Here is a 144,179-nt window from a genome sequence, read left to right as displayed (position 1 = left end):
TTTCATTTCGTGTATGTTTCGTATATTCTTATCGACCAACAACTGTTTAATTTCTATCTTTTTGTGCAGATAGGGATATCCATTTCACCTTGTTGCTATTGTGACCTTTTGGTGAACTGCACAAAACACTTCTTTTTGGAATGAGTTTCTTGTGCAGTTTAACTAAAATGTCACGTGGGCAACATCTCTCAATTTTGGTGGAACTGCACCAAATGGTGATTGGAGTTTCCAAAATCTCGATCAAATTCTGCTGGTAATCTCATGCAACATTTTATTAGCTTTTGCAAGGTGACCGTCACTTTCACCACAATGGCACTTTATTTTAGTGGAACTGCAAAAAAGGATAAGAAAATTATAGTTGCACCTTACATAGCAGGACAACCAACCTTAATGTTGCTGAATTTTAGTGCAACTACTAAAGACGAACCTGCCAACTCACGAGAGCAAGTAGTTCTTTCTAGCTGAATTATGCAATATTTGCTCCATTTCAGGTGAACTACAGAAAAAGGCGCATGAATTGAATCATGGAACTCCAGGCTGGCCTCATCTGAGTGGATTTGCAGGTTCATCACATCAAGTCAGGGCGGCATAGGGCCCCTCACATCAGTCAGTATTGTCCTTTATCTACATGATTGTGCTTTGTCATATTGTGCTAATGTTCTATTTTTTAAATAAAGCTATTCTATCGCAATCTTTTCTCGTTTTGGAAATAAAGTTTGCTTCAACTAGTGCCACTATTATAGTAATCACGCTCTTTCTTATCTGTGCAAACAGGTATACTCAATTACATATGTTGTGATGGTCTAGAGAATTCACCAAGTTCTTGGGTTGTATGACACGGCTAGCCAAGATGGATTTGATCCCGATATTCAGTTTATCAAAAGGCTCTAATGGATTGGTTCTGAATCTTGCAAGCTGGGAATCAATGAGATGTGTAGGCAACTTTGTTGTACTTATTGTTTGAATTTTATTTGTTGGTTCTGAATCTTGCAAGCTGGGAATCAATGAGATGTGTAGGCATCTCTGATGTACTTATTATTTGAATCTTATTTCTTGGTTCTGAATCTTGCAAGCTAGGAAACACGACATGATGATGCAGAGGACAGCAACCATAACAAACAGTTCAAACTTGGTAGTATTTGTCTGTGTGAAAGTGCGACAAATGTGCTGATCATGTGCGTCCTGAGAATAATAATTCTAATTGTTCTGCATGTTGATCCTGTGGCACTGATAGAACGAGCCAATTCATTGCTTGTTTTAAGAATAAATTCCTATTAAAGCTAATTAAGTTTAAGTAAAGTGACAACTAACAGTTGTTATTACAACATCAATATAGACCCGCTCGTGAACCCACGTGTGGCTGGAATAGATTTCTTAATGGAGGCATTTGAATGCGCCGAGGGTGCATGTTCTGCCGGGCGTGCAGCGGGCGAGGGAGGGGTAGTAACTGTTGTCGCCTGTACACAATCATTTTACTGTTGAATACAGTTCCCCAAGAGCTGGACAACGAACTGCTGCTGCCGCCTATCCACTCGTTCACTTGAAGAGACTCCAATGGCGATCCGATGGGTAAGCCTGCTACATATGGACTTCAGAAAGGAGTTCACCTTTGAGTTCGCCGTTAAGTCCCATGGCTGCACAACCTTGAATGTGATGTACACCAATGATCTGGACTCGGTGAAGCTCTACCTCGCCGAGTTCAAGCAGTACCTACAGGACGAGAAAGCACAAGGTCGCAGGACTAGACCTTGTGCCTATCCATTCATCTCCTGGCAGGGACCAACGGATCGCGGTCACCCAGGTATGGGCGCGGGACGAGGTTCTCGTCTACCACTGTTGTAGGGACATCAGAGGTTCTGGAGCATTAGCCCGTTTCATCGGCAGCGCCGACTGCACCTTCACTAAGGTGGAGAGAAGGAAGAACGCGACGATTCGGCCATCTGGTGCAACAAGCTTGTCGACATCCAGAAGCAATACAAGATCATCGGCAACGGGCAGGAGAAGGACTCCATGGTTGACCTCGTTGAGACCATCATCGACCCCTGCTATGCCAACATGAAAGAAGACAACGATACCAAGGACCTGAACATGTGGGAGGTACCTCTGAATCTAGCCTACATAACCTACACGGCCAAGGACGCATACGCATGCTACGACATGTACAGGCAGATCTTGGACATGAGGGCGTGTCTGCTTCCCGTAACCGACGAGTACACGGACAGCCGCAACATCATGATCAAGCGTGCTATGAAGGTCTAGATGTTGTACTTTATCTATTTATAAGCACCTTTATCATTTGAGTGTTTCATGCATTAGCCTATATGTCGTAATTATCTGTTTTGTCCGAAATATCTCTTCTAATAACCCATTAACCTGTTTGCTTTTTAGTGGCTATTTGCTTACGTATGTAACTAGTTCACTCATCCGTTTAAAAAAACTAGTTCGCTCGGCTCTCGTGCTTTGAATCTCCTTCCTCCCAACATATTGCCCTTCTCAGGTGGACCCAGCAGGTCTCGTACACAAACATATGGGACCAACCACCTATCCATTTGTATTTCTTTATTTTGTTCAATCTTTCGTCCTCTTTGTATATAGCGGCTGGCCATCATAGCCTATGGCGTTAGCTAGGCCATCCCTCTACTCCCACACATTGTCCGATGGCGGCAGCTCCACCGGCCCACCCTGCACCCGAACAAGTCAACCCTTGCACTCCCCTCCGCCTGCGTCTTCCCCCGCTCCGGTTCGTTCGGTCCGAGGTCTTAATATCGTCCTCCGCCTTAGTGCTCTTGCCGCAGCGCCGCTGTCTATCATTCCCAACATGGTCAGCAAAACAAGAGGATTCGGGAGACAACTGTTCATCGAGAGGCTGACGTCCCGTGTCCACCAGGTCCATGGCCTAGGTTTTGTTGTTTAACATGGGCAGCCCATGCCATGTTTCAACGTTTTTTGGATCCAGCAGGTATCAAGCGGCCTCTAGGCCTCCCAACCTAGCTTGTCTATAACATCAGCAGCCCAAGTTATGCTTGTTTTTTCAAGATGACGCATAGATCAGTTCTATTTTTCTATAAGAATGCAAAACTGAACCTATGTTTTCCCTTCTATATTTATATCTTATTTTATTATATATATATATATACACATATATATATATATATACATCTGGGCTATTCTGTTACGCATAACAGAATATTATTCTGTTACCCTTTTTGAAATGATGGTTTCAGGTGGTTGTACTGTTGTTTTCGAAGCGGTTGAACTGATGCTTTCAGTTGTGTTTAACATATCATCTTCTTTAGTTCAAAAACTTTTTGTAATTTTTTTGTCGGAACGGAGCGTGTAATATATCGTTGGAAAGTTCTCGACAACCATATTTCAAGCATATTAAACATTTTTGCAAAATCATTATGGTTTAAGAGCAGTTTTGGAGAAACCATTTTTTTCAAAACCGAAAACGTGAATCGTATTTTGGACTCAATTTTTAAATGGTTTGTCGCAATTGAGCAAATAAGATGGCGTTGGAAAGCTGGTGAAAATCCGCATCTTCCATATATGTATTGTTTTTTCTAATTCTATATAATTTAAAAGTAATTTGAAAAACGGTGAAATTCTAGGCGAAATGTAGTTTTGTGATTTTTTGCAAATGGTTTGTCGGATTGATGCAACTGATACTGCGTTGGATAGCTACGGAAAATGCGCAACTTTTTTGTATTGAAGTGTTTTTCTAATTCCTTACGGTTTAAAAACGAATTCGAATACGGTCAATTTTGATTTTGAACGCGATTTTTTTTAAGTTTACCGAAATGGGGCAAATAATACACCGTTGGATAGCTATCGAAAATGCGAAACTTAGTCATGTTAAACATTTTCTCATATTTGCAGCCGTTGAAGAGTAATTTGGATTACGGTGAGACCCATCACGGTGTTTTTCCTTCAAAAAAACAGAGCACTCGTACTGATATATTTGTGTGTTTGGACTAAGGTATTTTTCACAGTAGTTTTGAATGGTTCCAAAAAAGTACTTGAACGGATGTCTATATGATTTTGTACCTAATGTGTTTCCACATACTAGACTTTACTTTGTATTTATTTTAAAAGTTTTCAATACAGCAAGACACATCCTGTTGTTTTCCCGTCTGATAAACAAAGTACTCGTACTGATATATGTGTGTGTTTGTACTGAGCTATTTTTCACAATCCGGAATGTTCAGGGGGTTGATCACTTGAATTTGTAGAAATGTAACTTTTAGGTTTAGTTTAAAATGTGTTTCGACGTGTCATCATCATCGAACTTGCATGGTTTATATACTTGAATTGGCTGAATTTTCTTCTCCAAGAAATGTTTTTGTGTTTTGTGATAGTAACCATTGATACAACAATCCATACCGAATTTGATATGCCCTTTGAAATGATTGTAAAATACATACTGAACTGTTAGACATATGGTACACTTTTTTTGTTTGAACTCAACATTTTTTTGACAATGATGTTCTGAACTTCTCTCATTTTACGACTTGTACTAAGGTACTTACTAAGTAGGATTTTCATGGGGTTACTTTTTTTGCTTGAATTTTTACAATTTTAATTTCGGCCATTTCTTTTATTCCGAACAGACCACCGTTTTTAACTTGTACTGAGGTACTTACTACGCCCGAACTGGGCGGCTGTCGTGTGTCTCGGCAAGGAAGAATTCGAAGCTCGGGAGCGCGACTGGATTCGGCCGGCGGCTGGTCCGGTCGGTAGGATGCTGCGCAAGGCGGGGGGTGACAGGCGCAGGGCGGCGGGGCTCAGAGTGGCGGCGCACCGCGGAGGGGCTCGGGGTGGTGGCGCGGGGCGGGGATGGCAGTGCGCGGCGGCGGAGGGAGGCGGGGATTGCGCGCGACAGCCGCCGGAGGCGGGGACGGGCCGCGGCAGCCGCCGTAGGTCGGGACGGGCCGGCGAGCTCGTCGCATGGGAGGCGCGCGGGAAGGATCTGGCACCCGTCGATGGGGAGGTGCGCGGGGAGGGGCCGACGCCTATCGGAGGGAATGCGCGCGGGAAGGGGCCGGCGAGCCCGTCGGCGGGGAGGCGTGCGGATGGCCGGCCGGCGGCAGAGCGTGGGTCGGAGGAGCGACCCGTCACGGTGCCGCGGGCTCCCTCGCTCCGGCTGCCTCTGTCGGTCGCTCGCCCGTGAGGACTAGGCGGAGGGGCTAGGTTGGGGACTGGTCGGGGAGTTTCTCCTGTGGCATACGCGTCGCGCCCTTATAGGGACCGAGGGTAATAGAATAATATTCTGTTAAACCGGTCAGTCGTCCAATCATTTTATAGACCTTCCCACTTCCTTTATTTTTGCTTTTCATTAATCCTATATCTGAATTTTCTCCCACTTTCTTTTTCGATGTAACCTGAGTTTTCTCCCAGTACTTTGCCCTAGAACCCACCCAACTGTCCCACGTCTGGCCTAAAAATTAATAATACCCCACGTCCTATTAACTCATCAAATTAAAATGATATTTTATTTCGTAAATTGAAAGTTCTTACAAAATAATAATAATAATTGTTTATACATATCTTGGCAAGTTAACTCCTAGTGATTGCGTACATAAGCTTGCAAAGATTTTACTAAGCAATGTAGTAATAGACGTCCAATCATGTGTTTATGTTTTTATAACATTTCTCCGTCTAGCCCAACACGATATTTTCACCCAGCCCAGCAAGTCTGCGGATGTCGAGAAAAATGCAAATGGCCTTTAAATTCTACCATATATATAAACGGGCTGAATAGATGCTACATCATTGTTTCAACCAGCCCACCAAATGGACTAAAAAAAGAAATGGACTGGCTAACATGTGGGCTAGTAGGTCGAAGCCTAAGCAAGGCATTGGATTTACATACAACGGCCGACATTCTTCTTCAATCTCTCGTCTTCTTCCCCCAGCGCTACCAGGACCACCTGCTCCAGCCTCCGGCATCCAGCGGCATTGTTTTGCGTGCCTCGCAGCGAAACGCTACCCCGCCAACGGCCAGGCCATCACTCCACTCCGCACCTCCTGTTATTCTCTGCCGAGTGTAGGCCCACCCCGCACCCGAACCAGTCAATTTTCCCACTCCTCTCCGTCTGCGACTCCACTACCGCGTCTTCCCCATCTCCGGGTCATTCCAGTCTGTGGCCTCGCCGTCGTTCACCGCCTCGCTATGCTCGGCGCGGCGTGGTCAACAAACGAGAGTCATCGGAAGAGGACTGTATGTGGAGAGCCTGACGGCTGTGACCCACGAGGTCGATGCATGCAAGGAAAGTTTCTACTTATTAAGCTGTTTCCTCCCCCTGATAGCTAGGACCCACCGGCTGTATCTTCGCATGGAAGTAAGTGCCTCCTTGTTATGCGAAAAAAACTATTCCTCCCGATGACAGCTGGGGCCCGACAGATTTGGTGGATGACCTGTGGGCCCACTCAGCAGACGTGTATGCAAGGCTTTGTCAACTTAATCAACATATGATTCTAGTAGCTACACCGTTGGATGTTAATCCAACAGCCGTGCTCCTTCTTCAACCTCTGTTCTTGCTCCTGTCTCCCGTGAGCGGCAGTGCTGCCGCGCACCCGAACCGTCAAGTTTCCCACTCCTCTCCATCTGCGACTCCACTGCCGCATCTTCCCCATCTCTGGGTCGTTCCAGTCCGGGGCCTCACCGTCGTCCACCGGCCTTGGTGCACTTGGCACGACGTGGTCAACATGGTCAACAAACGAGAGTCATCGAAAGATGACTGTATGTGAGAGGCTGACAGTGGGGATGCACCACGCCCATGGACGCATGCATGTAACTACATCCTTTTTACCCTGAAAAATAATGATTCCTCCACCTGACATCTGGGACCCATAGGAAGGGCCTCTGTATTTCGCGAAAAAACGTTCCCCCCGTTGACAGGTCGGACCCACCAGCTATATCTTTGAACGCAAGGAAGTGCCTCCTTATTACAAAAAAAAAGGAATACTCCCCCTGCTAGCTGGGACCCAGCATAGTGGGAGGCTGACTTGTGGGCCTACTAAGTTGACTGGGACGGAGGGCTTTGTCAACTTAGTCAATATGAACGATTCTAGCTCCAGTGACCGTACAATGTCCATCCAACGGCCGTAGTGCTTCTTCAACCTCTGGTCTTCTTGCTCCAGCCACCCAAAGTAGTGTCGGTCGTGCTGCATGCTCGTGCCTCTCGTGGCCGGCTGTGCTGCCACAGAGGCCTCATTGCCCCCTACTATTCCCACCGCTGGCCAGGCCCTGCGACGACGGCAGCCTCACACCGCATGTGAACCAGTGAACCCTCGTACTCCTCTCCGCATGGGCATCCATTGCCAGGTCTTCCCCGGCTCTGTGTCATCCCGTTCCTAGGCCTCACCGTCATCCACCGCCCTGGTGCTCTCGGCGCGGCGTGGTCAATGTGGTCAACAAACAACTTCCATCAGAAGAGTACTATACGTGGACAGGCTGATAGCTGGGTCCATGGCCGCAGCAAGGAAGTGCCTCCTTATTACGCGAAAAATAATGATTGCTCCACCTGACAGCAGGGACCCACTGGATGAGCCACCGTATTTCATGATAATTGTGACAAAACACGGTATCATCATAGATGTGGTGGGCTCCTACTTTTATGACAAAAATCATGACAGAAAATGGGCTTTCTGTCCTGGGCGGGCCAGAGACACAGCTGCATGACATTCTTTGGGCCGTCCATGATGGAAAAAACTATGGTAGAAGCGAGGGCGAGGAAATTTTCGAGAAGTTCCCGGTTATGGTGGGTGGTCAGGTGCCAACCGATGCGCGTTTCTCTCGTACATGTACGCTTGTGTGTGCGAGGCATTGGACTCTAACTGAATCCGAGCGAGGCGTCGCCTAACTAAACCCGAGCGATTGCACTGCAAGGCTACGCGTTACTGAACCCGAGCGATTGATCGATGGCTGTTAACTGAACCCGATCGAGCGATTCCTTCGCTACTGCTCCTAACTGAAGCCGATCGATGCTGCCTCTGGATGAACAGTGAGCATTGCAGGGGAGTTTTGTTGAACAGTGAGCAGTGGGGCTGGCTGAACAGGACCCCGTGGTGTTGCCTCTGGTTGACCAGGACCCCGATCGATCGAGCCGGTTGGGGCTAGATGAACAGGACCCCATGATGGGCTGGATGAACAGTAGACGGTGGAGGGGTGGATGAACGGTAGCCCGTGGAGGGGTGGTTGAACAGGAGCCCGTGGAGAGGGGTGGTTGAACAGTAGCTGGTGGAGTAGCTCGTGCTGGAGGCTGGATGAACAGGAGCCCGTGGATGAACAGTCACAGGTGGAGGCTGGAGGAGGTCGACGGTGGATGAACAGTAGTCCGTGGAGGCTGGAGGAGGTCGACGATGGAGATGAACAGTATCCCGTGGAGTCCCATTTTGCGGTATGCCACACCCCTCCCAATGAATAGGACCCCGTTTCGACCGTAGTGCTCCAACACAAGTCCGTTTCCTCTGTTTTGCGGTACGCCACACCCCTCCCGATCAATAGGACCCCGTTTCGACCGTAGGAGGTCCAACACAAGTCCGTTTCCTCCGTTTTGCAGTATGTCAGACCCCTCCCGATGAACAGGATCCCGTTTCGAACGTGGCCGGTCGAAGACAAGGCCATTTAATCCGTTCTGCGGAATGTCGGGCCTCGTTTCCATCGCCTGTTCCGTCCAAGTCGATTGGCTCCCACGCGTTCCGTTGCCTCCTGATGAACACGACGCATTTCGTTGCCTCCTAATGAACACGAGCATTTCGTTGCCTTAACATGAACACGATGATGACGCAGTTTCTCCGTTCCAACCCAGCCATGTACACGAGCCCTGGCCGTACGTATGCGCGAGTAGGCGTTCAAGACCCCGCCCATATGTACGTACGTGGCCGTATTTACTTTCTTGCACCCTGACCGTTGTACGTACGTCTACATGCTACATGCGCGCCTCTACTACGACACGTGTGTGCCTCACGTGCGCTCCTCTACATCAACTAGTATGTACGTACATGTTCGCGGCCAGAATGACAATGCTACGTCCGCTTCGACCAGGTGGGTCCCGACTGTCAGGCATTTCCTTGCGTGCGAAGATGTAGCTGGTGGGACCCAGCAGTCAGGGGGCGAATGGTTTTTTTTTCCCGGATGCACTTCCTTGCATGCGAAGATGTAGCTGGTGAGTCCCAGAAGTCAGGGGGAAACGTTTTTTTCGTGAAATAGGGTGGCTCGTACGGTGGGTCCCTACTGTCAAGTGGAGGATTAATTATTTTGCGCTTAATAAGGAGGCACTGGCCAGCGGTGGGAGTAGAAGGGGGCGGTGAGGCCTCCGCGGCATCATAGCCGGCCACGGGAGGCAGGAGCACGCGGCACGACCTGCGCTGGTTTGAGCGGCTCGAGCAAGAAGACCAGAGGTTGAAGAAGCACTACGGCCGTTGGATGGACATCGTACGGTCACTGGAGCTAGAATCGTTCATATTGACTAAGTTGACAAAGGCCTCCTTCCCAGTCTACTTAGTAGGCCCACAAGTCAGCCTCCCACAAAGGTGGGTCCTAGCTAGCAGGGGGGGTATTCATTTTTTTTGTGTAATAAGGAGGCACTTCCGGTGGGTTTGAGATGACAGTGGGGGGGACGTTTTTTCCATGAAATACGGTGGCCTGTCCGATGGGCCCCAGCAGTCAGGGGGAAAACGTTTTTTTCACGAAATACAGTGGCCCGTCCGATGGGTCCCTTCTGTCAGGTGGAGGAATATTTATTTTCCCTGTAATAAGGAGGCACTTCCTTGCGGCTGCCATGGACCCAGCTGTCAGCCTCTCCACGTAAAGTACTCTTACGATGGAAGTCGGTCGTTGACCACATTGACCATGTCGCGCCGAGAGCACTAGGGCACTGGACGACGGGGAGGCCTAGGAAGGGCATGACGCAGAGCCGGGGAAGACGCGGCAGTGGAAGCCCGCGCGGAGAGGAGTACGAGGGTTCACTAGTTCCGTTGCGGTGTGAGGCTGTCGTCGCCGCAGAATAACAGGGGGTGTGGGTGAGTAGAGGGATGCCCTGGCTAGTGGTGGGAGTAGTAGGGGCGGTGAGGCCTGCGCGGCAGCACCGCCGGCCACGGGAGGCGGGAGCAGGCAGTCCCGCCGGCACTGCTTTGCCGGCTGGAGCAAGAAGATCAGAGATTGAAGAAACACGACGGCCGTTGGATTGACATCCAACGGTTACGTCTGCTGGAATCGTTTGTTGACGTATATAATAACTAAAAAAACTTGCATATGCGTCAACTTGACAAGCCCAATAGTCAGACCATTCCCTCTTTTTTAATAATTTATATATAGCTCATTGCAACTTCTTATGCAATTTAATGCAGTCCCATTTTTTGGTTGGCTAGGACCAATTTCGCATATTTCTATGGGTTCCAAACTATTTTTAATACCGAAATGTCGAGCCAGATTTAAAGTACTTTGAAGATATATTTAAATTAGGTTAATGCCCAGTGAAATAGGAATCTAAAAATGTGAAAAAATTCAGAAATTATAAAGTAATTGCCAATTTGTCATCTATTTTTATATTTACAGCCCATTTCATATTACTTTCTAGATTTGCAGGCGTCTTGAAAGAGTTGCAGCCCATCAGGGCATAGAAAAATAACTAGGCCTGGATTGGGTATTCTTCAGAAAAAATAAACTGGGCTCATTTTCACAAAGAAAAAATAGCTGGGTTGGTCACATGGTGAACAGAAAATATAAGCCTGGGCTAGACGGGCCATAGCCCAGTTCAAACCCTGCTCCGTCTGAACAATAACAAAAAAAATACTGCTCGAGCAGCTACGTCGTCCCAGGTGTCAGCCGATCTTGTGTTGTTCTCTTGTCTATTGACTATATACGCTCACAATGTCATGGGTCCCAGATGTCAAGCAAACACTAGGAGGAAGCATTTTATTTTTCCATACGCTGTCATGGTGGGCCCCTACTGTCATCCTCTCCACGTACTCCTGCCGATTCCTGCTGTTTGTTGACCATGTTGACAACACGAGAGGGCGGCACCGCGGGGAGCGCACCAAAGAGCGCGGAGGATGACGGTGAGGCCTCGGATGTCGGTGTTAACTATTTAGGAGATGATGGGGCGGTGATGCGTGCGTTGAGGCGCAGCCAGCCGTGGGCGGTGAAACCAGGCGGTCCTGCCGGTGCTGGTTTGGTTTTGGCGGCTGGAGGAAGACATGACTGAAGAAACACGACAGACTGTAAAAGCAGCAGGAGTACTTAACAACCTTAACTGAAACCAGCAGGGGAACTTAACAAACAAAGCTGAAAGAAGTATGAGTACTTATACAGGTTCAACCGTACAAAGCACGCCTCAAACAGTGCTACTTTGCCTATAGTTAACCAATGGTGAGGCCGCCAAGCCCTAGGACAAGGCCCAGGCGCCACGCTGCGCATCCACAACCTTCTAAAAGTGGCTTCATCTCGCAATGTGGTCAATAAATAGGATATTCTCTTTAAAGCCATGGAAAAGGATGAACATAATCTTCTGTCCTATTCTCCAAGATGGACGGGCCTTCATTATTTGAGACCACCCATGAATAAGTATCTTTTCACCTCCAAGGGGAATGGAGTAGGTCGACATAAACATCATGTTGTGACCAAGCGCAAGTCTGACCCGACCATGGTCAGGCATCTGTATAGGAACAATAGAACTAGGCAGTTTCTGTTTCAAGATCACAACTGTAAAACTGTGTATAAGCAATAGTTTATGAACAACATATATAACACAAAACAGCTCATACCATATGTTTCTCAACACAGTTGGACACGTTCAACGACTGCAGCAGTGGCACACATATCCCACGTGGACTTCCACTATTGAAACGCCCCACAAGGACCTCAAGATAGTCAATAAAGTGTAGGAACTTGTGGATGTCGTCCCAGCCAACTTCAGTACCATCAACAACCGAGTTATTACAGAATAAGAAATGAGTAGATTGCTTAACTCTGAAAAAACCTACATGTGCCACCAATTATAAGAAAATATTAGTTATAAGTAGCATCTTCGTGAGAGATTCGTTGCTACTTCTAAAGTTAAATTGTGATTACTTAGACAGAATAGGTGGATTAAGAAGTAATCGAGACAACAAGCAAGAACCAGATACAAAACTAACATGGATGAACAACTGGAACGACGTCGGGGTGGAAGATTGCAGTGAAGATGAGACCAGGTTCTGCTATTTCCATCAACATTCGTGCACCAACTTTCAGTAACACTTGAGAAACTTTATCCAATTTCGTCCATAAAAAAGCAGCAATCTTCTTGGTTCATGAACCCAACTTGGAACTTATATCCATGGCTTGTCTTCATGTGACCAATAAACTGGTGTATTCAGTTATGGCAAGGCCGAGCATCTTGACTACATGCGTTCTGGCAGAGCAAATAATGCACTGCAGGAAAAATAATATGAGAACACAATGTATTCCCTATCCAAATCTAGAAATAACTTCCTCCTTCACGTGAGTGTTGACCTTCGTACTGGTAGTACCTTTTATCCAAATATAGCAATCCAAATTTCCAAATTAGTCGACAGCATGTTCAAAAAAAACCCACCCTCCCGGTTAGAAATGAGGATTCCAGGAACATACTGTGCGTGTTTTAAAATCATGTGTTAGGATGAGAAGGAACAAGTGTCGCGTCTCACCGAGGGTGCAGAAACCTATAGTGTCCTCGCACTTTGGGCACTACAAATGAAACACACTAGATTCAGTAGGAAGAAAAATGCATCAACGGCGGCGGTGGCCATCCTAGCATTACCTGCGACCAAGGGACTTGGATTTATCGGGGATGGATGAAGAATTCGTACCTGGTTCTCCTTAAGAAAACCCTATGCAACGCCGAAGAGGGGGTTTTTCTCTAAACAAGCAGACGAGGGAGAAGGGGATTCAGGCCCAGTGAAATATTGTCACTTCGTCCGTCCAGCTTACTGCTAAAGCTGGAAGGGGGGGTTGTGATTTGACGGCTCATTGGGCATTACTGCGGCGCTACGACCGGTTGTGCACTCTAATTTGTGCATATGGCACGTGGACCCTGTTGCCGGATGCCCCACATATCAGCGAAAGGAAGTAGAAAGACAGGAGTAACTAGTTACACATAAATATATTTTTGACAGAGAGATACTCCCTCTGTAAAGAAATATACAAATCTTTTATATCACAACTTTATACATAAGAAAAATCAAGGGGAATATATATAACATATATAATTATAAAAAACAGAGTTGTTTTTAACACAGTATAGACGAGTTGGTGATGATGGTGTGCCTGCCATCCTGCAATATAGGCCGTCCGATTTATATCTGACGGATAGGAAGGAAACTATGGCAATTTTGCAAAAAGGTACCCACACACCTCTCCACATTTGCAAATAAGGCCTTCCCTCGTTCATCCTTATCTCTCACAAGATAAAATACTCATACAAATGCATCTTGATGTTATGTGAAACACACGGGCATTATGCGGGTTCAGCTGAGAATATAATACTGATACAGGCTCACAGTTCTGGACTTTGGGCTGCAGGCCCATCCTGCATGTTTGGGGGCCCATGTGTTCTACCTCAGCGCTTTTCATATTGCAAGCGATCGGTACGGCGCTGGTTTTAGATGCTGTCGCAAGGCGAATACACAAAATGAATAAAGCACGGCAGCTGTTGGAATGAAATCGAACGACGCTTGCTAACCAGCAATGAGAGTTGCAGTTCTATCAACGATATACCATGTGATAAATAATACTGTCGTACTACTTATACACACTGGACACTTGTTTCACCATGCCAGATTATTACATCAAATCTCTCGGAGGATAGATCAGTTCGGCAGTTGCGTGCTGCTACTGAAGAATTTCAAAGTTGATTTGGACCAGCTCTCCTTGCCGAGAAAGTTCGATTTTTACATCATCCCCTACCGCAAGATATGATTTAGATTAACCTTGACCATCCTTTAGCATCCATCATCATGCGACCATCCTTTGTACTTACGGTATATTGAGCAGGTTCATTCACACCAAGGCTGCGCATGGTAAGAGAAACTTGGCCGCGGTCGCCCGGATTGTTGAACGACTCCCTCGTTGCTCTAGGAATTCTCTGTTTGCAAACAAGAAGACATACCCAAACAGTTAGATCAACACAGTGAATCATGTGAAACAACATGGAAAGAAAAAAGAACGAAGCACTTGGGCGTCCAATGCTTACCAAGAAGGTGGACATGTCGGTTTTGTAAGGACTTTGGTATATGAATTGCAAACTGCAGCCCAGTCTGTTGCCGGTGCAACTTCTCATTTTGTTGCCGCTGCACGGGCCAGAGCAGATGCAAGTGCAAGTATTGGTGCAGGTGCCGAAGTCGCTGCTGCTGCCGGAGATGGCGCTCCTTGTAGAGCTGGTGCCGGTGTCGGAGCAAGTGCCGATGTCGATGCCCGATCCTCCGGTAGACCAGCCTGATCCGCTGAAGCGGTCGGTGCCCAATCTTCAGCTAGATTGGACTGAGCTGTTGCTGCTGTCAGTGCTAGAGCAACTGCCGGTGCTCAATCCGTTGCTGAAGGTGGTACCGATGTGCGAGACAACGGCGATCGTGTCTGGTATGCTATGATCAGCTTTCTATCTTGACTAGGATCCGTGACCGTGATCCAGTTTTTTTCTTCATTTCTTTTAATCGCGAGAAGGACTCATTGTGGCGTTTTTGTTAAACCAAACTGCAGTTCATCATAGGGATTCAGCTTGTACTCAGACAATAGACTGGTCCAATTTTTTCCAGTAATTTAAGTGATGGACAGTGCCTTTGTTACTGACACAACATAAGAAGTGAAACCTGCAAAAATAGCCATCGTAGAGCAAACCAAACGGTTTATTATGTGATGAATGTCACATGGCAAAACCTGCATCGTAAAATTGCAAGAAAAGAAAGAAAAGATGACATTAAATCAATAAGATTTAGACAGTAAATCAATAAGATTTACTTGATGTGACACGAGTGAATCCTTACCAGGAAATCACTATGTTGAAGTACTAAATAGAAGATTGATCATCCAACTACTGGTGGCATGCAGGGGCCCCGCCCACTCCCACAAGCAGGATAGTCCAAAGGTCGTGACAAATCGTATGGACCGAACATCCATGGGACAGGAAATCTTGGTGGGTGCGATAAACCCTGCATTGCATACAAATATTGGAGTGTAACCATAACTGATAAACCGTCCTCACGAAAAAGATGATATGGATACTTCAAAATATACAGACTGAATTGAGTGGACAGACATTAACATAGAACGTTCTGAGGACTGACCACACACCAAAAGCGGCAGTACTAATAAACAATACAGGTTTCACAAATACAAATCAAGTACTGAACAATAGTACTTACTACAGACAAGCAAAGTTGCACTAATTAAACTCTGCAGACTATTTCTTGCCACCGACCTACGGGATGAACCCCGCATAACTGACTAGGCCATGGACTTCGTGAGAGATGTCTACATGCACCATCACCATCTCGTCAACCTTGGAGAACCTAACAGAGTGGTCTTTCCACTCATAAACATGATGATGAAGACAGGCCGCATCAGATTTGTTGGGAAGCTTTACAAGAACCACACCCTTCGTAATCGAAGGCACAACCAGGAAATTGTTGTGGTCAAGTACAGCCTCGAGAACACGCCTGACAACAATGCTACAGGAAAACACTAGTTCAGGACACGTGGCGACAAGGACACAACAGCTGGATAGTTTAGCAGTAGAACTCATCCTCAGGTCTTCCAGTTCACACGGCATGACTTTGAGAACTTCATCTCCACCGCGGACCTGGTTCTAATTCAAACAGAAACCATATTTTATTACTACATCCGTTCAGAAATATAAGATGATTTTCGATATTATACTCCATATATGACTACATATACGCACAGAAATGAGTGAACAAAGACACTAGAACATGTCTTCAAAGGCATGAGAGCAGAGGGATTACTTGCAATATCCATAACACAAGTTACTGAGGCAAATATACCCTCTTCAAAGGTAGCATTGATGTTCATAAAGTACTCCCTCCGTCCCAAAATTCTTGTCTTAGATTTGTCTAGATACGGATGTATCAAGTCACATTTTAGTATTAGATACATCCGTATCTAGAGAAATCTAAGACAAGAAATTTGGGACAGAGGGAGTAGTTGAAAGTAATCTATAAGAAATCAGTGTCAACCTCTCGCATGTTTTGGTCAAAAGAGGAATTTAGAACCGTCATTTGGCACACAAAAATCACATGCAAGATCACCCAGAAAGTTGTACTACTAGTACTAGTACTGCGTGTTAGATGAAAAAACACGATCAAGATCGAGAAAAAGATCGTCAAGAAGAGATATTACCTGGACTTGCTTAATGAGGGATCCCGGAGAGGGGGGCTTGGACAGGGCGATGGCTTTGAGCTTGTCTGCGGTAGTCTCGGCGGGGTGCTTGCGCTTCTTCGTACCATGAGCCTCGACGGTTTTGGCCAGAGCCATAGACATCACGTCGGCCGGTGCTCCAGCGTCCATCCAAGAGAGGAAGCTGAGAGAGAAGAGTGAAATGAGGAACGAGATGAGGGAGAAGCGAAGCGAGTGGGGGTTTTCTTCAAGAGAGGAAGCTGAGAGAGAAGAGTGAAATGATGGTTGCTTCGTCCGTCCAACTTACTGCTGGAAAGGAGGGGGTTTTGTGATTTGACGGCTCATTGGGCATTACTGCGGCGCTTCGATCGGGGTAGTCTACCGTCACTCTACTACGAAGTAATTTAGTGCATGGCTGGTGGACCCCGATGCTGGCTGTCCCACACGTCGGCGAAAGTGAGTAATTTAGTGCATGGCTGGAGGAGGATCCGCACGGTAGAGCGTGTCCACTGTTTTTCTGAAGAAAAAAATGATTACAGCAAGCGTTTCCACTCTTACGATGGAGGAGTGCGAAACACGGCAGCCACTTGAACATACACAGTGCTCCTACTACTAGGCATGTGCAGTGGTTCATACGTCAGTACTACATAATCTTGTTGCTAGTGTAGTAAGATATGACGATAACAAATGATGTTGTGCGCATGTCAACTATATGAACAGTAATGTAGTAACATAGTACCACTTTTTCGACTGTCCGGTCGAGAATGAACGGTGAGATCAATGTTAACAGAACTAGGTCTACAGCGCACGGAGAGTACGGTGCTACAGTACTCCATGAAACATGAACCATATGAAGCACGAATAGTGTTAGGCAGGGTGTATGAAGGGAGCACGGGATGGGAGCAAAAGTTCCCTTCTTGACCCACTTTTGGGTGTTTGGCAGAGTGCATGAAGGGTGCATGAGTCCACACTAGTAGGTTAACACAAATACACGAAGAGGAAACAACTATATTGAGATGAGAATGCAACCAAACACACCCACACGCTTTGTGCTACAGTGACTGATCTGCACCGTCTGAGTTTGATCCAACGGTCATGTTGCGCCGAGACATGGACATGCCATGCAGAGGGCGCCTAAACACCACCGAAGTCCCTCTGCTTCTCGAGGCAACGATGTTGGTGATGCAGGGTGCAACCGCCCGTAGAGCTCGCTCCCGGTCGACGGGAGCCAGCTCGTCAAAGACGGCATCCAATGGCACGAATGGATTCCGGTGATGGAGCCCTGAAAGGATTCGCCTCGGCAACGGCGACGGCAGCCCGCAACCCCTCCTTGTCCAGCTCGCCCCCACCATCGCGCGGAGACGGCTCAGCTCCTCGGAGATATAGGTGAAGAAAGGAGACCAGGTCAGGAAGCCGCAGCTCATTGAAGTCGACCAGGTGGTCGAACGGTTTAGCCCGATGGCCGGCATGGTCGCGCTGGCAGAACGGTAGGCATCGCAGCAGCCGCACACGTGTGTGGAAACTTGGTTCACCAAGTGGTTGAGGCGATCCTGGACCTCGTCACGATCGGCCCGCTCGTGCTCCAGCGGCTCCCCTGACGGCCTATCGTATCTCCCGCTTTCTGCAGCAACGCCGCCGACGCCTCGAGCATCTTTGTGGTGGACGCCTGCCGCTTTTGAAGCTCTGTGAATTCCCGCACATAACGGAGGTGCATGGCACTCCTCTCCTCCTTGAGCTCACGGACCTCCACGTGCTTGGCCCTGAGCTCCGCATCCTTGCCTGGAGCTCCTATGTCAGGCGCCTCACCTCGGACTCCGTGATCTGCTGCTGCCGCCATGGCACCAGGTAGAAGCAATGGGGAGAGGAAGCAAAGGGGGCGAAACGGCTAAAAGGCAATGCAATCTACGGGAAGGCGAAGGGAGCCAGCCGAGGAGCAGGGAATATTTTGGTTTTCACCATGGTTAACACCAGTCAACGACTTCTCACATCAGGGAGCAGTGGGTTTTACAGGCGGAGTCATCGTGACTAATTGCTGCTGCGCCTGCTCCCGTCAATCAAAAAATTAAAATCCTGCCGCAGCCTGCTCCCGTCAATCAAAAAATTAAAAATCCTGCCGCACCCAACACTAGAGCAACACCGCGGTGGATATTTAAATTTACCTTCCGGCAAGTAGATAAAAAAAGGGTGAAAAAACAAATGTGGCGGCAGCCTAGCTAATCGGTCGAACTAGCCCAACTAGCTAGCCACCGTGCTTCACTGATGTACTTCGGCGGGAAAGGTGGTCTTTCGTGCTTTGGCGACTCATTTACTTGCTTCGGCGCTACGACCGAGGAGGACCCAGAAAACGCGCGGTAGGGCGTCCCACGTCAGGAAGAATATAGGCGTGCACCACCCGGGAGGACCCGAAACCGTGCGGTAGGGTGTGACACGTCTCGGCACGGAGGAAAAATGTGTGTGTAAAAATATACTGTATCAGACGTAGTACCTATGGTTCGACCTTGGGACCCAGCCAGTCGGTCGAAAACACCCCATTAGCCACACAGCTTCATCATGCTAACGTGGCACGGAGGATGGTAGCTCCGTCTCGACCAGCCACAACGTCTCTTGTTCTAGGCGATTCTTCTATTTTCCAAGCTTTTTTTAGTTGTAATAACACCACGGCAAGCTAGCGCCGCTCTTCGTGTGTGCCCGTGCAAAGGTTAGACGATGGAGAGAAGAGAGAGATCGCAGACCTGGGACCCACCAGTAAGTGAGTCAATGGTCATGCACGTGTTGACGAGGCACTCCCTCTACTCTACTCAACGTAATACTGTATAAAATCAAGTTATGGGACAAAGCCAACAACCGTTGTTGTTTCAGGCTATCGACTTACGCTTTGTAGTCCAGGTTACCAGTTCGAATCTCTCTTTCAGATTTGTTAGTTTTAGGTCCAAATTTGATTAATGACAAGTGGGACCCCCGTGTGTTGTTCCGATATTTCAGTGTAGGATGGTTTTTTTGAACAAACACTTTGCGCGGTTAGACAAGTAATGGCACGAGTTACACGTATTTTGCAAGTTTACGAACAAAAATGACAGCGGCATAGAATATCACATCCACCCCGCAGCTTAGATGCTATGGTGATACGAGTTTTTACACCGTTGGAAGTGAGATCCAATGGCTTGGGAGTAGTCTTTGTAATTATCTGCAATTTCCAAACTCTCCAAAGTTTATTTTGCAAATAAAACATTCAGGCCTCGTGTGTGCTGCTGCATCTTGGATCCAACGGCTCCCCGTTGCTCAAATTAGGTGCTCCCCGTAGCTTAATTACCCGCTACGGTGATATGAGCATCTAGGTCATATGAATAGTGATCAGATGGCACATGCGTAGTACTTGTACTTTCTGCGCATTTCCCAAACTCTCTCAGCTGTATATTGCAAAAACATTCAAACCTCCTAGTGTGGGCCGTTAGATCTCAATGAACTCGTATAACCATAAAATCTACGGTGCGGGAGCACCTCATATTCTCCCATGCGAGAAAACATAAGGTGCTATCGCAGCTTGGATGCTACGGTGATACGAGCTTCGAGGTCGTTTGATCTGAGATCCAATGGCATCTGAGCAGTCTTTGTGGTTGTAAGCAATGGCCGAACTATTTGGGGGCTTTTCTACAAAAAACCATTCGAACCACCGAGGAGGTGTTGGGTCACAAATCCAACGGCACCGAAGAGCTTGTATCACCAAAGCATCTATGGTGTGGTAGCACATGATATTCTTACATACAGGAGAATATGTTGTCCTCCTTCAACTTAGATGATACGGCGATACGAGCTTCGAGGTCATTGGATATGGGATCCAAGGGCATCTAAGTAGTTTTTGTACAAATTGTGTGCAATTCTTAAACTCATCAAGGTTTCCAGTAGAAATATTAAGACATCATGTGAGCTGCTATATCTCAGATCTACAAGCTCCAGGCAACTCGTATCGGCATATAGCATCTAAGCTATGGGGGCACATGAAATTCTCCCAGGGAGGAGGGGTGGGGGTGCACAACCAATGGGTGGTTGGCAGGGTGGGGACAAATATAATCTAAACAACCCTAAACAGAGCTTCACAATTTTATATAAGGTCGAGGTGTTGACTGATACATCTCCAACATATCTACTTTTCCAAACACTTTTGCCATTGTTTTGGACTCTAACTTGCATGATTTGAATGAAACTAACCCAGACTGATGCTGTTTTCAACAGAAATGCCATGATGTTGTTTCATGTGTAGAAAACAAAAGTTCACGGAATGTCCTGAAAATCCACGGAGGCACGTTTTGGAAAATATAAAAATACTCGCGAAAGAATCAAGACCAGGGGGCCCACACCCTGTCCACGAGGGTGGGGGGCGCACCCACCCCCCTGGGCGCGCCCCCTGTCCTTGGGCCCCCTGAGGCTCCACCGACCTCAACTCCAACTCCATATATTCTGTTTCACGGAGAAAAAAATCAGAGAAAGTTTCATCACGTTTTACAATATGGAGCCGCCGCCAAGCCCTAATCTCTCTCGGGAGGGCTGGTCTGGAGTCCATTCGGGGCTCCGGAGAGGGGGATTCGTCGCCGTCGTCATCATCAACCATCCTCCATCACCAATTTCATGATGCTCACCGCCGTGCGTGAGTAATTCCATCTTAGGCTTGCTGGACGGTGATGGGTTGGATGAGATTTACCATGTAATCAAGTTAGTTTTGTTAGGGTTTGATCCGTAGTATCCACTATGTTCTGAGATTGATGTTGCTATGACTTTGCTATGCTTAATGCTTGTCACTAGGGCCTGAGTGCCATGATTTCAGATCTGAACCTATTATGTTTTCCTGAATATATGTGTGTTCTTGATCCTATCTTGCAAGTCTATAGTCACCGATTATGTGTTATGATCCGACAACCCCAAAGTGACAATAATCGGGATACTTCTCGGTGATGACCATAGTTTGAGGAGTTCATGTATTCACCATGTGCTAATGCTTTGTTCCAGTTCTCTATTAAAAGTAGGCCTTAATATCCCTTAGTTTCCGCTAGGACCCCGCTGCCACGGGAAGGTAGGACAAAAGATGGCATGCAAGTTCTTTTCCATAAGCACGTATGACTATATTCGGAATACATGCCTACATTACATTGATGAAATGGAGCTAGTTCTGTGTCATCCTATGTTATAGCTATTACATGAGGAATCGCATCCGACATAATTATCCATCACTAATCCAATGCCTACGAGCTTTTCACATCTTGTGTTTCGCTTATTTACTTTTCCGTTGCTATTGTTACAATCACTACAAAACCCAAAAATATTACTTTTGTTACCGTTACCTTTATTATCATACAACTTTTCTACTAAATACTTTGCTGCAGATACTAAGTTATCTAGGTGTGGTTGAATTGACAACTCAACTGCTAATACTCAATAATAATCTTTGGCTCCCCTTGTGTTGAATCAATAAATTTGGGTTGAATACTTTACCCTCGAAAGCTGTTGCGACCCCCTACACTTGTGGGTCATCATTGACCCCCGACAATCATAGCTCCACCTAAACACAACATTTGCATGTACTGTAGTACTACACTTAATATTCATGTTTCAGTTTCATGTTCATTTTAAATATTGAACCGAGGACCATGCATGTCTTACATTTTACTCCCTTCGTTCCTAAATATTAGTCTTTTTAGAGATTTCAAATGGACTGGCACATATGGATGTATATAGACATATTTTATAGTGTAGATTCACTCATTTGGCTCCGTATGTAGTCACTTGTTGAAATATCTAAAAGACTAATATTTAGGAATAGAAGGAGGCTTTTTGAATTCGTGTCATACATGCATGGTTTGGAAAAATAGATGCACTATACTTATTGGATTGTTATTGTGTTCGTGCGTGCGTGTGTGTCTGTGTGTGTGTGGTCATATGCTTGATACATACAAAGTTTTCTCACCTCCATATTGTTCATCTTTTAAATTTGAATTTGCATTGAAAAACTTACTAGGGATACCATGAAATGTGAAATCCACATTGAGATCACTATATCACAAACTCACTCTAATTCAACAACTCGTCATTAATCAATTACCACGTTGAGATTAGTATTTGCAAGGAAAATACGGGAATTTTAATACACATAGATTCGTTCGGCAATTTAAAAGTTTCCTTTCATATTCTCGAATGGTAAGACCCAACTGCGTACCAGCCAGACCTTGGCTCATGTTGATCCTAAAAATATAAAAAAAATAAAAAATGGCTCATTTCCTTCTGGTGGCGTGCGTGGTACCCACATTAGGCAACCCCAACCAGCCGAGCCTCATCATTTCAAGTCGAAATATCTGGCGGCCAGAATTCCAGCCCTAGGAAATTCCCCTCATGTCCCCGGTCCATAATGACTACCGATGAACAACGGAGGGATGCTTTCGTAACTAGAAAACGTTACCTACCGTGCCGAGCACAGTTCAATTCCCTCGGTCGCCGGTCGCCAAGGTCACCCGTCAACTGCCTTGCCTAGTACTACCACTACTACACCACGATGTGCACAGAATTGAGCCAGTTTTTTCGTGCCTAGTACTTGATTTAATATATCAGGCAATGCACTGGTACAGACGGATTATCCTTTTACTCTGCATATATAACTTGTCTGAAGTCTAACTAAGCAAAATGTTTGACCAAATCCTTTCTTAAGAAATACAACAGGACAGATGTATGGCTTGAAATTTTATTGCATGATGTAGGTTATGATATTCTTTCGAATCCTGGATCTTAAATTTCGGAAAATCCAAAAGTGACCATAAATTCTTGAAAGTGAGCATGGTCACGTGATATGGCACAAATATTACTTCATAATTTTTTTCTGCAATTTGAGACAAGCTGCTTATGACAAGTTGCACAAATGAAGAGCCAAGGTATTTTGGAACAAAGACCTGTCACGTTAAGGCGAACGCTTTCACTATTGAAACTGTGGGCGTTTACGTGACGCCACGAGTCCCGCTTCTCATCGGCAAGTGCCGTCCGAGCAAGCGCGTGAGTCGGCGGGAGTCGTGCGAGTAGACCGCTGTGCTGGCTGACGGGGAGGTGTGCGAGGAGACCGCTGTGGAGGCTCACTAGGAGGCGAGCCCTTTGACCAGGCTCCGCCGCCCACCTTCGTCCCAACTTCTCCCACTTTTAATGTTGCCGGTGCCGCAGTTTAAAATCAACCCCACACTACCCGGTATCGCTACTAGCCCGGCCTAAACGTACGCCATGCCGCATCATGATTGTCGGTGTCAAAACCGGCGGATCTCGGGTAGGGGGTCCCGAATTGTGCGTCTAGGCGGATGGTAACAGGAGACAAGGGACACGATGTTTTACCCAGGTTCGGGCCCTCTTTATGGAGGTAAAACCCTATGTCCTGCTTGATTAATATTGATGATGTGTGTTACAAGAGTAGATCTACCACGAGATCAAGGAGGCTAAACCCTAGAAGCTAGCCTATGGTATGATTGTTGTTCGTCCTATGGACTAAAGCCATCCGGTTTATATAGACACCGGAGAGGGCTAGGGTTACACAGAGTCGGTTACAATGGTAGGAGATCTACCTTTCCGTATCGCCAAGCTTGCCTTCCACGCCAAGGAAAGTCCCATCCGGACACGGGACGAAGTCTTCAATCTTGTATCTCCATAGTCTTGGAGTCCGGTCGATGATGATAGTTCGGCTATCCGGACACCCCCTAGTCCAGGACTCCCTCAGTAGCCCCTGAACCTGGCTTCAATGACGACGAGTCCGGCGCGCATATTGTCTTCGGCATTGCAAGGCGGGTTCCTCCTCCGAATAATTTATAGAAGATTGTGAACACCAGGATAGTGTGCGGCTCTGCAAAATAAATTCCACATACCACCGTAGAGAGAATAACATTTACACAAGTTCAATCTGCTGACGTATTTCGTGGCGTGACTCACACCACTACCAAGCCTTTACTCGAATTGATTTTATTGTACCACCTCAGTGCGTTTAGCGAAGCGGTTTCCTTGGCACGTCTTGTCGAAGCAGAGATCGTGTTCCCCTTATTCCGGGATTCCCATCAATACGGACGTGGGTAACACAACCGCGCCATTGATTGCGGCACTTGGGGGATAAGCGAGTTTTATCAGGCCGGTGGGGACGCATGTTTTTGTCCGCCCATATAAGGGGATAAAGATCCAACCCTTTTACCTGCGCCTTCTTCCTCCTTGGCTTATCCATCTCCGTGAACTCGAGCTCCAGCACCCTAGTCCGCACATCTCACCTCAACCTTCTCCAACTATGTCCGGAGCGGGAGGCAAGTGGATGGCCTCCTCCTTCACGGAGGGGCACATCTAGAAGCTGCGCAGCGCCGGATATTTATCCAGCAACATCGCGCATCGGCTCCCTGACGAGGGAGAGCTCATCCCCACCCCCAGGCCCCATGAGAGGGTAGTACTTCTTACCCATTTCCTCCGTGGACTGGGCTTCCCACTCCATCCCTTTGTCCGGGGGCTCATGTTCTACTACAGCCTGGATTTCCATGATCTGGCCCCGAATTTCATTCTCAACATCTTGGCGTTTATCGTCGTGTGTGAGGCCTTCCTCTGCGTCCAGCCCCACTTCGGCTTGTGGCTCAAGACCTTCAGTGTCAAGCCGAAGGTTGTGAAGGGCAGCCAAGCAGAGTGCGGAGGCGCCATGGTGGGCAGGATGTCCAACGTTACTTGGCTTGAGGGTACTTTCGTGGAAACCATTAAGGGGTGGCAATCGGGGTGGTTCTACATCACCGAGCCGCGTGACCCCGAATGGGTAGCGGGCCCCGAATTCAGATCTGGCATCCCCAGACGGCTCACCTCCTGGAAAGAGAGCGGCCGGACATGGGGTGATTCGGAGGAGCTGACCGGACTCCAAGCCTGCGTCCAAAAGCTAGTGGACAAGAAGCTCGAGCTTGTCAACGTAGTCCAGGTCATGCTCATCCGCCGGATCCTCCCGTGCCAAAGACAGGGCTTCAACATGTGGGAGTTCGATCCGGCGCAGCACCAGACTTTGAGAGGGCTCTTCGACACTATGTATGAAGATGTTTGGAAGGTGCTGTTCAAGGGCGCCGAGGCTCCCGCATCCGCTACCGAAGATCGCGGATTCATCTCGCAGCGTCCGGCTGACGAGGTAAGCGATTTTGTCCTTTACGGGATGCTTGTTTTCCATAGTTTGACTCTATGCAGGATCTAAACTCCCTTTCGTTTGACAGGACTGGCTGACGAAGGCCGAACAGACTATCTGTCCGGCCCCATTGCTAGAGGACCCAACGGACGCCCGCCTAACGGGGCTGCTGGCTCCGGCATCCCACGTGGTGCCGAAGAAGAAGGCCAAGAAAAAGGCCACGGGCACTCGGAAGAGTTCCCGTTTTCAGGTGTTATCGGATGACGACTCCGAGGCCGACTCCTCTCACAAAGGTGAGGAGGAGAAGAAGAAAGCCTCTCCCCCAGCGGGGGGAGGGAGGAAAAGGAAGGCCTCCCCAACGAGGGAGGCCGAAGGGTCCAAGAAGGGAAAAAACTCTTTCCCCGGACTGCTCTGCCAACGCCAGTGACGACGACGAGGACTGGCCTCCAAGGGCCAAGCCCCTGGCGAGATCGTAAGCATCCGGACTCCCGAATAACTTCATGGTTTTTCTTTTTTGCCACGCAATGTCTTTCTAATGACGCATACAACCCTGCAGTCCGCCCAAGGATGATCTTCCCGCTTCGTCGAGCGGGTCCTTAGGTGCGTCGGATATGGATGCTCTTCCGACCGCCTCCACCCCCCGTGATGCGGATGATGCCGAGGTGGGATCCCGGGAAGGGACCCACCAGGAGGAGGAGGCCCTGGAGGTGTCGCAGGACAACCTACTGGACTTTGCATCGGACTCGGCCCCGAAACCCATAGTGGCTCCGGAGTCCGGTGGGCGGCCCCTTCGTAAGAAGGGCAAGACCGTGATGCCGGTAGCGTCCATCCAACCGGATGCGCCGGATAGCTTGCTGGAGGCGCATAATGGCGCCTCCATCGAAGAGGAACACCGCACTGTTATGAGTGTGGTGATTCAGAAGGTTCAGCTCGCCAAGAGCGGGCTGACCGAAGCCTGCAGCAGACTTCTAACAGGCTTTGAGGTAAGAATTTTGCTATATGTAAAATAGTACCGCATAGACAGTAGCCCATGATGCTCGGTTCGGTGTTCAAAAAGAAAATTCGGACTGAGGATTTTAAAAGATATACGCATGAGTCATAAAAAATATGTCAATATGGGATTGCAGGCTGCGCTGCTGACCTCTGCCGCACTGACTGCGGAGGTCAATACTTTGAAGCAAAACCTCGAGCGGTTCGAGAACGATCTCGGCCGTGCCAAGAAGCAGCTCGAGGACAAGGAAGGTGAGTAAGACCTTATTAAAATTGTACCTTACAGAAAAGGATTTTGGTTCCAAGAAGAATGACAAGGATAACGTGGGTATTGCAGGGGCCACTAACGAGGCGGCTACCCTGAAGGAGGCGGTGGCCGCGGCCAAACGTAATGCGGCCGCGGAGCACACCGAGCGAGAGAAGCAGGAGGCGCGGGTGCCGGAGGTACAGCAAGAGCTCCAGGATCTCGTTAAAAAACATGAGAGCCTGGAGCGTGACTTGAAGACTCGAGAGTCTGAGCTTGCAACGGCTCTTGAGAGTGCTAAAGCCGCTAAGGCCGAAGCCTACAAGGCCCTCCGAGAAATCGAGGCATTTTTCATGCAAAGTAAGCATGTGAGTGTGAATTACTTGTTGCTTACCCAAATTCGGAGCTCTCCAGGAACGTTCGTAGATCTTCCTCGCAGCGTGTCTGATACTGCCGTGTTCTACCGGCCTGAGGAGGGGAGCTCGACGGAGAAGGTCTTCTGGTCTCAGTATGCTGAGGCCGGACATCCGGTGCCCCTTAGCGACCAGCTGAAGCAGCTGGTCGAGCTCCACAAGGCGGCCGAACAGGCCATGAAGGGCCTCATTGTTTGGCTGTGGCCGAAGGAGGCCATGCCTGGGAGCTTCTTCGGCCTGGTGCGGTGGTTGGTGGATGCGTGTCCATGGGTTGAAGTCATCAAGCACTCCACCTGTATTGAAGGTGCCCGTCGGGCCCTTGCCCACGCAAAGGTGCACTGGGGCAAGATGGATGCTCAGAAGCTTGTGACGGACGCGCCACCGTAGGGCAAGGAGTATCGTACTCCCGAGATGTATTATAAGACTGTGTTGAAGGGTGCCCGCACTATTGCGGGTGAGTGCTCCAAAGATGTAATATTTGAGTAGACTCACATTTTGTTATCCTGTGCGCTGAAAACTTAGTTCATATGCGCTAAGCAACGCTTGTTAATTTAAAATATTACCTTCTGCGCGACTGTTTGTCAAATTTGAGAGATGGCAAGTCGTTGGCTTCAGCCCCCATGCCACGAGTGCTGGGGTGTTCGGGATAAACTGGAGCACTCTTGTTCCCATTTTTGGGTCCATCTAGGGAGGCGCTCAAAACAGCGAACAAGGCAACTGGACTTATAATGCTTGAACACTCTCACTTACCCATAGAATTCTATAATTTTAAATTTCGGCGAAGCCCCTAGTCTTCGGAAGGCCGAATTTGGGGCGCTATCCACGCCTGGGCCGGACAAAAGCCGACTCCTCACTCTAAGCGGCATAAGTCTTTAGGGACTTGCAAAAAACCTCTCGAACAGCGACCAGCTCTCGCCTCATCATGACGGTCAGTTTTAGCTTTCTCCACTGAGGCGCAATCGCAGTGGTTCTCCCAGTGCTACCTTAGCCGATACAACGGAATGTAAGGTACCAAAACATGGGAGCCGGGCAAACCCAACTATTGACCCAAGACATAATTCGGAGCCGATGCATATAATGTTATAAGTTCGGGGTACCGCACTTGTGAAAGTGTTCGGACTTATCACACCATGATGCGGGAAACATAAGCCCCTGGTGTATTTAACCATACCAAAATGTACGGATGCAACAGGTCATAAATGAACATATGTATAAGAAAGAAATGCAATTGGAAGCAAAAAGGTGCTGCATTACTTAAGAAAAACTGCTGTAAATGCAGAACGATACAAATGGTGCGATAAGCAAGGGGTGGGACTATTAAACATGTCCCCCTCCAGGGGTAGGCTGCGGAATGGTGCATAAAACAGATTTAATGCTCGCAATGGAGACCACCTGGATATTCGTTGTAGCCTTTCTCCATCCCTGGCTGTTGCATCGTGAGTTCGGCAGGTCTGCTGCCGGACAGGGCCTCTGACGAACGGAGTCCCGTGGGTAAAAATAAAAAAGGAAAAAGAAAAAAAGAACGACACACTTGAGAGCCCCTGGTGTGGTTGAGCCGCAGTCTGGGCCTATCATGGTCGTGCCCCTCTCCCCATGCCCACGGTATCTTCAGAGCGTAATGGTGTACGCGAAGGACCTGTCTTGACGTTTTACAGGGGCTGGGGTTGGGGCCGCACTGCTACGCGTGCTCGGAATGTGCCAGGTGGTCTTGTTGTAGGTTAATCCGGGCACGTTTAGCCGTGTCCGGTCGCTTAACGGCCGGACTCGAGAATTGCCTTAAGAGGATGCACTGTACTTCTGCCGCGAGAGCCGCTGTGTGTTCCTCCGTTCGGAGAGAGCGTTCAGTGTTTCCGTTGACTGTGATGACTCCTCGAGGGCCTGGCATCTTGAGCTTCAGGTATGCGTAGTGCGGCACCGCGTTGAACTTTGCGAACGCGGTACGTCCGAGCAGAGCATGATAGCCACTGCGGAACGGAACTATGTCGAAGATTAACTCCTCGCTTCGGAAGTTATCCGGGGATCCGAAGACCACTTCCAGTGTAACTGAGCCTGTACAATTGGCTTCTACACCTAGTATGATGCCTTTAAAGGTCGTCTTGGTAGGTTTAATCCTTGAGGGGTCTATGCCCATTTTGCGCACTGTATCCTGATAAAGCAGATTCAGGCTGCTGCCGCTGTCCATCAGGACTCTGGTGAGGTGAAATCCATCCACGATTGGGTCTAAAACCAATGCGGTGAATCCGCTGTGGCGGATGCTGGTGGGGTGGTCCCTTCGATCAAAAGTGATCGGGCAGGAGGACCATGGATTGAACTTCGGGGCAACTGGCTCCATCGCGCATACATCCCTGAGTGCACGCTTCCGCTCCCTTTTGGGTATGTGCGTTGCGTATATCATGTTCACTGTCCGCACCTGTGGGGGGAAACCCTTCTGTCCTCTATTGTTCGGCGGTCGGGTCTCTTCCTCGTCATCGCTATGCAGCCCCTTGTCATTGTTTTCGGCGATTAACTTGCCTGCCTGCTTGAATACCCAACAGTCCCTGTTGGTGTGGTTGGCTGGCTTTTCGGGGGTGCCGTGTATCTGGCACGAGCGGTCGAGTATTCGGTCCAAATTGGACGGACCCGGAGTAGTTCTTTTGAATGGCTTTTTCCGCTGACCGGGTTTAGAGCCTCTAAATCCGGCATTGATTGCCGTATCTTCACTATTATCGCCATTAATGCGGCGTTTGTTTTTGTTGTGACGCGACCTGCCATTACGGTCCTTGATATCCGGACTGCCAGAATTTTTGCTGAGGTTCTTGCTGCGTGCTAGCCAGCTGTCCTCACCCGCGCAGAAGTGGGTCATGAGTGATGTGAGGGCTGCCATGGATTTCGGCTTTTCCTGTCCCAGGTGCCGGGCAAGCCAGTCGTTGCAGATGTTATGCTTGAAGGCCGCGAGGGCCTTCGCATCCGGACAGTGGACGATTTGGTTTTTCTTCGTTAAGAACCGTGTCCAGAATTGTCTGGCCGATTCGTCCGGCTGCTGAATTATGTGGCTTAGGTCATCGGCATCTGGTGGTCGCACATACGTGCCTTGGAAGTTATCGAGGAATGCGGCTTCCAGGTCTTCCCAACTCCCGATTGACTCTTCTGGCAAGCTATTAAGCCAATGCTGGGCTGGTCCTTTAAGTTTGAGTGGGAGATATTTGATGGCGTGAAGATCGTCACCGCGGGCCATGTGGATGTGGAGGAGATAGTCTTCGATCCAAATCGCGGGGTCTGTTGTGCCATCGTAAGATTCAATATTCACGGGTTTAAACCCTTTGGGGATTTGATGATCCATTACTTCATCTGTGAAGCATAGTGGGTGTGCGGCGCCTCTGTACTGGGCGATACCACGACGGAGCTCAAAAGAGCTTTGTCTATTTTGTTCGGCCCGGCCAGACTTACTGTGTCCGGCGCAACGGTTGTCGTCACGTATCATGGGGCGCCCACGCGATCCATAGATAGATCTTGATTGTCTTGCCTTATCCTCCAATATATCTCGCAAGTTCGGAGCGTTCCCCTGTGGCCTTGTGCTTTTTGAGCGATGTCGGGGTACAGTTCTAGTGAAGGGCCTAGGGGCCTCTCTGTCGCGACCACGGGGTGGTCGGTCAGCCGTATTGTCTGCTGGTGATGCAGGTTCATACGCCTCCTCCTCTAATCGGGGGAGCAGCTTGCGTTTAGGGTAGCTTTTGGAGGGGCGTTCGAGCTCATGCTCTTCGGCAGCGAGGACTTCAGTCCATCTATCGGCTAGCAGATCTTGATCAGCTCTAAGTTGTTGCTGCTTTTTCTTGAGGCTGTTTGTCATGGCCATAAGCCTGCGTTTAAAACGCTCTTGTTCGACGGGATCCTCAGGCACGACGAATTCGTCATCATCGAGTCTTGCCTCGTCTCCGGAGGGAGGCATGTAATCCTCTACCTCTTCTTCTGCCGCTCTCTCCTGAGGGCTAGCATCTCCGTCCTCCTACGCTGAATTTTGCTGGAGTGGGTTGTCTCCGGCACTGTCTGGTGAGTTATTATCTCAGGTGCCGGAATCTTCATTCTTGCTGTGGCGGGATTTAGAGCGGCGCCGCTGACGCCGGCGCTTGGGCTGTTTCTTGGAGGGGTCATCCTCCGCTGTTCCTTCGCCATTCCCATCCTTTGGGATATCCACCATGTATATGTCATATGATGAGGTGGCTTTCCAGTGCCCGGTAGGCGCTGGTTCTTGGTCGTCTCCGGCATCGTTGTCCATACCGTCGATGTCTTCGGAGTCGTAGTCTAGCATGTTGGTTAGATCGTCGACAGTGGCTACAAAGTGGGTGGTGGGTGGGCTTTGAATTTCGTCGTCATTCGCATCCCAACCGTCCTGATCGCAGTCCGGCCAGGGCTCTCCTGATAATGAGAGACACTTTAGCGAACTCAAGATGTCGCCGAAAGGTTAGTGTTGAAAGATGTCCGCTGCGGTGAACTCCATGACCGGCGCCCAATCGGATTCGATTGGAGGGGGCGCGGGAGGTTCGGAGTCCGGCAAGGAGTACGGCACCTCGGAGTCACGAGTTTCATGAGGGACAAGGTCAGTGTTCGGCTCTATCGTTGTAGAGGTTGCAGCCCCCGAGGCGTTGTCTAGCCATCCGTCCTCGATCTATGCAGCTGGCTCCGAATTGAAGATCGGAGCGGGCTCGAGTGCGGCCTCCAGGGTACTGTCCGGCTGCAGAGATAAATCATGCCTGTCATGATAGTGCGGCGCGCTTGGCTGTGGCTCGAACCCATCGAAGATCAAGTCCTCGCGGATGTCAGCCGTGAAGTTCAAACTTCCAAATCTGACCTGACGGACAGGGGCGTAGCTTTGGATCTGCTCCAGATGGCCAAGCGAATTGGCCAGCAGTGCAAAGCCGCCGAATACAAAGATCTGTCCGGGGAGGAAGGTCTCACCCTGGACTGCGTCGTTGATGATGATCGAAGAAGCCATCGAGCCTATCGGTGACAACACAAAGGAACTCTCAATGAAAGCACCAATGTCGGTGTCAAAACCGGCGGACCTCGGGTAGGGGGTCCCGAACTATGCATCTAGGCGGATGGTAACAGGAGACAAGGGACACGATGTTTTACCCAGGTTCGGGCCCTCTTGATGGAGGTAAAACCCTACGTCCTGCTTGATTAATATTGATGATGTGTGTTACAAGAGTAGATCTACCACGAGATCAAGGAGGCTAAACCCTAGAAGCTAGCCTATGGTATGATTGTTGTTCGTCCTATGGACTAAAGCCATCCGGTTTATATAGACACCGGAGAGGGCTAGGGTTACACAGAGTCGGTTACAATGGTAGGAGATCTACATATCTGTATCGCCAAGCTTGCCTTCCACGCCAAGGAAAGTCCCATCCGGACACGGGACAAAGTCTTCAATCTTGTATCTCCATAGTCTTGGAGTCCGGCCGATGATGATAGTTCGGCTATCCGGACAACCCCTAGTCTAGGACTCCCTCAACGATGGTCTGCCCTTAGTCTTCCAGTTTCCTGAGCAAGACACCCAGCCGGAGTCTCAAGAACATAAGGCGCTTTGGGACGAGCCTGAACTGGCCTTGCGAGAAGACGTCGCGCCTGTCCCCGCTCCCGTTCCGGCTCCCGTCGCCTCGACTGCACTAGCGCCCATCCCGGTGGCATTGATGGGCTGGGAGCCGCACATTGTCGCCGAGATTGATGCCACGGGGTTCCACGAGGTCCCCGTTGACTTTCACGCGCCCGTGCACCTACCAGAGCATGCGCCTGCGCGTGCACTAAAACACACGCCCGTGCCAGTGCCCGTTCACCTTCCAGCGCATGCCCCTGGGCATACACTGACGTGTGTGCCCGTGCACACGAATGTCTCTGTCGTGCCGTTGACAGCGCCTGTCCCCATGCGGGTGCCAGTGCCCCCCTCAGTGGCATGGATGGCCGTCATCGGCCGCTTCCTTGGACCAATGGCAGTCACCTCCTCCCGCCAGTTGACTCGCTCCAAAGTCCAGAAAATTTTGGCCTTCCTTGAAGCTAGGCCAACGTCCAGGAGTACGCCAACAACGGTGCAAGACGCCTCCGTCACCATCGGTCAGTGGCCCGGCGACACATAGAGCACGGCAGAGGAGCCGCTACCCACTGCAAGACGCCCCCGCTGACGCCGCCACGTAATCTGAATTTGCCATGAAAAACGTTCAGATTGCCATGCTTAAAATCCGAACATTTATCATTTCCATTGATTTTATATTGATCGTCGTATAAATTAAAGTCGGAGTCAGACTGAATGAAATCTATGGTTTGATCGATTCAATGTTCTGCTAGAGCCGTATCAAATTAAATATAAAATGTCATCAAGCCACATGCAACGACCTAGACTGCTTCAATGTCGAGCGCTCAACATGTTCAGGGTGCAGTTAATTTCATGCCAAAAATAGTGTTAATCACATAATAACACGCAAATAATATCCTACTTAATATCCGCATGCACTTAATATACTTCCAAATTAACGTGCATTGCACATACACACTGACTAGTGCTGCTAGTACGTGAAACTGGTGCCGTAACTTGTGAACGTGTCCAGATATGGTCAACGGCAACATCGCCCGTGAGTTCTTCGTGTTTAACCGTGCGTCTAAATGCAGAAGGGGAGGAGAGAGAAAGATAGCACACATGGAACCCACTAGTAAGTGAAGGCGAATAGTACTAAAAATAATATTACATTGTATCCATTAAATAGGCTGTGGTAATATAAAAACATTATGTGAACAAAGGGGGGTACTACAAACATTGATGTTCTATGTATGCTGCCTATTGACGTGCGGCTTGAAGGCCCTGGTCGCATGTTCGATCTTCGTCCTTTATTTTTTAATTTGTATATGGGTCCAAATTTGTTTCATGACATGTGGGCCCCTCGGTGTGTAGTTTATAGCACTTTAATTTGTTGGTCGAAATTTGTTCCATTCCGAGTGGACTATCGGTGTGTAGTTTTGTAGATTATTTAGAATAATTAAAGAGAACAATAGAGTTTTTGCAATAATACCATGGTGCGACATTGAAGGCGAGAAAGTACGTGTGAGAGAGCGATGACCGAGCCAGAGGGAAATCAACTAGGGGAGTTGCGGGGGTTACAACGGTGTTTGGAGTAGTTGTGGGTCGAATGCTACGAAAATATAATCTAAACCGACCGGAATAAATGCCTACACAAATTAATCCAAGGTTGGAGTGCCCCTCGCAATGTAAATAGCTCCGACTTTGCGAGGGATGGATAGATAGCTTCAATGCGTGCAAGCAGAAAGCGAGGTCAATCGAGAGACATATAGATAGAGAGACAAAGTGAGTGTGGTGCAACATTTATTGAACAGATATATATGCTCTGGAGAGATATTGTCCGGTTGAGCTTTTGGCAAGGGTGAGGGCTATAAGATAGAGCTTGAGAGATGATCCAGTCACAGACGTGTAGATATATTTTGTGCGTGGGAGGAAGCAAGGTCAATCGATCACATAGGGTCGTCGTGCGATCGAAAGAGTGAGACGGGTTGGAGAGAGTGACCTAGATAGACAATGTGCATGAGAGACTATACAATGTGAGTAGGTCGAATTGGGCTCAAACATAGTGATATATCGTTTTTGTCCGAGAACGAGCGAGGTCAATCGAGACATACAAAGAGAGAGAGGGGGAGATATATATCTCTCCAGAGCATATATATATATATATATATATATATATATATATAGAGAGAGAGAGAGAGAGAGAGAGAGAGATTGAGCGAGCCTGGCCTGCCATGAGGTCGAAAGAGTGGGGGCGGCTTGGATGGACTGATCTAGATAGACAATCTGGGTGAGAGAGTATAGAGTGTGTCGATCGAGGCCCGAACATGGAGATATATCATTTGTGTGTGAATGAAAATGAGGTTAAATGAGACTCAGATAAAGAGAGCGAGATTGAGCGAGTGTGGCCCACCGTGCGGAAGAAAGAGTGAGATAGTCTCGAGGGAGTGACCTAGATACACAACGTGCGTGTGTGCGCACGAGAGGTTGGGGGGCGACATAGGCAATGCATGTATTTAGCGCGAGAGGGTCAGAGGGAGAGGGAGATAGAGAGAGCTCGGCATGGGGTCCAATGGCGGGTGTGTGAGGTAAATACATTTGGTAACAGAGTGGAAAAAGGGGTTGTGTAGTTTAGAGAGTTAGAGATCGAAACAAGGAGAGAGAGACTGAACATGTGTTGGAAACCGATAGCTTCCTAAGGTGGTTAGGAGAGGAAGATTGACCGATACAGGAAGTATGTAGCGTGTGTGCGGGGGGGGGGGGGGGGCTAAAAACAACATTTGAAAGTACATAGTATGAGACTTAATATCGATGTGTCAATTCGGTGTACATTGTAAGATTTGATCTCAGGACCTGCATATGGGTAATTATTTCGAATTCGTGCCATACTAGGTTTCGAAAAGTTGACATTGACTCGATTTGTTGTGCTATTTTGTAGGTCATATGTTTGAATCCATCCAAAAGTTTTCTCACTACCATGGTGTTCATCATATACATATGAATTTGTATTAAAAAGTAGCGTGGATACAGTGAAATGCGAAATCCACGTTAGAATTGGAGATCGCTACGTGACCCACACTCTAATTCAAATAACTAATTATGTGACACACACTTTAATCCATGTTAGCGTGGATATCGTGGATACCGTTTCGATTTTTTTTAAATAACTCCTCATTAATTAATTTGTAGTACTCTCTCTGTTCACTTTTATAAGACCTTGAAGACATTTCAGACAATGTGCAAAACAGTTCATTTTAAGTTGTCTGAAACGACTTACAAAAGTGAACGGAGGGAGTATCTCGTTTCGAATGACTAATTATTGCAAGGAAAACACGAGCATGGTAATACATACAGATTTGTTTGCAAATGAAAGAAGATTCATTTGCATTCTCAAATGTAGGTGCACCAGGCAGACCAGGGTCGTGTCATGGTGGTCGCGTGTGTCGGACGGACGCGTAGCACCCAGCCACCCACCCCCTCCCTCCCTCCCCCACTCCCCCCACCCCCCACCCCCCAAAAAAGGCGACGACAAAATAAGTTTGCGCTTCCACGTTTCAGATTAAAATATCTGGCAGCCCCAATTCCAGCCCTGCAAAATCACCCTTCTCCACCGTCCCCTTCCGTGCCTAGATTACTCAAATCCCTAATTTGCCGCCAACTCAAGCAAAGTTCTAATCGCCCCTCGTCTCGTATCTTTCCCCACCTCTATGCCGGACGATGACGACGACGACGACGGTCGTGCTTCACCACCGCACCGGAGCTACCTCATCTACGCCCTCGTCCACCGCACCAGGTGGTCCACCGACAACGTCGGCCGCCGCAACCGACGTGCCTCACAGACACCAACTTCCACCGCATGAGGTGCGCTTCACCGACGCTATCTCCCAGCTCACCAGGACTACTTCACCAAGCACATCGTCGCACCTCCTCCCCCCGAGGCCGTTGGGGCTTCACCAATTGTCTTGTCCACCGCATCGTAGAGCTCCGCTGCCAATCAAGATCTGCATCTGTGCACGGCCAGCCAATGCCAGCACATCACCCTCAAAGGCTCTGAAGTGACCCACAATCTAGCTAGGCGAGCATGCCCAAACATCGGCCCGAACTAGGTATCCACACATCACTCCCTTGTGCACTGTTCCGACGATGTTTGGATATCCTTTCACTTCTCTCTTAGATCAAACGCCTATACAACTCTGACTTTAACTCTTATTTCTTCTACATATATCATCTGAAACAAGCAAATCCATTTTTAGCGAAGCATGATGGCGCTACGGGATCTAGTACACATCCTACTGCTACGTCTTGAGCTTGCGTTCGTTTTCCCCGAAGAGGAGAGGGTGATGCAGCAAGTGTAGCGTAAGTATTTCCCCTCAGTTTTTGAGAACCAAGGTTTCAATCCAGTAGGAGGCTCCTCAAAAGTCCCACACACCTACACAAACAAACTGAGAACTCGCAACCAACGCAATAAAGGGGTTGTCAATCCCTTCACGGCCACTTTCGAAAGTGAGATCTGATAGAGATAGTATGATAAGATAAATATATTTTTGGTATTTTATAATATAGATGCAAAAAAGTAAAGATGCAAATAAAAGTAGATTGGAAACAAATATGACCCGGGGCCATAGGTTTCACTAGAGGCTTCTCTCGAGATAGCATAAGTATTACGGTGGGTGAACAAATTACTGTCGAGCAATTGATAGAAAAGCGAATAATTATGAGATTATCTAGGCATGATCATGTATATAGGCATCACGTCCATAAAAAATAGAGCGACTCCTGCCTGCATCTACTACTATTACTCCACACATCGACCGACTCATGCCTGCATCTAGAGTATTAAGTTCATAAGAATAGAGTAATGCATTAAGCAAGATGACATGATGTAGAGGGATAAACTCATGCAATATGATATAAACCCCTATCCTTGATGGCAACAATACAATACGTGTCTTGCAACCTTTTCTGTCACTGGGTAAGAACACCGCAAGATTGAACCCAAAGCTAAGCACTTCTCCCATGGCAAGAAAGATCAATCTAGTAGGCCAAACCAAACCGATAATTCGAAGAGACTTGCAAAGATATATCAATCATACATAAAACAATTCACAGAAGATTCAAATATTATTCATAGATAAACTTGATCATAAACCCACAATTCGTCGGATCTCGACAAACACACTGCAAAAAGAGATTACATCGAATAGATCTCCACAAGAGAGGGGGAGAACATTGTATTGAAATCCAAAAAGAGAGAAGAAGCCATCTAGCTAATAACTATAGACCCATAGGTCTGTGGTAAACTACTCACAACTCATCGGAGGGGCAAGGATGTTGATGTAGAGGCCCTCCGTGGTCGATTCCCCCTCTGGCAGATTGCCGGCGAAGGCTCCAAGATGGGATCTCGCGGATATAGAAGGTTACGGTGGTGGAAATTGTGTTTCGTGGTGCTCCTGGATGTTTTCGGGGTACGTAGGTATATATAGGAGGAAGAAGTACGTCGGTGGCCGCCCGAGGGGCCCACGAGACAGGGGGCGCGCCCTACAGGGGGTTGCGCCCTCCTATCTCATGGCCGCCTCAGCTGCTTCTTGGCTTTCACACCAAGTCCTCCGGATCACGTTCGTTCCAAACATTACGCTCCTGAAGGTTTCATTCCGTTTGGACTCCGTTTGATATTCCTCTTCTTCGAAATACTGAAATAGGCAAAAAAGCAATACGGGCTAGGCCTCCGGTTAGTAGGTTAGTCCCAAAAATGATATAAATGTGTAAAATAAAGCCCATAAACATCCAAAAGGGGTAATATAATAGCATGGAACAATCAAAAATTATAGATACGTTGGAGACATATAACCTGCACACCCGTATAACCTTGTAAGTATCTGTCTTTCGGTAGAACATCAAGGTCGATTCCTCTTATTTGATAAACCATTTGTCGTGTCAGAAATGCAGAGGGGGTGCATGGAACGTAAGGGCAAGCAAGTGGTAACATGGACTTGTACATGGAACATCCCAAGCGCAAGCAGAGCTGCAGTGAGCCTATACAATGAGCTAGCATAAGTCCCTGCATTTCATTTAATTTGTACTCGCATTCGTGTATGATTTGTGTGCAGTGGCGGATCCACGAATTCAAGTTACTAGGGGCGAACATTTAACTTAAAAAATACGAAGGCACTTGCACTCCAGAAATCAACATAACTTGAGAAATGTGAAGCTACATGCACTTTGAAAACCAACTAATGATCCAAGGTAGTTCAGATTATAAACACTAAATGATACAGGCACCAAAAAACACAAAATGTAACATGGTGTACAAGGACTACAAACATGGTATGTACCTGCTTGAATTATTTGTTCTCTAGCCGAAAATATCGAAGTGTAATTGCACCTATAACCAGTGTGCAAACTGCATATCAATATATCTATCCTGCACAACTATGCCAATAGTTTCAAACAATAGATTAGAAAAGTATTTATGCTATGTTGTCATGATACGGGGACTTTCTGGTAGATGGCCTCGATGTTTCCTCAAGCTATGAAAATGCACTATAATTTGCTTGTCATCAATGCCTGCAAATCTCTATGTCTCTCTCAACATAGCAGATCATCATTAGACACTAAATCCTTCAACGAGCTTGCAAAATGCCTGCTTGATTAGATACATCAGATTCAGTCAGTTTAGTATTGATTGGGGGAGTTATAATATAAGTAGGAATTGGTTTCATTTTCTCATAGATTCCCTACATACAAGCAGTTTTACAACACCGTCAGGTTTCACTATTGGCCAGAAATTGAAGAGTTGAATTAGATATAATCAGGCATGTCATGTACCTACTCGTTGTGCATGCTACTCTTGCAAGCTGCGACTGTATGTTTGCGCAAGCTCAATGCCATGCCCATGCTGTCGCCGCTGCCTCCCATGCAGGCTACACCCAGGGTTTGATCTTTATCTTCTTGTCCTTCCATTCGCTTGAAGCTCAGCGACCGCCCTCCAATGAGGGCGCGAGGAAGTGTTGTGTCGGTCAGTCCTGCGGAGGCTAGGTTAGGAGCGAACCATACTGGAGGCTGGAGCGAATGAATTGGGATGTTTCCTGCTGTCGATCGATATGGGAGGCGCTCGTTTGGGCCGCGAGCGTGCTATAGGGCCTGCCTTGCACTTATGTTATTGGCCCATCCAAATTGAAACATTTTTCTTCATTTTTTACATTGCCTGCTCGTGCGTTGGGACAAACAGAACTAGCCTGGGCCAACCTGGATGACTCAAACTAGGTGCACACTTTCCAGCCACCCGAGGCGGCCGCCCATACCAGCCCCTATGGTGGCGTCGCCCCTTTTTGCGTGTATGATTGGGGTAGTGAAAAATATTCCAGTGGCGCTTTTGATTTACCCACAGAATGGTTGAATTGCTTGTTTCTATGAACCGAGTTTGCCAATAATGTGAAGGATGCCAGTCTTTTCATCCTATTGTAGATTGCTTAGATCTCGATATGCCAAAAGTAATCGCATGAAATATTTAGTAAAAGCTAGTGTGATGTGTGTGGCTACAACTAGTCTCACTACATGTCCTCATATAACATATCCAGGACGCACTATCTTACCAGATTAACCATTCAACTTACCAATGCAGTGTGGGAAGAAAGAAGTATTGGGACTGCGTATCCAAGTGTCATGGACTCCTTCGTACAACCTTGTAAGCGAAAAAGAAGTTGCAGTGTGCCTGTACAAAGAACTAGCATAAGTTCAGTTACCTGCTTCTCGGAATTTTAGTTAGCCACTTATTGCAAAATTGTTCAATTATGTTGCTTGGCTTAATTTAGTTTGCTACTGATTACATAATGCCATAGCCTGTTAATTCTATTGTAGACTGCGCCTATCTATGTGTTTGATACTTACTGTTAAGAATGACCCTTTTTCCTGAACTTAAATAGCTACTTGTTTGTTTAACTGCTTTGCTGCTGCAACAACGGGTTACAATGATGTTAATAACTACTTTTTAGCATCCAATTGAAACTCTTTAATTCCTTGTTTGTTTAACTGGTTTGCTGTTATAACTCCCAGTTGAGATGTTTTGCTAACTTCAACTTTTCTGAATCCAATCGAAACTTTAATGGCAAAATAGGTTAGCACAAGATCATAGAGCGAGGTCCCCATGGATGTTGTATCATCCCACAGCAGTGGCACCATCCCAATCGTGCATTATGAATTGCCAACTGTTGATGCTCTAGAGGCTAAACTAGTGGTAGAAAGAGATTCTGCTTCTGCACTTAGAGATGAAGTTGACATGTTGAGGAAGCAAACAGCACAATCACGAGCAGTACTCAAGACAACCATTAAATATTTGGTGGATTTCAAAATGAAGCAAGCTGAGACTGACCACATTGTTATGGTCCTGAAGGAAAAAAGGAAATTAAATTCCCACTTGGTAAATCATAGGTGAAATGTTCTTTCCATCATTGAATAACCTTTGTGTTGTTTGTTCATGTAATCAATCAAACCATTTGTTTTAGAGATCATGTAATAATTGTTTTTGTTTTTTGTTTTTTATTTGTAATTTTATTTGAGCACAAGTCTGTATTAATTGATAAGACTCGGAGACATTTCATTTGGATTGATGTGCCAGACCTACAAATATTCCAATCGGGCTGAATTTGCATTCAGCAATAATAGTAGTATAGATGGACCATAAGTGGCACACATCGGAAAGGGCCAAGATGCTGTAGTAGGTTGGCTAAAAAAAGGATGTTGTTGTAGCAAAAAAAGTACATCGGCCCGGCTTATGTATGTTAGTTGATATTATTGATCCATATACTCTATAAGTGTTTATATGTCTGTTAGTTCTGTACATTCTTGGTTGATTGACTCGGTATTTGAATATTGATACAGCGCTTGTGTACATATCTAAATGGGAGTACACATTATGCTGCGTGTGACACTTGAGTTGGACATGAAGTGTTCCAAATATTCAAATTCACCTTAAACAGGATTCTAGCATCTAAATTTGAGTATCGGCATTTGTAAACCATATTCATATATGATAGTGGAATACATGTTTGTCGTCCTTTTGAAGATATATAAAACACATAAAATGATTTATAAAGATTCGTATAGGAATACAAAATGGATTCAAATTTAGTTGCCAGGGTAAACGTGGATGCTTATTGTCCAAAAATTCCAAAGAAGTGGCAAAATGTCCACTCACGTGTCAGCTGCCCGAAGCCAAGTGTTTGGGAGATAGAAATTACTATCTACCCATTACATGGACAATCCATCAGCCCGATTTCCACTGCTCTAAATAGGGGTAGGTTAGTAACTTCAATTAGACGTGACACGACCACCTCTGAGCCCATTCCGACACGGTGGGCGCCAAACATGGGCGGCAAAACACATTTGATTCAAGCTCATCCGAAAGACCTCTGTTTCTCCCTCTATTCCTCATTCATACATGGTGGGTGGCAAAACAAACTCAACTTAGCTGAAATCGATGTAGGCAAATATTTTCAATAGGGGCAGGTTTGTAACTTCACTCAGACGTGACACAACCACTCTACTTGTCAGCCCCGTTCTTACACCATGGGCGCAGACCATGGGCGCCAACAACCCTCTCCTCGCCCGAAATCGCTCTGGGCAAATATTGGCGAGATGCGAGATTACCATCCTATCCCCAACCGACGAGACGTCCAAATTTTAAGCGGGGGCTAAGTTCGTAACTTTCCCATATTTCAGACAGGCGCGTCCCAAAAACATGGTTCCCCGTACCTCTCCCTCCATTTTACCATTCATACACCGTATGTGCTATAACACCATCCCCACACCAGCCTCCGTCCGCCACCCCATCCATCACGGGCGTCCTCCACCCCATCCATCATCACCGTCCTCCATCACATCCATCGCCACCGTCCTCCACCATGCCGGAGCGCCTACCAAGACTGCATCGTCCACTGCTAGAGATGGTCGTTTCTCATCCACGACGACGGACCAATAGCCTTGCATCGCGTCCTCTCGCTTCATCGGCGCCGTCGTCCTCTTTGCCGGGGTTGCTCACACGACCTTCTCTTCCACGGCAATGGGACTTATCCCCCGATGCACCCGTCTACCATCACAGATCTGCTTCAACGCCACCGATAGCCATCGCACCCCCGAAGCCTACACGGCCCCACAAGAGAGGTTGTACTTCATATCTCCTCAACTTTTTGATCTCAACCAGAAAATAGATCTTAACTTCGTTACTCTACTTTCTTTTCAGCTCTTAGAATTTAGTTCTTAGTTCGAAGCAAACAATGGATGCTAAATATCATTTCTCCTGTTTGTAGCTTCAAATCTGCCATGACATAGTCATAATATTGTTTAATTGATCATGCTTAGCGTTTAATTGATCATGTTGGTTCCGTGGTGGTTTCTTTAATAGAAATCGGAGGGGAAACCCTCTTTTGCTAAAAAAATATGCTTGGAATTTCCCCCTTTTATGATCACTATATGATCAGAATACGTACTTAGTGTCATAATAGCACTGCTCCAACCATCAAGCTAATGCATTCCATAATTCCTTAGTTTATTTGTTCAAATACAAATTTCATATGATTCTAATGTCCCTACTTCAGTTTTGAAATGTGTGTCTACCTGTTCTAGAGACATAAGAGGTTTGTATTTCTGTGTGTGGTCTGATCAGCACGGTTGGGGGTGAACTTTGCATATGCAGGGGTTTACAGGGAGACACTCTTTGAGTTGAATCCGCAATGCATTCCATAGATAATCTGACTACTTTTTGTGGTTTCATGAATCTTAGATTCTGAACAGAATCATAATGATTATGAGCTTGCGTGCATGAAAAGAATAAAGCAGAACAATGCCATGGCTGTCAAACTTGGCATTAAGGGACTGAAATCAAGTCTGGATGCAATGCAATGCAAACCCTCTCCACCTACAGATTCAGGCTCAGAATATGATCCTAAAAGTGATTCTGAGCTAGAGGGAGACCTAAGTCATTGTAGCTCCCTAGTGGAGGAGTCAGAGGAAGATGCCCTATCTTATTCACCCATCAAGTTGCTTGCTCTAACTTTCCAAGGTTACATTGGTCGCACATATCTTGCAACTGATGCTTTGCATTGCTTCTACTTTGTTGAACTTCCATTAGCTTAGTTTACACATTGTGTATGTGAATACGCCTTGCCTATCCATTTTCAGTACATATTCCATATGTTGTCATACCATATTTATCCATTCGAATGCTATTCTTGTGTATCGGACGTTCAAAAGGAAGAGGGCGGTTGCTGATCGTGGAGGAGCACAAGCAAAGTATTTGGAAAAGGTAGTGGCACCTGATAAATCAAATAGCCGATTACGTGTAGTTGCAATATCACCTGACCAACAAAACACCCCAACTCTAGCAGACTCTAGCCCTACTACACTGGTCATTTCAGATGCCCCAACTCAGCAGACCCCAACTGCAGCAAACAGTATGATTATGCCAGTTGACATAGCACCAGCTCTACGATGCAAAACCCCCATTCCAGGAAAGAGTACACCAAATCCAGTTGCCAAATCCCTTTTCGAACCAGAGAGAGCCCCAATTGCAGCTAAGACCCCTGTTCCATTTCTTCCCAGTTTAGAAGATGAAGTTTATATTGTTGTCAGGAACTTTGTGCGCATCTTTCCTTCATGGAAAGATTATACCGCAGACACAGAACAATTTCCAGTCTTCCTCCGCAACTTACGCGTAAGTAATGTACTAATGTAATTCATGGTCATTAGTGCATATGTTTCTGCTGACAGAAGACACAAGATATCATTCTTTTAAATAGGCGAGGAGAAAACCGGATTGTGAAGACGAGCAAGGGTTGGTTGCGCTTTTAAAGCACTCGTTGATGAAGTATCGTTCCTACCTGAGGCAGGCGCACTTCGATTGCAAGCCTCTAAATGAAATTTCTGTAAGTCTCCGGTGCTACATTTATCCGACGGTGACTGGAATAATCTTTTAACACATTGGTCTCGCCTGCAGCGTAAGGTACTGTCTATGATATCACATCACAATTTGAACTACATTTCTGCATTTGCCTTAATGTCTCACTTGTACAAAAACTGTTAGCAGAAGAACATTCATTCTCAAGGGACCACAGAATCTCGCAACTATACTGCACACTGCATTGCTATTGTGAGTACCTCTTGCCATGTATGACCATACTTACTTTCATAGTTGTTTGATTATGTAGCATCACTACACATGTTAGCCTCGTAATCGTCCATTTGGTGGACATTATAAGATCCGTATGGACTCTTACATAAACTTAGAATCAACCCAATGCTTTTGAAGAGGTTTAGCTCTGCAGTCCTCTTGTAAGGACTAAACGTCGTCTATCACTGTACTTACATTAACGGCTACTCCCACCGTCCCATAATATAAGAACGTTGTGTACAGTACACAAGTGTTCAAAACACTCTTGTATTATGGGAAGAGGGATTGGTTCATTGTGTAGCATTCTGCATCTTATCTCCCTCGCCCACCATTTACTAAAAAAGATCAGATCTATATTTAATCTTACCAACAAGTAGAACACACAGACAATGCCAGTGCAGAAGTGTAGCCCATTGCTCTTGTCAGTACATTTTGTTCTATAACGCTTGTACTTCCAGGGATTGGTAGTTGATTATGTAGCATCAATCTGCATCTTATCTTCATTATCCTCTATCCCTTCCAGTATTATCATATCTATAATTACTCTCTACAAAATGTAGAGTACAGGCAATGCTTGTGAAGAAGATTTTGTGCTGAAATTCTTGAGTTATCCTTCCCTTGACATGGAGAAAGTCATTATAAAGCCGGTGTTAACTGTTAATGTAAGTCAGTCCTTCTAAAGCCTTTATCCTCAATTGCTATTTAATTTGCTCATACTCCCTATCGTTTACTGCTATTTAGTTTGTTGTTTCTACAAAAATGCATGTTCGCAAGAACCGTAAGTTCTAAGTTTTACATGTAAAACCAAATTCCTTATTCATACCATGCACATTACTCAATACTCCCTATATGTATGCTTGTTTTTGTGGATCTATAATCCAGTGTGTGGTGAAGCAGCCCACGTTCGCACCTTGTCATCTCCTGTTTTATCTTACTGATGTGGCTGGTGATATGAACAACATGCAAATTAACCAAAATAGATACAATGATTTTCTTTTCCCTTCATCTATGCTTGTTATGTTGACATGGTAATCCAATAGTGTGGTGAAGCTCCCCGCATTATGAACAATGCCAAATTATGTTATTGATATTTTGAACTTACTCTTTATTTTCTAATTTGAAATTGGATGGAATTGACAGCACAGTTATCATCTTTGTTTATACACGTGAAAAACCTATCATCTCTGTGCTTTGTTTCAGGGTGATATGCCTGATGGCATGCACAAGTCTGCTGAAGGCTGTGAGACAAACCCAACATATATTGCAGCAAAGAAGGCAAAACATCTTGAAGATAGCGAGACAACCCTAAAGTCTTGTCTCGATGCAGTGTTCAAGTTACTTGAGACTAGCAGCCACACAAGCTCACAAAATTCATTGTTTGAATCAGTTTAACTTCTTCAGTCCCAAGTTCTAGAAGAAACGCATTCTGCAACTCAACTTCAACTTGAAGTCCTATCTCTAAGAAAGATTGCAGAGAACACCAATGAGAACCTCATTGCTAAACAACTACACCTAGATGCTATGACTGATATGCTAGGCCGGTCTCACAGCCTTGCTCAGCAGCTTGCGCAACAGTTCCCCCGCAAGGCTAACCTTTCTTGAACTGTCTTGGAAGTGGTCTCGGTTCAGTATTATTTTGTTATGCTGCAATGGTGCCCAGTTTTTTTAATCTGCTTGTTTGTTGCTCTTTATGATCACTGGTGGCGAACTTCGATGCCTAGTGGATGTAATATACCTTAAATCCTTTATTATATAGTGTAGGTTTATTCTTTGTTACTATGCCGTAATTTCTTTATTGTATAGAGTAGGTTTGTTCTTAACTCCTACTAGTTACTGCCATCATTCGCTATCTGAAAAAAATCAGATGTAGTCGACCGGGCCGAAACATTCGACTCTAATGGGCCTAGTTTTTACCGGGCCACAATTGGGCCGGCCTGCGTCTTTCTTGGGCCCGAATGATTGGGGCCTTCACACGTTGCACCAGGCCCACAACTTACAATGGCCTATATTTTAGTTGGGCCTTTTGTGGACCCACCACTTAGTTTGGCCCAGGTAGCATTGGGCCATTAACGGGCTGAATATTGTACTGGCCTGTTACGGCCTAGATGAAACCATGGGTCTTTAGCAGGCCGAAATGCATGTTGGGCCTCAATTTTCACTAGTCGTTGATGGGCCTTCAGCAGACTGAAATGTAGATCGGGCCTTTTTGGGCCCAATTAGCTCACGGGCCGTTACCAGGCCGAAACATATCTCAGGCCTTAGTTGGCTCACTAATATCATGGGCCTTTAAGAGGCCGAAAGATTAGTACTGGCATCAACTGGCTGAATTATGCGACAGGCCTTTAACAAGTCCAAAGTCACGTTGGGCTTAACTGTTGCCACCTTTATCACGGGCCGTTAGTGGGCGCAATGTCCCGTCGGACCATATATGGCCCATGGGCAGCACGGGCCATTCCCAAGCCGAAAGTCACACCGGGCTAAAATGGGCCCATGTCTACATTGGGCCTCTAATAGGCCGAAAGTCGCTAGGCTATAGTTGGGCCCAAATATTCGGCGAACAATTAACAGGCCAGACCTAGCTTCGGGCCGTAAATGGGCCCAAATATTCGGCGAACAATTAACATGCCAGATCTGGCTTTGGGCCGTAAATGGGCCTTTATTAAGTAGGTCGTTATTGAGCTGGCCCACTAGTACCTGAGTAAGTACTACGGGCCTTTGACTGGGTCAGACTTTTTAACCTATATGGGCCTCTGTTGGGCCCAACCATGTGTCGACGTGTCATAGGCATGTCTCCTCCAATGGACGAGTGACATCTGGCCCACTGATGAGCTGGAAGGTGTTCCCTCCGGCCAATCAGAATTTTACACATGGAAATTTCCCATTGGTCCGGGCTGTTAACGGGTTATCGGATCCAAAACCCGACCTGATAGCTTAACGGCGTTCTGTTACGATGGATGCCACGTGTCGGTCACCCTTGACGAAAGCACTTCTGTCATGGGCAATTTATCGTCATGGAAGTCGACACTTCCATGATGATAATTTTGGTAGTGTCATGGAACACTTCTACGACAACACAGGTATGACTATCTTGATTCTATCATAAAATCGTCTTGGATGTACATGCATGACAAAAAACGTGACCTACTATGACAAACTCGTATCATCACGGAAGTGTATTTTTTTGTAGTGATACGATCGGTCTGTCTACAGGCTACAGCGATGAAACGTGGCCGTGTAAGGAAGGGCACGTGCCGTATTAGAGGTGCGCACATAGCATGTCATGCAGTCCTGTTAATATCGTGTACACGTACGTACTGCGGCCAGGGTGCAAGAAAGTAAATACGACCACGTACGTACATACGGGCGGGGTCTCGAACGCCTACTCGCGCATACGTACGTCCAGGGCTCGTGTACATGGCTGGGTCGGAACGGTGAAACTGCGTCGTCGTGCTCATGGGGAGGCAACGGAATACGTCGTGTTCATCAGGAGGCAACGAAATGTGTCGTGTTCATCAACTGTCGGAGGTGATAGTCTTGGGTACTCCGTGCAGACTGAAGATTCTTGATACATACAACTATGCAAGTTGATTTGCACGGTATGTGGTCCAGATAGGAAGGAAGTGTGCCACCTTTGTTAAGGTGTCCACTATGACCCATATTGTGTCGTTTCCTCGATGAGACCTTGGTAGTCAGGTGATGAAATCCATGCAGATATCATCCCATTTCCATTGGGAGACCGGTAGAGGATGGAGGACTCCGGTGGGTTTTTGGTGTTCCACCTTTACCTTATTGCATATGTCGCAAAGGCCACAAAGTATGCGATGTCTTTCTTCATGCCATGCAGGGTGAATGGAGTATGGTGCTTCATGCGCTTCTGCCAATATTTTCTCCTTCAAACTTCCTTGGTTGGGTACGCAGAGTCTTCCTCGGAACCTTAGCAAACCTTGCTGATCCATGGAGAAGTCTAGTGCACGCCCTTGGTGCATCTTCTGAATATTATTTTTAACTTCTTATCATTCGCTTTAGCATTGTGGATTTCTTCTTCGAGAGTAGGGACAACTTCCAATATATTGGCAAGACGGGCATCGGGGGTTACCAAATTGAGCTGCGTGATTTCTTCATAAAGCTCAGGAGGCAAGGAATCCATTAGAGCATTAAGGTTGGCTGGTTTGCAGCTGAGGGTGTCAGCCACCACATTAGCTTTGCCCGGGTGATAATTTATCCCGAGGTCGTAGTCCTTAACCAACTCGAGCCATCTTCACTGTCGAAGGTTCAAATTAGGCTGAGTGAATATATACTTGAGACTCTTATGGTCGGTGAATATCTGGCACTTCTTTCCAATCAGATAGTGTCTCCAGATTTTTAAAGCATGCACCACCGCGGCCAATTCCAAATCATGAGTAGGATAGTTTCCTTCGTGTTGCCGCAATTGTCGAGATGCATAAGCCACCACTTTTCCATCTTGCATGAGTACACACCCAAGTCCTTTTCTGGATGCGTCACAGTAGACATCAAAACTGCGGTAGATGTCTGGAAGTGTTAATACTGGTGCCGATGTCAGAGAGATTTTTAACTCATTGAATCTTCGTTCGAAGTCCTCAGTCCATAGGAACTTCTTATCCTTCTTTAGAAGCTCAGTCATTGGCTTAGCGATCTTGGAGAATCCTTCGATAAAACAACGATAATATCCGGCTAGTCCAACCAAACTCCGGATTTCTGAGGCTGTTGTGGGTGCGGACCAATCAAGTACATCCTTCACCTTGCTTGGGTCCACTGAGATTCCTTCTACCGAGAGGACATGCCCGAGGAATCCCACTTGCTGGAGCCAAAACTCACATTTGCTAAATTTGGCATAAAGTTGATGGTCGCGAAGCCTTTGCAGAACTGCTCGAAGATGCTCCTTGTGTTCGTCCTTGCTCTTGGAGTAAATGAGGATGTCATCAATGAACACCACCCCAAATTTATCCAAGATGTCCATAAACACCTTGTTCATCATATGCATAAAGAAGGCAGGGGCGTTGGTGAGGCCAAAGGACATCACGGTATATTCATAAAGACCATACCGAGTGGTGAACGCGGTCTTAGGAATATCTTCCTTCTTTATCTTGAGCTGATGATATCCATTCCTCAAATCAATTTTTGAGAATACTTGGGCCCCACTGAGTTGATCAAACAGATCGTCAATCCTCGGCAGAGGATACTTGTTTTTGATGGTGACGTCATTCAGCTGTTGGTAGTCTATGCACATTCGTAGACTACCGTCCTTTTTATCCACGAAGATCGCTGGTAAACCCCATGGTCAAGAGCTTGGACGGATGTATCCTTTCTGCAGCATCTCATCCAGTTGTTTCTTCAATTCCATCAATTCTGAGGAAGGCATCCGATAACATTTCTTGTGTATCGGAGTGGTTCCAGGCACCAAGTCAATTGCAAACTCCAATTTGTGGTCAGGTGGCATGCCTGGTAATTCGTCAGGAAATACATCTGGATACCCAATGATCACTGTAATTAATTCCGCCTCTTCTGCCACGGCTATGAAAACCATATCATTCGTGGGTATGCGCTCGCAGGCATAAAAACTTTTGGTGCAACCTTCCATATTTTTCGGCACAACCTCTCTGGTCGCACAGCTGATGCAGACTTGGTATTGGGTTAACCAATTCATGCCCAGAATGACATCCAATTTGTTGGAGTCGATGATTATCAATGAGGTTGGAAACTTGACGCCCTTGATATCAATTTCCAAATTTTGGCAGACGAGATTGCTTCTGAGTAGGGATCCTGGGGATTGTACCAGCATGTGCTTTCCCAAAATCGAGCAAAGAAAATTGTTTTGGGAAGCAAAACCTCGCGAAATAAAGGAGTGGGAATCCCTAGAGTCAAATAAAATTACGGCGGGTATGTCATTAACAAGAAACATACCAATGACGACTTCCGGGGCCTCTTGGGCTTCGTCCGCGGAGATGTGATGAATTTGCCCTTGGATCATATCTGGGATGGAATACGGCTCCATGTAGTTGACTTGTGGATGAAATGGAGCTACGTGCTTGTTGTTCTTGGGACACTGTCCGGCATAGTATCCGGTTTGACCACAGCTGAAGCATGAATTGTTGCGCTTACAATCTTCGCGCATCAGGCTGGTCACGACGTTCTTGACTTGAGTGGTAGTCTTGTTGATGTTGTGCTGCCAGTTGTGTTTGTACTCCACCTGAGTCTATTCCAAGTACGAGCCTTTTGCACGGGCTGCATATCCTTCTTTTTATCGAATTTGCGCTTGTGGTCATTAACACCTGGCTTGTTATCACGCAGGAGCTTGTGTTCCCTTTCTACGATGAGGGCCTTGTTCACTAGAGTCAGGAAGTCTGGGAAATCAAACATGCTGAGAGTGCATCTGAGATGCTGATTCAGGCCTCCAAGAAACCGGTCGATCTTCCGCTCTTCTGTGGCAACATCATGGAGAGAATAGCGGGCCAAATGGTTGAATTTGTTCAGATACTTGTTGACGGTCGTGCTGCCTTGAGTGAGAGCAAGAAATTCGCGTTGCTTGATTTTCATGATCCCGGTGGGAATATGATACTTGCGGAAATGATCCTTGAATTTTGTCCAAGTAATTTCCTCGTCTGCGGGCCATATTGCCTTAGCATTATCCCACCATATAGCGGCAGCTCCTTCGAGATAATGAGTTGCGAAGGGAACCTTGTCTCCTTCTTCAGTGCGAGCAATCTCCAGTTTCCTCTCAACGGTCCTTAGCCAATCGTCGGTGTCCAATGGATCAATTACTTGGCTGAAGCTAGGAGGATTGGTTCGCTGAAAATCTGATAGCTTGGAGTGATGGCCATTCTGATTTCCATTCTGCCCAACCATAAATTGCACACTTTTCAAGATTTCTAGCAGGTCATTGCTCCTTCTTTCTTCAAACATTCACACGATTTGATCGGTGGAAGGCAGATATGGCGGTGGAGGCGGAGGTGGCTGGTATGGCTCAGGGGAATGTCCTGCCTGTCTTGCGGAGCGATGGACATCGAAATCCTCACAAGCTTGGCTGCTGGTGCCCCCCCGCGTCATCCTATTTTTCGTTTTCCCAATACATAGCAACCATGATGACAAAAATCCAAATGGGAGGAAAGCCAATGACAAATCACGGAAGAAAACAGCGAATGAAAAACCAAGGCGAATAAAAAGTTCCAACATAATTATACATAGTCCCAACATGAAAGTAAACATCACAACGAGTCTAGTACCCTCATACAAGAAACTAAGCATCATGACAAGAGCGATTACAGACATTCTTCATGCTCATGACTACAGTGATACTCTAAAGGTCTATTGCTTGGTCGGTGCTGCTGCGAGCTCCTCTCCTGAGCCGGACCCTAATCCTGAACTAATAGCAGAGACCTCCGGGTCAAGAGAGACGCGACGACGCTGCCTCGAGGGCTCTCCCTCAGGGGCAGGTGGGGGATGGGATCTAAGCATAGGAGCGGCAGGGGTAGAGATAAGGGAAAACCATGCAGTAGGAGCACTGTGAGGGTTCACTGTCAGAGGGTTAACGGTACCCTATGAGGTCGTCGGGGGAACTGAGGCGGAAGGAACTGGAGCTTAAGTATAGATGACAGCGGGAAGAGGGTTCCTTATACGAGCAGCCGTGAGAGCTGCGCGAGCGCGTGAAAGCTCCCGAGCTAACTCGTAGTTTAGGAGATAACTAGCGGTGATGTAGCGTGAAAGGTGGCTAGTGGGATGATCGCATGCCGGATTAATCAACGGAAAGCGGATACGCCCATTCTCGTGCAGAGATGGGTAGTACAAAAGACCAGGGTGGGTGTGCGTGCGAACCTCGTTGTAGCGCAAGTCTAAAAGAGCCTCGGTAGCAGCAAACTGAACCACCTGAGATGGCGTAGAAGAAAGACCACCCTTAGTCGAACGAGGTACGCGCCGAAAGGGGTACTGTGGTGTAGAGTGACCTCAGCATAATACTCATACAATGCACCGGCTAGTTGCTCGCAATACACCCAATACTCTGGATTAGCACCCTCCGGGTAGAGTCGTCGCCACATGTTCTGAAGCAGGTGAGGCGATGTGTATGGAGCTGGCTCAGGATGGTACAAGATCGATACTGGCACCATCTACACTCGCAAACCATACGGTTAGTAAAAACAAATAAACATGCATGCAATGCAACAACCAAATTCTATGACTACCGGCACTCAAACAAAGCTATCTACCATTTCACTAACGCACTAACGGTCTAGCATGTCCTACAATCAGCGCGACTCTGATACCAAGCATTGTCGCACCACGGCTCAGAGCAACCGGTTTACCTTGCATTGCCAGCCTAGAGATCAAGTCTTCTGGCAATACACAACAACATGGTACAGAAACAACCGCTTTATTGATACTAGCGGATTACATAGGTCTGATATTACATCGAGATTCGAGGCCAAGCGGCACACACGGTGCTGCTGGACAGTATATACATTATTTAATGGACATGACAGGGCCTTGATCACACGAACTACGCGACAGCGGAAGAACGACAAAGTGGCACTCCATAGCACAGGGACACTGATGTGGCCACGGCTAGACATGAGATGCGCTCTGATGCGAACTGACTTGCCTGAAAGTTGGCATAACATGCCAGGTAAGTACATTGAATGTACTTGCAAGCTCACAACAAACATAAGCACGATGACAGACAATATCATGATAATTAATCATGTTAAATCAATGCAAGAAAAACTACAGATGCAATGCAAACCATACGTGATCCAAGTCTCATGGACTCGCTTACCACACGGTTACCTCGTAACCAAACAGTGACCATACCGGGGTCACGCCTGAAACCAATCACTCATGAACACCTCAAGAGTTCATGATCGACCATGAACTAATGCATCACAACAATCACTTAGTTTGTAAGATTTGTTAGAAAAGTTGATCCATGGTGTGACTTACACCCGAGTTATGCCCATAACCGAGAACGCGGCTATCAATAGATTAAATACACTCTGTAGAGGTAGTGCACTTTACCCACACTACGGAACACCTGGCCTCGCATTCCCATTTGGGTGGACCAAAGTTTTCCAACGAAACCCTCGCTTTGTCATGAACTCTCCCCGGCCACTTCGACCAACTCCCTCTCAGGGCTAGGTCTTGGGTGGCCCCGTGTCTACCAAAGACACCAACGACCACTATGGTGGCAAAACGGTCCCAAACGGGGACAAGGTACCATAAAAACAAAAACAAGCGCACAAGTTATGTGTGCCTACCGGGCCAGTGTATGCATGCCCATAACCTTCCCTCGTGGGAGGCACGGTGAGAGCCAAAACAAAGGAGCGAATCAAGACCTTCCCACAAGGTAAATGTGGTCGCACTGAATTAAAAACCCGATTCGGTGGCACCATGATGTGATCAACATCATATTCAAGTTGAACTTAGTCAAGTTTAACTTTGATGAAAACTTTTTATCATTAACATGATATAATGCCAATAATCAAGCAACTACTCGTCATGCAAAGCAAACAACTCATTTTCATGGATCAAACTTAACAACATAATTATCTTGCAATACTTAAGATCAAAACTCTCTCGTTATAACTCATTTTTATTATCAAGCAATTTTTTTATTAGTTCTTTATTTAAATGAAAATATCACTTAGTAACATCACTACCATTAATTTCCATAGCAATATGTATAGTGCAAAATCTTACTCTACTTAACCAAACAAGTTCATGCATTCAACCAGTAACTGACACTACTAGAAAAAGGCCTGTTAGTGGCGCACCTATTTTTGCCATTAATGGCGCACTATAGGGGTGCCACTATTATCACGCCATTAGTGATTTTTAGTAATGGCGCACATTTTGGTGCGCCATTACTATCACAGATAGTAATGGCGCACCTATAGTGTGCCATTACTATGCCTAGAGGTGCGCCATTACTAGTAATGGCGCACCACATAGAAGTGCACCATTACTAACAATTATTTTTCAAAAAAAATTCAGAAAATTTGTTTTGAAAAAAAATCAATTTTTTTTTCGTTTTTTTCTTAATCTCAGGTTACTATGGCTTAATCTCGGGTCAATATGCTTATTCTCAATTCAAATCGCACTCCGTGGTCAAACTTCCCGAAAGGTCACCCAACCTGACACTACTCCAGCCCAAGCATGCTTAACTTCAGAGTTCTATCTAACCCTAGCACCAGCTCACTTAACAGGAACTTGTTGATATATCTAGCATATCAATCCTATTAAACCTTGTTGATGTCTAGGACTTTGTGCATGTTCATGAGTGTGATGAAATTTTGAAAAAATATTTCAAACTTCCGTTCATATTACGTATCATGTTTTGAACATTTTTTCCAAAAAAAATCGAAACTATTTTTTTTTCTATTACTAGTGGCGCACCTAGCAAATGGTGCACCACTACTAAGTTTGCATTTTTTGCCATTTTCCCTCTAGATCTTAAAAGCCCCATATCTTTTACTCTACTAAGTTGAATTAGGACGTAACTTTTCGAGTAGATGATTTTTCATATAAAAAACTTTTTAATCCGAGTTCGTATGCAAAAGTTATGCCCATTCTACAAATTCCAGAGAGATTTTGCAAATAAAGTCGTAATTCATATTTGTAAATTTTCCCAACAAGTAGACCACATATCACATGGGAAACTTATTTTCTTTTATTTTTTGACATTTCCATCATTTTCTTTTATATTTTTTACAACTGAAATGGTGGTCCACGGGGGGGTGCATTTGGTGGAATTTTTGGTCAAAGTTAGTAATGGCGCACCGTGGGTGTGGTGCGCCATTACTAGTTAAACTAGTAATGGCGCACAATTCCCAGGTGCGCCATTACTAGTTTTGAAAAAAAATAAAAAAATTGTTAGTAGTGGCACACCGAGGGTGTGGTGGGCCATTACTAGTTAAAACTAGTAATGGCGCACTATCCCCTGGTGCGCCATTACTTGTTTTGAAAAAAATTGTTAGTAGTGGCGCACCGAGGGCGTGGTGCTCCATTACTAGTTTAACTAGTAATGGCGCACTATCCCCTGGTGCGCCATTACTAATTTTGAAAAAAAAAATGTTAGTAGTGCCGCACCGTGGATGTGGTGCGCCATAAGTATTTGGAGTTTAATGGCGTACCTATATGTGGTGCGCTACTACTATATAGCAGTGGCGCACCACGTACATGGTGCGCCATTAATGTCCATATTAGCTATAGCCATTTTTCTAGTAGTGTGAAACAAGCATATCAAGCATAATAAAGTAACTAGCAATTAACCAAAGTTATTTATCAAATTTTAATTGCAAATAAGAACTCATATTCAAGTAGAAAATCATAGATATTGAAATAACACCATCCAAATGTTGGTGTGTCTTGTCTTAGTGTAGAGGAGGATCACACCCCTCTTGGTTTGCTTCAAGACAAGCTTCTCCTTCTAAAAAGGATTTAAAACCGCAAAAATAATTGTCAAAACACATTCTGAAAATCACCAGAAATTCTAGGCAGCAAGGAAAAATCGACCTTTTGGTGTGCTGCTAGAGCTTTCTAAAACAAAGCCAATGCAAAAATAATCAAATCATTTGGACTTATGGTTTAGAAATGGTGCATGGTCAAAGTTTAGTCAAATTTCTGAATAATATTTGAATTAAATAGAAATCCTTAGGGGTGACGTCGAAGGCGTAAAACAGAAATATGCCTCCACTCGTACAGCTTCGAGCGCTAGTGGTGAGACCGACAGGTGGGTCCCGCGCATCAGGAGGGAGAGGGGGTGCGCGAGATCAGAGAGAGGCGGGGCTTTGAAAGAGCTCACGCCGGCGACGAGGGGGTTTGAGGCTAGGCTAGAGGGACATGATTGAAGCGGGGCTCGAGGGGCAGCTTGGCGTGGACGGAGCTACTCACAGTTGAGCTCGCAAGCTTCGGTGGCGGACGGGGTTTGCCGGAGTGGTTGATGATGACGGCTAGAGGCGGCTCCGAGGGCTCAGTGGTGTCTAGGTAGCACCAGCAGATACCCAAGCCCCGCCCAAGCAGCTGCTTGAGCTCGGGAGGCACAGGAGAGCGGCGGCTGGATTGTGGGGATTGCCGGAGTCCTCAGGTCGGGGCGACGGCCAGAGGCCTGCCCAACCGAGCTTCTGCTCGTCTACATGTTCGTGGAGGTGGTGTGGAGTGGTGCTTGGCTAGAAATCAAGGAGGGGAGCGCTAGATATAGCCAGAGCAAGGGGGGAACGTGTCGCCATCGGAGCTCTCTCGACACACGGCGAACGGCGACGAGAAGCTCCAACCCGAGGGGGCAAACGCTCAGCATCAACACAGGAGCTTGCCCACGCTCGCGGACGAGCACAGGAGGCGGTTGAGGAAGTGGACAAGCGCACGCGCACACTGTGGCATTTTGGCCGCGACGTGCCCATGCTTGCTGCTGCGACTCCGACATCAGTGAGTGCCAGGGAGCGGTCATGGGTGATGGGTCGGTGCTTGTGGCATGGCGCGGCATTCATCGGCGAGCGCTGGAACGAGCACGCGCGAAACAGAGAGGACAGCGCCAGCCAGAGCGCGTCGAGACACTGCCAGGCACTGTGTCCTCACGCGGTCACCAATCTGGCAAGGTCAAAACGATGCCCAGGAGCGGCCAAACCTTGTCTATGCATTCGTTCGTGCAATGTTTAGTCTAGGAGTGGTGATGGCTCATACCCAGGCCGACCAGATTGGACTCAACTAAGCTGACAAGTTTCTGACTAGAAACTTGGTCACCAAGTTAAGCCACCTTCTAGAAGGCCATTAGGGTTGATCTCTCGGGGTTTAGGGTTTCTTAGGAGGGTGCTTAAGCTCAAGAAATCTCAAGGCCAAAAGATCAAGGAAAAATGCACTTGCTGTGCAAAGTGCATTTCTGGTCCAGAAGTGAAAAGACATTCTACACCAAAAATATTACAAAAAGTGATGCAATATTTTTGCATGGGAACATGTGCCAAGGTTCTAAGAATATTCAGGAGTTATTTCAGATTTTTCTAAGCAAGAAAAAATGGGGTTGCTTTGGAGCACAAGTTCCTAAATTAAATTTCAGAGTGAAAAATGAATATTTTTCTTTTATGAAAAATATTCATTTGGTAATTTTGGGGATTTATGAGAGGAATAAAGTAGATAGGTCACTTGGGTGAAAGTCAAGGATATGCCGAAGTGACAAATCCATTTGAAATGATTCCAAAACCCAAATCAAGTCAGGGCAAAAACCACGGTAAAAACTTAGTGTGGAAGAAGAGAGAAGGTAAGTCCGGAAAAAGAGAGAAGGCAAAAATCTAGGCTGTCACACCACTGCCTCAAGCGCTGGAGCCCTGCCCTCGCCCTAGACCTCGCCGGAGTCCTGCCCTCGCCCCGACCTCGGCGCTCGCCCCCGACCCTCCGACCCCGACGACCTCGCCCCCGACCCCGGCCCCAGCGTGCCACGCCTCCCTCCTCTGCTTCCTCCCCTCCCAACCTTGGTCGTCGTCGGGCCTGCCTCCTTGCCCCTGCACCCTTTGTCGTAAGCCCCCCACCGCTCCTCCTCTCTTTGCTAATTTAGCTAGGGTTCTTTAGTTAATTTAGTTAGGTTTTAGTTAGGCCAATAGATTAATTAGGTTAGGTGTTTTAAGTTAAGTTAAAAGAAAAATCGAAATTGATTATATAGGTTTCTTGCATTTTTTAGTTTAAGAAACTGTTGCTATTTAAATTTTATAGTGCTAGTTAGTTAATTAGAATTAGTATGAAACCTAGGACAGATTAGTTAAAGAAACCGTTGTTATTTAATTTTTTTAGTTTAAGCAATTGTTGCTATTTAAAAAAACAAAATTAGTATGAACCCTAGTTAAAGCAAAAAAAAAATTAGTTTCAAATTCACGTAGCCTTAATTGAGTTTCAAATAATGTGAAGAAAAATGACTTCTTGCATTTTCTTCAAGTTCTATATTTTTCTTCCTTTTAGATGCAAATTTGAAGTGGACATGTGATATGTGGCCATGTGATTTGGACATGTCATATTTGGAATTTGGACATGTGATGTTTTGGACATGTCATATTTGGAAAATGATGATTATGTGTAGGGTAAATGATCCGAGTGGCCTATGTTTTGCCAGAATGTTGATTCATTTCTGTTCCGGTGAATTTCAGGTGCTTGATATGTCCACTTTTTAGCAAAGGTCATGCCAAAATTTCCCTTGAATTTTGGCATGACTTGTGCTAGAAAGTAGGCATATCGAGTGCCGGGATTTGCTGGCAAACGGCATTCCGGCAAACCATAGACCTTTTTTATGTCATTTCTCATTTTACTATAGTTTTAGAATGAAACGAGGAGACTAAATCATAGGAAACATGTCGAACAATGAAGAAACCGGGCCTTCTGACCAAGTTGCAGACGAGATGGATTATGAGGGTGAAAAAGAGTACCTCGACTTTTTGTCTGTTAAGCACAATCAAGGTTTCGAGGTCGCCCTCGATGATGGTACTGACGTCGACATCGACACCGATGGCACCAGGGCCGATGGTGGCGCTGAGACCGGCGGGGAAGGTACCAGCGGGGAAGGTACTGGCGCCGATATTGCTACCGAAAAGAAGCAGAAGAAGTAGAGGATATGAAAACCTAACAAACACGACAATGAAAGTGCGTTATATCGACTAGAGGGGGGTGAATAGGCTATTTTTATGAATTCTTCACTGAGGAATTTGCTGGTGAGGAAATTCCTAAATAAAGAACTACTTGCAGCGGAATAAGTACTCAAAAGTAAACATAGCAGAACACAAGCATAGTCATCATGATGAAATGAAGACAAGCACAGAGTACAGAAAGCGCAAGCACATGATAACACAGGATGAAGACAGACAGACTGCAGAAATTGAACTGAGGAAATTGAGAATGTCTTCAGTCAAAGTTGAGGAAATAGAACCAGTAAGCTTGGTGAAGAAAATGATTTGGTAGATCAGTTCCAACTGATGTCCCAGTTGTACGTCTGGTTGGAGCGGCAGAGTATTTAAACTCGAGGACACCCGATCCCGGACACACAGTCCTCACCATATTCTGTTTGAGCTAAGGTCACACAGAACTCGCCCAATCACTCATGGTAAGTCTTCAGGTGACTTCCAAACCTTCACAGACTAGGTCACTCGGTGATCCACAATTCCTCTTGGATGCATGCTCTAGACCATGACGCCTAACAGTCTGGAAGAAGCACAGTCTTCAAAGGTAACAAGCGTCGGATCCACGCAGGATCAATCTCTTGAGTGATGCTAAATCACTTTGGGTTTGTAGGTGTGTTTGGGTTTGGGTTTTCCTCACTTGATGATTTTCGCTCAAAGTCCTCAGAGGATGGGATGCTCTCAAATGACAAGTGTTAGTTTCTCTCGGAGCAGCCAACCAACTACTGGTTGTAGGGGGCGGCTATTTATAGCCTAGGGAGTAGCCCGACATGATAATACATAAATGCCCTTCAATGATATGACCGTTAGGTGGGTACATATTTTGAGACAGCTGGCGCATAGCACACCAACGGTCAGAATTTTGACTCTCAAATTCCTCAGGGCTATCATGTTCCTCGCTGTGTTGGCAATCCACACTAGCGAATTCCTAACTCCTTATTCAGAACAAATTCCTCAGATACCAGAAGAACTTTGTCTCTGTCACTGAAGAATATGACTGAACTGTATGAGATTTCCAATGGCTTCACTCGAAGGGATTGGTAGGTGTAGGATTTTGAGTTGAGCATCACATGGAAATTTTTCCTTAGTATATCCTCGACCCGCTTTAACCGTACGGTGTTTCCTATGACTCAAGAAAGATAAAATGAAACTACGAAAACAAAATTCTTCACGCTTCATGTTCCTCGAATGATTGCCAAGTCTTCAAGGTCACACCAATTTCTTCACTTTCAAAGTCTTCAGGAAGTCTTCAGAAATCCAAATCTTCAGTTGAAGAACTTCATTTTTAGGGGTCGACTTTCTCTGTAAATATCAAACTCCTCATAGACTAATCGACTTGTGTACACTCACAAACGCATCAGTCTCTTAACCTATAAGTCTTAAATACACCAAAATCACTAAGGGCACTAGATGCACTTACAATCTCCCCCTTTTTGGTGATTGATGAAAATATAGGTTAAGTTTTCAACGGGGATAAACATATGAAGTGTAAATACTGATATTGAGGAATTTGATTGCAAGATATAGAAGAACTCCCCCTGAAGATGTGCATAGTGAGGTATTTGCTTTTGAAGCAATGCACACTTGAAGTGTATAATCATGGAGATCTCCCCCTATATCTTATAATTCATACACACATTTGACATATAATGTGAAGAATTTGAAATGCATGATGAAATATGGTGGCTGATGTAATTCAGCATGCGTGCATTAATATTAATGAGGAATAAGCATGCAAAAGAACTCAGCAAAAGTATCAGACCACCATAGAGTTTAAGATTACAACTCGATCCAGCAAAGTCATCAAAAGAATGAGAGTTGTAACTTAGAAAAAAATGCCCATATAAGATAGGCCCTCTTGAAGACTAACTCAAATTTCTCCCCCTTTGTCATCGAATGACAAAAAGGGTTGAAAATGAGGACTAACGCCCCTGAAGAATATCATGATGATGGAGGAGCGCCAGCGTTGTTGGGGTCTTGAGTCATTGTAGGGCCTGCCGTAGTGTCGTCCAAGTCTTCATACTCGTCCGTGTCGCGTGATGAAGAATATGAACTGGCAACCAAGGAAGGAACCTTGACCTTCTTGAATCTCTTCGGTGGAGGAGCAAACTTGTCAAAATCTTCCTTGAAACCCATTTGCTTCAGATGTTCTTTACCATAGAGATGTGACAGAATAGCCCAGGTGCGGTCGATGACTTCTTGGAGGTAGTAATGGTTTCTCTTCATTGCATTATGTGTAGAAGTCATGTTGTGAAGAATAGAGCCAAACTGATGCTTAACCCATTTGTGGTTTCGATCCACCTTCTGGTGAAGACTAAGAAGCAGCTCTCAGTCAGTCATCACACGAGGAGCAGTGGCTTGAGGATTTGGGTTGGATGCATTTGCAGCAGAATCATGAGTGTCAGAGACATCATTGGTGGAATAAGATGCAGCTTTGCGGAACTGACCATCCAATGGATGAATGCCTTCATCGCTAACGGCTGGTGCCTTGCCCTTCTCATCAGATGAAGAATATGTCTGCTTTAGGACTTCAATCGGTGGCAAGTAGCTGAGGTGATTCTGAAAGTAAGCTTTGTAGTTGAGTGAAGACCTTGATCTGAGGAATCTCATAATCCAAGGAGCATAAGGCTTCAGCTCAAATGGTGAATGTGCAACATTTGCCAGAGTCCTCATGAAGAAATAATGATAATTGATAGGGATGCCATGCATGATGTTGAATAACATATTCTTCATCATGCCAACAATTTCCTCATCAGATGAGTCGTGGCCTTTGATAGGACTCATAGTCTTCGTCAGAATTCGGTAGACGGTTCTTGGCACATAGAGCAATTCCTTCACAAGGAATTTGGTCCTTGGGGCTTGACCAGGATTCAGGGGCTTCATGAGCACTTGCATGTAATGAGCAGTGAGTTCAGGCTCTTGGTATAGAAAACAAGCACCTTCAGGTGGAGGACTGATTGGCAGGGCATGAAGTAATTCAGAGGCCGGTGCCTTATAGTGAGTATTTTCGGTCATCCAGTCCAACACTCAAGAGTTGATATCATTAGCATCACCTGGGATGTGCAGCGTTGCGTAGAACTGAAGAATAAGCTCTACATTCCAATCAACTGTGTCTGAGCAAAAGTTGAGCAAGCCTGCATCATGAAGCATACTGAGGACTTGAGAGAAGCAAGGCATTGATTCCATGTCCGCGTGAGGAATATGCTCGTGCTCGCACTACTAGGAAAAGGGCTATAGATGGAAATGACACTAATGGCGCACCAGACATGTGGTGCGCCATTAGTATATACTAATGGCGCACCACCTTCTGATGCGCCATTAGTGTTGAAACTACTAATGGCGCACCCTGCCTACGGTGCGCCATTAGTACCAATTTTTTTTTGAACTAGTGCGCCTGTCCAAACATACTAATGGTGCACCGTGGGTGTGGTGCGCCATTACTAGTTAAACTAGTAATGGCGCACCATGCCACGGTGCGCCATTAGTAACCTTGGCCACCACTTCCACCGAATGCACCCCCCCCCCCCCCCGTGGATCGCCTTTTCAGTTTTAAAAAAAATAAAACAAAATGATAAAAATGTCAAAAAAATAAAAGAAAATAAGTTTCCCATGTGATATCTGGCCTAGTTGTTGGGAAAATTTGCAAATATGAATTTTGACTTCATTTGCAAAATCTCGCGAGAATTTGTAAAAATGGGCATAACTTTTGCATACTAACTCGGATGAAAAAGTTTTTTATATGAAAAATCATATACTCGAAAAGTTACATCCAAATTTCCTAAATCCTCAAAAACCTAACAGAAAAAAAGATACGGGGCTTTTAAGATCTAGAGAGGCAAAAAAATTCAAAAAAATTCAAACTTACTAATGGCGCACGTGACCATGGTGCGCCATTAGTATCTTCCCGCCTTCAAAATTCAAAATAAATCAAAAAAATAAAGAACAATTACTAATGGCGCACCTGCCCGTGGTGCGCCATTAGTATCTTCCCGCCTTCAAAATTCAAAATAAATCAAAAAAATAAAAAAATTACTAATGGCGCACCTGCCCGCGGTGCGCCATTAGTATGCCGTATATATGGCTGGTCCTCTCCTCCTCTCTTCACTTCATTTCATCTTCCCTTCTCTCCTCCACCATACTTCTCCTCTCCGGTGACCTCCTCCTCCTCTCCGGCGACCTCCTCCTCCCTCCTCCCTCCTCCCTCCTCCCCTCCCCTCCCCTTCCCTCCCCTCCCCTCCCCTCCCCTCCCCTCATGGTTTCTTCTCCCTCCTCTCCGGCGACCTCCTCCTCCCTCCTCCCCTCCCCTCCCCTCCCCTCATGGTTTCTTCTCCCTCCTCTCCGGTGAGCTCCTCCTCCCTCCTCTCTGGTGAGCTCCTCCTCCCTCCTCTCCGGTGAGCTCCTCCTCCCTCCTCTCCGGTGAGCTCCTCCTCCTCCTCTCCGGCGAACTCCTCCTCCTCCTCTCCGGCGAACTCCTCTCCAGCAAAAGACCATGGCAACAAGATCCAAAAACAGGAACAAAATTTGAGAATATTGTCGTGCCAAAAAACAAGCAAAAAAAACGAGCAAAAAATGGGCAAAAAATCTCCATCCAGATCTAGATTCAAAATGGCGCATCACTAATGGCGCATCACAGGAAAGTGCGCCATTAGTATGCCGCGGTTACTAATGGCGCATCCAGTTGTGGTGCGCCATTAGTATCCAAAGCACCTGGCCCCTGGGCGGCATACTAATGGCGCACCGTGGCCTATACTAATGGCGCACCAGTGGTGCGCCATTAGTATACCAGATACTAATGGCGCACCACTGGTGCGCCATTAGTAAAAATTACTAATGGCATGCTGTTAGTGGCGCACCACAGATGCGCCATTAATGGCCATACTAGGTGCGCCATTAGTAGGGGTTTTTCTAGTAGTGTCGAAGACTTTGTCCTTGTTGAAAAGTAGTGAAGAATAGAAATTGGCCTGGCTGGCAGTCCAGAAGTGCTTCCTTCTAATACGAGCATTGTCATAAGGATTGAAATCAGTGAAGAACACATGCTCGCCGAAGAAGTCATCAGCCTTGAATTTCTTCTTCTTTGAGAAGGGATTCTTTGGCTTGGGCTGAGGAGTGTTAGTCAATTGCATCACCACCTCAGGAATCACAATCTTAGGATCCACAGACTGAGGAATTTGAGGCTCTTCATCAGCTGCAGCCTGGGTCTTCAATTCTTCATTTACATTTTCTTCAGCACTAGTGGCTGGAATTTCTTCATGGACAGATGGGGTCGCATGAGGTTCTTCAGATCCCATTTGTACTTCAGTAATAGTAGGGGACTGAGGAATTGCTTGAAGTGGAGTGAACATCGGAGAGTTGGGGTACTGACTTTCCCAAAAGTCATCATTTAGCACAGGTGTGGTACAGCCAATGTTCACATCCTCATCTTCCGTTTCTTCAACGCCTGCCTCTTCAGCACTAAACTGAGGCATAGGCGAGGAGACAACTGGGGCTGAAGGGTTTGCATCCACTTCAATTTCTTCATGCAACTATTTTGATGAAGCAGCTGAAGGATTCTCTTCATAGGATTCAGTGGGAATCACATAATCTTCACCAAAAGGAACAAGGTCCTTTGATGGCATGAATAAGACACAAACATCATCAATTGGGTTGTCAATGGAGCTTGTCAAAGGCTACATCTTCTTCCGAGCTGAAGAATTTGATGAAGTTGATGCCTTCCTCTTCTTCACACCTACACGCTCTGCAGCCTTGGTCTTCATCGCATCTGATGCAGATGGAAGAATTGGAGTTGGTGTAGGCGCAGGAGGAGCATAGGTCTTTGGTTCAGTTTCTTCAGGAGCAACTGATGCAGTTGCCTTGACTACATCACTTTCTTTAGGCGCACTGCTAGTGGATGCCCTGGCAATTCCTTCAGCGTCTGGAATGCAGTCATCAGCCCTTGTACTTTCATTTTCTTCAGCAGCCTGATTATGAGTAGCGGTGCTGGCATGTTCATAAGTAGGCTGAGCAGATGCTTCAGCCGGAGTGACTTCAATGTGCACAGGAGTAGCAGCACTTGAAGTGAATGTCTTCACCAGCTTGACGAACCGGACCTTGGCGCCCTTCCAATCAGCATAGTAGCGATTGAATTCATCACTCAGTTGCTTGATCTCAACTTGCAAGGCAACGAGTTGACCAGGGGTAAGAGTGAGGACATTGTCCTTTAGGTAGCGCTGCTTCTTGTACTGCACTTTCTTCAGTCTTCTTCCTTCTTCAAATTTCCACTTCTCTTCTTCAACGAAAGCGGTCAAAACATGACTTTGACCAGGAGTGAGGTTCATCTCCGGCAAAGGCTTGTTTGGGTCCGTGTTCCATAGATCAATGAAGTCTAGGATCAACTTTGGATCCAATAACAGTGGCACATTGCTGCCTTTGGCTCTAGCAGCCCTGGCCTACCTGTCTCTGATGATTTCGGCAAGTTCTTCATCATCAGCCTCATCGTCATCAGAGGGCACTTGAAAGGCGACCTGCTTCTTGTGAGGACTTGGTCGAGGGCCTCGTGCAGCAGTGGCCTTTTTCTTCAGCAGAGAGGGGCCAGTTGAGGAATTCGGTGCAGCTGAGGAACTCGTAGAAGCTCCTGAGGAAATTGAGATGCCTGTAGTCCTTTAGCACGTGGCGAGATGCAAAGGAGCAGAGGATTTAGTCGGAGCAGCTAAAGACTTTGTCAGAGGAGCTGAGGACTTTGAAGGCGTAGCAGACTAAGGAATTGGCTGTGAGGGCTTTGAAGAATCTGGCCATCAGGGCATTGCTGAGGAACTTGGCCGTGCGGGCATTGAGGGTGAAGTACTTGGCTTATGCGCAGGCTTCTTAGGCATGGCCTTCTTCGGCTTGCTAGCAGAGGCCTCAGCAGCGATAGCAGCAGCAGCAGAGTCTTCATTAAATTTCCTCACTGCTTCCTTTGCTTGTTTGGCCAGTTTGGCCTGGCGCTTTGCCCATTCGTAAGGATAATCCTCACCATGCTTGAGGCTGGTGGGATCTGCCAATTGTCCAGGTGCCAATGGAGTTCTTGTGCATGGAGGGTTGAGTGCGAATTTCTTCATATACTTGGGAGTAACATATTTTTACTCCCTCCATTCTCGTGCCCATCTCCTCTCTATCCTTTGTATGCGCACCTTGCGCTGATTCTTGTCCTCCTTCCCAAATTTGGCCTCATCAGGAGTGCAATAATCCTTGTATATGTCCTCAGGTTTCTCAAAAGAAGTATTGACCTCAGGCCTCTTTCCACCCTTCTGTGGCTTCTTTCCTTCAGCCATTTTCTTCAGCTGAGGAATATGAACAACTGAAGTTTCTGAAGAGGTGTGCAACTTTTCTTTGAGGAACGCTGCAAATGAGTTAAGTTGATGAGAACCTAGTGATTCAGCAACGGAGATGTGTACCTGTGAACAGAGTATAGTTGCGAGGAATTTGGAGAGGTCATATGCGTTCTCAGAAGGTTTTTCAAAAAGAATAGGTTTGAGGAATTTGACCAGATGAGTCTTGAAGAATTTCACTAGGCGTTCTTTGTCTTAGGTTCCAAAGTTGTATAGATTGAAAATCCACACAATTGAGGAATCTTGAAGAAAATCATTGCTTAGAGAAAGGAATCAAGAGCAGATGACATGTGAGGTGTTCAGTGTGTGAAGACTTGAAGAATAAACACCTTTGAAGATTTTCAAGAAAACAATTAAATCAAGGAGGGCAGTAAAAGTAACTTTTAATTACCCTTGATGAAGAACACGACGAACTGGGAAGAGTAGATGTGAAGTTCGTCAGTTCAGATCTTCCACACCCTAACTCGGAGAGGAAGACAGCTATAGCGGCGGCGGAGTGAAGAAATCCGCAACCGGTGCAAGTACGACGGTGACGAGGTCGAGGCAGTGAAGCTCTTCCTCACCGGCCACGATGAAGTATTGGCGGTGCTAGGGTTTGAGAAGCTCGAGCAGGAGTAAGAACGAGCGGAGTAAAAACGAAGTGAGGAAGAGGCGGGGGTATTTATAGTAGGCGTGAAAAACTGTGCGCCCGAAGAAATCAGACGAACGTGCCCCTGGCCTTTCTCATTCGCTTGACATGTGTCACCCACATACTGAGAGGTGGCGATCGTGTAAGATTGTGGGTGAATAGATAAGTATTGTCGTGGAACGTGTAACGGTTTGAGCGGCAAAGCCAAAATTTTTGGATAAGATAAGTTAAAAATTCCGTTCGCAATTTCTTCAGCTGTTAAGGACACAGTGAAGAATTTCAATGAGTTTCAAATAGAACGCACATGAAGAATTTGTGAACAGACTGGGTTGAGTTTAGCATAGAGGGGGAAGAGTCCGATCACATTCACTTAGCAGAAGAAATCAACTTGAAGAATTAGCAATAAGTTAAGGTTGTAGAGGACATAAACTTATATATATATATTCGAATGAAGAACAACGCCGGAAAGAGTGAAGATAATGCAAAGTTGAAGAATTTGAAAAACTGAGGAATTTCAAAAACTAAGAAAAACTCAAATTGAAGATTTTCAACTTTGGATCGTGGCGTAACCCACCGTATAAGAAAGCTGATTTCAGACACCGCGTACAATTGTCATAGGGCTCTAAGAATCAATTTCTTCATTAATTTCTTCACACTTAGAGGGTTAGTCTTCATTGATTGAAGAAAAACGTTACTTTGTGTGTTGCGCATCTAAGTCATCAAGTCAGCATTGGTGTTAGGATGAGTGTCCATTTCAAAGAACATTTGAAGATTCTAGGATATTTAGCTCACATCGCAACTTGCTAAATCTCTTCTCATCCAAGGGCTTAGTGAAGATATCGGCCAGCTGGTATTCAGTGCTTGCGTGGTCGATGGAGATGTCGCCCTTCAACACATGATCATGAAGAAAATGATGACGAATCTGGATGTGCTTGGTCTTCGAGTGCTGAACTTGGTTATGAGCAATCTTGATAGAGCTCTCATTGTCGCAGTAGAGAGGCACATTCTTCACATTGATGCCATAGTCCTTGAGTGTTTGCTTCATCCATAGTAATTGAGCACAGCATGATCCAGCAGCAATGTACTCAACTTCTGCAGTGGAGAGAAGAGACGCAGTTCTGTTTCTTCGAGGACCAACAGACCAAAGATCGTCCGAGGAAATGGCATGCGCCTGACATTGACTTGCGATCCACATGATCACCAACATAGTCAGAGTCTGAGTATCCAATGAGATCAAACTAAGAGCCCTTGGGATACCATAATCCAAGTGTTCGTGTGTGAGCTAGATATCGAAGAATATGCTTCACAGTCTTATGGTGTGATTCCTTCGGTGTAGCTTGAAATCGGGCACACATGCAAACACTAAGCATAATATCTGGCCTAGATGCACACAGGTACAATAAAGAGCCAATCATGGAGCGGTATACCTTTTGATCGAAGTCTTTACCATTTTCATCAGTGGATAGATGGCCATTTGTGGGCATTGGAATTTTGAACCCTTTGCAATCTTGCATGCTGAATTTCCTCAATACATCCTTGAGGTATTTCTCCTGAGATATGAATATGCCATTGCGCTGTTGACGAATTTGAAGACCTAAAAAGAATTTCAATTCACCTATCATAGACAATTTATATTCTTCACTCATCACATACGCAAATTCATCACTGTAATGTTGGTCAGTACAGCCAAAAATGATATCATCAACATAAATTTGGCACACAAACAATTCACCATCATAAGATTTAGTGAAAAGAGTTGGGTCGAGTGAACCGGGTTTGAAGCCTTTCTTCATGAGGAATTCCTTCAAAGTATCATACCATGCCCGAGGGGCCTGCTTGAGGCCATACATGGCCTTATTGAGTCTGAAGACTTTGTCGGGATCCTTTGGATCTTCAAAACCTGGGGGTTGAGCAACATATACTTCTTCCTCAAGCTTACCATTGAGGAATGCACTTTTCACATCCATTTGTTGTAAGATAATATCATGATGGTTAGCATAACCAAGTAATATGTGAATAGCTTCAAGTCTAGCAATAGGTGCAAAAGTTTCATCGAAATCAATTCCGTCAACCTGTGTGTAGCCTTGAGCTACAAGCGATGCCTTATTCCTCACCACAAGGCCATTTTCATCTTGCTTGTTGCGATAGATCCACTTTGTGCCAATAATGTTGTGCTTGCGAGGATCTAGACGTTTGATCAGTTCCCAGGCGTTGTTGAGCTCGAACTGATGTAATTCTTCTTGCATAGCTTGAATCAACTCAGGATCTAGAAATGCTTCATCTACCTTAGTGGGCTCTGTGATAGAGACAAAAGCAAAGTGCCCACAAAAGATAGACAAATGTGAATCTTTTGAGCGTGTGAGAGGACCTGGTGCTTCAATGTCATCGATGATCTTTTTGACTTGCACTTCGTTTGCAATGCGAGGATGGGTGGGTTGTATCCGAGGAATTTGATCCACATTTTCTTCAGGAGCATTTTCCTCATCACCATTTTCTTCAGGTGCGCCAGCTCGACTTTCTTCACGTTCTCGAATGAATTCTTCAGTAGATTCTTCGGTAGAAATGACATCCTCAGTAGCCTAGAACTTGATAGATTCCTCAGGTGCTGGTTCATTTAAAACAGAAGGTAGGTGCTCTCTTTGCGAGCCATTAGTTTCATCGAACCGCACATCTATAGTTTCAACAACCTTGTGGAGAACGTTGTTGAAGACTTTGTAGGTGTGCGAGTCCTTTCCATAACCAAGCATAAAACCCTCATGTGCTTTCGGTGCAAATTTAGAATTGTGATGAGGATCTCTAATCCAACATTTAGCACCGAAGACTTAGAAGTAACTCACATTGGGTTTTCTTGTCAGTAAGGAGTTCATAAGCAGTCTTCTTGAAGAATTTGTGAAGATATACTCTATTGATGATGTGGCATGCAGTATCAATTGCCTCAATCCAGAAACGACGACGCGTCTTGTATTCATCAAGCATAGTGCGAGCCATCTCAACAAGAGTTCTGTTCTTGCGCTCCACGACGCCATTCTGCTGAGGAGTATAAGGAGCAGATAACTCGTGAGTAATACCAAGTTCATCAAGATATTCATCAAGACCGGAATTGTTGAACTCAGTCCTATTGTCACTTCTGATGTGCTTGATCTTCACACCAAAGTTGGTTGAAGCCCTCGAGGAAAATCGTTTGAAGACTTCTTGCACCTCATGTTTGTAAGTGACAATGTGCACCCATGTGTAACGAGAATAATCATTAACAATAACAAAGCCATATAGAGTTGCATCATTTGTAACAGCAGAATAATTATTAGCACCAAAGATATCAATGTGAAGAGATTAAAATGGTCGAGTGGTAGTCATGATAGTCTTCGCTGGATGCTTGGCCTTTGTCATCTTTCCAGCTTCACAAGCTGCGCATAAGTGATCCTTGAGGAATTTGACATTCTCAATGCCAATGACATGCTTCTTCTTCGCGAGCGTGTGCAAATTCCTCATGCTAGCATGACCAAGTCGTCGATGCCATAGCCAGCCTTCTGAAGCTTTTGCAAGTAGGCATACGGCCGGTTGTGGTCCTGTAGAGAAATCAACAATGTACAAGTCTCCTCTCCTAAAGCCTCCGAAGACTTGGAATTGTCAGCATCCATGATAACAACACAACGATATTTGCCAAAGACAACCACCATATCGAGATCACAAAGCATTGAGACAGACATGAGGTTGTATCCTAAGGACTCGACAAGCATGACTTTGTCCATGTGTCGATCCTTTGAGATCGCAACCTTACCTAGGCCCAATACCTACTTTTGCTTTTGTCAGCGAAGATGATATGCTTCAGATGCGACGGTGATAAAGGAGCATCCATCAATAGATTCTTGTCACCAGTCATGTTATTCGTACATCCACTATGGAGGACTCACTCATTGGCTTTGGGTTGATCATCCTGTAGATGAATTAGTGCAACTTACAAACTCATATACTTCATCAGTGAAGAATATGATATCAATATCATAAGATCAATTTCATCAAGCAATAGAACAGATAAACAGTATGAGGACATGAAAAATGAAGGTTCATTTCTTCATGATTAGCCTGCATCCTTTCAGGCATTGCTCAGGTCTCCAGTAAATTCTTCAGATGTTTTGAGCACGTCTGGAGACCTGAGCCTGCATAAGAGGTTAGTTCTTTTTCTTCACCACCCACATCTGAAGGGGTGGCAAAGAATTCATCACTCTGCGAGCACCATATGAGAAAGGTGGCATAGAAGCCAGTCCACTTCGTTTCATGTAAGATGGGTTAGGGTAAGCATATGAATAAGCAGAGAAATTATTCGAGGACTTATGAACATAATAATTAGAAGAATAATGCTCATATTCATAGCCCTTAGATCTACCCTGCGAAATAGAGGGGTTAGCACGATGATGACCATATGAGGACTTTGATCCTTTTGAGGAATTTGATCCATGTGAGGAATTTGGTCCATATGAGGAATTTGATCTGGAGTTCTTGTTCTTCACTGGTGGTGTCATGAGGACAATCACCTGAAGACTTTCTAGGCAACTTTTGGGAACCCAGATTTTCTTCATAGGGGAACCATTCCTATAGTTAGTGCCAACATATGTAGCAAATACTTCACCATTCTGATTTTTGAACAGTTTATAGTTGGAGGCAATTGACTCATCAGAAGAATGAGGAGATTCACATGTAAAGCCAGATAAATTGCATGGATCAACTGGAGGTTCCTTTGCAGCAACCCATGAGGTTTTGGGGTACTGCTCAGGCTTCCAATATGTTCCATCAGCATTGAGTTTCCTCTCAAAGGCAATACCCTCTTTCCTAGGGTTCCTGTTGAGGATCTTATTTTTGAGCACATCACAAAGAGTTTGGTGCCCTTTGAGGCTTTTGTACATGCATGTCATGTACAATTCCTTCAGCCCTGCATCATTAGTGATACTAGCAATGTACTCAGATGAGGAATTAGTGATAGCAGAGATGGATGAAGAATTTGTAGCATTAGAAGCATTTGAACATTCAGGTGAAGAATTAGCAGTTTCACGTTCAATGCACTTCAGACATGGAGGAACAATCTTCCTGAGTAGCACTGTTTTGTTGAGCAAGTAATGAATCACGTTCCTTTTGAAGATTTTCATAATCCACTCTTAGCTTCTCAAGATCTTGCTTTCTTTGAAGAAATTCATAATAAAGCTTCTCGTGATCAGACAAGAGAGTGTTATGATGACCTTGAAGGTTGTCAAACTTGGACTGAAGTCTCTGAAGACTCTTGGCCAAAGCTTTTGACTGATCCATTTCTTCACCCAACATATCATCGCTCTTATTTAGCATGTATTGAACTTTTTCGAAAGCTCTTTGTTGTTTAGTGGCAAGAGAAGCAAGTTTGACATAGCTGGGTCCAAATTCATCTCCGGATTCATCATCACTGGACTCGGATAGGCAGCATTCGGTTACCTTAGCACTATTTTCCATAAGGCATGGTGAAGAAGATGATGATTCTGGTTCTAATGTCATCGCATTGAGAGATTCCTTGTAATCCTCAAACCAAGGATCATGACGTGTTGGATGATCTTCATAGACCCTAGATAGCCGGTCCCAGATTAGCTTCGCGTGATTGAGATGCATGACGTTACTAAACTGATTTTGGGACAAACAGGAGCAGATGACATCCTTCGCTATGAGGTTGAGTAGAGTGCACTTGCGAATGTCATCAGGCTCCGCCGTCTTGCATAGATCGGTAAGACCAATCAGCCTCCGCCATGAGTCGCTTCTTCATCATGGCCTTCCACCGAGGATACTCATGACTGTCAAAGATGGGGCAGGATACATTCCTCATTCCTGCAGTCGACATAAATAAAACTCCAGGCGTTTAAACCAAAACCACACAGAACAAGGGAGTACCTTGCTCTGATACCAATTGAAAGTGCGTTATATCGACTAGAGGGGGTGAATATGTGATTTTTATGAATTCTTCACTAAGGAATTTGCTGGTGAGGAAATTCCTAAATGAAGAACTACTTGCAGCGGAATAAGTACTCAAAAGTAAACATAGCAGAACACAAGCATAGTCATCATGATGAAATGAAGACAAGCACAAAGTATAGAAAGCATAAGCACAGGATAACATAGGATGAAGACGGACAGACTGAAGAAATTGAACTGAGGAAATTGAGAAAGTCTTCAGTCATAGTCTTCAAACAGATATGAACAAGCACACAATAACAGAAATGAGCAAATGAAAGAGTTGAGGAAATAGAACCACTAAGCTTGGTGAAGACAATGATTTGGTAGACCAGTTCCAACTGTTGTCTCAGTTGTACGTTTGGTTGGAGCGGCTGAGTATTTAAACTCGAGGACACCCAGTCCCAGAGACACAGTCCTCACCGTATTCTCCTTGAGCTAAGGTCACACAAACCTCGCCCAGCCACTCGTGGTAAGTCTTCAGGTGACTTCCAAACCTTCACAGACTAGGTCACTCGGCGATCCACAATTCCTCTTGGATGCTCTAGACCATGACGCCTAACCGTCTAGAAGAAGCACAGTCCTCAAAGGTAACAAGCATCGGATCCATGTAGGATCAATCTCTTTAGTGATGCTCAATCACTTTGGCTTTGTAGGTGTGTTTGGGTTTGGGTTTTTCTCACTTGATGATTTCGCTCAAAGTCCTCGGAGGATGGGATGCTCTCAAATGACAAGTGTCAGTTTCTCTCGGAGCAGCCAACCAGCTAGTGGTTGTAGGGGGCAGCTATTTATAGCCTAGGGAGCACCCCAACATGATAAGACATAAATTCCCTTCAATGATATGACCGTTAGGTGGGTAGATATTTTGGGACAGCTGGCGCATAGCACAGCAACGGTCGGAATTTTGACTCTCCAACTCCTCAAGAATATCATGTTCCTCACTGTGTAGGCAAACCACACTAGCGAATTCCTAACTCCTCAGTCAGAACAAATTCCTCAGAGACCTGAAGAACTTTGTCTCTGTCACTGAAGAATATGACTGAACTGTATGAGATTTCCAATGGCTTCACTTGAAGGGATTGGTAGGTGTAGGATTTTGAGTTGAGCATCACATGGAAATTTTTCCTTAGTATTTCCTTGACCCCCTTTAACAGTACGGTGTTTCCTATGACTCAAGAAAGACAAAATGAAACTACAAAAACAAAAGTCTTCATGCTTCATGTTCCTCGAATGATTGACAAGTCTTCAAGGTCACAACAATTTCTTCACTTTCAAAGTCTTCGGAAAGTCTTCAGAAATCCAAAGTCTTCAGTTGAAGCACTTCATTTTTAGGGGTCGACTTTCTCTGTAAATATCAAATTCCTCATAGACTTATAGACCTGTGTACACTCACAAATGCATCAGTCTCTTAACCTATAAGTCTTCAATACACCAAAATCACAAGGGGCAGTAGATGCACTTACAGGCATCGGACGACTGGTGATCACAAAGATGGCCCCTGGCAAGTTTGAGCCATTAGAGCCGGAAGAACCTCGCAAGTGCTATGGGAACCAAGTAGGATGCATCCTACAGGAATGCGTGAGCATCAACGACGATGACTTAAGGAGTAAAGAACATTTGAGGCAGTTGCTACTGACGAAGTTGCACAAGAGATTCAAGTTCACCAACTGGGAGGATAGCATAGAACAACCATGGGATGATCCGAAGATGAAAAAGATTAACAGTCACGCCATGGGCATGTTCAACAATGATTTGGCCTCCTGGAAAGTGAGGGTGAAACAAGCTATTGAGGCTGAGGAACCCCTGTCCAAGATTCTGGAGGAAAATTCGACACTTACGGAAGAGGAGATCGAAAAGTTCAAGGACACTTGCGCTATCGAGGCAGCCAAGGCTAAGGCTGCGAAATTCAAGAGCCTTCAGCAAAGGAACACGTGGAAGCATCGCCTCGGAAGCCGTGGCTACCTTGGCAAAAGGCCCATATAGATAAGGAGGATGCAGAATGTGAAGTCGCGGGTCTCCCAGACCCCTTCGTGAAGTTCACCAACCCCTTGGAGCGTGAATTCATCAGGGCGCGCTACAAATTGGACAAGGAAAAGAAGGATTTTTACACGGACCAGATCATGAGGAAATTGATTAGAATACTGGTAATTATTCTTTTACCACCTTACATTTAGCTTCTAATAAAGTCGAGCACACATTCGTAAACAGTTCACATTCCTTCTGTAGGAGAAACAACACCAGCTTGCAGCTGAAAGCCCTACTTCATCGATGAGGCCCAAGTGGAACACCCCTCTCAACCGGGCCTTGAATGAACTTAAGGGACTACCTTTGGACCCGCGGCCGCAATATGGACGTGTGCACGGCGCCGAAGATGGCGCCACGTAGAAGGTATTTTACAACGAGGGCCCGGAGGCCAAGAAGCAGAAAAAGAAGTTTAGTCAGGCGGACATCCACGATAAGGTGAAGCTTGCGTTCGAGAAAAAAGCAGCTGAGGACGCAAAAAAGGAGCCGAGGAGAAAAATGAGTTGCTACAGCAGGTAGTCGATGCAGCTGTACATGCCTGTAGAAATGATTTTGCTACTAACTTGATCCCGGCTATCATCAATTGGACGAAGGAAAATCCAGACAAGATGTTATGTGATTTACCCATGCCCAGTTTTGTCAGAAGCAACTCGGTGAACAATACCACCAGACCATGATACATCTCCAACGTATCTATAATTTTTTATTGTTCCATGCTATTATATTACCCCTTTTGGATGTTTATGGGCTTTATTTTACACATTTATATCATTTTTGGGACTAACCTACTAACCGGAGGCCCAGCCCGTATTGCTGTTTTTTTTTGCCTATTTCAGTATTTCGAGGAAAAGGAATATCAAACGGAGTCCAAACGGAATGAAAACTTCGGGAGTGTGATTTTTGGAACGAACGTGATCCGGAGGACTTGGAGTGCAAGCCAAGAAGCAGTCGAGGCGGCCACGAGATAGGAGGGCACACCCCCCCCCTGTAGGGCGCACCCCCTGTCTCGTGGGCCCCCAGGCGGCCACCGACATACTTCATCCTCTTATATATACCTACGTACCCCGAAAACATCCAGGAGCACCACGAAACACAATTTCCACTGCCGTAACCTTCTATATCTGCGAGATCCCATCTTGGAGCCTTCGCCGGCACTCTTCCGGAGGGGGGATCGACCATGGAGGGCCTCTACATCAACATCCTTGCCCCTTCGATGAGTTGTGAGTAGTTTCCACAGACCTACGGGTCGATAGTTATTAGCTAGATGGCTTCTTCTCTCTTTTTGGATCTCAATACAATGTTCTCCCCCTCTCTTGTGGAGATCTATTCGATGTAATCTCTTTTTGCGGTGTGTTTGTCGAGATCCGATGAATTGTGGGTTTATGATCAAGTTTATCTATGAATAATATTTGAAACTTCTCTGAATTCTTTTATGTATGATTGAGTTATCTTTGCAAGTCTCTTCGAATTATCGGTTTGGTTTGGCCTACTAGATTGATCTTTCTTGCCATGGGAGAAGTGCTTAGCTTTGGGTTCAATCTTGCGGTGTTCTTACCCAGTGACAGAAAGGGTTGTAAGACACGTATTGTATTATTGCCATCGAGGATAACAACATGGGGTTTATATCATATTGCATGAGTTTATCCCTCTACATCATGTCATCTTGCTTAATGCATTACTCTGTTCTTATGAACTTAATACTCTAGATGCAGGCACGAGTCGGTCGATGTGTGGAGTAATAGTAGTAGATGCAGGTAGGAGTCGGTCTACTTGTTATGGACGTGATGCCTATATACATGATCATGCCTAGATAATCTCATAATTATTCACTTTTCTATCAATTGCTCGACAGTAATTTGTTCACCCACCGTGATACTTATGCTATCTCGAGAGAAGCCTCTAGTGAAACCTATGGCCCCCGGGTCTATCTCTTATCATATTTGTTTCCAATCTACTTTTATTTGCATATTTACTTTTTTTGCATCTATATTATAAAATACCAAAAATATATTTATCTTATCATACTATCTCTATCAGATCTCACTTTCGCAAGTGGCCGTGAAGGGATTGACAACCCCTTTATTGCGTTGGTTGCGAGTTCTCAGTTTGTTTGTGTAGGTGTGTGGGACTTTTGAGGAGCCTCCTACTGGATTGATACCTTGGTTCTCAAAAACTGAGGGAAATACTTACGCTACGCTTGCTGCATCACCCTCTCCTCTTCGGGGAAAACCAACGCAAGATCAAGACGTAGGAAGAAGGATTTCTTGCGCCGTTGCCGGGCAGGTCTTCGCTCAAGTCAAGACATACCAAGTACCCATCACAAGCCCATCTCCCTCGCATTCACATTATTTGCCATTTGCCTCTCGTTTTCCTCTCCCCCACTTCACCTTTGCCGTTTTATTCGCCCTCTCTTTCCCAATCTCCTCCTCTCTTTTTCGCTTGCCCTTTTTCTGTTTGCTTGTGTGTTGCATTACTTGTTGCCATGGCGCAAGATAATACCAAATTGTGTGATTTCTCGAATACCAATAATAATGATTTCTTAGTACTCCGATTGCTCCTCTTAATGATGTTGAGTCTTGTGAAATCAATGCTACTTTGCTGAATCTTGTTATGAAAGATCAATTTTCCAGCCTTCCTGGTGAAGATGCCGCCACTCATCTAAACAACTTTGTTGATTTGTGTGATATGCAAAAGAAGAAAGATACGGATAACAACATTGTCAAATTGAAGTTATTCCCGGTTTCACTTAGAGATCGGGCTAAAGTTTGGTTTTCGTCTTTGCCTAAAAATAGTATTGATTCTTGGAACAAGTGCAAAGATGCTTTTATCTCTAAGTATTTTCTTCCCAAAAAAATCACTCTTAGGAACGATATTATGAATTTTAAACAACTTGATCATGAGCATGTTGCCCAATCTTGGGAAAGACTGAAATTGATGCTTCACAATTGGCCTACTCATGGTTTGAATTTATGGATGATCATACAAAAAATTTATGCCAGTTTGAACTTTGCTTCTAGAAATCTCTTAGATTCGTCCGCGGGAGGCATGTTTATGGAAATCACATTAGGAGATGCTACAAAACTTCTTGACAATATTATGGCTAATTATTCTCAATGGCACACCGAAAGATCTTCTTGTAAAAAAGTGCATGCTATAGAAGAAATCAATGTTTTGAGTGGAAAGATGGATGAACTTATGAAGTTGTTTGCTACTAAAAATACTCCTCTTGATACCAATGATATGCCTTTGTCTTCTTTGATTGAGAATAATAATGAATCTATGTATGTGAATTTTGTTGGTAGGAATAATTTTGGAAACAATGCTTATAGAGGAAATTTTAATGCTAGACTGTTCCCTAGTAATTCCTCCAATAATTATGGAAATTCCTACAATAATTCTTATGGTAATTTTAATAAGATGCCCTCTGATTTTGAGAATAGTGTGAAAGAATTTATGATTTCTCAAATGAATTTTAATGCTTTGCTTGATGAAAAATTGCTCAAAGTTGACGATTTGGCTAGAAACTTTGATAGACTTTCGCTTGATGTTGATTCTCTTAAAATAAGATCTTCTTCTCCTAAGCATGATATCAATGAGTCTGTCAAAGTAATGAGAATTTCCATTGATGAGTGTAAGGAAAGAACCGCTAGATTGTGTGCTAAGAAAGATAGCTTTAGAAAAGCGTGTTCTTCTAGTTTTTGTGAAAATAATGATGAAGATCTTAAAGTTATTGATATGTCTCCTATTAGATCTATGTTTTGCAATATGAATTTTGATGATTATGGGACTGATGATGAATCAACTTTGCCTAGAAGGCGTCCCAAGAATTCGGAATCTTTAGATCTTGATGCTAAATTTGGTAAAAGTGAGATTGGAAAGGTCACAACTTCTAATAACATTAAACCTACTATCTCAGATTTCAAGGAATTTGATTATGATAATTGTTCTTTAAAAGGTTGTATTTCCTTGTTGCAATCCGTTATTAATTCTCTGCATGCTTATAGTCAAAACAAAGCTTTTACCAAACATATTGTTGATGCCTTGATGCAATCATTGGATGAAAAAATTTAATTTGGAAGTTTCTATACCTAGAAAACTTAATGATGAGTGGGAACCTACTATAAAGATTATAATTAAAGATTATGAGTGTTTTGCTTTTTGTGATTTGGGTGCTAGTGTTTCCACAATTCCGAAAACTTTATGTGATATTCTAGATTTCCATGATCTTGATGATTGCTCGTTAAATTTGCACCTGGCAGATTCCACCATTAAAAAACCTATGGAAGGATCAATGATGTTCTTATTGTTGTAAATAGAAATTTGGTGCCCGTAGATTTTATCGTTCTTGATATAGATTGCAATCTTTCTTGCCCTATTATTCTTGGTAGACCTTTCCTTAGAACGATTGGTGCGATTATTGATATGAAGGAAGGGAATATTAGATTCCAATTTCCCCTAAAGAAGCGGATGGAGCACTTTCCAAGAAATAAAGTCAAATTACCTTATGAATCTATCATGCGTGCTACTTATGAATCAAATCCGAAAGATGGCACTCGTTAGATCTATCTTCGCTTTTATGCCTAGCTAGGGGCGTTAAATGAAAGCGCTAGTTGGGAGGCAACCCAATTTTTCTTTATGTTTTTTGTTTTTGCTCCTGTTTAGTAATAAATCTTGCATCTACTCTCTGTTTAGATGTGTTTTTATCTTTTAATTAGTGTTTATGCCAAGTAGAACCTATAGGATAAACTATGATGATAGTTGATTTGATTCTGCTGAAAAACAGAAACTTTGCGCTCACGAGAAAAAATTCAATAAATCACAGAAATGAGCTTTTGCATTGATTCTTTTTGATGCTGATCAATAAACAAATTGTACAGTAAGTTCTATTTTGGCAATATTTTTATAGTTCCAGAAGTTTGCGTTAGTTACAGATTGCTACAGACTGTTCTGTTTTTGACAGATTCTGTTTTTCGTGTGTTGTTTGCTTATTTTGATGCATCTATGGCTAGTAAAATAGTTTATGAACCATAGAGAAGTTGGAATACAGTAGGTTTAACACCAAAATAAATAAATAATGAGTTCATTGCATTACCTTATGTGGTGGTTTTGTTTTCTTTCACTAACGGAGCTTATAAGATTTCCTGTTGAGTTTTGTGTTGTGAAGTTTTCAAGTTTTGGGTAAAGCTTTTATGGACTATGGAATAAAGGGTGGCAAGAGCCTGAGATTGGGGATGCCCAAGGAACCCCAAGATATTCAAGGATAGCCAAAAGCCTAAGCTTGGGGATGCCCCGGGAAGGCATCCCCTCTTTCGTCTTCGTTCATTGGTAACTATACTTGGAGCTATATTTTTATTCGGTACATGATATGTGTTTTGCTTGGAGTGTCGTGTATTATATTAATCTTTGCTTTTTAGTTTACCACAATCATCCTTGCTGTACACACCGTTTGGGAGAAGCCTACTTGATTAGAATTTTTCTAGAATACTCTATGTGCTTAACTTATATCTTTTAGAGCTTGATAGTTTTTGCTCTAGTGCTTCACTTATATCCTTTAGAGCACGGTGGTGTCTTAATTTTGAAGAAATTGCTAGTCTCTCATGCTTCACTTATATTATTTTGAGATTCTTTTAGAACAGCACGGTATTTGCTATGGTTACAAAATTGGTCCTAGAATGATGAGCATCCAAGTTGGGTATAATAAAAACTATCATAGGAAGTGATTTGGATGCTATGATCAATTTGATACTTGATAATTGTTTTGAGATATGGAGGTAGTGATATTAAAGTCATGCTAGTTGGGTGATTATGAATTTAAATAATGCTTGTGTTGAAGATAGCAAGTCCCGTAGCATGCACGTATGGTTAAAGTTGTGTAACAAATTTGGAACATGAAGTGTACCTCGCTTGTGCATCCTTAAGAGTGGCGGTCGGGGACGAGCGATGGTCTTTTCCTACCAATCTATCCCCCTAGGACCATGCGCGTAGTACTTGATTTTTGATGACTTCTAAATTTTTGCAATAAGTATATGAGTTCTTTTGACTAATGTTGAGTCCATGGATTATACGCACTTTTACCTTTTCGCCATTGCTAGCCTCTTCGGTACCGTGCATTGCCCTTTCTCACCTTGAGAGTTGGTGCAAACTTCACCGGTGCATCCAAACCCCGTGATACGATACGCTCTATCACACACAAACCTCCTTATATCTTCCTCAAAACAGCCCCCATACCTACCTATTATGGCATTTCCATAGCCATTCCGAGATATATTGCCATGCAACTTTCCATCGTTCCGTTTATCATCATCATGACATACGTTACTTTTGTCATATTGCCATTGCATGATCATGTAGTTGACATCGTATTTGTGGCAAAGCCACCATGCATTATTTTTCATACATGTCACTCTTGATTCATTGCACCATCTTGATACACCGCCGAAGGCATTCATATAGAGTCATATCTTGTTCTAGTTTTGAGTTGTAATTCATATGTTGTAATCAATGGAAGTGTGATGATCATCATTATTAGAGCATTGCCCAAAGAAAAAAAAAGAAAGGCCAAAAGAAAAAAATAAAGGCCCAAAAAAAGTAAAAAAAGGAAAAAAAGAAAAGAAAAAAAGAAAAGAAAGGAAAAAATAAAAAAATAATAAGGGCAATGTTACTATCTCTTTTCCACACTTCTGCTTCAAAGTAGCACCTTGTTCTTCATGTACTGAGTCTCATATCTTGTGCTTCAAAGTAGTACCATGTTTTTCATTTAGTGAGTCTCATATGTTGTCTTTTTCATACTAGTGGGAGTTTTTCATTATAGAACTTGGCTTGTATATTCCTACAATGGGCTTTGTCGGTGTCAAAACCGGCGGATCTCGGGTAGGGGGTCCCGAACTGTGCGTCTAGGCGCATGGTAACAGGAGACAAGGGACACGATGTTTTTACCCAGGTTGGGCCCTCTCGATGGAGGTAAAATCCTACTCCTGCTTGATTAATATTGATGATATGGGTAGTACAAGAGTAGATCTACCACGAGATCAGAGAGGCTAAACCCTAGAAGCTAGCCTGTGGTATGATTGTTGTTCGTCCTACGGACTAAAACCCTCCGGTTTATATAGACACCGGAGAGGGTTAGGGTTACACATAGTCGGTTACAATGGGAGGAGATCTACATATCCGTATCGCCAAGCTTGCCTTCCATGCCAAGGAAAGTCCCATCCGGACACAGGACGAAGTCTTCAATCTTGTATCTTCATAGTCCGGGAGTCCGGCCAAAGGTCATAGTCCGGCCATCCGGACACCCCCTAATCCGGGACTCCCTCAGTAGCCCTTGAACCAGGCTTCAATGATGATGAGTCCGACGCGCAAATTGTCTTCGGCATTGCAAGGCGGGTTCCTCCTCTGAATACTTCATAGAAGATGTTGAACACAAGGATAGTGTCCGTCTCTGCAAAATAAGTTCCACATACCACCGTAGAGAGAATAATATTTGTTCCAATCTAATCTGCTGACGTATTCCGTAGCGTGATGTCATGCCACGGCCAAGCCTTTATTCGAATCGTTTTACTGTCCCACCTCAGCGCGTTTAGCTAGGCGGTTTCCTTGGCACGTCTTGTCAAAGCAGAGATCGTGTCCCCTTATTCTGGGATTCTCATCAATACGGGCGTGGGTAACCCAACCGTGCCATTGGTAAGTCTCTTTAATCGAAAGTGAGTCCCAAACGGTCACGAGGAGGGCTCTTGGTATTCAACCTCTTTATAAAGAGACCAAGGCTCGACTCCTTTCTTTCAATCCAATCAAATCCGCCTCTCTCCTCGAGTTCCAACACCCAAAGCTCCAGATTCAGGCGCTTCGGACCTTCGATGATGTCCGGCTCCGACCTCCAGGGACGGTGGATGCCTTCCTCCATTACGAAAGAAGACGCGTGAAAGCTGAGAGATGCCAGGTATCTAATCGGCGAAATCTCGCATAGGCTGCCTACTCAAGGGCAGGCTATTCCCACTCCCAAGCCCAGTGAGAGCGTGGTGTTCACATCTCACTTTCTTCGGGGGCTAGGCTTCCCGATTGATCCCTTCATGAGGGGGCTCATGTTTTATTACGGGCTGGAATTTCACGACTTAGCTCCGGAGTCCATCCTCCAAATCTCATTGTTCATTGTCGTGTGTGAGGCCTTCTTCCATATTACTCCTCACTTCGGACTATGGCTTAAGACCTTCAAGGTAGAACCGAAGATGATCGAGGGGCAGCACACTGAGTGCGGAGGTGCTATTATACGCAAGATTGTCGACGCTCCATGGACCGAGGGTTCTTTTCAAGAGGAGTTCGGCTTATGGCAACGAGAGTGGTTTTACATCACAACTCCAAGGGGCACCACATGGGTGGAGCCACCTGCTTTTTACATCACAACTCCAAGGGGCACCACATGGGTGGAGCCACGGCTAGCATCATGGGTCAATGAAGGACTTAACTGGGGGCCATCCAAGGACGTGCCCTTGTTATAGGGCCGCATTTGAGATCTCCTAGAAAGAGATATCAATCTGGCCGTAGTGACGCAGGTCATGCTGATTCGCCGCATGCTGCCCTTCAAACGTCGCCCCCTCCGCCTGTGGGAATTTAATTCGGAAGGACCATGAGCCCTCCAACATTTTATGGGCGTGACGCCCATGGAGATGTATAAATTGTTCTTCGGAACACAAGCAACGTGTCCGGATTCGTCCGAGGACGCAGGTCTGAGCTGGAATCGCCCGGACACTCAAGTAAGTAGCCCTGTACACAGACACGTTATCCATATATTTATCATAAAATTGCCCTTAAAATAGTTATCCTTCAAATAGGAGTGGATAGCGAAAGCAAAGCTCATCAGGTGTCCGGCCCCCCTCCCTGAGACCACGCCGGATCCCGTGTTAACCAGGATGCTGGAGGTTGCGCCTTCGGAAGAAGGCGACGAGGGGAACCAAGAAGCTAACGCCACCGCGAAGGAGGCTATCAGGAAAGGAGGAATCGAGAATTCCTCTAACCAGGGAAAGAAGAGGACCGCCTCTGAAGACCCGGATGCGATGGCCTCAAAGAGGGGGAAGAAATCTTCGTCAGAGGGTCCGACGCCGGAGGGTGCCCCGGCCGCATTGCGCCGCCAAGGGGATCATCTCTCCATCGAGCCATAAGTAAAGAGAGGGGTTTTAAAATGAGAGACATCACTGTCTTATTTCTGAGGAAGATAACCGAAATTTTACCTTGCAGTTCGGATCTCAACCCTTCTCAGCAGAGCTCATCTTCAGGGGATCTACGTCCGGAGATGATGGAGAGCGGAACGCCTCCCCCACCTGTACCGTCTTGCGAGGCGGGCGACCCCGAGGTGTCATCTCGGAGGGTTTCTCCAAATCCGGCCTTCGAAAAAGGTATTCGGATGAGTTCGGCACCGTCCCGTGCACGGTCGGAGGAGCTGAAGGATCTGCTCGGGCGACCGTCTATCTCAGAAGAACACCGTGTGTTGATGAAGACGGTGATTAGAAGGATTTCATCCGCGGAAAGCGGATTGTACGAGGCCGCTAGGAGTTTACTGACAGGTTTTGAGGTACGCGAAATGATGTACCTTTTGAGAGATCCGCATATATAAAATCTGCCCTGTATAGATAGTAGCCCCTGAGACTCTGTGTGTTGTCAAAAATGATAGCGCGCGGAGGATCATAATCCCAGGTATAATATGTCGCCTTTCCTATGTAGGTGGCAAGGTGTTCGGCGGCTAGCCAGACTGATGACTTTGCCGAGCTAAAGCGGCAACTTGACGTGGCAGATGCCGACATCGCGCTTGTCAACAAGCGACTAGACGAGGCACAAGGTATGTAATGTCTCCGAAGACATCTGGTAAGAGCAGCTTGATGCCTGTACCTTATAACATGTGTGCTTAATGCAGATGGTGCCCCTGCCATGGAAAACCTTCGGGCGGAACTTGCCCGAGCCAAGGAGCAGGCCAGGAAAAGCGATGCGGCTGCCTTAAAGGCGGCTGAAGAGCTAAAAGCCAAACAGGCTGCTCACTGCCAGAGCAAGAAAGAAATGGCCGAGATGGTTGTAGAATTGAAGACTACTGCCGACCGCTGCAAGCTTCTTGAAAAAGAAGCTAGGGTGGCATAGAAGGACCTAGAGAAGGTCACTGCCGAGGCCAAGGATACTCGCTCTACGATGAGAGCGATGGAGGAGGAGCTGCGTCAGGACGGAGATATCATGGCTGGAAAGCCCTATATGCTGCGGATGAAGTTCGGGGATTCTAAATATGCTCTGTTGAACCGGAAGTGGAGTGCGGCGAATACTTACCTGGATTTGGCACCGAGTGCTGCGGACACGGCCGAACACTTCCGCGATCAACATGACCACGAGGTGGAAAAGCTGCTTTGGTCGCAGTTCCACAATCCAGAGCACCCACTTTCCATATCCGATCGTTTGGCCGCATGGGCGGAGCTGAATAGGTTATCCGGACTCACCATGAAGCATGTCGTGAGTCATCTGTGGCCGAAAGGGCCCGAACCGAAGAGTTATTTTGACTTGGTGCAGCAGTTCCTTGGTGCGGTGCCGCATATTAATGCGATGAAGAGGTCACCATGCATAGAGGGTGCGCAGATGGCTCTTGCCCGTGTCAAGACATACTGTGCGGAGATGAATGCCACTGCTGTTGCATCCCCAGATTCAGACGAGAGCCGAGTACTTGCCGGGCACTATTTGCAAGAAGTTCTGTAGGGCTCTCGTTTAATAGAGACGCAGTGCTTGAAGGATGTTATGTTCGAATAACATGTACAATGTTTCGATGGAATATATAAGCTTTTTATACTTGTGCTTTCAAGAATTATAATACCTCCTGTGCGGACGTTTAATGTATATGTGTATATAACCTGAAAGATGACAGTCGTTGCCTTCAGCCCCCACGCATATAATGCGAGGGTGTTCGCAGAAGGCGCATTTTCACACTTGATCCAACGTCTTGGTCCTATAAAGGAGGTGATAGCGCAGCGAACTAGGCAACCGGACTATAATGCTTTATCACTTTCACTTAGCCATAGGAGTTTGACTGTGGGGCTACTATATAGCCCCTGGGGGCACCGCACTCACCCGAATTCGGGGCGCGTGTGTGCCTGACCGGGAAACGACCCTTAGTTAATGCGGAGGAATCCTAAAGATTCCAGCAAGTCATCGAGTGGTTGACCAGTCTCACGCTATATCATGACTGTCAGTTTTCGGCTTTCTCTACTGAGGTGCTCGCCTGGCCGAACGGGGGCACAATCGCAGTAGTTCTCCTGGTGCCGCCTTAGCCGATAGAGCGGAACGTAAGATAGCAAAACACAGGAGCCGGGCAAACCCAACATTTGACCAAATACATGATTCGGAGCTGATGCATATAAGGCCTAACTCGTGACGCTGAACACTCCCTAAGGTATTCGGTCTTTATGAAAACAGGCTGAACAAAGCCTTGGGTAAGAAGCCCCTGGTGTTCAGGTACGCGCAAAATTCTGACGTGGCCATATGCCAAGACGCCAGCCTCCTCCCCGGTTATAGTAAGACACCGGGGGATGTTATCAACAAGAGACAGTAAAAAAGGTTTACGCAGGGTCTTAATCTGAAAAGAATCCTTAGAATGGGTCCCTACTGCACGTCTGCGCCTGTGTCTCCATTGTGCCGTATCCTAGACGGGCGTAGCATGGTGTTCATCTGTAAAAAAGAGGAACTTAGTTCAAAACAAGCGTGCGAAAAATCTACATTATTAAATAGACAAAGTATGATTCAAAAAATGGGTAGGATTGAGCTTTATTGTCTCATGTTGTATACGCGCGGAGCCCCTTGTACAGGGGTATGTGGCTAGTAAGCCTTTGTATGTTTATGCCGGAATCGTCTAGCCATGTCCGGGGTCTGAACGACCTGTTTGGGTGCTTGGGCTACCAAAGCTGGTTTAGTGTGCGGCTGTCAAGGCAGCCGCACAGTCCTCCGCGCTCGAGGGACACTCGATATTTCCCTTTAATGAGATGATGCTTCGCGGACCGGGCATTTTAAGCGTAAGGGATGCATAATGAGGTATTGCGTTAAAGCGGGCGAAAGCTTCCCATCCCAGTAGTGCTTGATAGCTACTTTCGAATGGGGCGATGTGAAAGGTTAACTTTTCGCGGCGGAAGTTGTCGTGGGAGCCGAACATAACTTCTAGCCGAAGAGATCCCGTACAATGGGTTTCTGGGCCTGGCATTACCCCTTGAAAGGAAGAGTTTCCGTGGCAAATTTTTGTTGGGTTTATCCCCATTTTGCGGATGGTGTCCTGATATAGCAGGTTTAGACCACTGCCGTCGTCCATTAGGACTTGTGTAAAGTGGAGTCCATCAATTATCGGATCTAATATCAAGGCAGTCCATCCTGCATTCCGGATACTTCTAGAGTAATCCTGATGGTCCAAGATGATTGGTTGTGACAACCAGTGGTAGGACTCCGCTGGGGCAGGCCGTATGGCGTGTGCCACTCTGTTTTTCCCTTTTGTCACGTGAAGTGAATTTACTGTTTTGACTTCTTGCGGGAACTTCTTTTGTTCTCCGGTGCTCTGCTTGTGGGGTTCGTCGTCCTCGCTTGGTATGTCGAGCCCCTTGTGTTCGGTGTTGAGTTTGCCAGATTGCTTGAAGACCCAACAATCTCCGTGGGTATGGTTTGCAGGCCTCCCGGGAGTACTGTGAATTTGGCATATTTTGTCCAAGATTTTGTTGAGGTTAGATAGCTGGTCCCTGTTATCCTTGGGGGGCGGTTTTTTCTGATTCTACCGAGAGCTTTTGAATCCGGTGTTGACTGCCGTGCTCTTCGGGTTGCCTCCCGTGGTCCGGCGCTGGTCCTTGCTACGTCGTGGTGTCCCGTTTCCATCCCTAGATTCGGATGTACTTGGGTCGCTGGTGCTGCTCCTTGCCAACCAGCTGTCTTCTCCTGCGCAAAAGCGGGTCATGAGGCTTGTTAATACGGCCATTGTTCTTGGTTTTTCTTGGCCGAGGTGTCTGGCGAGCCATTCATCTCAAACGCTGTGTTTGAAAGCTGCTAAGGCTTCAGCGTCCGGACAGTCGACTATCTGGTTCTTTTTAGTAAGAAATCTATTCCAGAGTTTCCGGGCTGACTCTCCAGGTTGTTGAGCTATATGACTTAGATTGTGTGCGTCCGGAGGTCGGACATAAGTCCCTTGAAAATTTTCCTGAAAAGCATCCTCGAGCTCTTCCCAACTTCCTATGGTGTTTTCGGGAAGGCTTTTAAGCCAATGTCGGGCTGGCCCTTTGAGCTTGAGGGGTAAATAATTTATGGCGTGGAGGTCATCTCCTCTAGCCATGTGTATGTGGAGGATATAATCCTCAATCCAGACTCCAGGGTCTGTTGTTCTGTCGTATGCCTCTATGCTTACGGGCTTGAATCCCGCTGGAAATTCATGGTCCAGCACCTCATCGGTGAAACATAGGGGGTGTGCGGCGCCCCTGTATTTGGGTGTGCCACGATGTTTGGATATTTGCTGCGTTGCATTGCTTACCAGAGCTTGCTTTCTTGGCCCATAGATAGATCTTGCTGGGTCGTCCTTTTGATGTGAATCCTCGTGCGGATCGCGTGTCGGATTGAGTGCAGTGTTGAGTACTTTTCCCCATCTGATTCTGAGTGCATCTTCCTCCGCTTTGAGCTCCCGCTTCTGCTTTTTCAGGCTACGCCCGGTGGCGACGAGCCTTTGGTGGAGGTTCTTCTGCTCTAGCCACTTGTCCGGTGTGAGGTCGTCCGGACTATTATCTTCGCCGGGGACGGGTTGTTCGGTTTGTGTACCCAAGTTGTCCTGTTCAGACGGTTGCTCAATGGCATGTTCGTCGTCCTCCGGTTCGCCCTGCTCTATGGCTGGGTCTCTGTCGAGGTGGGGTTTGGCGCGGCGCTTACGCCGCCGCTTCGATTGCTTTTCAAGGGAACGATCCCTCATTGCGTCCCTTTGTTCCTCATCCTCGTTTCTTTTAGGTGTATCCACTATGTATACATCATGAGATGTGGTGGTTGTCTACTGCCCTGTAGGCGCTGGTTCTTGGTCGTCTCCTTCATCGGCGTCCATACCGTCGATGTCCTCGGAGTCGAAGTCGAGCATGTCGGTTAAAGCATCGACAGTGGCTACAAAGTGGGTGGTGGGTGGGCTTCGAATTTCTTCGTTGTCCGCATCCCAACCTTGCTGACTGTAGTCCGGCCAGGGCTCTCCTGATAAAGAGAGAGACATTAATGAATTCAGGATGTCGCCAAAGGGTGAGTGCCAAAAGATGTCTACGGCGGCGAACTCCATGATCGGCGCCCAATTGGGTTCGATCGGCAGGGGTGCGGGAGGTTCGGAGTCCGGGAAGGAGTCCGACACCTTGGAGTCGCGAGCTTCGCGAAGGACAAGACTGTTGTTCGGCTCGATCACCGTAGAAATTGCAGCCCCCAAGGCGGTGTCCAGCCGCCTATCATCGATCGGCGCAGTCGGCTCCGAGCTAAGGGTCGGAGCAGACACTGGGGCGGCCTTCTGGGCACTGTCTGGCGGCAGAGCTAGATCATGCCTATCGTGACAGTGCGGCACGCTCGGCCGTGGCTCGAATCCGTCGAATATCAAGTCTCCGCGGATGTCAGTCGTGTAGTTCAAACTTCCAAACCTGACCTGATGGCCAAGGGCGTAGCTTTCGATCTGCTCCAGATGGCCAAGCGAATTGGCCCGTAGTGCAAAGCCGCCGAATACGAAGATCTGTCCGGGGAGAAAAGTCTCACCCTGGACCGCATCATTGTTGATGATCGGAGAAGCCATCGGGCCTAAAGGTGACGACATAGAGGAACTCTCAATGAAAGCACCAATGTCGGTGTCAAAACCAGCAGATCTCGGGTAGGGGGTCCCGAACTGTGCGTCTAGGCGGATGGTAATAGGAGACAAGGGACACGATGTTTTTACCCAGGTTCGGGCCTTCTCTGTGGAGGTAAAACCCTACTCCTGCATGATTAATATTGATGATATGGGTAGTACAAGAGTATATCTACCACAAGATCAGAGAGGCTAAACCCTAGAAGCTAGCCTATGGTATGATTGTTGTTTGTCCTACGGACTAAAACCCTCCGGTTTATATAGACACCGGAGAGGGTTAGGGTTACACAGAGTCGGTTACAATGGGAGGAGATCTACATATCCGTATCGCCAAGCTTGCCTTCCACGCCAAGGAAAGTCCCATCCAGACACGGGACGAAGTCTTCAATGTTGTATCTTCATAGTCTGGGAGTCCGGCCAAAGGTCATAGTCCGGCCATCGGGACACCCCCTAACCCGGGACTCCCTCAGGTTTCCTCAAATGCCCTAGGTCTTCATGAGCAAGCAAGTTGGATGCACACCCACTAGTTTTCTTTTGTGGAGCATTCACTTATAGCTCTAGTGCATCCGTTGCATGGAAATCCCTACTCCTCATGTTGACATCAATTGATGGGCATCTCCATAGCCCGTTGATTATCCTCGTCAATGTGAGACTTTATCCTTTTTTGTCTTCTCCACACAATCCCCATCATCATATTCTATTCCATCCATAGTGCTATATCCATGGCTCACGCTCATGTATTGCATGAAGGTTGAAAAAGTTTGAGATTATTTAAGTATGAAACAATTTCTTGGCTTGTCATCGGGGGTATAGAAGTTGGGAACATATTTGTGTGACGAAAATGAAGCATAGCTAAACTATATGATTTTGTAAGGATGAACTTTATTTTTCCATGTTATTTTGAGAAGATATGATTACTTTGATTAGTATGCTTGAAGTGTTACTATTTCTTTTATCAATATGAACTTTTATTTTGAATCATTTGGATGTGAACATTCATGCCACAATAAAGAAAAATACATTATAAATTATGCTAGGTAGCATTCCACATCAAGAATTTCTTTTTTATCATTTATCTACTCGAGGACGAGCAGTAATTAAGCATGGGGATGCTTGATACGTCTCCAACGTATCTATAATTATTGATTGTTCAATGCTATTATATTACCCCTTTTGGATGTTTATGGGCTTTATTTTACACATTTATATCATTTTTGGGACTAACCTACTAACTGGAGGCCCAGCCCGTATTGTTATTTTTTTGCCTATTTTGGTATTTCCAAGAAAAGTAGTATCAAACGGAGTCCAAATGGAACAAGACCTTCGGGAGCGTGATTTTTGGAACGAACGTGATCCGGGGGACTTGGAGTGCAAGCCAAGAAGCAGCCGAGGCGGCCATGAGATAGGAGGGCGCCCCCCCCCCCTGTAGGGCGTGCCCCCTGTCTCGTGGGCCCCTCTGGCGGCCACCGAAGTACTTCTTCCTCCTATATATACCTACGTACCCCGAAAACATCCAGGAGCACCACGAAACACAATTTCCACCGCTGTAACCTTCTGTATCCACGAGATCCCATCTTGGAGCCTTCGCCGACACTTTGCCGGAGGGGAATCGACCATGGAGGGCCACTACATCAACATCCTTGCCCCTCCGATGAGTTGTGAGTAGTTTACCACAGACCTACAGGTCCATAGTTATTAGCTAGATGGCTTCTTCTCTCTTCTTGGATCTCAATACAATGTTCTCCCCCTCTCTTGTGGAGATATATTCGATGTAATCTCTTTTTACGGTGTGTTTGTCGAGATCCGATGAATTGTGGGTTTATGATCAAGTTTATCTATGAATAATATTTGAATCTTCTCTGAATTCTTTTATGTATGATTGAGTTATCTTTTCAAGTCTCTTCGAATTATCGGTTTGGTTTGGCCTACTAGATTGATCTTTCTTGTCATGGGAGAAGTGCTTAGCTTTGGATTCAATCTTGCGGTGCTCTTACCCAGTGACAGAAAGGGTTGCAAGACACGTATTGTATTGTTGCCATCGAGGATAACAAGATGGGGTTTATATCATATTGCATGAGTTTATCCCTCTACATCATGTCATCTTGCTAAATGCGTTACTCTGTTCTTATGAACTTAATACTCTAGATGCAGGCAGGAGTCGGTCGATGTGTGGAGTAATAGTAGTAGATGCAGGCAGGAGTCGATCTACTTGTTATGGATGTGCTGCCTATATACATGATCATGCCTAGATAATCTCATAATTATTCGCTTTTCTATCAATTCCTCGACAGTAATTTGTGCACCCACCGTAACACTTATGCTATCTCGAGAGAAGCCTCTAGTGAAACCTATGGCCCCCGGGTCTATCTCTTATCATATTTGTTTCCAATCTACTTTTATTTGCATCTTTACTTTTTTTGCATCTATATTATAAGATACCAAAAATATATTTATCTTATCATACTATCTCTATCAGATCTCACTTTCGCAAGTGGCCGTGAAGGGATTGACAACCCCTTTATTGCGTTGGTTGCGAGTTCTCAGTTTGTTTGTGTAGGTCCGTGGGACTTTTGAGGAGCCTCCTACTAGATTGATACCTTGGTTCTCAAAAACTGAGGGAAATACTTACGCTACACTTGCTGCATCACCCTCTCCTCTTCGGGGAAAACCAACGCAAGCTCAAGTCGTAGCACACCATCACCTGCTCACGTAACCAGGCCTGCTCCTGCACCCGCACCCACACCCGCTCATAGCAGCCCGTCCTCAGTCTCTAGCGTGCTAGGCGGTCCTTCGTCTTTGGCTGAGCTTGATGCCCTCACGGTAATTACATGTCGCACCAAATACACTCCAAAAAAAGAAACATCCATGACATTTTGGGCCGAACGACTTTTTTTCTATCATGCTTATGACACTTCTATGACGATAATTGTGACAAAACCCGGTATCATCATGATGTGGTGGGTTCCTACTTCTATGACAAAAAATCATGACAGAAAATGGGCTTGTCTTCCTGGGCGGGCTGGAGACGCAGCTGCATGACCTTCTTTGGGGCGTCCATGACGGAAAAACCATGGTAGAAGCAAGAGCGAGGAAAATATCGGGGAGTTCCCAGTTACGGTGGGTGGTCAGGGCCGTGCGATGCACAGAGGTTTGTGTGTTTCTCTCGTACACGTACGCGCGTGTGCGAGGCATTGCACTCTAACTGAACACGAGCGAGGCGTTGGGCTCTAACTGAACCCGAGTGATTGCACTAGCTACGTTACTGAACCCCGATCGATCCCTTGCTGTTAACTGAAACCGAGTGATTCCTTCGCTACTGCTGCTAACTCTTCATGAATAGTGAGTGTTTTGGGGGGGTAGATGAACAGTTACTAGTGGGGGGTGGATGAACAGGACCTCGTGGTAGTAGAGGCCTTTGCCGCTGGATGAACAGGACCCCGATCGAGCCGGTTGGGGGTGGATGAACAGGACCCCGTGGAGGGCGGGATGAACAGGACCCCCGTGGAGGGATGGTTGAACAGTAGCCGGTGGAGGGTTGGATGAACAGTAGCCCGTGGAGGGGTGGTTGAACAGGACCCCGTGGAGAGGGCTGGTTGAACAGTAGCCGGTGGAGGAGCAGTGGAGGCTGGATGAAGAGGAACCTGTCGATGAACATTGGCTGGCGGAGGCAGGAGGGGAGACGACGTGGATGAACAGTCGCAGGTGGAGGCTGGAGCAGGTCGATGGTGGATGAATAGTAGCCCGTGGAGGCAGTCAACGGTGGAGATGAACAGTATCCCGTGGAGTCCTGTTTCGACCGTAGTGCACCGACACAAGTATGCTTCCTTTGTTTTGCGGTACGCCACACCCCTCCCGATCAATAGGACCCCGTTTCGACCATAGGAGGTCTAAGAAAAGTCCGTTTCCTCCATTTTGCGGTACGCAAGACCCCTCCCGATGAACATGATCATGTTTCGACCGTGGCCGGTCGAACCCAAGGCAGTTTCCTCCGTTCTGTAGTACACCAGGCCTCGTTTCGATCGGCTTTCTGACCAAGCCGCTTGGATCCCAATGAACACGACGATGCAGTTTCTCCATTCCAACCCAGCCATGTACACGACCCATGGCCGTACATATGCGCGAGTAGGCATTCGAGACCCTGCCTGTATGTATGTACGTGGCCGTATTTACTTTCTTGCACCCTGGTTGTACGTACATGTACATGCTACATCCGCGCCTCTACTACGACATGTGCCCTTCCTTACTCGGCCACGGTTCATCGCTGCAGCCTATAGACAGACCAATCGACTAGTATGTACGTACACGTTCGCGACCAGAATGAAAACGCTATGTACACTTCGACCAGGTGGGTCCCGACTGTCAGGCACTTCCTTGTGTGCGAAGATGTAGCTGGTGGATCCCAGCTATTAGGGGGAATGTTTTTTCGTGAAATACGGTGGCCTGTCTGGTGGGTCCCTGCTGTCAGGTGGAGGAATCATTATTTTCCACGTAATAAGGAGGCACTTCCTAGCTGCGGCCGTGGACCCAGTTGTCAGCCTCTCCACGTATAGTACTCTTCCGATGGAAGTCGTTCCTTGACCATGTTGACCACGCCGTGCTGAGAGCACCAGGGCGGTGGACGACGGCGATGCCTAGGAAGGGGACGGCGCGGAGCCAGGAAGACGCGGCGGTGGATGCCCACGTAGAGAGGAGTACGAGGGTTCGCTGGTTCAGCTACGGTGTGAGGCTGCCGTAGCCGCAGAATAACATGGGGTGTGGGTGAATAGAGAGATGGCCTGGCCAGCGGTGGGAGTAGTAAGGGGGGGTGAGGCCTCCGTGGCATCACAGTCGGCCACGGTAGGCAGGAGTACGCGGCACGACCAGCGCTAGTTTGGGCGGCTGGAGCAAGAAGACCAGAGGTTGAAGAAGCACTACGACCGTTGGATGGACATCGTACAGTCAATGGAGCTAGAATCGTTCATATTGACTAAGTTGACAAAGCCCTATGTCCCCGTAAACTTAGTAGGCCCACAAGTCAGCCTCCCACTATGGTGGGTCCCAGCTAGCAGGGGAGTATTCATTTTTTTGTGCATAATAAGAAGGCACTTCCTTGTGTGCGAAGATATAGCTGGTGGGCCGACCTGTCAATGGGGGGAACATTTTTGTCGTGAAATACAAAGGCCCTTCCGGTGGGTCCCAGCTGTTAGGTGGAGGGATCATTATTTTGCATGTAATAAGGAGGCATTTCCTTGCGTGCGGCCGTGGACCCAGCTGTCAGCCTCTCCATGTACAGTCCACTTCTGATGGATGTCGTTCGTTGACCACGTTGACCATGCCGCGCCGAGAGCACCATGGAGGGAACGACACGGAGCCAGGGAAGAAGTACGACGGCCATTGGATGGACATCCAACACTCACTGCTCTCAGGTGTTGACTAAGTTGACACAGTGTTGCGTGTGTGTCAACCTTTTTCTAGGAAAGCATATGCATTAACCTGTAGTAGGCACACAAGTCAGCCTCAAATCTGTGGAAAACAGCACACAACCCATCTGGCATTATTTCTAATACTTTACAACCATTTGCTAATTCTTAAGAAATTTTTTGGTGCCCGTCTTCTTTTTTTTAGCGTTACACCCCATATTGTGGCCACGGTTAAACATTATACGAAATTTTGCATATCTGGTGCAGTTAACTATTTTCAATCCTGAAATATTGAGTCACATACAAACTATTTTGAAAAATAGTATATAAATGTAAAATCCAAATAATTGTCCACACATAAAAATCAATGGAATTTAAAATCTTGTAATGAAAAAAAATGATTCTAATTCCCAGTTTGATGTGTTCTAAAAATGTACTACCCATTTCTCATTACTGATAGCCCATTTTCTGGGCAAACCGAATGAAACTCTCCTCGTCTTGAAAGATTTGCAGCCTAGTAGGGCTAATAAAGCAAGTAGGCCTCGTTTGGGTATTTCTTTAAAAAAAATAGAACTGGCCTAGCCATTTTCAGCAAGAAAAAAACACAACTGGGCTCATGATGTGGTAAACACAAATAAAACTCTGGCTAGACGGGCCACAGCCCCTGCACAGCCCTGTTGTTACCCTGATCCATCGCTAAAACTAGTATAAATAATAATTGCTTGTTCCTCAAAAAAAGTAAATAACAATTGCGCTACCTGCTGGGTCCCTAGTATCAGCCGCTCGTTTTGTAATTCTCTCGTTTATTGACTATGTTGACAATGGCGTGAGCCCCAGATGTCCAACCATTAGGAGGAACCATTTTTTGCGCTTGTAATAACGAGTCACTTGCTTGCGTACTGGCATGACGCTGGTGGGTCCCTACTGTCATCCTCTCCATGTACAATCATCTCCTTGTTCCTCTCAGTTGTTGACGACGTTGACAATGCAAGAGGGCAGCGCACCGCGTATGGCGAGCGAACCAAGGCGGAGGACGACGGCGAGGCCTTGGACGAAATGAACAGGAGCCGTGGAAGATGCGTCGGTCCAGTCGCAAGCGGAGGGGAGTATGAGGGTTGACTGGTTCGGGTGCGGGTGCATGTTGGGGCTGACGTCGCTGGAGAATAACAGGACATGTGGGGGAATAGAGGGAGGGACTGGCCAACGTTGGAGGGTACGGTAGGGCGGCGGAGGCGCAGCTAGCCATGGGAGGCGGGAGCAGGTGGTGCCGACGGGGTGGTTTGCTTTGGGCAGCTAGAGGAAGAAGACAAGAGATATAACATACACAACAGATGTTGGATGTCAATCCAACGGCTAGTAGGCAGAATCATTTGTTGACTAGCTAGTAAGTCGACACCACCTTGGATAGGCTATTTCCTCGTGGGTCCCAAATGTCAGGATCCAAATCTATCACGGTCATGCAGCTTTTGCTATGAAAATTTACAACCCATTAGGTGTGCTAGTTCAAAATAAGTTTATGGGTGCTGGTGGGGGCTAATCACTTGGCTTCTGTAATGCACAGTGAGCTCATGCAGCCAGCGACAGTGATGTTATTTCCCTTGGTTGGGATTTGTTACAATATTTCACTCTAAATTAAACGAATGGCAAGCCATTTGCCTTGTTTCAAAGAAAATATGACAGTCACAGCCGAGTTGAAAAGGGCAAGAACATCTAACTCCAGCTTACAAACTTTACAAAAGCACGAGGGTTAATTGTTTATCAGGTTTAGACAAATCTCAGGTTGAAAAGGGCAACAACATCTAACTCCAGCATTGTTTTCGGCAGTCACAGTCAAATGGATCGGTCAGGTCCATGGAATGAACATCCTGGGTCGTAAAATTTACTAGATTATGACCACAATATGTTGTAAATAGAAGACCGGCATGTTCAGAAGCTCTTTTGTCCACCTAAAACTCCTTTTTTTGCTCTTCGACATACCCATCCGTCAAAACCATGTTGATGATAAACTTAAGCCTGATGGACAATAGTAACCTCGCATTCAGCAGGAAGAACATGACAAATCTAATGTTTGCATGGTTGGGTACAGATTGTTCTAGCGTTATTGTCTTCAATCGAATGTCTTGATAAGTGAAAAAATCCCGGTGCTTACAAATCCCTGTTCTTACCCAGTCCTGTTTCCTAAATAGGCATGAAGATTGAAAACAGTTAGGTTTAAAAAAAGAGTGTCGAAAGAGCAACAACTGAACGGTTAATTCTAGTACACTATATGCGGGCTTCCAATGTGCGTGAAATAATCACCTTTATATACAACTTCTCCGGACATGGAAAGCATTGCAGCAAGCCAATAATCTTGTTCAGATCAAAACTATTCATTTGGATATATATGATCTTGAAAGAATCCAACACCATTGATAGGCTATCGATGGAGAAACTCTTCACTGAGCATAGAACATAATATTAGTACAAAATGTGTACTCCAAGATGATATATAACTTATGCGCAGAAATTTAAAATGCAGCTTATGGTTACAAGTGTAGATGATAATATAAAGTACCTGAAGAACCGTGGAGCCAAACACCATCTTGAAATGAGCATAAAGATCATGTATTACACCCAAGGTCTCCAGTTTAGGCATAGAGAGGACGGTTATTTGCGACGGTGAATAACTAGAATCAAGGATCAACCTTTGAAGTGAAGGGGCATCTTGGATGATGAGCTGCCTTCTGTCAAAAGAAATTCCAATTCTTACAAGGTTAGGCGACTTTATTTGGAGAAAACCAATTCTAACTGTGAAAACAAGCACCAAGCACTCCAAGGCAAAGGCAACTGGAGTGGATGATGTTGTGCAATGAGACCTCCGATATACGAACCAGCACAAGTGAAAGTTTCTTGAGAAATGAGAGTCGAAGGTTTAGTACCAGATTGTCTGGTAGGTAGCACAACGCAAAGGTGGCGGTGTGGAGAGAGGAGGAAAACCGCGAGATGGACATCGGTGTTGAGGGCACAAGTACACGGCGTTCAATATCTTGTAGGTGATTTCCAGGGGAATAGTAGAACTCAAGCAACTGTAGTTCTATGAATTCAGGGGATTTCAGCCAGGCGTCCACCGTGCAGGGCATGGTATGCTTGCTCATGTAGCATGACGGGATGCAGAGGCTTTGAAAGGAGCCCTGGTGGGAGGAGATGATGGCTCCGGGGATTTCAAAATCATTGAAGAGAGATAGATGACGACAGTCGAGATTAAGGGGCACGGCGTGCCATAGAGGGCGCCGCCGAATTGAGAGGACTTGGGTGCGGCAGCAATCCTTGGCGGGGAGAAGTGAGATGATCTCTCCAAGGACGGCATCCGGGAGATCGCTGATGCGGTCCACCCGAGATTCTATGGGTTCCTGGGATCCGGTGGGGGCGGGGTCGCCGCTTCTCCCCGTGCTGCCTGGTGTGGGATCTACAACAGGCATCGCCACCGGTGGGAGCCTCATCTTCTTGGCGTTGGGGTCAGTCGACTCCATTTTCCTCGAGGGCGCCGTGTCGCGCTCACGGATTTGAGCAGAGTAATGAATGATGAGTCTAGTTGTAGAGAGAATGAAGAAGAAGGGGAGCTGGGGTTTTTATATTGTAGTGAGGAAGAAGGGGAGCTGGGGTTTTCTATAGGAGTGAGGTGAGGAATTTGGGGGTACGAGTGGAGCGAGCTAACATTAGGTGGGTGGGAGTGAGGAATAAGAAGAGCACCCATGTTTTTTGGGGGGCGGTGTGCTGGGTGTGGGTAGTGCCTCTTATTAAGTAACTATATGGGCTTTTGAATTGATTTTATTATTTACTAGGGCGGATGGCTGTTTTGTCTTGGGCCCAGAGAAGCAATTACTACTAGTATAGTGGAGACACTCTACAGCTACCCAGAAAAACAATTACTACTAGTAAAGTGGATACACTACCACTACTGGATCCTCCTAGGTCATCAAAACGTCTCCCTCTACTGAATGTCGTTTTACTTTTGTTCAGCGACATGCGGGCCACGCAGCGCGCGGGCCCAAATGCCATCCACCAAATTAGAAGGCAGTATGCAGGCGGAGAGTCACCCCCGTCGTAGCGCGGCAGTAACGAGCCGTCGTATCACAAAACCCCACCTCATCACAGTCTAAGTTTGACGGACGAAGCAACCATCATTTCACTCTTCGCTGAATCCCCTTCTCCCTCACCGTCTTCAAGAAAGCCAACGCTCGCATCTGCCACTGTTCTTCTCTCCCTACGAAGGGAAGGTAAGCGGATCCGTGATGTTGGTATATTTTCGTTCAGAGAAAAAAAGAACTTTTGCAAAGCAGTAACCGATCCTCACTCTCTTTTTTGTTTCTTTGCCATTGCGATAGTGTTTTCCTATCAGTGGTCTCCTGGTATTCGCCAGTTTCATGATGGACCAAGGAGAAACAGGCAATGATCTGTTGATATTGGAGTAGATGCGGGAGGCTGATCCTCACGAGACAGAGAGCTCCAAGAAGATGGAGGCAACCACCGAGCCAACCCCAGATATGCTCACGACCACTACTGAGATGGTCCGCACTCGGAGGGACTATACACGGAGCCAGTCGATAGGTCGAATGGCCCGTAAAGAGATTCATCGGGCTTGATTGCCACGACTTGAGGTGTGGCCGACTAGCAGGCCACCGCATGCTTCACCCATCGTTGGAGCCGTGACCGACCGGATCGCTTGTGGCGGCGTCCAGCAGGGTGAGTGGATAATGCGGGAGCCGACCGATACTAGGTCGACGGCTGCCGCAGAAGGACGCCGGAGGCACTCGCGTGAAAATGTATTGCCCCAAGATCGGAAGGGCCTCGATGTCGAGGGGGCTTCTTGAAGCCAGGCGGAGTCGTCGCTGCAGGAGGAACATTGGTTAGTAGTGGACGCAGTTGTTCTAATCCCGAGCTCATATGACACTACTAGGGAAAAGCCTATACACAGAATCTTACCAGCAGCGCACTTTAAAATCAGGCGCTGCTGCTATGTAGCAGTAGCGCGCGCTCTCAAAACTCGCTGCTGAAACAAGTTTATCAGTAGCGCGCACACTCTAAGACGCGCTACTGCTAAAATTCCCACGCCGCCGCCGCGAGGCCAATTATAGCAGCAGCGCGTTAACACAAAGAGCGCTACTGTTACGGATTGTAGCAGTAGCGCATTTACGCAATAATCGCTACTACTACGGTTACTACAAAAATTTAGTCCCACCTCGCTCCGTGAAGAGAGTTTGTACCACCTTAAATATGTTACTTCGACAACTTTCACAAGCACTTGGTCTTCATTGAACTGTATGTGTAGGATCTGTGGCCGCAATAGGAATCCTCGCCTGTTCTTAAACCAACCGTCGAGGATTCCTATTGACAAATCAGATTGTACACAAAAAGACAATTGATGATCAATGTATTTTTTATGTCTATGTCTAACATAGGACTAGCGCGTTCTCGACGAAAGGCACTACTGATAGGTCGTTTAGCAGTACCCCATTTTGCTATAGCGCACTACTGCTAAGCCATTCCATCTCCCCCACTAACCTATCTGATCCAGATCACACTCACGCACACACTCGATCTCCCCCTCAACCCCTGCGCCACCGGTCCTCCCCCGTCGCCCCTCCTCCGATCTGCGCCGCCGTCACCTCATCCTCCTCGCTGGACTCGGTACCGGCCTCCTCCTCCGTCCTCCCTCCACTCGCTGCTGGACGCCCCTTCCTCGCTCCTCCTTCCTCCTCCATCCTCCCTCGACTCACCACCGGCCAGCCCCTCCTCGCTCCGCCTTCCTCCTCCGTCCTACTCTCTTCTCCCTCCTCGAGTCGCCCCTCCTTCTCCCTCCTCCCTGCTACATTTTGATTTAGTAGGCTAGTTCATATGCAACATTCTGATTTAGTTGATATGATTCAGTTGATTTAGTAGGCTAGTTGATTTAGTTGATTTAGAACATTTTGATTTAGTTGATTTAGTAGGCTAGTTGATTTAGTTGATTTAGTAGGCTAGTTGATTTAGTTGATTTAGAACATTTTGATTTAGTTGATTTAGTATGCTAGTGGATTTAGTATGCTAGTTGATTTAGTTGATTTAGTATGCACCATTTTATTGTTATTTTTTCAGCAATAGGTGCCACCGAAATGCTTTGGTACGTGGTACCTTGGCATCTAATATGTTATTAGATCTTAGGATTATAATTGTCCATAAAATTGCTTCTCGCGGAAGAACCAAAAATATCACATGCTACTGTTTTTCTTTCCTGTGAAGTGAATCATTAATCCTTTTCTCATATTGCTTTAGGAAAATGGCTCCACCACCACCACCACTATGTCGACCGTGCAAGTCAAGGTGCGTCAGCAGCCTTGCAACTGGCAAGTTGTTCGGCATCTACTTCCAGCCGAGTTTTCGTATGCGGCGGTAAGAAATTAGATGAAATGTCACAGCTATTTTATTTTTAGTGTTGGCATTACTACATTGTGACATTTTTCTTTTCTTACACAGATCGTCCCATGCAATGTGAGGTTCACATTCAACAAGCTGACAGGAGACACTGTGACATTTGAGGCTCCTGGGGGGCCGTACACTATGGAGGTCGAGAAAGGACGCAATATGTCGCAGATTGGAGGAGATGGATGGGCCCGTTTCCTCGACCGCATGCGTCTTACTGGTGGTGAGTTGATCAGCTTCTCCTTCAGAGCAGAAAGACCCAAGCTGGCTGTCATTTATCTCAACCTAGTGGAAGATGATGAAGATGATGAAGATGATGAAGATCACGAAGATGATGCAGATGAAGAAGATGATGAAGATAATGGGGACCCACTCGATGAAGATGATGAGAACCCACTTCATGAAGCCATCATAGCTCAAAGAATGAGGCTGAGCGAGGAGGAGGTGTGCAACCTATGGGACATAATTCCACCACGTGCTGACTTTGTCGGGGTGCCATTCGTGACCCGCCTGACAAGTACCATAGTCGATCGACATGATATGGTATGTTATACTTACAAATGCAAATTATCCGATGATATGCTTAGTGTAGAGTCCAATGATATGTTGTGTGGTACCTAGTCGATGATATGCTTTAGTGTAGAGTCTGATCACATGCTTATTAGTGTAGAATCCAAGGAACTGTTAATATTGTAGATAATCCATATATACTTATTAGTAGAATTCATGATTAATTAGTACAAATGCGTAGTACTGTGTCTTTTGATAGTGTAGAAATCTAGAGTCAATAGAAATATATTTGCAAGAGTATGTGTGAGGCTATTTATTAATTGATATTTTTTCTTATTCAGAAATTGCCAAAGGACCTATATGTGAGTTGTGGTATCGAGCCTGATGAAGAAGGCTCAGCTGGACTACGCCTTACCGCAAGGGGCTCCGTCACCACCTGTACTTACCGCATGGACACAGACGGTCGCACACACTTAATCTCGGTTGGGTGGAAGAGATTCCTCATTGGCAAGAATCTTCGTGTTGGACAGGCCATCCTAATTACTATTAGGAACACCCACCGCCCAGGCTTGAGGATGATGATCGTCGTCGATACCATCTAGAACTACATATGTGTGTGTGGCTATATCATCTAGAACTACATATGATGATCGTCGTCGATATCATGTAGAACTACATATGATGATCATCGTCGATATCATCTAGATCTAAATATGATGATCATCGTTGATGTCACCTTGTACTGCTTGAGGATGCATGTTGAGTATATATGAAATTGTTATCTAGTACTCCCTCGGTTCCAAATTACTCGTCGTGGTTTTAGTTCAAATTTGAACTAAAACCATGACGAGTAATTTGGAACCGAGGGAGTACTACCTGTCGGCGTTCTGGGAACGGGCGTCCCCAGACTTGCCTGCCTGTGGCCTGCGGCGTGGCTCAAGGGGCGGCCCAGCACGGTCCATCTTCATCGGCACGAGCTCAAGACCCTCGCGAGGGGCCAAGCCTCGCGGGGTGGATGACAGGAAGCTTCCTCAGGCACGGCCTCGTCAGGATGGCTCGCGAGGAGGCGGAGAGATCAAGGCGGGGCGCCTCGCGAGGTGCCCATGACGCACGCCATGACAACCAAGGGCGCCAGGCGGGCGCCAGCCCACGCAATGTCCTTCTTTCCTCTTTGGTGCAAAGGGAGCAAGCGCAGGCGAGGGCATCAAGCAAAGGCATCCATTTCGGTGCAACAAGACCAAGACCGTCGCAACGGCAGGAAGGAAGTCATCGTGGATCCCAGGAGGGCGTCACCGCCAGAGCCTTTGGCAGGCGAGGACCAACTTTAGTCAGGATAAGTGTACTAGATGTTCCCCTTCAAAATGGCCAATTGTTGGCACCCTTCCCGCTCAATTTTTGGGAAGAGGCCCAGGGCCTTTGCCTATAAATAGGACTAGCCACTCTCAAGGCAGGGGATCGACGAATCGAACCTTAGCCAGAACCACCAACGCAAGAACCCCTCCCCTCGCGAGGTTGTTCTTCCTTGTATTGTTCATCATCAGCCCAAGAGGCAATCCACCACACCACAAACTAGAGTAGGTTATTACACCGCAATGGTGGCCCGAACTACTATAAACCCTGTGTCTCTTGTGTTGCTCTTTTGATAGCTTAGATCCCAGCGAGACGGCGAGGTGCAGGTAGGTAGAGGGCGAGATCTCCGCGCGCACCCTAGTGTTCGAACCTACAGGGTCTGCCGGAACCTGAAATCCGACATTTGGCGCGCCACGTAGGGGTGCGCAGGGGCTTTTCCTTCCGCCGATCCGCTCTTCTTTGACACCGCGACTCGCCCTGCGATGAGCGGCGCGCTGCCCCCTCCGGTCATTAGCGCTAGTACAGGGGCCAGGGGGCTCCGAGCCTTGGCCCCAGCCTTGCGACAGGTGCGGTGGCCGGACAAGTTACCGGCGGCTTCCGTGGCCCCTGGGGAAGAGCTGCGCAACCTCTTCCTCGCCCAGCATGCTGTGCCGGCACCCCCGGTCGTTGCGGCCCTCCTGGGCGGCTCGCCGGCGCCGCCTTCGGGCTGCCACGTCAAGCCGTTCGTCCGCCAGGTTGGCGCTGCCTCCACGCGGCAGGGGGCTCCCTCTGGTTGGTCGGCGCCCAAGGCTCATCTAGCCTTCAGCTCGGAGGACCACCCCTCCAACACAGCCTGCTCGGGCGCGCTCCCGATGCTGTGCACCCCCACCATCTGCCAGGTGGCCGTCACCAGGACTCTCATCGACGGTGGCTCGGGCCTCAGCGTGCTCTCGATTGAAGCCTTCAGCCTCCTCCACATACCACCGGAGCGGCTTCAGCCCAGCCAGCCCTTCTTGGGTGTCGGGGCCGGGTCATCCGGCTCCCTGGGGAAGATCCGTCTCCCGGTAACCTTCGGCACCTAAGACAACTTCCGCACGGAGCTAATCGACTTCGACATCACCCCCATCGGCCTCCCATACAACGCCATCCTCGGCTACCGAGCGCTGGCCCGATTCATGGCCGCGACTCACCAAGCGTACAACCTCATGAAAATGCCCGGGAGCAGCGGTGTCCTCATCATGTGCGGAGACACCGGGGATGCGTTGCAAGCACTCAAGCTCGCCTTTAAGGCGGCAGCGTCGGTGCAGCCTGCCGACTTGGACGCCCCTGAGCCCAAGTGGGCTGTGCCAGCCAAGAAGAAGCAGTTGTTCACCCAAGACAAGTTAGAAACCAAGCAGATGTTGGTTGACGAGGACAGATCCACTTACGCCACCTTCACCATAGGCGCCAACCTCGAGCCCGAGTAGGAGGAGGCCCTGGTCAAGTTCCTGCGCGCGAACAAGAAGGTATTCGCCTGGGAGCCCGATCAGCTGGCGGGGATCCCTAGGGGCATAATCGAGCACCACCTCAACGTGTGCCCAAATGTCCGCCCCATGAAGCAAAAAGCAAGGCGGCAATCAACGGAAAAGTAGGATTTCATCATCCAAGAGACCTGCAAGTTGGAAGCTGCAGGGGTCATTCGCGAGGTCCGATACCCGGATTGGTTGGCCAACCCAGTCGTTGTGCCAAAGAAAGGGGGAAGGAATGTATGTGTGTAGACTTCACCAACCTCAACAAAGCTTGCCCGCAAGATTCGTTTCTGCTCCCCCGCATCGATCATATCGTCGACTCCGCTGCCGAGTGCGACCTGTTATGTTTCTTAGATGCCTTCTCTGGGTACCACCAGATAAATATGGAGGTAGAAGATGTGGAAAAAACGGCCTTTCTAACCCCGTGTGGGGTGTACACATGCATGCCGTTCGGGCTGCGCAATGCAGGGGCAACCTTTTAGCGGCTGATGCACATCACCTTAGGCCTGCAACTCGGGAAGAATGTTGAGGCTTACGTCGATGATATTGTGGTGAAGTCTCGCGAGGCCAAGACCCTGATACAAGACCTAGAGGAAACCTTCGCGATCCTCAACGCCGTGAGCCTGCGGCTCAACCCAGAGAAGTGTGTGTTTGGGGTCCCCTCAGGCAAGCTCTTGTTCTTCCTCGTGTCCCACCGAGGCATCGAGGCTAAACCAGAAAAGGTCAAGGCGGTCGAGGACATGTGCCCGCCAAAAACCCTCAGAGAAATGCAGAAGCTCACTGGGCGCGTGACAGCACTAGGGCGCTTCATCTCCAAGTTGGGGGAGCAAGCGCTTCCTTTCTTCCAGCTGATGAAGAAAAAGGGACCCTTTGAATGGACTGAAGAGGCCGACAAGGCGTTCCAAGATCTCAAGAGTTACCTAACCAGCCCTCCGGTAATGGTGGCCCCACGCCCTCAGGAACCCCTGGTGCTCTACCTTGCAGCCACTCCCTACTCCGCAGCCCTGGTGGCGGTTAGGGAGGAGCGTCGGAACAAGGCCATGACATCTGCCCGGGTCGAGGTGAGGCGTGAACAAGGAAGACCCACGGAGACCACTACCACGGCCAAGAAGGATCAGCCGCCGCAGGAGAACACACTCGGGGCAGCAGAGGCCCCTCCCCCTAGCGACCAGCTGCTGGGGGCTCCCCTGTCTCAGGAGGCGCCACGGTCTCCGGAGGGCGCCATCGACACCAGCACTCCCAACCTTGTCGAACACCCTGTGTACTTCGTCAACACAGTGTTGCGGGACATGAGGGCGCGGTACCCCATGCCTCAGAAAGTCCTCCTCGCGCTATTGGTGGCCTCGCGCAAGCTGTGGCATTATTTCCAAGGCCACCCCATCAAGGTTGTCTCAGCATACCCTTTGCAAAGGGTGCTCAGGAGCCCTAACTCAGCTGGGAGAGTCGCCGAGTGGAACATTCAACTACAAATGTTTCAACTCGAATTCAGCACAACCAGAGTCATCAAGGGGGCCGCCTTGGCAGATTTCATGGCGGAATGGGTGGAGGCGCCGGGCCTCAAGGCTGATGAGGATCAATCCCTCTCCCCAGGAAGCGAGGCGCCGAACGGTTGGATCATGTACTTCGACGGGGCGTTCTCCAGGCACGGCGCGGGGGCTGGTGCGGTGCTTATATCCCCTACTCAAGACAAGCTCTACTACGCCGTGCAGCTCTATTTCCAGCATGGAGAAAAGGTCTCCAACAACATAGCAGAATATGAGGGCCTAATAGCAGGCCTGAAGGCCGCGGCCGCCCTAGGAGTAAAGTGCCTTACCATCAAGGGCGATTCACCACTCCTCGTCAACTTCTCCAACAAAGTATACGAGCTGAGGGATGAGCATATGGAAGCCTACCTTGCGGAGGTCCGCGGGATGGAGAAGCAGTTCTGGGGGCTAGAGTTACAGCACGTGCCCCGTGGCACCAATCAGGAGGCCGACAACATCGCCAAACGAGCATCTAGGCGGCTACCTCAGGAGCCTGGCGTCTTCGAAGAGGGGCTCTTCAAGCCCTCGGCCACGCCATCACTGTCAAGCGCGGTGCAACCTCGGGAGGAGATCCCCTAGCCGCTAGCCTCGGGAGCCCCGGTCTGTGGCCCGGCCTCAGGGGCACGTTTGCTCTTGACGATGGAGCCTCAGGAGGTATGCTAGATCATGGAGCTCCGGAGCTATCTGACGCAAGGGACCTTGCCAGAGAAGGAGGAGGAAGTGGAGCGCGTGGTGCGGCAGGCCACAACATACTGCATCAAGGATGGAGAGCTCTACCGCAGGCGGCTGAATGATGTATCCCTGCGCTGCATCTCCAGGGAGCAAGGGAAGGAACAGCTGGCGGATATACAAGGTGGAGACTGTGGGCATCATTCACCGTCGCGGACCCTCGTTGGCAAGGAGTTCCGAAGTGGATTCTATTGGCCCACTGCGCTCAATGATGTCGTCAAACTGGTAAAGGTTTGCGAGGCCTGCCAATTCCATGCCAAGCAGATCCATCAGCCGGCTGGAGGTCTGCAAACTATACCCCTCTCATGGACATTCGCAGTCTGGGGGCTGGATATCATGGGCCCGTTTCCTCGGGCGCCAGGGGGCTATCGCTACCTGTACATCGCCGTGGACAAGTTCACTAAGTGGGATGAACTGGAAGCCGTCCGCACCATCCCCACAGGTTCTGCAGTCAAGTTCATCAAGGGCATCGTGAGCCGGTTCGGGGTGCCGAACCACATCATCACCGACAACGGTTCACAGTTCACCAGTAACCTCTTCAAAACATACTGTGCTAACCTTGGAACGCAGATATGCTACGCTTTAGTGGCGCACCCCCGGAGCAACGGTCAGGCCGAGCGGGCCAACGCGGAGGTCCTAGGGCCTCAAGACCAGGACATTCAAGAAGAAGTTGGAGGCCTGCGGCCGAGGTTGGTACGACGAGCTTCAGTCCGTGTTGTCGTCCATCCGCACGACCGCGACCAAGCCAACTGGCGAGACACCATTCTTCCTGGCTATGGTGCTGAAGCGGTCCTCCCTCACGAGGTCAGACGTCGTTCCGCACGGGTCCTGGCATTCGATGAGGCGCAGCAGGACGCCATGCGGGGGACGGACCTCGTGCTGGGGGAGGAGCGTCGCTGGGAAGCTGCGCTCCGGGCAGCAAGATACCAACAAGCGCTGCGGCGATACCACTGCCGCAACATCCACCCCAGGACTCTCGAGGTAGGGGACCTCGTGCTTAGGCGGGTCCTCTCCAGGGAGGGACTGCATAAGCTCTCTCCCATGTGGGAGGGCCCGTTCAAGGTTGTTCATGTTTCTAGGCCCGGCTCCGCGCGCTTGGAGACTCAAGATGGGGTGCCCGTCCAGAACGCGTGGAACATCCAGCACCTCCGGAGATTTTACCCTTGAAAAGCCCAGAGCCTGTGAAGAGGGCGAACGCCTGTGAAGCTATCGCGTTTTGGAAAAGGCCCAGAGCCTGTGAAGAGGGCGAATGCCTGTGAAGCTGTCGTGTTTTGGAAAAGGCCCAGAGCCTGTGAAGAGGGCGAACGCCTATGAAGCTGTCGCGTTTTGGAAAAGGCCCAGAGCCTATGAAGAGGGAGAATGCCTGTGAAGCTGTCGCGTTTTGGAAAAGGCCCAGAGTCTGTGAAGAAGGCGAACGCCTATGAAGTTTGTCTTCCCGAGAAAAGCCCGGAGCCTATGAAGAAGGCCAATGCCTGTGAAGCTCGCCGCCCGTGACACTTTCACATAATAATGAGTGGGGCTATACACGCCCCGGAGTCTCAGGAGCACCAGCCTCAGGCCCTGGGGCTCCCTCCCACGCCTAGTGGCAGCACTTAGCTCCGCGCTGGTGAGAACATGTCGAAGACTAGATTAGGTGCCGGACGCGGCTTTTCTCATTTGCTTTCTGCAGTTGGCTGTTCATCCCCATTCGAGGTTTTATTGAAGTTGTTGTCGTCTTTGGCTTATGACTCTTTGCCTTTTTCGCCCTCATGCCCCGATTTCTCTCGCGCAAGACTTGCGAGGTAGCAACGCGGGCACCCTCGCGAGTGTTTTCCGCCCTTATTGTTCGAGGCTTCCCTACCCGGGTCCACTACAGGAGCACCCCTCCAGTCCGTGCCCCACGGGCACCGGGACACGAACACAGGACCTGGGTCGGTCGCCTCCACGGCTGAGGCCAGGAGCTACCTCTTCAGACTAACCCTTGCAGGATTCGAAGCGTTCGGCGAGGCCACTGCCTCGAGAAGAAAAGGTCACGACAGGCCACCCCCCGAGCTAAGTAATTTCTGCGTGCAGGCGTGCGACACAAAGGCACAATACCGGAATAACGGAAGCAGTACGACAACTAACAACAATAGTCCAAGCACGCCGCCGCGGGGCCCTACACTACTCTCTCTTTCTACAGAAAAAGGAAAAAAAGAACAAAACAGGCGCGACTCGCCCGACACCAACTCGCGAGGGAGACTCGAACTACCTCCGGAGCTCAGGAGGACTCCATCTCGCGCTTCACCGAGGCGCAACGGCGGGCGAACCCGCTACCTCCCTCCAGGAGGGCGCAGCGGCGTGGGGGCTGGTCGTGGCCACCGCTGGAGGAGACGCTACCTGAAGAAGAGTCGTTGAAGCTCGGTGAACCACGAGCACCGCCGACCACGCGCGTGCTGTCGTCTTCATCATCGCTGGGGGTGGACCCACGGCCACGATCGTCGTTCTCAGGGCAGCACCCAGCGCGGCGACCATCTTCCTCGAACACCCTCACGTAGAGGGTGGCATCGCCGTCGAACTTGAAGTGCAGGGTGCACCGCCGGCTCAGACCACGCACGTGGGCAAACATTTGCCAGCCATGGGTCAGGGCCAGGCTCCCGGCTGCCGAGACCTCCAGCGAAGCCGAGGAGGCTCGGCTGCAGCAACCGTCCGCCCGAAGCCAGAGGCCGCCCGGGGCGCCAGCCGGAAGCTCACCTAGGAGGGAGCGAGGAAGTTGGAGCCGGGTGCTGGCCGGTTCCGCCGACCACACAACCAACTCTGGCAGAACCTTCGCCGAGTGGGAGCGAGGCCTAGGGGGTCGCGCGGCCATAGCGCGCCCCCCAGCGGCGGCCTGTCGCCCGTCACCACGCGGGAGATCACCTCCACGGCCGTGAGGAGCCACCGTGGGAGTTGCAGGGTGTTTGCAGGGATGACCTCGACCGCGCTTGGGCAGGGGAGGGTCAAGCCCCGCCTAGCGTGTCTTCCCTTTCTCCGCGGCCAAGAACCTCTTTAGTGGATCCATGAATAAGAAAGAGAAGCAACAGAGGATGGACCGGAAGGGCAGGCGCCGTCCCGTACTTATAGCCAGAGGAGGCCAACCGCCGGCCTCCACGATCACAAGTAATCATGACCCGCTTTGCATGCAGGGACTTGTCAGTTCGTGCAGTTTCCGAGGCATCGTGGGGGAGCGGAGCCGCCCATGTCTAATCGACTGCCACACGGCGCCCGAGACCGCAGGCTGTTAGGGCCCGTGGCGCTTCGCACTTGCCCCTTCGCTTCTCTGCTCAGCCAAGTTCGAGCGCGCCTTGGGCCCGGGGGCTACTGTCGGTGTTCTGGGAACGGGGGTCCCAGACTTGCCTGCCTGCGGCCTGCGGCGTGGCTCAAGGGGCGGCCCAGCACGGCCCATCTTCATCAGCACGAGCTCAAGACCCTCGCGAGGGGCCAAGCCTCGCGGGGTGGATGACAGGAAGCTACCTCAGGCACGGCCTCGTCAGGCTGGCTCGCGAGGAGGCACAGAGATCACGGCGGGGCGCTTCGCGAGGTGCCCATGACGCAAGCCATGACGACCAAGGGCGCCAGGCGGGCGCCAGCCCACACAGTGTCCTTCTTTCCTCTTTAGTGCAAAGGGAGCAAGCGCAGGCGAGGGCATCAGGCAAAGGCATCCATTTCGGTGCAACAAGACCAAGACCGTTGCAGTGGCAGGAAGGAAGTCATCGTGGAGCCCAGGAGGGCGTCACCGCCAGAGCCTTTGGCAGGCGAGGACCAACTTTAGTCAGGATAAGTGTACTATATGTTCCCCTTCAAAATGGCCAATTGTTGGCGCCCTTCTCGCTCAATTTTTGGGAAGAGGCCCAGGGCCTTTGCCTATAAATAGGACTAGCCACTCTCAAGGCAGGGGATCGACGAATCGAACCTTAGCCAGAACCACCAACGCAAGAACCCCTCCCCTCGCGAGGCTGTTCTTCCTTGTATTGTTCATCATCAGCCCAAGAGGCAATCCACCACCCCACAAACTAGAGTAGTGTATTACACCACAATGGTGGCCCGAACTAGTATAAACCCTGTGTCTCTTGTGTTGCTCTTTTGATAGCTTAGATCCCAGCAAGACGGCGAGGTGCAGGTAGGTAGAGGGCGAGATCTCCGCGCGCACCCCAGTGTTCGAACCTAGAGGGTCTGCCGGAACCCGAAATCCGACACTACCTAGTACCTATAATGCTTTATGAAATTGATGTCTAGTAGTACCTAGTATCTGGAAGTTGCATTTTATTGAAGCTGGAATGGGAAAATGGTGAAAGATATAACAGTAGCGCGGGATCAGGAAATCGCTACAGCTAGCTAATAGTAGCGCGTTCCGAAAATGCGCTGCTGATATAGTCAATGGTAGTAGCGCGGGCGCTGATATAGTCAATAATAGTAGTAGCTACTACTAACAGTTAGCTGTAGCGCCTTATTGGTAGCGCGGGTGCCCGCGCTGCTGATAGCCTCAAAACCCGCACTACTACTAGGGTTTTCCCTAGTAGTGTGAGCTCGGGTGAACAGTAAAGTTAGAAAATGTGAAAAATTCTGATTTTTTTTTGTATGAAATATTGAAAAAATGTTTGTTGGCTTGCAAAATTTTATCACCATATGACTTTCATGGAAACCGTGGCAAAAATAACAAAATCGATGCTTCAAAATGTCATTTAAGATTCGCCCCCTCCCCCCCTCCCAAAAGGTTTTCGTCTAGCTCCGCCATTGGTTTTTGTTGTGCTCTCTATGTACAACAACTAGGAGTTGTACGACTGTTCCCTTTCAATAGAGACGAGTGAACGAGGAGGAATGGGATAGGGGTGCAAATGCACCCGTTTGTTAAAAAAATGTTATACAAAATCGAGAAATATTGATTTTTTTAAAACAAACATGATCAAGTGTTCTACTCGCGTAAAAGGTTTATGACCTAAAAATTGGTCTTGTTTACTCGAAAGGTCGATGGGATTTTTTTTGTTGGTGATTTCTTTTATACAAGTATACAACACTATTTGAATGCCCGTGCTTGCCACGCGACAATACATAGATCCTAGGGACATTACTGAAATGAAATGATAGTTCTTTTATGAACACAAATATCAAGCAATGCATGCATACAATTTATGTGCCGTGCTAAATATCGATGTAGTGCACTTTGCTTCTGTTAGAATTAATCCAAGGCTATTGTTGATCTACAAAGGACCAAACAATCACACGAGCACGACACCGAGATTTGTTAATGAGGTTCACTGATATGGCTACATCCTGAGGGCCTGACTACGGGCGCTCCTCCCGATGACACTGCTACAATGCCGCACCCCGGCCGCCCGGGAGCCGGCACACGCCGCCGGCTCCCCTGCGTGCTCGTGCTATTATGTTGGCATAGGTTACATCGTGTGTCTACCCCCGATATATATGAGAGGCCTAGGATACAAGTGTCCTATAAGGAAACAACTACTACCCTGTCAACACACAGTCCAAAACCAAGTCAAACTGTAACCTGCCTTGAACAGTAATATTCGACACAACTCTAACAAACTCCACCTTGGCGAATATTCTTCACCACCTTGAATTCATCCATGCGTCGAACTGATAACCCACAACAGTTTTTGAGGGTAGAGTATTCAACCCAAATTTATAGATTCGGCATAAGGGGAGCCAAAGAATATTTGTAAGTATTAGCAGCTGAGTTGTCAATTCAGCCACACCTGGAGATTAATTATCAGCAGCAAAGTGATGAGTAGCAATAGTAACAGCAAGAGTGATAGCAGTATTTTTGTAGCAAGTGCAACAGTAATGATAGCAGTAGAACTTAGCAAGAACACTATAAGATAAATTCGTCGGCATTGGATCGGTGTCTTGTTGGATGATATTCATCATGAGACAGATATAACCTAGGGCGCCATGGCACTAGCTCAAGTTCATCAATATAATGTAGGCATGTATTCCGTAAATAGTCATAAGTGCTTATGGAAAGAACTTGCATGACATCTTTTGTCCTACCCTCCCGTGGCAACGGGGTCCTATTGGAAACTAAGGGATATTAAGGCCTCCTTTTAATAGAGAACCGGAACAAAGTATTAACACATGGTGAATACATGAAGTCCTCAAACTACGGTCATCACCAGGAGTTCTCCCGACTATTGTCACTCCGGGGTTGCTGGACCATAACATGTTGTACACGACTATAACTTGCAAGATCGGATCTTGAACATGGATATAATGGTGATAACATAAACGGTTCAGATCTGAAATCATGGCACCCGGGCCCAATGTGACAAGCATTAAGCATGGCAAAGTCATAGCAACATCAATCTTAGAACATAGTGGATACTAGGGATCAAGCCCTAACAAAACTAACTCGATTACATGATTAATCTCATCCAACTCCTCACCGACCAGCGAGCCTACGAAGGAATTACTCACTCCCGATGGGGAGCATCATGCAATTGGCGACGGAGAAGGGTTGGTGATGACGAATTACGAAGATCCCCCTCACCGGAGCCCTAAACCGACTCCAGATCTGGCGCCCTGATGAAGAATAGGAGGTGACGGCAGCTCCGTCTCGTGGATCGTGATAATTCTTTCTCCTTGAATTTATTCTGGAAAAATAGGATTTTATAGAGTCGATTTCAGGGTGTGAGGGGCCACCAGGTGGGGACAACCCACCTGGGCGCACCAGGAGGGGGGCGCACCCTGGTGGGATGTGCCCACCTAGGTGCCCCCCTCCGGTGGATCTTGGCTCCAAAAATTCTTATTTATTGTATAAAAAATCCTTGCAAAGTTTCGGTCCATCCCGAGAACTTTTATTTCTGCACAAAAACAACACCATGGTAGTTCTGCTGAAAACAGCGTCTGTCTAGGGTTAGTTTCATTCAAATCATGCAAATTAGAGTCCAAAACAAGAAGCGTTAGGAAAAGTAGATATGTGTTACACCCACGATGTAGCTATATCTCCCACGTGTCAAGGCACGACTTAGAGGCATAACCGCATTGTGGTTTTGTCACAAGAAGGGTCATCTTCACACAATCCCATGTAATGAACAAGAAAGGGACAAATAGAGTTGACTTACAATCGCCACTTCACACAAAGATCATATAATTCATACATCATCCAAAGCACACACATAGTCCGGCTACGGACAAATCCAAATGAAAAGAAGATAACCCCAAATGCTAGATCCCCGATTGTCCCAACTGGGCTCCACTACTGATCATCAGGAAAAGACACGTAGTAATGGCCAAGGTCCTTGTCGAACTCCCACTTTAGTTTGGTAGCATCACCTGCAGTGGTATCATCGGCACCTGCAACTGTTTTCGTAGTATCTGTGAGTCACGAGGTCTCAGCAATCTCAAAACCTGCGAAATCAAGACTATTTAAGCTTATAGGTAGGATGTGGTAATGAGATGGAGTTGCAGCAAGCGCTAAGCAAATATGGTGGCTAACATACGAATACAAGAGTAAGATGAGAAGCTACGCAACGGTCGTGAAACTAAAAGTGATCAAGAAGTGATCCTAAAACTACTTACGTTCAAACATAACCCAAACCGTGTTCACTTCCCGGACTCCACTGAAAAGAGACCATCACGGCTACACACACGGTTGATGCATTTTAATTAAGTCAAGTGTCAAGTTCTCTACAACCGGATATTAACAAATTCCCATCTGCCACATAACTACGGGCACGACTCTCGAAAGTTTATACCCTGTAGGGGTGTCCCAACTTGGCCCATCACAAGCTCTCACGATCAATGAAGGATATTCCTTCTCTCGGAAAGACCCGATCGGACTCAGAATCCCAGTTACAAGACATTTCGACAATGGTAAAACAAGACCAGCAAGACCGCCCAAATATGCCGACAAATCCCGATAGGAGCAGCACATATCTCATTCTCACGGCACACCGGATAGGCCAGACGTCGGGTTGGCATAGACCCTGGTTGCCCAGGGGGCACCGGACATCCCCCAGGTTGGACCGGCACTCAGAGGAACACTGGCCCGGGGGGTTAAATAAAGATGACCCTCAGGTTTCAAACATCCAAGGGAAAAGTATAGGTGGTGGTTAGGAAAATGTTAAAAGCAAGGTTGGGCCTTGCTGGAGGAGTTTTATTCAAAGCGAACTGTCAAGGGGGTCCCATAATCCCAACCGCATAAGGAATGCAGAATCAAGGAACATAACACCAGTATGAAGGAAACTAGGGCGGCAAGAGTGGAACAAAACACCGAGCAAAAGACCAAGCCTTCCACCCTTTTCCAAGTATATAGATGCATTAATTAAATAAGAGATATTGTGATATCCCAACATATCCATGTTGCAACATGGAACAACCTGCACTGCACCTGCAACTAGCAATGCTATAAGAGAGGCTGAGCAAAGTGGTAACATAGCCAAACAACGGTTTGCTATGAAGGTGGTTTAGAGGCTTGACATGGCAATAAGGGAGGCTTGGTAAACACGTGGTAGTTAGCGCGACATAGCGATAGAACGAACAACTAGCAAGCAAAGATAGAAAGTGATATCGAGGGTAATGATCATCTTGCCTGCAAAGTTCTCAGAGTTGTCGAAAGCTTTCTCCTCGTTAGCATACTCAACGGGTTCCTCGTTCACGTACTCGTCTCCCGAGTCTACCCAAAGCAAGAACACAAGCAACGGAACAACAATCAATCACGGTGCAATGCACGATCAACATGATGCAATACATGGCATGGAATGCAAGATATGATGCGCAATGCATACGGGTACTCTGGAAGGGAAAGGATGATCAAGGCTTCAACTTGGCAAACCAAGCATGTCGCTGTAAATATGAGGTGATTTAAGTTGAAATCGATATAAGGATCACCGGAAACGGATACACGCTTTGCAAATGACAAGCAAAACAAGAATGATGCAAATCTATGCTTAATAGCATCATAGTACTGAGTATGCAACAAGAAACTATTGTACAACACTCCAACGTAGCAACGAAACACACGACATTAAAGTATAGGTGAAGTTCTACAAATCATGAACACTCAGCTCCTGCTAGAACTCAATAGAACAAGCTTGAAATACCATGGCAAAAATGCAAATGATAACAGATTCACAGACTTGGGTGAAAATACAAACATGTCAAAAACAGCATCAGGTAGCAATATTTAGAGCTAGCAAAAAACATGCTAGAAGAATATATCATGGCAAACAAAGTAATAGAATGCTAGTACTAAAGACATAGAACAAAACTTCCTTACTGAAATTTAACCAAAGAGGCACGGAAAATATGGTAGCACCCATGCAAACATGGCAAGAAAAACAGAGCATGCCAGAAACAGATTCATGATAGCAACTTTGTAAGATCATGCCACTCACCACAAAGCCTTTCATGGCATCACAAGGTAACCAAAAGTAATTAGACATATTTATGAAGCTAAACATGGCAAGAGAAAGTCCCTATGGTGCATGGATCCCTAGCAAAACACATGGCAAAACTGAACTTCATGTTAGCAATCTGCCAGGAACAATATTTAGCAAAATTAGAGCATGCTAATGACAAGCTCGGGTACTCCATAATTTCAACAAGAGGCATGAATGGATAGAGCAATACCACATTTTCAAAACACTCTTACTGAACTACCTCAAAATGTGCATGGACCTACTGGTAGCAACAAGTTTATATAGCATCAAAATGTAACAGGAAGACTTGGCAAAATCGTTGTCTGAAATCAGCAACATCACATAGTCTACTTTTCATGCTTGTGCTAGTCACCACAGAGCTCATAAAATACAAGGCTTTCACCACTGTATAGATGGCATGGATATGCTCTAAAACATATAGACATCATGCTCATAGGATGCACACAGAAAATGCAATGAAAATGACAAATCAACAAGTTCTGTTAAATTCTAGCAGACAACATCATATAGCACTTTTGCAACGAGGATTAGAGCAACAATATGGAGAGTAACATGCGTGCAAATGACACTAACATGAAGAGCATCACGAGAAGAACATTTTGATATATCATATGCGCAAAACGGAGCTACGAACATGGAGATATGGCATGATGAACAAGTGCATATATTATGAGGATTTCGGGACTGACGATTTTCAACTCCGAATCAAGGGTTCACCTTGTGCGGATAACAAGGCGGGTGGTGGCCGTAGTTGGCCGGGGAGAGTCGGGGGTCACCGGATCTGGGTCGTCCCCGACCGGATTCGGGCGACGGAGGGCGGCACGGCATGCTCCGGTGGCGGCGCGCAGAGGCGATGGTGGAGGCGCGGTGCTCCGGCACGGGGTGGATGGCGGCGGAGTTATGGTGGGGCAGGACGCAGCGAGGCGGCATGATGGAGGGTGGCGGCGCGGCGAAGCGGGGCTCGGGCCCCCGGGAGAGGCGGTGGCGCGGCTACTCGGGCCGGGAGGGCAGCCGATGGGCTTCACGGGCCCGCGTGGCTGAGGTAGGCGGCGACGACAGGTGGCGGGTGGTGGTTGGCATGGAGTAGTGGCGCGGCCATGTCCAGCGCGAGCGGACATGTCCGGCGGCACGGAGGATCTCGGCTAGGGTTTCTGGACCTGTGATTTTCGGAGGGGGATGTATATTTATAGGTAGGGGGAGCTAGGAGTGTCCAAATAAGGTGCGGTTTTTGCCCACATGATCGTGATCCAATGACGGAGAGCATGGAGGGGGTTTAGATGGGTTAGTGGGATTTTTTGGAGGGGTGCTGGGCTGCAACAATAGAGGGGCTTTTGCGGTTACCCGGTTAACCGTTGGGGCATCAAACGACCTCCAAATGGAACAAAATTTGAAAGTCGGCCTACCGGTGATGTACCAAGGCCACTCGAGAAATCTCGACCCATTCCGAGAATGTTTTTCTCCTGCTCACGAAACGAGATTTGAGGGTGCAACGGCTGCATATGGGAGTGTCGGATCGCGAAACGGACAACGGGGAAAATGACCGGATGCATGAGACGAACACGAATGCAAATGAGATGCACATGATGACATGAGATGAAATGCATGACATGAACATAATGCAAAACAAAAGTCAAAACCCAAACCACGAAGGAAATTGTGACGACTGGATAATTAAGCTACAGTAATCCCACGCTAATGATGCCACGTCACCACGGTCACTGTTGTTAACCTCGCGATGATTCGAAACCGTTTCAAAATTCAAATTCAAATTAATGTCAACAATAAAAGTTTTCGAAAGTTAAAACAAAAATGTTTGGGAGGTGCCATAATTTGCATATGTAAATATGGTGCAATAAACACATTTTTATAAAATTCCTAGATATTTTATAGTGGATGTAAAGAAGAAAACAATTAAATAAAAAGAAAAGCAGAACCTACATAAACAAAAAAAAACAAAAGCCTGCCCCCCCCCACTAGGCCTCGGCCCAGCTGACCATCGGGCCAACCAGGCCGGCCCACCCGCGCCTACTAACCCCCACCCCGGTCAAACCCTATCCCACCGACACCCCCACTCCCCCACTCGCTCGCCTCTCCCTTTCCCCCTCTCCTCTCGATCCCATCTGGATCGGGGAGGGGCCCGACCCCGACGCCGCCCAAGCCCGTCCCGCCGTCGTCACGTCGACGCCACCCAGAGCGCCCCCGCCTCGGCCACCTCGTCGTCGACCCCGTCGCCACTTCGCCGTCCTCATCTCCTCCTCGCCGGGCCGCCTCGACCCCGACCCTGTCGCCCGCCACCTCGCGCTCCCATCTCCCTCTCCCTCGACGGATATGCTCGCGCCCGAGGACGCCGTCCCCATCGCCGGAGCATGCCGCCATCAAGCCCTCCCCGAGCACGCTGTTGCACGCCTACAGGGCCCGGTGAGCGCTCCCTCGATCCCCGTTTCGCCCACGTCTATTTGTCGTTCACCGCAACACGCCCGTTGATGCGCGTCCGCGGCCACCTGCCCGTGCCACTTTCGCCGTGCCTGCCGCTCCACGCCACCTTCCCACGCCCAAGTTCGTCGTGGCCGTGTTTTGCCCTTGCCCGTGCCTGCTCCTTGCTCACCGCCTCGCCATCCGGCTGCTGCCCCGCGCCCCGGCGCAACCCCGTCGTGGCCTTGCCACTGCCGCCTCTGGCGGCTGGCCTCGCTGCGCCTATGGCCGGCGCCCCCCCTGTCGATCTGGGCATATGCCCAATCGGGCTGGCCATCAGCGCCCATTAACGCCCGATCCACTATGGCCCCTGGGGTCTGTGACTAACGGGGCCCAGCCCCAGAACGCTTTTTTTAAAGGAAATAAAATAAAAATGAATTAATAAGATTAATAATTAATTAATTAAATTAATTAACTTAATTAATCATATTTAGTTAACCTAATTAACTATTGTTAATTAATTAAACGATAATTAGATTAGATAAATCCTAATTAGTATAAACAGAGTATGACATGCGGGACCCACGCGTCAGTTTGACCAGTCAACACCTCTGTTGACTGCTAACGTCATGATGACATCAGCATACACTATTCTGTATAATGTTGATTTAAAATAATTAAGTGAATTCTAAAAATGATTTAAATCTTTTAAAATTAATATTAAATTAATCGTAGCTCGCATGGAAAAACTTTGTACATGAAAGTTGCTCAGAACGACGAGACGAATCCAGATACGCACCCCGTTTGTCCGCCACGCGTCCCTAGCATAGTGAACATGCAACATTTCACCTCCGGTTCATTTGTCCGAACACGCGAAACACCGGGGATACTTTCCCGGATGTTTCCCCCTTTCGTCGGTATCACCGACTACCGCTTTAGGGCACACCTAACATCGCTCATTGTCATGTGTTGCTTCGTCATGCTTATGTTTGCATTATATTTATTGTTTCTTCCCCCTCTTCTCTTCGGTAGACTACGAGACCTGCGCTGCTGCTGTCCCGTTCCACTACGGAGTTGACGACCCCTTCCTTGCCAGAGCAACCAGGCAAGCCTCCCCTTGATCACCAGATATCGCCTATTCTTCTCTATACTGCTTGCATTAGAGTAGTGTAGCATGTTACTGTTCGGTTACTCCTATTCTGTTGCGTAGCCTGTCATTGTTGCTACAGTCATTCATACCTTACCCGCGATCCTAAATGCTTAGTATAGGATGCTAGTTTATCATCATTAGCCCTACATTCTTGTCATTTTGCCTTGCTATACTATTGGGCCATGATCACTCGGGAGGTGATCACGGGTATATACTATATATATATACATACTATACAGATGGTGACTAAAGTCGGGTTGGCTCGAAGAGTCCCACCGAGTGATTCACGGATTGGGGGCTGAAAGGACCTTTGTCCCGACGGCCCTCTGTGTGGATCTTTGTGGCAGAGCGACAGGGCAGGTTGAGACCACCTAGGCAAGAGGTGGGCCTGGCCCTGGTCAGCGTTCGCGGTTGCTTCATAATAACACGCTTAACGAGATCTTGGTATTTGATCTGAGTCTGGCCACTGGCCTATACGGCCTAACCAACTACGCGGGAAAGATATGGGCACTTGACATCGTGGTATCAGCCGAAGCCTTCTAGACGTCAGCGACTGAGTGACACGCGCCGGATTGGAACGTAAGCCTGCTCTTGTATCAAGGGGGCTAGTTCTGCTTTCGTTCGCCCACGCAACGTGCATGTGTGCAATGGGCGATGGGCCCAGACCCCTGCGCCAGAGGAGTTAGACCGGCGTGCTGACCTCTCTGTTAGGCCTAGGTGGGGCTGCGACGTGTTGATCTTCCGAGCCCGGGCATGACCCAGGAAAGTGTGTCCGGCCAACTGGGATCGAGCGTGTTGGGTTATGTGGTGCACCCCTGCGGGGAAGTTTATCTATTCGAATAGCCGTGTCCCTCGGTAAAAGGACGACTCGGAGTTGTACCTTGACCTTATGACAACTAGAACTAGATACTTAATAAAACACACCCAGACAAGTTCCACAGACAACCCAGTGATCGCTTTTCCACGGGGCGACGAGGGGAGGATCGCCGGGTAGGATTATGCTATGCGATGCTACTTGGAGGACTTCAGTCTACTCTCTTCTACATGCTGCAAGACGGAGGCTGCCAGAAGCGTAGTCTTCGATAGGACTAGCTATCCCCCTCTTATTCTGGCATTCTGCAGTTCAGTCCACCGATATTGCCTCTTTACACATATACCCATGCATATGTAGTGTAGATCCTTGCTTGCGAGTACTTTGGATGAGTACTCACGGTTGCTTCTCTCCCTCTTTTCCCCTTTCCTCTCTACCTGGTTGTCGCAACCATATGCCGGAGCCCAGGAGCCAGACGCCACCATCAACGACGACTCTTACTACACTGGACGTGCCTACTACTACGTGCAAGCCGCTGACGACGACCAGGAGTAGTTTAGGAGGATCCCAGGCAGGAGGCATGCGCCTCTTTAGATCTGTATTCCAATTTGTGCTAGCCTTCTTAAGGCAAACTTGTTTAACTTATGTCTGTACTCAGATATTGTTGCTTTCGCTGACTCGTCTATGATCGAGCACTTGTATTCGAGCCCTCAAGGCCCCTGGCTTGTATTATGATGCTTGTATGACTTATTTATGTTTTAGAGTTGTGTTGTGATATCTTCCTGTGAGTCCTTGATTTTGATCGTACACGTTTGCGTGCATGATTAGTGTATGATTGAATCGGGGGCGTCACAAGTTGGTATCAGAGCCGACTGCCTGTAGGAATCCCCTTTCCAACTCCTTGGCCGAAGTTGAGTCTAGATATTACAAAACTATTTTACTAACATGGCTGTGCGACCCATGGGCCCACGTCGCCATTGGGTGGTATTAGGATCTTTTACTCCTCGTCTATACTCTGGGACTCTGATCTCTCTTCTATTCGGGATAAATGATTTTTGCTAACCTAACACTAGGTTCTCGTAACTACTTTCTCCCGGAGAGCCCCTCACTCCAGATGATTGCTTGGTGCACCGAAGGATTCCAAAGATACACTCTTATGTTCTCTCGAGACTTTGTGCCTATTGCTTTTGCAATCGCCTACCACCAAAATATCCCTATGGATAAATATATACACCTGTCGTTCTTACTTTTATCCCCAGATGATCTTGCTCTCTATTGATATGAGAATACCTTATGTCTACTGCTTTGCAGTTCTTTACCACATGAATACCCCTGCAAATAATTACTCGCACTTATCGCACTTTGAAATTCTATCTGATCATTCGAGATTCCTCTTTAAACTATTGCTCTACATATACTTGTCTGCTTGCATTATGGATGCTTCCCATAGGTCTAGCAACATTCATTAGTCTCCTTTGACACCGTCATTTTGATCCTATTGATTCAACATGAGTGCGAATGCACGCAATCATCGGTTGATTCTTTTAAAATTATCCTTCCGACTGAGATGTCATTTTGAACATGATCTGTTTGTGGACCAATCAACTTGTCGTCGATTGTACCCCTAAGTCTATTAAGTTTACCCATCCTTAATAAGAGTGTTTGCCTCTGATCCCTTGAATCAGAAATCATGATTCTTCACATTGAGCTTTGAATTAGTCAGTTGTTTCTATAAGCCAATACATTTGTATTGTTTCTTCCTCTGATTGTGTGTCGATGCTCACATCAGCTCCATTATGGACCGTCGGATCCTTTGTTGAATTATCATCCCACAATGTCCTTTGTATACAAAACATCGAGAAGTTCTTTCACTGATACATAATTCCATTTGTAAATCCTATTCTCTGATTTGGCCAAACCATGCTCTGCTTTTGAGCTGGTGATAATTTCTCTTGAAAATTGTGGTATATGTTTCCAAGATGCCCCAACGGGTTGAAGCTATACCTTCCCAAAAACCATATGAACCTCAAGGTTTCATAAGTCATACCCTTCTGGTATTTTACCAGATAATTTTCTACCATACAACTTCTTTGAAGACGAGAAGTGAATGAAAGGTCATGCATTAAAGAAGTGGGAGTCGACCTTGAACTTTGTGTTCATGCCCATGGACCCAGTTGGAACTTATCATGGAAGCTTCTTACAAATATTTAATCATTTGGTTAATTATTTCGGTGTCATTAAATTGGATCCCTTGCAGCTATGTTTCCGACCATATTGTTCTCCTTTGATCCCATTTCTCGGGCAAGTTTAAGCATTTGTCTTCTGTGGGTCAATACCCCAGTCCAACCTTGACTCCACTCTGCCGTCGAGTATTACACTCTGGTATCTCAAGAATATCAACAAACTACATAACTTCTGGTGAGTTCTTCATCAACTATCATTTCTCGATGATTCCAATTTTCTCCGGGTTTTGAGTTGTTTTTCACTCGAAACCCCGATAACTGAATCGACTCCGTTTACGGTTCAACTACTCTTTGTAATCCTTATTACTTGCGAGTTGTACTTGCTGATGTCATTCTTTGGCTACATCATCATCGTCATGCTAAAGCTTAAACTGTGCTACCTGGTACTTATTCCCGGAGCGCAATTTTCGACGATGAGCTAAGCTTATGTCGATCTTCCTCATCATATCATTTCACCTTGAACAACAAGCTTGGTTTCGAGTGTCATACCCGTGGTTCCAATAAACTTGCGCTTCATCATTCGCTTGACTTGATTCCATCGCTGATCGATTACATCTTCATGAAATCTCTCGGCAAATGTGTCGTGATCATCGTCAACATTTTGACTCCTTCCACGATATCAACCAAATTCCTGATGGTAAGTACCATCCTCGTCCCTTGGTAATTTGAGCTACCATCGACAACATCTCGTTCTTTCATTATAAACTTGTTCAGGTTGTGTATGCAACTTGCTATTGAGCTTGTATTATGTTCTACCTTGAAGTATTACCACCTTTTATGTCAAGGATGTTGTGAGAATTGCTCCACCTCTTAAGAATTCTTGGTATAGTGATACTTCTCACCATCACCATTCTTTCTTGTGTTGTTTCTAACCGGGATACCAATAGGTGAACGGTGCTGTTTGGATTCTGCCCTTCTATCAACCCTATTGCTTTGGACTTAATGGTCAACATTACATCCTTAGGCCATTGATTATCAAATCACCATTCTAACATTGATCGTACTACCTAAGCCCCTATTTCGGGTGCACCTTTCAGCCAATGTTTTATTGTGTATGTTTTTTTTGCATACATCGTTATATCATTTGATCCGACAAATGTTATCCCCTTGTTCACATAAGTGTGGAAATCCATCTTTTGAAAATCTCAATGAATTGTCGCTGAGTCAATCAGCCACCTCCTCACCTCTCCTCCATTTCATGATGAACTCTTGTTTTGGAACTCGCTTCCATAGTTCAATTCCCGAGAATCTTACAATGTCATCTCGACAATTTGTCTTTCACCTTTTCTTCTGAGACATCCTGACTCGGAGGTATCCTGACACCAATCAGATCTGAATCTTGGTCAGATATGATGGTTGGAATATATTTCCAAGAGTTATAACATTGTTCTTTTATTTGACCCGGTAAGATGATGTCATGCCTAGTACACCTAGTCGGAGGACCCATTGTTATAGTTTTCCTTTTCAACAAGGTTATCCATTCTTTCATGAGGAAATTGTAAGACTTATTCTATAAGTTGTTCCTGATTGATCCTTTGGGTATCCAAAATCCAACCTTTGCTTAAAAACCATGTCAATGCTATCTCAAAGCATGTCTGTGGTACTCCAATTTTTAATAAGAACATTTGAAGCCCAATGCTAAATGTTTCTTTCTTAATTATCCTAACACCGTTGTATGGGCTAATGCCATGAAAATTCTCTCCCATTACCTAAATGGTTTTCTACATTATATCCTATCATGATATCATGCTATGCTTGTCCTTGGGAAGGATATACCCCTGAATTATGTGTTTAAACACATTTTTCTATCCATTGTTCTGACTAAATTGGATAAACACTTTTCCCTTCCATTGGTTTGTCTAAACCCTTTCTATGATCTATATGATATAAGCAGTAATAATTCCCTGCTTGTGCAAACACCTCAGTGTACAACTCTGTCAGTAAGACCCTGTTACTATTGTTGATGACATTTTGGTAACCACCGATGGACGAGAACTTTGCCTATTGGTCTGCCTCGTTTCGACGAGCAGGAAAATGGTTCTCTTCGTCCCTCGCCCTTGTTACCAACATTGTTACTGACATATGACTCGCAGGCTAACCTCTGACATGCATTGCTTACATGATCATGTAAGATGTCATCGCCCTTCCTACTCTTAACCCACATGGTGGGCCCATAACCCATAGTTCCACAGGATCGAAACCTGACTCTCATGTACACCCTATTTCCAAAGATATTCCTCATGCTTGGATGCGTATGTAATTCACGAGCCACCTTCCATGTGATCTGCAGTTCTAGTATTAAACACAATACTTAATTCCGTTGCTCTAAACCCCTTTCACACTCTGTTTCAGGCACCGAACGATTGCCCGCCCGCTCGAAAATTCTAATGATACCTTCTTACTTTGCTCTTGATATTTTCTAAGGGTTCAATTCGAGAGTTACTTTCTGCCACCTTCCCCGATGTTATCTAGTAGATAGTCAACCTTGCAAGGGTCCGTTCTCCCGGAGATCCCTTCTTATCCTTTCATAAGTACGGTGAAGATCCTGAAGGAAGGACGACAACTTCATCATGATGCATTGATGCATAGGAATGGAGACATCAACGGTATGGATCGACCTCTTCGAGAAGAGCAACCAAAGACGAGAAGATTCATTAGGATTTCGTAACCAGACCTTTCCTCCTAGTCCCCCCTCTTAAATCTCGGGACGAGATTTCTTGTAGTGGAGGAGATTTGTGACGACCGGATAATTAAGCTACAGTAATCCCACGCTAATGATGCCATGTCACCACGGTCACTATTGTTAACCTCGCGATGATTCGAAACCGTTTCAAAATTCAAATTCAAATTAATGTCAACAATAAAAGTTTTCAAAACTTAAAACAAAAATGTTCGGGAGGTGCCATAATTTGCATATGTAAATATGGTGCAATAAACACATTCTTATAAAATGCCTAGATATTTTATAGTGGATGTAAACAAGAAAACAATTAAATAAAAACAAAAGCAGAACCTAACTAAACAAAAAAAACAAAAGCCTGCCCCCCCCCCCACTAGGCCTCGGCCCAGCTGGCCATCGGGCCAACCAGGACGGCCCACCCGCGCGTACTAACCCCCACCCCGGTCAAACCCTATCCCACCGACACCCCCACTCCCCCACTCGCTCGCCTATCCCATCTGGATCAGGGAGGGGCCCGACCCCGACGCCGCTCGCGCCCGTCCCGCCGTCGTCACGTCGACGCCACCCAGAGCGCCCCCGCCTCGTCCACCTCATCGTCGACCCTGTCGCCGCTTCGCCATCCTCATCTCCTCCTCGCCGGGCCACCTCAACCTCGACTCTGTCACCCGCCACCTTGCGCTCCCATCTCCCTCTCCCTCGACGGATCTTCTCGCGCCCGAGGACGCCGTCCCCATCGCCGGAGCATGCCGCCATCAAGCCCTCCCCGAGCACGTTGTTGCACGCCTACAGGGCCCGGTGAGCGCGCCCTCGATCCCCGTTTTGCCCCCGTCTATTTGTCGTTCACCGCACCACGCCCGTTGCTGCACGTCCGCGGCCACCTGCCCGTGCCACTTTCGCCGTGCCTACCGCTCCACGCCACCTCCCCGCGCCCAAGGTCATCGTAGCCGTGTTTTGCCCTTGCCCGTGCCTGCCCCTTGCTCACCGCCTCGCCATCCGCCTCCCGCGATGGCCCCGACCAATTTCCCGTTCTGCATTGCTGCTGAAGCCGAAGGCCGCCGTTGCTCGTCCTGCCCGGCCACCGCTCCCCGCGCCCATCTCCGCAGCCGGCTGCTGCCCCGCGCCTCGGCGCAACCCCACCATAGCCTTGCCACTGCCGCCTCCGGTGGCTGGCCTCGCTGCGCCTGTGGCCGGCGCCCTCCCTATCGATCTGGGCATATGCCCAATCGGGCTGGGCATCAGCGCCCGTTACCGCCCGACCCACTATGGCCCGTGGGGTCTGTGACTAACGGGGCCCAGCCCAGAACATTTTTTTAAAGGAAATAAAATAAAAATGAATTAATAAGATTAATAATTAATTAATTAATTAATTAATTAATTAACTTAATTAATCCTATTTTGTTAACCTAATTAACTATTGTTAATTAATTAAACGATAATTAGATTAGATAAATCCTAATTAGTATAAACAGAGTATGACATGCGGGACCCACGCATCAGTTTGACCAGTCAACACCTCTGTTGACTGCTGCCGTCATGATGACGTCAGCATACACTATTCTGGATAATGTTGATTTAAAATAATTAAGTGAATTCTAAAAATGATTTAAATCTTTTAAAATTAATCTAAAATAAACCGTAGCTCGCATGGAAAAACTTTGTACATGAAAGTTGCTCAGAACGACGAGACGAATCCAGATTCGCAGCCCGTTTGTCCGCCACGCGTCCCTAGCATAGTGAACATGCAATATTTCACCTCCGGTTCATCTGTCCGAACACGCGAAACACCGGGGATACTTTTCCGGATGTTTCCCCCTTTCGTCGGTATCACTGACTACCGCTTTAGGGCACACCTAACACCGCTCATTGTCATGTCTTGCTTCATCATGCTTATGTTTGCATTATATTTATTGTTTCTTCCCCCTCTTCTCTCCGGTAGACTACGAGACCGACGCTGCTGCTGCCCCGTTCGACTACGGAGTTGACGACCCCCTCCTTGCCAGAGCAACCAGGCAAGCCCCCCCTTGATCACCAGATATCGCCTATTCTTCTCTATACTGCTTGCATTAGAGTAGTGTAGCATGTTACTGTTCGGTTACTCCTATTCTGTTGCATAGCCTGTCATTGTTGCTACAGTCATTGATACCTTACCCGCAATCCTAAATGCTTAGTATAGGATGCTAGTTTATCATCATTGGCCCTACATTCTTGTCAGTCTGCCTTGCTATACTATTGGGCCGTGATCACTCGGAGGTGATCACGGGTATATACTATATATATATACATACTATACAGATGATGACTAAAGTCGGGTTGGCTCGAAGAGTACCCGCGAGTGATTCACGGATTGGGGGCTGAAAGGACCTTTGTCCCGACGGCCCTCTGTGTGGATCTTTGTGGCGATGCGACAGGGCAGGTTGAGACCACCTAGGCGAGAGGTGGGCCTGGCCCTGGTCGGCGTTCGCGGTTGCTTCATAGTAACACGCTTAACGAGATCTTGGTATTTGATCTGAGTCTAGCCACTGGCCTATACGGACTAACCAACTACGCAGGAAAGATATGGGCACTCGATGTCGCGGTATCAGCCGAAGCCTTCTAGACGTCAGCAACTAAGAGGCACGCGCCGGATTGGAACGTAAGCCTGCTATTGTATTAAGGGGGCTAGTTCTGCTTTCGGCTGCCCACGCAACATGCAAGTGTGCAATGGGCGATGGGCCCAGACCCCTACGCCATAGGAGTTAGACCGGCGTGTTGACCTCTCTGTTAGGCGTAGGTGGGGCTGCGACGTGTTGATCTTCTGAGGCCGGGCATGACCCAGGAAAGTGTGTCCGGCCAAATGGGATCGAGCGTGTTGGTTTATGTGGTGCACCCCTGCAGGGAAGTTTATCTATTCGAATAGCCGTGTCCCTCGGTAAAAGGACGACCCGGAGTTGTACCTTGACCTTCTGACAACTAGAACCGGATACTTAATAAAACACACCCAAACAAGTTCCACAGACAACCCGGTGATCGCTTTTCCACAGGGCGACGAGGGGAGGATCGTCGGGTAGGATTATGCTATGCGATGCTACTTGGAGGACTTCAGTCTACTCTCTTCTACATGCTGCAAGAAGGAGGCTGCCAGAAGCGTAGTCTTCGATAGGACTAGCTATCCCCCTCTTATTCTGGCATTCTGCAGTTCAGTCCACCGATATTGCCTCTTTACACATATACCCATGCATATGTAGTGTAGATCCTTACTTGCGAGTACTTTGGATGAGTACTCACGGTTGCTTCTCTCCCTCTTTTCCCCATTTCCATTCTACCAGGTTGTCGCAACTAGATGTCGGAGCCCAGGAGCCAGACGCCACCGTCGACGACGACTCTTACTACACTGGAGGTGCCTACTACTATGTGCAGGCCGCTGACGACAACCAGGAGTAGTTTAGGAGGATCCCAGGCAAGAGGCATGCGCCTCTTTAGATCTGTATTCCAGTTTGTGCTAGCCTTCTTAAGGCAAACTTGTTTAACTTATGTCTGTACTCAGATATTGTTGCTTCCGCTGACTCGTCTATGATCGAGCACTTGTATTCGAGCCCTCGAGGCCCCTGGCTTGTATTATGATGCTTGTATGACTTATTTATGTTTTAGAGTTGTGTTGTGATATCTTCCCGTGAGTCCCTGATTTTGATCGTACACGTTTACGTGCATGATTGGTGTACGATTGAATCGGGGGCGTCACAGAAATAATATATCACGTAGCCGGAAATGGCAAGAGTTGGATTTACAATTATGAAAAGTTACATCCGGGGCGTTACAATATGTTGGAGTCGTATCAACTCCCCCAAGTTTAAATCTTTGCTTGTCCTCAAGCAATTCAGTTGATAAACTGAAAGTGAAAAATAAAAACTTTTACAAACTCTTTTGCTCTTTTTTGCATAAATAAGCTTAAACAACACCCAGGTTTTCAGCCAACATTATAACTCACCATGGCAACAATAATTCTTAAAAATTATATTAACTCATATCAATGACATAATCAGCTAGCGAGCAATAATAAGATATCTCAAACGACAACACGTTGTCAAAACAACCATGATATAACATGACAATAGTGGTATCTTGCTAGCCCTTTCTGAGACCGCAAAACATAAATGCAGAGCACCTCCAAAGTTCAAGCAGCGACTAAATATTATAATTCATGGTAGAAAAGATCCAGTCATGATGCACCCAACATTAGCTACACACAATGCATCAGCATGATAACAGTGCTCTCAGGTTCTGGCTCTTATTTTAGAAGGTGATGACACAACATAAAAATAAATAGATAGTCCCTTCGCATAGGAAAGCAGTTATTTGCATAGGTGCCAAAGCTCAAGTTTTAAAACAGAAGTAAATGATATTTTAAGACATGCACCCTTCTCATTTACTTCACGACCATCAAGTATCAATATCTTCCATGATAAACATGCTAGTGGCTGTTCCCAAGCGATAAAAGTAAAGGTTTTGACTCCATTGGGAGTTTTTGTTTGATTATTTGTAAGATTTTTTTGTTTGTAGTTTGGGACAGGGCATCCCTATTACCGCCATTTTCTCGTGTGATGGTGGGTGAATAAACACTCGACCTGAGAATAACTCGCTTAGCATGGAAAATACCGACCACCTCCTGTCGTTCCATGAACGATCCAGGCACACAAAAATGATATTTATTAGAAGTTTTTAGAGGTGTCACATGCAAATTTGCTTAGGACGGGAGGGTAATACCGCATATAGGTAGGTATGGTGGACTCATCTGGAATAACTTTTGGGTTCAAGGTTTTTGATGCACAAGCAGAATTCTCACTTGTTACAGGCGAAGGCAAGCAATTAGATTAAGAAGCGGTCAACTAGGAAGCAACAACGCTCATGAACATGCATTATGCATAAGTAACATTGGACACTAGAATGAGTACGATATGAACACCATGAACATAAATATCATAGAGGCTATGTTGGTTTTGATTCAGCTAAATGCATGAACATGTGCCATGTCAAGCCACTCGAACATTCAGAGGAGGATACCATATCATCATATTACATCACAATCATTTTAACGCAATGTTGACATCCAAGATAAATTATTATCCACTCCTAGCTACTTATGCATGGCATGAGAAAATATAATCTCTAATTGTCATTACCAACATGTTTAATCATAATGGGCTGAATCATGGATACTAGGTTAAACATATTTACACAAACAGATCAAGTCAAGTTCATACCCGTTTCTCTCTGCCATGGCCAGTTCATAGAATATCGTCATATTGCCTTTCACTTGCACGACCGAACGACGTGAAAATAATAATAGTGCAAGAGTGCCATGGACTAAACTGAAATCTGCAAGCATTTTATTCAACGGGAGAAGACAAGGTAAAATGGACTCCTTGTTAGATCAACAATTATTCATACTAGATGATACCCCGCGCATTGCAGCGGAAAAATGAGCTAATAAAAATTTCAATGTTGACGACAAACATATGCTTATTGAAAAAGACTTACGGAAGTAGTTTAACTATAGCTGTTATGCCGGTGTAGTAACAAATATGAACTACATGTAACATGTTCCATATAAACCATTCATGATTATTATATCATATATTGCGCGAAAACAAAAGTTGACAGGTTTTCTGATCCGGTTGTATAAAGAAGTCTGCTAATTTGCAGCATTTACTTCTTCTCCACCATGCAGGGTGTATCCACTAAAATTCATGTAACAGCCCATAAGATTTATGTAATTGTACAAAATCATTTGGATATATACTAAATGGATCTCTCTACTGAAGCACATAGTACTAAGTAGCCTGTTGGTGTTACAATATTTTGTTTGTTATTCTGCTTTCCTATCCATAGTCAGACAAAACAAATAAAAGAATTATATGATAGATCATGAATTCTAGATAATTTGAAATATCCAAAATTGGCAGTGAGTGGTACAGAAATACAAACATATACCAAGATATGGGCAGGTATATTTTACTCTTGGTCGTTCGTGTAGAATTCTGTCTTGGTCCCCAGGAGAACCAAGTGACTCCACAATGAATATTTGTATAATTGCCAACAGAAGTTGACGGGAGAATAATACAAAACAGTGTGTCCATCTGTATTACATCAGTGTATAATGTACTTGTGGAATTGTGTAGATACAGAAAATCATTAAGTAAGAAACAATATATACTGTAGGAACCAACAAACCTTAAGGAAAAGTATAGCAATCTTACCTCAACTCTATACTTATCTGTTGTGACAGAATAAAATCCTTTGGAATAACAAATTGATCTTTGCTATTTTTTCAACAACTCTAAAAGTTCCTGAAATACCATGTATGATGGACACTTCATTATCTTCTAGAGAGCAAAAACATGTCAGCTGGCAATGGTACAGCATGCTTATCCAATGTATCTACTTAAATCAGATATTGAAGTTTCATGTGAACAGCAAAATTAACATAGAAGACTAAAAGATGTGTGTGCTCATTCGGTGTAAATAAGAAAATTAAGATATGAGTGTGAATAACAAGATACCTAAGAAAAAACGAAGCACTGTTGATCCTTGCCAATAAAACCTCAACCTCTCGAGTCAGAGGATAACCTGAAAAATTCAAGCCATCAGATCAGGGATAATAAGAAGCATGAGAAGATGAAAACTGGGAGGAGACACCTATTCCAGGGTGCACGATGGTAGCAGAGACAATGACTTGAGCGGGTGGGCGCATCAGATGATGGACGCACTCTATACAAACTACGAATTGCTGGCCAGGGGTATACAAACTACGAATTGGTGGCAAGGGCTGATGTATAGGTGTCCCCAGCTTGGTGGCTCCTCCTCCCCGTGGGTCAATTTAAAGAGATGAATGAACGTGGATCTGAACCAATGGACATGTAGAGCAGTTTCAGTAGAGGGATTTAATTGTTGTGGAGAACTGTTTCAGATAAAGGTGGGAGGGAGACGAAGGGGAAAAGATCTTTAACTTGTTAATAACATTCATTACTATTTACTTAGATACCTATGTGCACTTGTGTTTATTAGAAATAATAATTAAAAGAGAAGTGGGGGAGATGAGAACCAGGTGTAGGACGCACCAAGGGAGCGATGGAGACATGAAGCGCTGCAGTGGGATCCTTTCTGGCTCAATCGGTCGGTTAGTTACGGCTGGAACAGAAGATACGGGATGATTGATTTGGACGGTTGTGTACGCTTAATGTGACCTTTTCTGTAAGAAGGAAATACTGAGGACAGATCAAATGCTGAAGAACAGAGTACAACCCCATCACGGACACACAGGAGGAAGACTTCCTACTGAAATGAATGGGCTCAGTTTGCCAAAAGAATGGCTACCACTGTGTCAGGTGTAGTGACTCAACATCCCTAACTATGTAATGAACCAAGCAAAATAAAATTTAGATATGAGTCAAAAATCGAGAATAGAAAATTAATTAAAATTGAAGATTATTTATTCGATCAAGCAAAAATAATCTATGAAGGCATGTGCTCATTCAGTGGGCTATGTTAATGTATATATGGCATATGATCGTACGTGTATCATATCCTGATCGTATAGCGTTTGTAGTGATTCTAGGATCCTGTAGATTGATCCGATAGAGATTTACCTTGCTGTACAAGTTGTAATGCTAACCATATATTGAATGGAATGCCAAGAGGCAATACACGGCAAAACACATTCCATCTCTTCCAACTTGGTAACCAGAGCCCGATCTCATCTTCTCGCAATGGCCGGCACCACCGCCGGCGCGCTCGTCACCACCACCGCCGGCCCGATTGTCTCCGGTCCAACCGCTTCCATGCCGTCGCTCGCCGGCCTCATCACCGTCCGGCTCACCCGCGTCAATTTTTTGCTTTGGAAGGCGCAGGTTATCCCAAACCTCACCGGCGCTGGCCTCTTGGGCTATCTCAACAGGTCTGTCCCTGCGCCACCGAAGACGATCGTCATGGGCACCGGCGATGCCGCCCACTCGGCGCCCAACCCCGAGTACAAGCCTGGCGGAGGACCGACCAGGCCGTGCTCCGCGCGCTCTTGTCCTCCATGACGGAGGAGGTGCTCGCCCAGATGATGCGAGCAACTTCCGCGGCGACCGTCTGGTCCGCCCTCGGCGCAACGTTCGCCGCTTAGAACCGGGCCAGTGTGCGCCAACTTCGCACGCAGCTGTCGCAGACGAAGAAGAACGACATGTTCGCGGCAGAGTTCTTCCACAAGATGACTGGCTATGCGGACGCGCTGGCCATCGTCGGCGAGGTACTGTCCGATGACGAGATCATTGGGCACATCATGGGGGGCTGGGACAGGAGTACGACCCGCTCATGACAGCGATCTCTGTCTTCACCGGCCAAGTGAGCCTCTCCGACTTCTATTCTTACCTTCTCAGTTTTGAAGCCCATCATGAACAGCACGCTGCGAACAGCGGCCATTTTTCATCCGCCAACAACGCCATGCGCCATGGCAATGGCAATGGGTCACGTGATGCTAGCCGCAACAGCAACAACAGCCATGGGAGTAGGAATGGCAGCCACAATGGTGGCAATGGTGGCCGCTATGGCAACGGCCGCAACGACAATCGTGGCAACAACGGTGGACGCCACAACGGCGGCGGTGGCAGCCGAAACCGTCGCCCACCCCGGGGCCAGATATGCCGCCTGGAGGGGCACTACGCCACCGACTGTCGTGATTGCTACAATCACGCCTACCAGTCGGACGAGCATCGCAGCGGCAACATGGTGACATACGATCACCGCGACAACAACTGGTACCTTGATACTGGTGCCACCGACCACCTCACCAGCGACCTCGATCGTTTGACGATGCACAAACGCTACAGTAGGAAGGATCAAGTTCAAGTCGCAAACGGTGCAGGTTTGGAAATTTCTCACATTGGTCAACTAAACTAGCTGGCTCACGTGATACCATCCATCTTAATAATGTGTTGCATGTTCGTGAGATTCACAAACACCTTCTTTCTGTTTACTGTCTTGTTTCGGATAACCGAGTGTTTGTGGAATTTCACAAATATTTCTTTTTTGTGAAGGACAAAATCACGAGGAGGGTCCTTCTTCACGGTAGAAGTCGACATGGTCTCTACCCAATTCCGTATGGTCGGCCATCATCGTCATCTTCACATCGAGCGTTTTCTGGAGTTAGGTCAGTCGCATCATCGCTTGGGTCACCCTTGAAATAATATAGTTGAGTCTGTCGTTCGGTCAAATAAACTCCCTTGTTCGTCAAGTCATGATACTTTTATTTGTGATGCTTGTCAACGCGCTAAAAGTCATCAATTACCTTACAATAATTCTTCCCGTGTTTCAACACAACCACTTGAGCTTATTCATACCGATGTGTGGGGGCCTGCCCTCGCCTCCGCTGGAGGTTTTAAATTTTATATTAGCTTCGTTGATGACTTTAGCCGTTTTACCTAGATTTATCTTCTCAAACATAAATCTGATGTCGAACTAGTTTTCTATAATTTTCAGGCCCATGTCGAACGACTCCTCAACACAAAAATTCATGCAGTTAAATCTGATTGGGGAGGCGAATACCATCGCTTGCATAAATTTTTTCAGCGTGTTGGTATCTCTCATCGCATATCATGTCCACACACATCCTAACAAAACGGTATTGCTGAACGAAAACACCGTCACCTGGTTGAAACTGGGCTTGCTATCCTAGCTCACTCCAATCTTTCTTTGCGTTATTGGGATGAAGCTTTTCTCACCGCATGTTATTTGATCAATCGCATGCCTAGTCGGACCCTTCACAATATGCCACCACTCACACGCCTCCTTAACATCACTCACGATTATTCGTTTCTTCGTGTCTTCGAGTGTGCATGTTGGCCTAGTCTTCGCAAATATAATTCCCGGAAACTTGAGTTCCGCTTCAAGATGTGTGTTTTTCTCGGATATAGTCCGTTTCATAAAGGGTATAAGTGTCTTGACAAGTCCACTGGTCGCATCTATATCTCGCGAGATGTTGTCTTCGATGAAGAAGTTTTTCTTTTTGCGACTAGTGTGTGTCCTGATTTGTCTCTCTTAAATCCCCCTGTGACGACTTTTCCTTCCGATGAGCCAGTAGTTCAGGATGCTAATGTGAGGAACTACGATCTGTGTTTTTTGTTTCCTGAATCTTATCCTGCAGGTGCAGTAGCGCAGCCCTCCTCCACGATCGGCACGACCGGCGCGAACGACGTGCATGCTACACCGCCATGCGCCCAGCCGGCCTGCGCCACGCGACAGACAGATGGCCCAGCCTGCGCTCCGTCACCATCGGTTGCTGGGTCTTCTGAATCCGTTGGTGCTTCCTCGCTGCATGGGCCGGATGTGGCCCAGCCACCCCAACCGATACGCGCCACCTCTGACGCGCCTGCGGCAGCTGGGCGAGTCACGCCTGCTCCAGACGCGCCTGAAGCGTTCACATCCGACGCGCCCTCGCTTGACGCATCTCCTCGCATGCATGTGCATGCAGATGCGACCGAAGGGGGATCGGCGGCAGTTCCTTCGTCATCGCTACGTCCACTGTTCCTTCGTCGTCGCCTGCCACTTCGGCTGCATCATCGCCGGAGCGTACTCGCACATGCTCCCAGAACAACATCGGACGTCCCAAGATTCTCACGGATGGTACCGTCCGCTACAATCCATATCGACGCGGTTTCAGTGCTATTGTTTCCGTTTCGACTATGCATCGGCAAGCCCTTGATGATCCTGCTTGGACAGCTGCCATGCGCAAGGAGTTTTCTGCTCTTCAGCGCACCGAGACGTGGACGCTTGTGCCTCGGCCCCCCGGCACCAACGTCGTCAACTGTAATTGGATTTTTAAACTCAAGGAACGGTCGCATGGCTCTCTTGGCAAGTACAAAGCTCGACTAGTTGCTCGCGGGTTTACTCAGCAATATGGTGTGGATTATGTTGCCACTTTTAGTCCAGTTGTTAAACCGGCCACTGTTCGGCTTGTGCTATCCCTTTGCTGTTTCACAAGGCTGGTGTTTGCGTCATATTGATGTCAGTAATGCATTTCTTCATGGTCTGCTTGACGAGGAAGTGTACATGCAGCAGCCCCCGGGGTTTGAGGATTCTCGGTATCCCAATCATGTTTGCAAGCTTCAGAAGTCTATTTATGGACTCAAATAGTCCCCTCGGGCTTGGTACTCCCGTCTCAGTACTCGGCTGCACCAACTTGGTTTTCATTCATCCAAGGCTGACACCTCCCTCTTTATTTTTCGACATGGAGCTGTGGTCATTTACATGTTGGTCTATGTTGATGATATTGTTATTGCTGGCTCCTGCCCCCGTGTAGTGGATCGTTTGCTTCACACTTTGGCTGGGTCTTTTCCCATCAAATATCTTGGTCGTCTTTCTTACTTCCTTGGGATTGAGGCCACCTACAATCCAGGGGGAATGGTGTTGTCTCAGCGAAAGTACGCTGATGATCTTCTTCATCGTGCTCATATGGAGAATTGCAAGGAGGTCTCTACTCCCATGCCAGTCACCGATAAGTTGGCAGCGAATCTTGGTACTCCCCTCACAGATGATGATGCCTTCCGCTATCGCAGTATGGTTGGAGGACTGCAGTATCTTACTCTTACATGTCCGGATATTTCATTTGCTGTCAACAAGGTGTGCCAGTATTTGGCCAAACCCACTAATGTGCACTGGGAGGCGGTCAAGCGCATATTGAGGTACATTAAGGGTACTCTGGCCACTGTACTCTCCATTCGCCGGTCAAGCTCCACACTTCTTAGTGTCTTTACGGATGCTGACTGGGCAGGATGTGTTGATGACAGACTTTCTATGGGAGGTTTCGTGGTTTTCCTTGGCCCTAATTTGATTTCATGGAGTGCTCGAAAGCAACCCACTGTTTTATGATCTAGTACCGAGGCGGAGTACAAGGCGCTTGCCAATGGCACAGCTGAAGTCGCTTGGGTACAAACTGTGCTTAGGGAACTAGGAGTGTTCCTACCACGACCACCGGTGTTATGGTGTGATAATTTGGGTGCCACCTATTTGAGTGCAAATCCAGTATTTCACACGAGGACAAAGCATATTGAGGTGGATTTCCACTTTGTGAGAAAAAAGGTGGCGCAAGGAGCTTTGGATGTTCGTTTTGTGTGCTCTAGTGATCAAGTGGCAGATGCCTTCACTAAACCTGCTACAAAGATCATGTTGGAGAAATTATGACGCAATCTCAACCTTGTGGCCGGTTGAGATTGAGGGGGAATGTTAATGTATATATGGCATATGATCGTATGTATATCATATCCTAATCGTATAGCGTTTGTAGTGATTCTAGGATCCTGTAGATTGATCCCATAGAGATTTACCTTGCTGTACAAGTTGTAATGCTAACCATATATTGAATGGAATGCCAAGAGGCAATACACGGCAAAAAACATTCCATCTCTTCCAACTGAACTGCAGAAGTGTTGTTGTAGTAGTCTGTAGGTCACGTCATTGACCCAATGTGTGCTTCTCTATCCCTAGCTAACCTAGTGGGACCATGGCCGTGGCAGCTCGTCCGGCCGAGGCCGGCAGCAAGAGGAGGCACCGGACGGGAGACACGGCGTACGCGCAGGCGCTGCTTGAGGATGACCACTTCAGACCATGGCGGCAGCGAGGTGGTGGGGGGAGGGGTGGTGGTAGACCGGATAACTGCTCCTTCCCAATGTCGTCCACTGGTACTGGGGCGATGAAGGGGTGGTCGCATCCACCAAGTCATCCTGATAGATCCTGCAAGAACTAGGGCGCGCCATAGGGATGGCCGCGTTTGGTGCTACCGGCACCGCGAGGAGTAAACGGATCGCCGCCACGAGGAAGATCCATAGCGGAGGAACCGGATGAGGAAGTGGCTCCCACCACCTATGAGGGAGGCCAGTGGCGGGAGGAGGAGCCGGAGTAGAAAAATCACGGGGAGCTTCTTCGGGTATGACCAGGGGCATGTGCAGCAGAGAATGATTAGAAAAGATTTTTTTCTTTCGGGGAAAAATATTTGAGAAGGTGGGCTTGAGTGGGACTGCATGAGGTGTGACGTGGCCGGTTGGGGTTGGATGCTGATGTGTTTATGTTGCATGTTGAGATAAATTAAGTAGTGGGGGTGAACTTCTTAAGTATATTGGATGAGAGCACCTCAACATTTTCATCGTGGTCTTCTCCTCAGTACAACTCGAATAAAAAGAAAAGAAATTCAAAGAAACACACTGAAATATTTTTGGAGTTGTTGGTTTTCTTGAAGAAGCAAATTAAAGGGAAAAGCACATATGAGAAAAACTATTTACGTGGGAAAGCTCCCAACACGCAAAAGAAGAACAAAGAAATCTTTTTGGGTTTTCTATTTAGTGCTACAACTAACTACTTGATACGTCTCCTTCGTATCTACTTTTCCAAACACTTTTGCCCTTGTTTTGGACTCTAACTTGCATGATTTGAATGGAACTAACCCGTACTGACACTGTTTTTAGCAGAATTGCCATGGTGTCATCTTTGTCCAGAAACAAACGTTCCCGGAATGACCTGAAAATCAACGGAGATTATTTTTGGAAAATATTAAAAATACCGGCAAAAGAATCAAGACCAGGGGGCCCACACCCTATCCACGAGGGTGGGGGCGCGCCCACACCCCTGGGGCGCGCCTCCCTGCCTCGTGGGCCCCCTGGAGCTCCACCGACCTCAACTCCAACTCTATATATTCACGTTCAGGAAGAAAAAAAACCAGAGAGAAGGATTCATCGCGTTTTACGATACGGAGCCGCCGCCAAGCCCTAATCTCTCTCGGGAGGGCTGATCTGGAGTCCGTTCGGGGTTCCGGAGAGGGGAATCCGTCGCCGTCATCATCATCAGCCATCCTCCATCACCAATTTCATGATGCTCACCGCCGTGCGTGAGTAATTCCATCGTAGGCTTGCTGGACGGTGATGGGTTGGATGAGATCTATCATGTAATCTAGTTAGTTTTGTTAGGGTTTGATACCTAGTATCCACTATGTTTTGAGATTGATGTTGCCATGACTTTGCTATGCTTAATGCTTGTCACTAGGGCCCGAGTGCCATGATTTCAGATCTGAACCTATTATGTTTTCATGAATATATGTGAATTCTTGATCCTATCTTGCAAGTCTATGGTCACCTACTATGTGTTATGATCCGGCAACCCCGAAGTGACAATAATCGGGACCACTCCCGGGTATGACCGTAGTTTGAGGAGTTCATGTATTCACTATGTGTTAATGCTTTGGTCCGGTACTCTATTAAAAGGATGCCTTAATATCCCTTAGTTTCTGCTAGGACCCCGCAGCCACGGGAGGATAGGACAAAAGATGTCATGCAAGTTCTTTTCCATAAGCATGTATGACTATATTCGGAATACATGCCTACATTACATTGATGAATTGGAGCTAGTTCTGTGTCACCCTATGTTATAACTATTACATGATGAACCGCATCCGACATAATTATCCATCACCGATCCAATGCCTACGAGCTTTTCACATACTGTTCTTTGCTATTTACTTCACCGTTGCTACTGTTACAATCACTACAATATTGCTACCATTACCTTTGCTACTGTTACCGTTACTATCATATTACTTTGCTACTAAATAATTTGCTGCAGATATTAAGTTATCCAGGTGTGGTTGAATTGACAACTCAATTGCTAATACTTGAGAATATTCTTTGGCTTCCCTTGTGTCGAATCAATAAATTTGGGTTGAATACTCTACCCTCGAAAACTGTTGCGATCCCCTATACTTGTGGGTTATCAAGACTATTTTCTGGCGCCGTTGCCGGGGACCATAGCTCTATTCTTTGAGTTACTTGGGATTTATATCTGCTGGTGACTATGAAGAATTTGAAAGACGAGAAAACTAAAATTTATCCCTCAACTACGAGGGGAGGTAAGGAACTGTCATCTAGCTCTGCACTTGATTCTCCTTCTGTTTTGAGTAAACTTGCGACACCTAAACCTGCTTCTGCTATTAATTCTGATATGTCGCATGTTATTGATGATGCCACTTCTACTATGCATGATACTTATGATGAAACTACTTCTATGTTTGATACTACTGTGCCACTTGGTGAATTTCTTGATGAACAACTTGCTAGGGCTAGAGAGAATGAAATTATTAAAACTGATAATATTGATGAAAGTGATAATGAAGATTCTCCCCCTAAGTATGAATTGCCTGTTGTGCCTGAGGGTTATGTTATGGATGAAGAAACTGCTAGAGATTTTCTTGCTTGCAACGATAGAAGTGATCTTGAGAAATTATTAGTTAAGCTGAAACAGAAATCTCTGAAATGCTAGAATGAAATATGATCCTTCTTATGCTACTTTGCCTATCTTTGTTACTGATAAGGATTATGATTTCTCTGTTGATCCTGAGATAATTACTTTGGTTGAATCTGATCCTTTTTATGGCTATGAATCTGAAACTGTTGTGGCACATCTTACTAAATTAAATGATATAGCCACCCTATTCACTAATGATGAGAGAACTCGCTACTTTTATATCCTTAAATTATTCCGTTCTCATTAAAGGGTGATGCTAAGACATGGTTTAATTCTCTTGATCCTGGTTGTGTGCGTAGTCCCCAGGATATGATTTATTACTTCTCTGCTAAATATTTCCCTGCTCATAAGAAACAAGTTGCTTTAAGGGAAATATATAATTTTGTGCAAATTGAAGAAGAGAGTCTCCCACAACCTTGGGGGAGGCTTCTCCAATTACTTAATGCTTTTCCTGATCATCCTCTTAAGAAAAATGAAATACTTGATATCTTTTATAATGGACTAACCGATGCTTCAAAGGACCACTTGGATAGTTGTGTTGGTTGTGTTTTCAGGTAAAGAATAGGTGATGAAGCTAAAATTCTATTGAATAATATGTTGACTAATGAAAATATTTGGACACTTCCTGAGTCAACTCCTATGAGATTTCCTGAGCCTATTCCTAAGCCAACTCCAAAGAAAAGGGGAGTTCTATTTCTCAGTCCTAAGATATGCAAGAGGCAAAGAAATCTATGAAAGAAAAAGGTATAAAAGCTGAAGATGTTAAGAATTTACCTCCTGTTGAAGAAATACATGGTCTTGATAACCCGACGCAGGTAGTAAAGGTAAATTCTCTCTATAGATTTGATGAAGGTGATATTCCTCGTTATAAATCTGCTAGCCAATGCTTAGATGATTTTGATAATTTTATTGTCAAACAAGAAAACTTCAATGCTTATGTTGGTAGACAACTGAAACACAATGCTTATATGATTGAACACTTGAGTTAAAGGTGAACTTAAACTCATTAGTAAACATGCTTCTATGGTTACCACTCAAGTAGAACAAGTACTTAAAGCTCAGAATGATTTGCTCAATGAATTGAATAGTAAGAGTAATGATTTTGTTGTTAGAGTGGCTACTAGAACTGGTAAAATGACTCATGAACCTTTGTATCCTGAAGGCCACCCTAAGAGAATTGAGCAAGATTCTCAGAGAACTAATGTTGATGCACCTAGTCCTTCTAAGAAAAAGAGAAAGAAAAATGATAGGACTTTGCATGATTCTAGTGAACCTGTTATAAACACACCTGAGAATGCCAATGATATTTCAATTTCTGATGCTGAAACACAATCTGGTAATGAACATGAACCTAGTGATAATGTTAATGATGATGTTCATGTTGATGCTCAACCTAGTAATGATAATGATGTAGAAATTGAACCTGATGTTGATCTTGATAACCCACAATCAAAGAATCAACGTTATGATAAGAGAGACTTTGTTGCTAGGAAGCACGGTAAAGAAAGAGAACCATGGGTTTAGAAACCCATGCCCTTTCCTCCTAAACCATCCAAGAAAAAGGATGATGAGGATTTTGAGCACTTTGCTAAAATGATTAGACCTATCTTTTTGCGTATGTGTTTGACTGATATGCTCAAAATGAATCCTTATGCTAAGTACATGAAGGAAATTGTTACAAATAAAAGAAAGATACCGGAAGCTAAAATTTCCACCATGCTTGCTAATTATAATTTTAAGGGTGGAATACCAAAGAAACTAGGAGATCTGGGAGTACCAACTATACCATGCTCCATTAAAAGAAATTATGTTAAAACAACTTTATGTGATCTTGGAGCCAGTGTTAGTGTTATGCCTCTCTCTCTATATCATAGACTTGACTTGAATAAGTTGATACCTACTGGAATATATTTCCAAAAGGCTGATATATCAACTGCTATACCTGTCAGTATTTGTGAGGATGTGCCTGTTGTGGTTGCAAACGTTACTATTCTAACGGACTTTGTTATTCTTGATATTCCTGAGGACGATAGTATGTCTATTATTCTTGGAAGACCCTTTTTGAATACTGCAGGGGCTGTTATTGATTGCAACAAAGGCAATGTCACTTTTCATGTTAATGGTAATGAGCATACGGTACACTTTCTGAGGAAACAACCTCAAGTTCATAGTATAAAATCTGTTGGAAAAATTCCATCGACTATTTTTGGAGGTTTTGAATTTCCTCTTCCTACTATCAAAAAGAGATATGATATTCTTATTATTGGGGACGTGCATATCCCCGTTGAGGCAACTTAGTGCTATTCGAAAATTCTCCGGTTTCATACAATTCGGAATGAGTTTGTTAACAAGACTTGATCAACCTTGTTAGTGGATTCCTTTTGATGAGCATGAGATGGATGAAGTTAGAAAGCACAACCTTCTGTACCCTCCTTT

Source organism: Triticum aestivum, chromosome 1B (assembly GCF_018294505.1).
Source record: "Triticum aestivum cultivar Chinese Spring chromosome 1B, IWGSC CS RefSeq v2.1, whole genome shotgun sequence".
Lineage (NCBI taxonomy): Eukaryota > Viridiplantae > Streptophyta > Magnoliopsida > Poales > Poaceae > Triticum > Triticum aestivum.
Note: the sequence above shows the minus strand (reverse complement) of the source record.